The sequence below is a fragment of the Xenopus laevis genome, chromosome 7L (assembly GCF_017654675.1).
Source record: "Xenopus laevis strain J_2021 chromosome 7L, Xenopus_laevis_v10.1, whole genome shotgun sequence".
In the NCBI taxonomy this organism is placed as follows: domain Eukaryota; kingdom Metazoa; phylum Chordata; class Amphibia; order Anura; family Pipidae; genus Xenopus; species Xenopus laevis.
In genome coordinates, this window is record NC_054383.1 from 79179318 (window position 1) to 79314171 (window position 134854).

At 38.4% G+C, this 134854-nt stretch overlaps 6 protein-coding genes and 2 non-coding genes across 12 annotated transcripts; 6 read left to right on the forward strand and 2 right to left on the reverse strand.

Annotated features, from left to right (window-relative positions):
• The first annotated feature begins 1234 nt into the window (after window positions 1-1234).
• Window positions 1235-10793, forward strand: LOC121395539 (pulmonary surfactant-associated protein C-like). Its single transcript, XM_041569218.1, has 6 exons — window positions 1235-1363; window positions 2733-2870; window positions 5096-5233; window positions 6904-7020; window positions 8453-8575; window positions 9661-10793. The coding sequence occupies exons 2-6, from the start codon at window positions 2754-2756 to the stop codon at window positions 9745-9747; spliced, it is 582 nt and encodes a 193-aa protein (XP_041425152.1). The 5' UTR covers window positions 1235-1363; window positions 2733-2753; the 3' UTR covers window positions 9748-10793.
• Window positions 10794-14122: 3329 nt separating this feature from the next.
• Window positions 14123-51260, forward strand: fam118b.L (family with sequence similarity 118 member B L homeolog). Of its 5 annotated transcripts, XM_018225747.2 has the most exons (10): window positions 14123-14353; window positions 28223-28379; window positions 32701-32799; window positions 33558-33810; window positions 34657-34884; window positions 36912-37040; window positions 37380-37665; window positions 40708-40767; window positions 48174-48901; window positions 50972-51260. In XM_018225747.2, the coding sequence occupies exons 2-9, from the start codon at window positions 28303-28305 to the stop codon at window positions 48878-48880; spliced, it is 1839 nt and encodes a 612-aa protein (XP_018081236.1). In that variant the 5' UTR covers window positions 14123-14353; window positions 28223-28302; the 3' UTR covers window positions 48881-48901; window positions 50972-51260. The 5 variants fall into 5 exon arrangements, with proteins under 5 accessions (XP_018081236.1, XP_018081237.1, XP_018081238.1 ...); XM_041569219.1 differs by lacking the exons at window positions 14123-14353; window positions 50972-51260 and adding an exon at window positions 27044-27112 and having other exon boundaries at window positions 48174-49200; XM_018225748.2 differs by lacking the exons at window positions 40708-40767; window positions 50972-51260 and having other exon boundaries at window positions 14124-14353; window positions 48174-49199.
• A 3834-nt stretch (window positions 51261-55094) lies between these two features.
• srpra.L (SRP receptor subunit alpha L homeolog) lies at window positions 55095-72351 on the reverse strand. The gene is made up of 14 exons (XM_018225751.2): window positions 72121-72351; window positions 70459-70542; window positions 69741-69904; window positions 67417-67571; window positions 66521-66686; window positions 66072-66219; window positions 62611-62747; window positions 62012-62130; window positions 61225-61311; window positions 60967-61139; window positions 60330-60543; window positions 59468-59631; window positions 59174-59272; window positions 55095-56687 (listed from the first exon to the last, which is right to left on the reverse strand). Exons 1-14 carry the CDS (start codon window positions 72235-72237, stop codon window positions 56559-56561), a joined length of 1956 nt encoding a protein of 651 aa, XP_018081240.1. The 5' UTR covers window positions 72238-72351; the 3' UTR covers window positions 55095-56558.
• A 310-nt stretch (window positions 72352-72661) lies between these two features.
• On the forward strand, window positions 72662-96023 carry foxred1.L (FAD-dependent oxidoreductase domain containing 1 L homeolog). Its single transcript, NM_001093592.1, has 12 exons — window positions 72662-72843; window positions 75873-76093; window positions 77677-77787; window positions 79212-79330; window positions 79513-79607; window positions 81390-81491; window positions 82285-82361; window positions 85558-85718; window positions 86532-86661; window positions 87190-87294; window positions 87992-88247; window positions 95637-96023. Exons 1-11 carry the CDS (start codon window positions 72720-72722, stop codon window positions 88244-88246), a joined length of 1500 nt encoding a protein of 499 aa, NP_001087061.1. The 5' UTR covers window positions 72662-72719; the 3' UTR covers window position 88247; window positions 95637-96023.
• xl64phr (6-4 photolyase) lies at window positions 89355-109800 on the reverse strand. Its single transcript, NM_001087952.2, is given in 11 exon segments — window positions 89355-90232; window positions 91262-91497; window positions 95597-95748; window positions 96467-96607; window positions 100506-100673; window positions 102105-102245; window positions 102972-103126; window positions 104146-104264; window positions 107293-107487; window positions 108031-108262; window positions 109714-109800. Coding segments are annotated over 10 exon segments (1581 nt in total). The 5' UTR covers window positions 108246-108262; window positions 109714-109800; the 3' UTR covers window positions 89355-90173.
• A 5772-nt stretch (window positions 109801-115572) lies between these two features.
• Window positions 115573-121144, forward strand: rpl27a.L (ribosomal protein L27a L homeolog). Its single transcript, NM_001086720.2, has 5 exons — window positions 115573-115598; window positions 116985-117048; window positions 118496-118571; window positions 119778-119952; window positions 120979-121144. The coding sequence occupies exons 1-5, from the start codon at window positions 115596-115598 to the stop codon at window positions 121105-121107; spliced, it is 447 nt and encodes a 148-aa protein (NP_001080189.1). The 5' UTR covers window positions 115573-115595; the 3' UTR covers window positions 121108-121144.
• On the forward strand, window positions 116517-116648 carry LOC121395865. Its single transcript, XR_005962744.1, has one exon. It is a non-coding gene; the product is annotated as a small nucleolar RNA SNORA3/SNORA45 family (small nucleolar RNA).
• Window positions 118209-118340, forward strand: LOC121395864. Its single transcript, XR_005962743.1, has one exon. It is a non-coding gene; the product is annotated as a small nucleolar RNA SNORA3/SNORA45 family (small nucleolar RNA).
• Window positions 121145-134854: the final 13710 nt, after the last annotated feature.

Consider the following 134854-nt stretch of genomic DNA (forward strand, 5'->3'; position numbering starts at 1 on the left):
CTAAGAGCTTTTAATAACCACAGATGGCACTACCAGTACCTCTCTTTGGTCAAAAGCAGTGGCTCCCATGTAGCAGGCTCACGCACAAGACACACAGGGGACAACACACTTGTGACTTCCAATATCTTCCCTCTGCTGAATCACTCAACAGGTACTTACACGGCTGGCAAAAGGAGTTCACAGGCAGGAAACAGGACGGGTTATTTCTATGTAACTGGAGCTCTAGGCCTTTCCTCCAAGCCAAGCACACCACAGCCTATTGCAGAGATCCTTTCTGTGTTTTCTCGCTCTCTCTGGGTGAGTTTCTATAGGGGCTCCTTCATAGACTCGCTCACCCACCCAGCTCCTTTATGGACTCACCCAGTCTATAAAAGTGGAGTCTATAAAGGAGACCCTGCTGAAACTTAATAGTTTATAGGTCCAACCTGTAGACTGTGCACCGAAGCAGGAGCTCCCTGGGTCCTCCTCTTTTCCCAGATGTCCTCTGTGGCTCTCAGACTTTTCTCCCACTTCCTGGCTAATTAGATCATACACCTGCCTGTGACTGGACTGGGTGATGTCAAACAGAACAGGGGGAAGAGTTCTCTGATCCCCTACATGTGATAAGATATTTTCAGTCAATCCCAAGTAAGCAAGTCATGTGTTCCTGGTACTTTTGCATATATATTGACCGTACGAACACTTATATAGGTTGATAACTTGGTCCCTACAGACTACAAGAATAAAAGAGCAGATGTGAATGCCCAACCGTAGGCCTGTCTCTGGGCAAAGGAAAGTGTTGTTTCCATAAACCCCTCCTGTTAAGTAACCAATACTCTTGCACTAACAAAAAATGTGTTTGGGCATGTGAGATGCAATTATAGAACAGACCAACACTAAGCAGATTAGTATTTTGTTGATGTTCCAGGAGATCCTGACTTACTGTCAACTCCCTACCCAGCGTGGCCCTGCTTGGGTTTATTAGAGCAACGAATCTCCAACAGGCCAAACGTAATTTTAATTATACTAGCAATTTTACTTCCAGTATACATTTCAGTCACTTGCAATCCTAGAATTTCCTCTTCGGTATAACAAAAATAATTATTTGCCTTTATTTCCGCTAACAATTACATCATCTCCTTTGCATACTGTATAAACTCCTTTACAATTTCCTAGAATTGTATCAATGGAAATCTGTCTGGAGAGGTGGAGTTGCAGTAAAAGGCAGTATTTCTTGCATAGTGTGGGTGTACATGTGAAGCATGTTTGGGTAACTCCCTGTTTAGGAGTAATCTCTCTGGATACATTTAAAAAAATGTTAAATCTGCTTAATAAATAGAACACCTGTTGTTGCAGAAAGACAAGGTTTTAATAGCAGCTAAAGGTAAGCATGTTTTGATTTTACCTACATATTATACAAATATTTTCAAGCTAATATACTTTATTGACAGTGGTTGTCTCAATATATTTACATAGAAATAGGACTTGTAAATGAAATAGCTTGTTTTTAAATAAAAAATTTTTTTGATTGACAGATCTAAGCATAGTAGCAGGGCTACTGGTCCAGTAACCCATACCATTCCATTAGCAGTTAGATTTTACTGAAAACCCAATCAGTTGTTTGGGTTATTGGACATAAGACACACAGAATTACAATTAATAAACAGCAGTTGGTTTGTTATATATTTCTGGCATCTAAAATGAATCCAAGCCCTTTAAAATAATTTTATGGCAAGGCTTGTTTCCACCCTTGGTTCTGAGTTATAATTAAGAATTTATAAGGTATTCACATATCATTTCCTATTGCACTGATATGTTTCCAACAGCAATCATATTAACCAATGCACATCAGCAGACAAACTGCATTAATTGGTGGGAAGGTGCATTTTTTTTCTATCCCTCTGTGGTGGGGTTTCTCTCTGCCCTACAAACAAATTCCTGTTGATTATAATTTGCGATAGTGCTGCATACCACATAGACTATTTGGCTGTAGTGATATTTTTCTAGTTTTGCTTATATCTTAATGATGTGCAAGTTAGGGGTGGGGGGATGCCTATGTGCCTCTATCCTCGAGCCCCATGAATTCATCACTGGCAGTAAGGGCAACACTGTATTCATGGGTGAAGGTCTTTGTGCTATATTGCACATTCTGGTAAAGAAATAAACTCCCTATCTATATTACCTTTTTTCCTATTTTAATAATTACTCCATTTGCCAGTGATCTCTGTGTGGCGGCTCTAATGACATAGGCAGCATGCTGACTATTTAAAAGCCTTTTTATGGTGGAGGCAGAAGTTTTGATTGAAAGTCTTTGAGATGATCACTTTGATCAAGAATTACCATTACATTTTGCCTTCTCAAATCAATTGAAACTTAATTAAATGAAATCCAATATGACTAGTCCACCCATCACTTTAAATATAATATACGTTCAAAAATGGAGTAGAACTGGTGCCTACGATTAATTAATATAAATTTGTATTACATTTAAAACAACAAAATGTCTTTATTTGACACTTGTTATTTTGTTTTGTTCTTAAGGCCCTCTTCTATTTCAGATGCTTCCCCCTAAATACAAACACAAGCAGGAATCTCCAGTGATTTTCCTGTCTGTGTTAAGTTGCCAGATGCCCAGATTTGTAGTAGGATAAATCACATAAATTCCTTGTTGTCTTCTCCTGTATGAATGTAGTTCCAGATTGCCCTAATGTAGCAATAACATCATTACATGTAATATCATATTTTTTTCACAGTCACCCATTATTTATCACAAAATGAAAGAGAGCAAAAGGACATTGGCGTTGTCTATGATTATACTGTTTCTTACAGCTATAATTGTTGTTGGTGCAACCTTAATTGGAGTTTATATGACTCAGAAACACACAGAAGCGGTGAGTTTGCTATATCATGTTACTACTTGTTTTCACAGGTGTTTTACAGTCTAATATTATATGTATCAGTGGAGTAACTAGAGTGTGCCGGGCACTTCCTTAGCCATAGAGGAAGAATACTCCACAGTCGCCCCCCCCATGCAAGGTGGGGTCTGCTTCCTCTATAGTTTCATCACTGATAATAATATTTTTACCTTACATGGAAATTTTATGAGGCACTTTCAATAGGGGTACCTGTATTATAGTGCCTATAGATAGAAACTACCTTGAAGCATCATCCATGCTAATACAGTGAGACTAGAATGGGTCTTGTGTCAACACTTTCTCCGGCATCTTTGCCAAAAGCTATACAAATCCAAGTGACTGGTGTACACCAAAGTAACACAAACACTTTGCAGAAACTAAGACCAAGGGGGCGATTCACTAACTTCGAGTGAAGGATTCGAAGTTAAAAAACTTTGAATTTCGAAGGTTTTTTTTGGGCTACTTCGACCATCGAATGGGCTACTTCGACCTTCGACTACGACTATCGAAGGATTCGAAGTAAAAATCATTCGACTATTCGACCATTCGATAGTCGAAGTACTGTCTCTTTAAAAAAAACTTCGACCCCCTACGATATTCGAAGTCGAAGGATTTTAGTTCCTAGTCGAATATCGAGGGTTAATTAACCCTCTTTATATTCGACCCTTAGTGAATCGGCCCCCAAGTGTGTAGTGCTTGCGTATTTGCTGCAGTTGGAATCCAGTGCATACACTCTATCCATTCTGCAATCCACAATACAATGATGACACGAACGGGGAATATCATAATTGAGCTGAATTGTTTTCATGATGTAGCGAATGACGCATAACGATGGCCTCAATGGCTGAGCGCATTCTCACTCCTGAGAGACAATTTAAAGAGATAGAAACATTTTAGATGAATGAAAACCTAGCACTTCACAAGGTGGGATGGCAAAAATGTTTTGTAATGGAGGGTAATGTTAGAAAATGTCAGTTTTTTGTACAGCTATGGGATCCATTTTTAAAATACCTTAAAGGAGAAGGAAAGGTTAAAACTAAGTAAGCCTTATCAGAAAGGTCCATCTAAATATACCCGTAAACCCCCAAAGTAATGTTGCTCTGAGTCCCCTGTCAAAAGAAACACTGCATTTCTTTCCTTCTATTGTGTACACATGTGCTTCTGTATCAGACTTCCTGCCTTCAGCTTAAACCTCATTGCCCTGGGCAAGAGCATGCTCAGTTTGCTACTCTCCCCCCACCCCTCCCTTCTCTGCTGTAATCTGAGCCCAGAGCAGGGAGAGACTCAGTATATTAATACTGCAGCTCCTATTCTAAACAGAGAGTTTCTAGAGCTTTTTACTCAGGTACGGTAAAACATTCTACAGAATAAATATAGCATTCTATCTTGTACTATTGCAGCTAATCTATTGGCAATAAAATGCCTCCGTATCTTTCCTTCTCCTTTAATCCAGAAAGCTCCAAATTACAGAAAGGCCACCTCCCACAAACTCTATTGTAATGAAATAATTCAATTTTTTATAAAATTATTTCTTTTTTTCTGTATTAATAAACAGTAGCTAGAGCTTTATCTTGACTTTAATTAATCCTTAATGGAGGGCATCCTATTGGGTTTAAATAATGTTTAAATTATTTTTTTAGTAGATATAAGATATGAAGATCCAAATTATGGACTGCTTATCCTGAAAAACCCTGGGTCCTGACCATTCTTAATAACAGGTCCTATACCTGAATTGTTCTGCTCCTTATAGGTCTGGTTAACAGGTCCTTTCAAGGTAGGCTGCCATGTATCCCATGGTGAAGGACAAGTTAGTCTGAAATGCATAGGAAGCAAGCGATTTCCTAGTGGATCAGTGTCTAAAGTAAATTTCTACCTGTTCATTGTGCATACCAGGAGCAGGGTAATTCAATAAAGTGCAGCTCTCTGAGACTCACATTCACAGATATGATACAAGAAATGAAGTATTTATAACCTGAACATTAATGGTGAACCCCAGGTTACCAAGACAGAATTACTATTTGCCTTGTCCAGGTGGTGCACTGCAAATCCCAGTTTAGAACTTTCTAGCCAGCTGGAATTGTCAGTAACCCGTTACTGTGCCATATTATGTCACCAGCAGGGACTGATGTGGATCTTACAATGTATTAGCAAAGAAAAAAACAATATGTACTAATTTATAATACTGCATTTATGACCAACAGGTTATACAAATGGCCCTCAATGATCACAATGGAGAAAAAGTCCAACAGACTGTGATGGTCAGTGACAAGGAAAATATAGCTTTATTCTATGTCAAAGCCAATAATGAATCATCCACTATCTTGTATGACTACAAACAAGTAAGTAATGAAGATCACAGTTTTCATTTTTATAGTCCAATTGAAATGTCATGGTTCAACAATTCAGTGCTTACAGCTCCCAGGTATCCCTGCATTCAAATAGTTGTCACACCTTGTCAGTTCAAGCCCTTCTTGGTGGTCCAACCTTACTTAGGGCCCTCCATAGCTCATAACTGTCAGAAACCATCGACCAAAACAAACAAAACTGTCAAGACACCAGGATCTGAGCTGGGAATATAGGCAGTACTTGAGAACAGAAACAAGCTGTATCGCAGCATACCTGTTGTCAGTGGTGTCAGTGGGACTTTTATAATTGAATTTTACACCAAACTGAAGTGCACTTATGTCATCCTGCCATCTAGTTTGCACATGAGCTGGTCCTCAGCTCTCTAATGAATTATCAACAGCCCAGTGATGTCATATCTGCCTTCCAACCATGCAAGATAACTACAATAATAAGTTGAAAGATATAGGAAATCATTGTTCTATCCATCAATCAGCAATAGTTCCCAAAATATCTAGGATGGCAAAAGTTCTGCCACAAACACTTCCCTAATTGATATTCAAACTGAGCCCCAACAGCCACTGCACCATATTCTCACAGGGGAACATCTACAGAGTCTGAACCACCTCCTCATGGTAAAATAACTAATAGATTTCAAAATATTAAAAACAGAAAATTACTCTATGTAGACAACCACAGTAGAGTGTTTCCCACAAATAGTTCCATTAGATAACCCATTATTTGAGTGATAGACAGAAACTGTTCATTTAATTATTTTATAAAATGCACTACAGTATTGTAATTGTGATCAGTTAGTTGTGTAAATATAGTAAGACATACGCTATGGTTGTTATTTACTAAAACTCAAATTAATCTCAGTTTTTTATGAAAACAAAGTCAACCAAAACTTCCTTCCAAGAATTGAACTTATTTATCAACAAATCTTCTCTGCCATTGACTTCTACATGAACTCGACAGGTTTGAGATGGAGTATTTTCGGATTTTTAGAACTTTCTCATTTTCTCCCTAAAAACCTTGACCACATTAAATCGAGGTTTAATAAATGGGCCCCTTCATGTTAGTAGATCTTCGTTGGATAACAAAAAAATTAGCAAATTATATAAATAAAAGCTAAAATATTTTTTATGCATTTCATGTCTTTTTCAATAATCACTAAATGCTAAATTAGGGATTAAAAAGGAAAACTGTTCCCATTCCTTAAAATGGCTATAGATGCACAGATATATGGAATGGAACAAAGTCTCATATCAATTTCAGACTGTCTGTGGGCTCAGAACAATTGTCCCAGCAATTTTCATACATTGCTTCACAAAATTCCAGTATAATCCCACTGCAATGAAGTGCAAAATTGTGTGCTACTGGTTAAGCAAATGAGAAGCAAGTGAAAGGGAAACATGTGGGCAGGACATGGGAATACACTGCCCTCAACTGCAAATGGCACAAGATAATAAGGAATTTACTACCTGTGCAAAGCAGGTGTTGCACTGCACCTTGCTACTAAAAAGACATGACTGCCAGCCACTAGGCACTGTGCCTGGAAATCATACATGAGCCACATATTGTTTTAAAATGTCTGTGTTTTATAGTTTTTATAGTCTGCAATTTAAAGACAGTTAATTGAATTTTATTATTTATTTCCACCTAGGAAGTCATTGCATTTCGACAAATGACCAGTGAAAAATGTTATATTATGAACATGAGCCAGGCCAATGTACCTAAACTGAAAGACATTCTTTATGACATTAAACGTTTCCAGGCTACGGTAAGACATTTTATAGAGGTACTTACATTTGTCTCCTCTAAAAGCATGGTAAATATTAGCTTTTAAAAAGTGCCAAGTTTTACATTGCTGAAATACTATATTTAGTGTATAGACTGAGTTATTTTTAAGGTATAGTGATCCAAAATACAGAAAGACCCCTTATCTGGAAAACCCCAGATCCTGAGGATTCCGGATATTAGGGCTTTTACATGTGTATGTGTTATGAAACCAGGAAATGTTATGTGAGAGGATTATAATTTTGTCACCTATGAATTTTTCAACTGTTTAAGGGAGTTGACTGAATGACTTGTCCTTGTTTTGGTTTCCCTGGTTGACAAGTTGAAACAGGATTACACCTAACAAATGTTGGTGAGAGATACATTACATCTAAAAAAAAAAATCAACATATGGAAACCAACAATTACAAAAGTGTTTCAGTTTTACAGTATTTAAAAATATGTGAAAATACTGGTCAGAAGAGCTTAGAATACATTTGGACATTATAAAAAATGTTTGATTTAGGAGTTTAAAGTGAATTAGGTATTTGAAAATATAAATGAAGCTAGGAAAGGGGAAGGATGTCTGGCTCATCAAAAGGAAGATCAACTGAAAATTAATTTGCACTTTCTTTTTCTTTACTGTATAATTTTAAATTCACTGTTGATTGGTGGTTCACTCTTCACTTCCAATCTCCATTTTCATGCTCCACTTTTTCACTCTCCAATTCCACTATTTACATTCGCACTCCATTTCCACTCTTAACTTCCACTCTACACTTCCACTCTCCAATTCCACTCTTTACATTCCACTTCCACTCTCAATTTCCACTCTCCACTTTAACTCTTAACTTTCACTGCACTTCCACTCTCCAATTCCACTCTTCACTTCCATTCTCAACTACCACTCTCCACGTTTAGTCTACATTTCCACTCTCCACTTCCACTCTCCACTTTAACACTTTCCTTACACTCTCCAATTCCACTCTTCACTTTCACAGATTTATCAAGGGTCGAATTTCGAATTTGAAAAACTTCAAAATTCACATTCAAAAAGACCAAATTCTAAGTTTTTTTTTTTTTGGCCGTATAGGTCCGATTTTTCAAAGTCAACCAAGGTTCTAGGAGGTCCCCCATAGGCTAAAACAGCAATTCGCCAGGTTTTAGATGGCGAATGATCGAAGTCGAATTTTTAAAGAGACAGTACATGATAAATTTAGAAATTCGAATTTTTGATTTGGACTATTCCCTAGTCGAAATACACAAGAATTAGCTCAAAATTTTAATTTTTTAATTCAAATTTTCACTTCGACCTTTGATAAATTTGCCCCTTCATTTCCACTCTCCAATTCCACTATCCACTTTCCACTTCTACTGTCTACTTTCACTCTCCAATTCAACTCTCCAATTCCACTCTCCACCTCCACTCTCAACAGAACACCACACGCCTGAATAATATGAATTACAACTTGTTAGAAGAAGAAGAGGCCGATAATACCAAACTTGGAATCACTGTGAATATCCTCTGCAGTGATGCAACTATCTATTGGGCAACAATGGTGAGTGGAAGATTAAATTTTTAAAAATGAAGCAAAACTGTATTCTTAAATAATGTATTCAGCGGGAATATGTCATGGATCCCACCATTAATCACTTCTGTGTGCAGGGCATACTTTTCTAAACACAACAAACCAAAGCAGCCTCCAAATGCTTGGATGGTAATATGGGTGTTCTATATGCAGTATGGATATTATTTTGAACCTGAATGCCAAATCCTTCACAAAACATTAATTCAAATCAATGTAAACCTAATTTACATACTTAGTTTTGAAAAAAAATTTAAAAAAAATAAATCAATTGTGATGAAAACAATTTCCATATTCAGTTGTGCAAAGATTTAAAGTCGAATGCCTTTAAAGGTTTGCAGTAGGTCTAGCTTAGCACATTTAAATCTACATCCTACAAAAAGTGTAAGGATTCCTTTGTGTCCCAAAAATGCAGAATATGTTCGCCCTCTGGTTTGTCCCAGGCAGTGGCAGGCTTACTAATGTAATATGCATGCTTACACTAGTATGCTGTATATTAAATAATATATGGTAGTATACTAATTTAAGCACAATGATGGTTCAGTTGCATGGCTGGTGTTTTGAGTGTTGACCTGTGTAGTTGTACAGAGCAACATAAGGCAGGGTGAGTGCCTGGTACAGTTAAACCAATAATATTTATTATCATCTCTAAATATGCACTGAAATGTGAAATACTGTAGCTAACTTTCAAGCAGTCAGTAAATAAAGACACCTCTGTATTTTGTACTTCTGCTAATCAAATTGTCCATGGTTGGCCACTGCACATGCAACGCACTGTAACTCCAACCAGATTTTGGTTGGCTTTTACCACATGCCCTTTTCACATGAACACACTGAACCTCATCTGATATTTTCACTGTTTTTTCCAAATTCATATTTCTGTCAAAACAAAGCCTGTTAAATTATTGTTTTCCATACAGTTTCTCTCTTCCTCCCACTGCATCCTGTGCACTAGAACAAACCAGATGTATTTATATTATGTTATTAATTTGCAGCACACTCTAGGTGGGGCAGGTAACATCTTGAAACAGCACCTAATTATTATTTTGCCTTTTTAGAGCAAGTCAGAACGTCTTCGTTGGAAGATAACTATCCCGTTTAAGATATTTGGATTTCAGGGATCTATAACAATTGAATTTTTTTAATTCACGGACTGAAATCTGTTATATTTTAATTGCTTTCATACATGGACACTCTTGGACAACTATCGGACCAACTTTTATAAAACTCAACCATCACTATGTGTACTATGTCCATTTTTGATGGTTATTTCTGATGCCTCCAGAAACTTAGAGAGCAGCACAGACTCCAAATCTGGACAATTTTTTTAATGGGTGGTACAGGGTAACAAAAAGAAAATGGAAAAGAAGAAGGAGACAAACATATTTAGAGGGTGATACAAAGGTCAAAACAACAAATAGCTAAGCATATACTTTCTTCCAATGTCTGTATAAACTAAAGGATATTTGTGTGCACCTCTTACAGTCTCATGTATGTTATGTACAAATTGTATTTAATTTTCTTGTGTATGTGCCAGAACTGCTTCTTTGTACCAGTGGGAAGTGTGAACCCCCTACAGTGGCATGCACCAGGTAGCACATACCAGACAGATCTGGGGTTGCAAATTACCCATTACTGGTGTTGGAAAAAAGCACACATCTATGACAGGAATAAAGTTACCCTGGGTTAGAGAAATGCACAAACACACTGCTCGGTTTATATGAAAACCACTCATTTTGTGCCTCTCTCTGTAGACATTTTCTTTTCTTCTTTTACATAGTTTAGATGAATGGAAAAACAGACATGCTGCTACAATTCCCTAATGCCAGTTATTTTAATTTCTTTATATTGATGATGTCACTTTATACTGAGACTTGTATTTAGAGGTGTTTTGTATACCTAGACTACATCTAATATATAAAGCTGTACTGTTTTGTATTCAGGGTCACATTATAATTATAATTAAAAATCATTAAACAGGGTAGAACTAATATTAACTGGTGTTGCATTAAAATAGATATATTCCTGGCTGAATCAAATCATTGCTGTGGATGAAAATAGCATACACTAAGCACTAGAAGCATCCTTGTCCTGCCATACTAATTGTAAGAAATGTCCACCCAAAGAATGCCTTTTTGCCTAATCGAAGAAAAAGTAATATACAACAATAAAATACTTGTGGTTATTTTAATGTTTCTATTTCTATTTTGCTATTCTTTGTTTCTGATTGCAAACAAAAAACAACATAGCACAAGTCAACCCTCATTCAGCCAACACTCCAGGCCCTACAATGGCTTGCATGTTTCTGTTGAGCTATATATCACTTTGTGTGATGGCAACATTATTGGCAAAAGAAGGCATCTTGCCTTTGATATCTAAAGATTTAAGCTTTCAGGGTATACCGAGTACCTCAGGCTTAATGGAGGGCAAATCCATCTTCTGTACATAATCTACTATTTTAGTAATAGTTTTTGGAAAAGGTTACCAGCACTCTCAGCATTGCTTCTGAACACCAGCCAATGTTATGTAATATTTTGCATTGGTTATTAAATCATGTGTAAGCACAGACCAAAGAATGTGACATTTCATTGTCTCAAGATTGTCACTTTTCTTTTTTATTTTAGTAATATCTGGCCCCATATTTCTAGCAGACAAGGTAATAGGTTGGATCCAGTGGTGCTTACAAAGGGCCCACTAAGCTGGATAGAGCTTTAACCTGTGCTACTAGTCAGGGCCGGGCCAAGGAAGTTTCGCACCCTAGGCAAGAACTTCAATTAGGGCCCCCCCATCAAGCATTACCTGTGCCAGCAGCCATCCATCATTAGGGATGTAGCGAACAGTTCGCCTGCGAACTTGTTCGCGCGAACTTCGACCGTTCGCGTCCGCCTAATGTTCGCGAACGTTTGGGAACGTTCGCAATTTGAGTTCGCGACCATTCGACCGCTAAAATCGAACGATTTCCATTCGTTCGACCGATTTCCATTCGTTGGAACGATTAAAATCCCTCGACCGTTCGATTCGAATGAAAATCCTTCGATCGAACGATGAAAATCCTTCAAACGTTCGAATCGAACGAAAAATCCTTCGAACGTTCGAATCGAACGATTTAGCAGGTGTTCGAAGTTCGCGAACGGTTCGAGAACCGTTCGCATTTTTTGCCGGTGTTCGCGAACGGCGTTCGCGAACACCAAAACGGCAGTTCGCTACATCCCTATCCATCATACTGCCCCCCTGTACCTGTGCCAGCAGCTATCCATACTGCCCCTCCTATACCTGTGCCAGCAGCCATCCATCATACTGCCCCCCCCTGTACCTGTGCCAGCAGCCATCCATACTGCCCCCTGTACCTGTGCCAGCAGCTATCCATACTACCCCTCCTATACCTGTGCCAGCAGCCATCCATCATACAGCCCCCCCCTGTACCAGTGCCAGCAGCCATCCATACTGCCCCCTGTACCTGTGCCAGCAGCTATCCGTACTGCCCCCCCCTGTACCTGTGCCAGCAGCCATCCATCATACTGCCCCCCCTGTACCTGTGCCAGCAGTCATCCATGCTGCCCCCTGTGGCTGGCACACAAGCCCAGCATCCATCATACTGTCCCTGGACCCAATCTTTACCTGTGCCAGCAGCAGGAACCTTCACAGTATACAGAATCCAATCTTCAGTGGCAGTGCCTGCTGTGCAAACTGTGTGGAGTGTCGCTGTGAGCGCTGAGCCACACGAACATGCCAGGCCAACTACTCTCTGCCACGTGGGTGTCAAGCGATGTCATTGACATGAGTACACCCAACGCCTACTCTGCCTACCCCTAGTTCCGGCCCTGCTACTAGTGCTTAATGGGTCCCACAGGAAATAATTTTTCAGGACCCCAAAATGTCTAGAGATTGACTTGTTTGTCCACTATGTATAGAATTTGTATAGGAATTAGGGCTTCACAGGACCCTATACCTCCTGGGCCCCGTTGCAGTCACAGGGTCTACTTCCTCTGTAGTTACGCCCCTGCATCCTGCCTCGGCATGCTGACTTAGCACCTTATTTAGATCCGTTGACACAGCAGTGGATTGTAGCTAGGTCTTTGAAGAGGCAGAACTTGTATTGTTTTTGCACCTAGTGATTAGTGAGACACAGGTTTTTGTCACATATCACATATTCCATTCAATAATCCTGCAGCCTAGTGGTCTTCACTTGATATTGCTACACAGTGGTGGCTGCCTGACTAAAGGTGGTCATACACAGACCGATAAACAGCTACTCCACAACAAGTCAGCAGCTTAATGGCTGTTATATGGGACTCATTGATAAGCATAACAAACCAATATATGGCCAAAATCTTTCAAGCAGGCTTGAAAATGTGCACGTTGATGTGGACCTGCTTGATGGATCTCCATAGGTCCACACTAGGTCCCCTGATTGTTCCTATGATCAGCCCAGGGACGTAACTATAGAGGAAACAGACCCTGCTGCTGCAGTAGGTGGTATTTTTGGCCCCACGAGGCCCTAATTAATTAGCTATTTCAACACATATTGGTAAAACAAGACAACCTTTGCTGTGGGTTCCAGTCAGTGTCGGACTGGCCCACAGGGATACTAGGAAAACTCCCGGTGAGCCCAGGTGTCAGTGGGCCAGCATTCTGCTAAACTTTTGGACTATTTCATGGTCATTCCATATTTCTATGAGAAAAAAAGGCTCAATAGATGGAATAATAGATTTTAGTATGTAAAGAAAAGAGACTAGGAGAATAGAGGTTGAGTGAAGAGAGAAAGAAAATAGTACTGAGAATGGACCCCTAGTCTTAAGTTTTTTGGTGGGCCTCTGGTGTCCCAGTCCCACACTGGTTCCAGTAATATCTATTTACTCCACTGGATCAGCCCAGTTTTTCCCGGATTGCTAAAACAGGCAGAGATCCACTTGCCTAACTAGCAGGTGTCAGTGTGCATGGGAAGCTTCTGATAGGTGACCCAGAGTTTGTCACAAAGATTCAGGAATGTTCAGTATCGGACTGGGACACCAGGGGCCCACCCAAAAAACCTTAGACCAGAGGTCAACCAAAAGACCTTAGATCAGGGGCCAACTCTCTACTATTATAATTCTTTCCTCACTCAACCTCTATTCTACTAGTCTCTTTTCTTTACATACTATAATCTATTATTCAATCTATTTAGTCTCTTACTTCTCATAGAAATAGTTTATGGCCATGAAATATGCCAAATGTTTTGAAGCAGGAGGGCCCACTGACACCTGGGCCCACCGGGAGTTTTCCTGGTATCCCTGTGGGCCAGTCCGACATTGGGAATGTTGATGGGCAGGGACTTTCTGAAAATAATGTGACAACATTTATTGGTGAGTACAACTCTCAGCATGGCATAGGGGTGATTTGTGAGGTGACACACAGACTTACATATTGACACATATAACTCATTATTAATCTAGTCATAAACAATCATTTCCGCCTGCGCCAGCTATATTACAATTATAACAGCTGTGCCTATGAAGACTGAATGTTGTTGCAGTTACCGGAACTGACCAGCAGGCGTCAGAATAACGTTGCAAGACGATCATTCGCACTTCGATTTTTACAAGGTAGACTGACCCCAACAGCGGTCCGTACCTTATGCTGTAGCCTGCAGCAGTCAAAGGGCTGAGTGGGAGCCGGCGGATACTAAGGGAAAGTATTTGGCTCTAGCGCTATACAGTGAGGATTATAGAGCAACACGAGACTGCTAACGGGTGGCCAGCTGTGCGTCAGCAGGTAAATATCCTAACAATGAACGGGAAGTAAAAGTAAGCAATGTACTGGCTCCAGGGAGTAACTGAGGCGTAGCTACGGGCTCCTTTGCTACCACTGGGCAAATTTAGACCTGGGCAGTAACCCATAGCAACAAATCAGTGATTAGCTTTCTCCAGACAGCTGCAGGAAGAATAATTAATGCTGAATACTGATTGGTTGTTGTCACGGGTTACTGAACTAGTGCTAATGTGCACAGTGGTATTAAATGTGAATCGTAGCAACTCACAAAGCTTCGGGGTGGTTTAACCTTTTGTCTGCCAGATGCTTAACCACAATATCCAGAAGCCACGTCAGCCACCTCAACACTCACAAGGATGACTGTGGGGGAAATGAGGAAGAAATAAGGAATCATTGGGCCCCTGCTACTCACTAGAAGGGCTCTCCCACCTTATTAGTCTGCTGTCCTATACATGTAGGATTCCTATTAAGGAATGTAGAAGAGCATTGGCAACAGTTTTCCCCGCATTATAGCACAATTGTCTACTGAATAGGAATAGGGCTGGCAAACACAACACATAGCAGTTAACATGTACAAACAATGATCATTTTCTAGAACACATAGATCCTGTAGAGTTTGCACAGGCGTTTAAAGACAGTCTAAGAATGGTCCTGCCAAATAGAGCTTACAGTTTAATGGGACTTTTCATTGGTATTTTGTATATAAATGATGACTAGCAACTCAGCAGATCCTTGTTTATCTAAAAACGTCCAAAATATTACTTATAGGCTGTCAGAGGGTACTGGGGTTTGTATTTCAAAAGTCAAAGGACTGACTTGTTTTCTTTGCACTTTGTTTATGATACTGGACATTTAAATGCTATATGATGCACTGACAAAACATTGACAACACCCAGGTAACATATATAAATACATAGTAACATACATAGTTATGTAGTTTGAAAAGAAAACACAGATCAAGCTGAAGCTTTTTGTCAGAGGGTGGTGGGGTCTATATTTCAAAAGTCAAAGGAATGTATATCTATTAATATAATAATAGAGCTCCCATAAAAAAATATTGGGGCACATACCTCTTACTAGCAGATCTCTCCCACCCCAGGGGACCCAGTTCTTAATCCACTGTCCCCCTGACTATTTATGCAGGTTACCTATTAAATAATGTAGTGACAGTGACAGTTTTCCAAGTGGAATTATTGTTTATATAGCACTGTTGTCTCCTTACAGAGTAGGGTTGGGCAAACACTAGACATAACAGTTAACATGTACAAACCAATGAGAGCTTGTTGAAGCACATATAGTACATGTTGTAGTGTTTTGACAGCGTTAAAAGATAGTTTTAGGAGGGATCTGCTTAAAAGATCTTACAGTTTAATGGGAATGAGGTATAAGGTGGGGCATGCTTGTGCTTTTCATTGGTATTTTGTATAAAATGTCAGGTATGTTGATGACTACCTACTCAACAGATATTGTTTAAATAAAAACTTTTAAAATATTAAATGAATGTTGTCAGGGTAGTGTGGTTTGTATTTCAAAAAGTCAAAGGTATGTATATCTATCAATATAATAATAGGCTCCCCTAAAAAATCTTGAGGCACATACCTCTTACTAGCAGATCTCTCCCACACCAGAGGGCCCAGTTATATATATATATATGTGTATATCTATATATATATATATATATATATATATATATATATATATATATATATATATATCCACTGTCCTCCTGCCTAATAATTACCTATTAAAGAATGTAGCTATAGAATAGCACTGGAGACAGTTTTCCCCTGGGAATTACTGTTATTGTCTGTATTGCACCTTTGTCTCCTTATGGAGTATGGCAGGCAAACATAACACATAACAGGAAACGTACAAACAATGAGCACATGCATGTTGTCGGTTTTTCATAATTTTGAAAGACTGTCTTAGGAGAGCCCTGCTCCAAAGAGCTTACAGTTTGAAGGGAATGGGGCTGAGGTAAGAGGTAGGGAATGCTTATACTTTTCATTGATATTTTGTATAACATGTCAGGTGTGTTGATGACTACCAACCCAACAGATATTGTTTATCTAAAAACTTTCAAAATATTACTAATCAGAGGGTACTGGGGTTTGTATTTCAAAACTCAAAGGACTTTTTTTCTTGGCACTTTGCTTATGATACTGGACATTTAAATGCTTTATGGTGCACTGACAAACATTGACCCAAGTAACATATATAAATTACATAGTAACATACATAGTTATGTACGTTGAAAAGAAAACACACCTAAAGCTGAAGCTTTTTGTCTAAGAAAAGTACAGTGAGAAAGAATGATTAACAGGTACATATATTATTATTATTATTATTATTCAAAGATTATCTATTATTCGCAAAATTAATCTTAGGTTTATTAAGCAAGATTGACTTTTATATAGCCTGGAGGCAAACCTTCCACATATCATATACTCTGCTTCAGGTGTGAAATGCAATATCAAACTAAGCTGGCTGAATCTTTCCAGTGACACTGATAGTTTTACCTTCTGATGGGCTGATCTACTGCTGCCATACACACAGTTTGTGGCTACCAACATAGTGTTTTGTTAGTTTTCCCCACAAATTTGAATGGTTTGTCAGGCCATAAAAACGGATTTTGTAATAAGCCTAGAATCAGTCACTATAATAGGTAATAACAATTTCATAATACTGTATCTATAGATGAGTTGCACAAATTGAATAGATGAAGAATTATTTGGATGTTTCAACCTGAAAAGAAGCAACCATTGTACTGAATGAATATTTGGTAATTGAGAGGAGAAATCTGAGTGTGATGCAAGTACAAGCTGTTAATGCACTGATACCAAGTAACAATAGTACCTGGTTAGATACAGACGTGAATACAAACATACCTGGGAAATGACTCTTTAGTGTTCTCAGTGACCTGCATCTCAGTATTTCTGAAGTCAGTCCGTAGGGTTCACCTATGTGCTTGGATTTATGGCTTAATTATAAAAGCAGTTGTATTGATAACAGGAAAAACACACACTTCTCCTGTTTCCATTTACATCCAAGTTGCTTTATCTAAAGCTTTATGTAAACAACTGGTTAAATCAAAATACAACATAGCTTTTATGAGCTTTTCTCCCTGGACTCGTTGATAACAGACATTTGAACTACTATTAACAGATTTAGGGTGAAGGTACACACGCAGATTTGGGGAGATTAGTCGACCAGAAACAAATCTCCTCTTCTTCGGGCGACTAATCTCCCCGAAATGCCTTCCCGCTGGCAAGAATGTGAATCGCCAGCAGGATGGTATACTAATCGATTTGGTTTTCTGAAGTCGCCAGAAGTTTCCTCGTGAGGCAACTTTTGGTGACTTTGGAAAATGAAGCAATCCGAATGCCATCCCGCCGGTGATTCACATTCTTGCCGCCGAGAAGGCATTTCGGGGAGATTAGTCGCCTGAAGAGAAGATTTGTCGCTGGGCCAATAATCTCCCACGAATCTTCACGTGTGCCACCACCATGAAGGTAGCCACAGTTGTTAAGATTTTTAAAAGATCTTCTCATTAACGTAGGACCAAGCTTATCCTGAAACGCTTGTTTAAATGTATAATTTGTCCAGCAACTAAAAAGACAATTTCAAGCAATATCATCTAGTTGAAGCTAGGCCCTGCAAACAATTGGACAATGGATACATTTTACTGTGAACTATGAAATGTTTCTAAACTGACCAATCAATTTTCTGACCAATTTGGATGAAAAATCGTTAGATGCACAATCATTCGTTGCCCATTGACCTCATGATAATTAGATTTTTTTTGGATACCACTAAAATTGGTCTTAACGTCTATGGCCACCTATACTCACTTTTTGCCATATGTGGTTGGTAGTTTGTGACCGACTGTTCTCAATAATTTAATGTAAAATGCTGCATAGCTTTCTGGCACTATGTAAATAAATAATGATGTCAATAACTTTGATTACATTGTCCATCTTGTTTTCTGTAATGTCTGTTGTGCATTTGCATTCATTTAATTGACCAGCAATATTGTGATATTATTACTTGGCCTGCTATTGTAATAATATTAAACACTTTTCCAATACTTTACTGTCGTTAGGACTTGAGCAGTATTAGGGTTAATTCACACTAGGAGATTCGGGGAGATTTTGTCGCCTGGCCACTTATTCGCCTAGTCTTCTGAGCGACAATCTATGGGAAAACATGCTGAGGCGGTTCGGGGAGATTGTCGCTCAGAAGACGAGGCAATTAGTCGCCAGGCGACAAAATCTCCCCGAATCTCCTCGTGTGAACTAACCCTTAGGTTGAGAGCTGGGTACTAGCTAGCTAGTGTAGCCATATTCGTAGAAAGAGAGGTCTGAAGCCTAGTAAGGAAAGTGGCCACACTTAGGGGTCACAGTTGTGACAGATGTACCTGTTTTTTCCCTTTTCAGTCTGCTATTAGCCATCCAATGCAAAGTTAATATGGGCCAATATTCTCCACCGATAGATAATAATAAGGGATAAGAAGTTTATAAACTGTATTAATCAAACTGTGACATACTGCTCCTGTGCATTAAACAAGCCCAGTTTTGCCAACAAATTTATTGTTGGATTTGGTTTAATGACTTGACTCGTCCCTGTGCTTGAATGGAAAGCCGGACAAGTTGTAGAAGGGTATTTGAAGTTTATCCTCTTTACAGTGGTTAGCAGGAAATCAAGGTAAAGCAGACGTTATGTCTAGATTAGTAATTAATACAGATAATTACTACATGGCAGCACATAAACCAGTGCATCTAGCATCAGAATTTAATAATCAGCCCTGTAGCATCATCTTATTTTACAGACAATCCTAATTTTCTGCTTGATAATTTGCAACAACCTTGGCTTCTCATCAGCTGCTTAGAGCCCACTGAGCATGTAAGTGTTGAAGATGGTGACCCCATGTGACAGGTTTGCAATCCTGGATCATTGATGCTATTGAGGAGTTGAAACTTTAGGCTAGTGCAATAAGGTAATTTTATAAAACACAGTATTTTCAGCCGTGTTCATTTTGAGGATTTAGTTCTCCTTTAGGGTAGGACTACACGAAGATTCTGGCGCGATCCGATGCTCTGCGACTTGTCGCATGGGACAAAAATAAGGCAAGAGATAGAATTGTCGCATGGCGTAGCAGTGTTGATCCGACGTGACACAACTGTTGGATGCAGCGTGCGGCGTCTGCATCCAACAGTCATATTGGATCAACGCTGCGACACTTCTATTACTTACCTTATTTTTGTTGCATGCATTTTGTCACAGTGTGTCGAATTGCGGCGAAAACACTTGTGGAATCCTACCCTTATGTCAGCAACAAGGAAGCAACAGCTTCCTTCCAGCTTAGCAGAGCTTTCTAAGTCCCCAGCCTGGAAATATCAGGTGCTGTCAGTGATGTAACATGGGTCATATGTGCTGACTGGATGGAAAGTTTGCCAAGATCAATTTACACTTGCACTGAGTGTGCTGACTCAGTTGTGTCAGAATTGATCTGTGTTCCCTATTTTCTTTTTTTCTGCTTTTAGTTTTAATGGACTGCTTAAACATTATTAGAAGAGGCTGTGATCAATTAACACTTAAGTAGGAATAAAAGGTAAATGCAAGAAAAATCGCCCAGTGGGAAGTAAGTTGTTTCTGCCTTTGTTATGTGCTACTTTTAGTGGGTGTATCTTAACGGGATTGTTCACCTTCCAAACACTTTTTTTCAATTCAGTTCTTTTTAGATTGTACCCCATAAATAAAGATTTTTTTTCTATTACTTTCCATTATTTATTTTTTTACAAAATCTAAGTTTAGTGTTTAATGTCCCTGTATGTGGTGTTTCAGTCTGGCAGCTCAGTAATTCAGGTGCAGACTCTAAACTGTTACAATTTTGCACCATTGAGTTGATACATTTTTCAGCAGTATCTGTGGAATATTAGCAACTATTGTATCAATTTAACAGCTGCCTGTAATGAAACCCAGAGATTCTGCTCAGCAGGGACAAAGATAAGAAATGTATCAACTAAATGTATCAATGTAGAACAGTTTACAGGGTCAACAACCCCCCCCCCCCAGCTGATTCAGAAGGTGAAAAATTACACTTTACACTTCAGTATTAAAAAAACGGTCACACAGAAAACAGAAAGTCTTTGGAAAAAGTAATTTCTGAAAACAACTAGTTGTTTGAAGGTGAACCACCTCTTTAAAAATGTGAGAAAATAACAATATAACTGCTGCTCTTTAATGATTAATCCCCTCCATCTCCTGTTAAGTTATCATCAGACTTAACTTTGTTTGTTTTGTAAGATGGGTACATATAACACTTTACAATTGTGGGGCTTCTTCACATAATGAAAGGCAGATGTGTGGAAATTTTCTGCTAAAAACGTAGCAGTGCCTTTTCTAACAAGTCCAATACAATGTAGTAGATACACCGCACACCCAGAGTTTACTCTCTCTGCAGTAGTGGTGCTGGTTCTCCATAGACCCAGCTCTGTCCCTTAGTAACAGCAACTTTTTATTCATGGATCCGCACACACACAAGTTTTCTGCAGTGGGGAAAGTGCCCCTTCTTTTTATTTGTTTACACCACCAATATCAACGTTTCAGGGGGTTCAATCTCCTTTCATCAGTATCAGTCCTCTGATGAAGCACCCAATAGCACGAAACGCGTCAGGAGGGTGTGGCTGAACATAAGGGGGGAAACACTGCACCGTGGTGTGTAATGTTGAAATGCCATGGAAGGCTTATGTGAATTGTAGTTTGTTTGAATTGAACAAATAAAAGTTTTAAGTGAGATGCTGTGCATGTCTTTGAATTTACTATTCGACCCTTGATAAATCTTATGCATTCCAGCATAAGAATATTATCCAGAACATTATCTGGAAACATGATTTTGGCATTATCACAGTTTGGTTCTGCTGTGGTGCCTCTGGACCAGGAAGGCTTGTATCTGTCAGTGAAATGAAGAGCAAGTGGGTCATGCAGCAAGACAATGACCCTAAACAAAATAGTTGATCTACCGCTGGGCTGATTCTCAGGCTGCAGGCACACAAATATGTTAACTTTGGATCATTTTAGTCAATAGACAATGTTGGACTGGGGAGATCTGGGCTCACGGTGGCTGCCACATCAGGTGCTGCACACCCCCCCTGGGCCCCCTGACCCTCACCATCACCTGCATGGCCCCCACCCCAGTCACAAATCCCCCTAAGTCCCTCTTTTACCCCCTCCCCACCAGCGCATACCTTTTCTGTGAGCGTACCTTCTCCGTGTGATCATTCGAGGAGAGGTCAGGAAGGAGCTTAGGCTAGAAGTGGCTCTGGACCATTGGGGCCCGTGAGGGCTGGGGGCGACCAGGTTTTTTCCTGGTGTCCCACGACCCAGACCGACCCTGTCAGTAAAAGTCAAAACACATTGTTTAGCTCCTATTTCTGCAGAAATATTTTAAGTTCAAAATGGTTCACATACCTTCAAGCACCACTGTATATTTTCTTTTCAACGGAATCAGTCCGATTGCCATCTTGGGGCAAATTGAAGAGGCTTCGGTTGGGGTGGGGGGGTTGCCTTCCTCTGGATCAACATGTAGTTAGGCAGGTTTTATATAGACATAAAAGTTTGAACATTTTTCAACTTTATTTGTTACTTTGTTGTTATGTTTGGCGGTGTTCGTCATTAAAATGTAGATACTATTTTTGTAATTGTATAGCAATGTATGTTAATTTTATGACAGACTTGTCTCAGTCCATCTACATTCAGCCAGAATGCACCTGAGAGTAAAGGTCCCTTTTTGTACACACTTTAAGTACAGCACTTCTGTTTAGCTTGACCAGGTGTGAACATTCTAGCAGTTTTTACTGCCTGTTTGATCAGCTGTTTTCTGCCATTTATTGTATTAGTCTTCCTCACACAGTAGGTTACATCTGCCACTATAACATTTGTTTTGAATTAAAATATTGCTGGACTTATTTTTAAACATTGCACTTGATCCCATCTAAGATGTAATGAATCTTTATTGGTGGAAAAACAATTCTATTGGGTTTAGTTACTGTTTAGATTATTTTTAGTAGACTTAAAGGAGAAGGAAAGGCTGGAGACACTTGGGGGTGCCAAACGTTAGGCACCCCCAAGTGATTGTAGCACTTACCAAAAACCGAGGGCCGGTGCTCCTATCGGGAGAAATCTGCACTGGCCCTGGGTTATAGGAGCGAGCACCATGGAGAGACCTACTTCCGTCTTCGCGCAGCTGCACATGCGCATAAGAACTAAAAGCCGAACTTTAACTTTAAAGTCGGCTTTTTCGTTCAAATGCGCATGCGTCAGTCCGGGGAAATGCGCAGCTGCGCGAAGACGGAAGTAGATATCTCTGTGGTGCTCGCTCCTATAACCCGGGGCCAGTGCAGATTTCTCCTGATAGGAGCACCGGCCCTGGGTTTTTGGTAAGTCGCTACAATCACTTGGGGGTGCCTAATGTTTGGCACCCCCAAGTGTCTCCAGCATTTCCTTCTCCTTTAAGAGGTATTGAGATCTAAATGACGGAAAACCCTGGTCCCAAACATTCTGGATAACAGGTCCCATACCAGTATATATCTATTGTCCTCTCTTAAAACACACTGGCTACATCATCCATCCCTTCAACCTAAAATGCCTGTACCTAGATGATCAATCATATAGGGATTTCTTTGCTGTTCTGAAGGCCATAGACGCAAAGATCTGATCGTACGAATCGAGGATTCGTAAGATTTTCAGGCCGTGTGTGGGGAGTCCCAACATTTTTCGTCCCACAAGATCGGTCATTTGGTGGATCGGACAGGTTAAAAGATTTCTGTCGGCTGAAGATAATATCTCTGCGTGTATTGCCGATCTTACAATTTTCAGAGCGAGACTGTCACTAGTTTTTGTCGGACATAACTTTTGTACGATTGCTGTCAGGGGCAGAACATCGGCTGATCTGTTCTTTTGCACTTTATTTGATCGGAATGGTTAGTGGCAGGTCAGGAGACGGGGAAGTCCGATTGTATGATGATTCGTACAATCGGATCTTTGCGTCTATAGCCAGCTTAAAGGAATAGTTCAGTGTGAAAATAAAAACTGGGTAAATAGGCTGTGCAAAATAAAAAAATTTCTAATATAGTTAGTTAGCCAAAAATGTAATGTATAAAGGCTGGAGTGAACAGATGTCTAATAAAACAGCCAGAATCCAACTTCCTGCTTTTCAGCTCTATAACTCTGAGTTAGTCAGCGACTTGAAGGGGGGCCACATGGTACATTTCTGTTCAGTGAGTTTGTAATTGATCCTCAGCATTCAGCTCAGATTCAAAAGCAACAGATATGACCCATTTGGCACCCCCTCAAGTCTCTGATTGGTTACTGTCTTGTAGCCAGGGTAACCAGTCAGTGTAAACCAAGAGAGCTTAAAAGCAGGAAGTAGTGCTCTGACTGACTTGTTATACATCAAATCACTCCAGCCTTTATACATTACATTTTTGGCTAACTAACTATATTAGAAACATTTTTTATTGCACAGCCTATCTATTTACCCAGTTTTTATTTTTACACTGAACAATTCCTTTAAAGGGATACTGTCATGGGAAAAAAAAAATTTCTTCAAAATGAATCAGTTAATAGCGCTGTTCAAGCAGAATTCTGCACTGAAATCCATTTCTCAAAAGAACAAACAGATTTTTTTATATTCAATTTTGAAATCTGACATGGGGCTAGACATATTGTCAATTTCCCAGCTGCCCCAAGTCATGTGACTTGTGCTCTGGAAAAACTTCAATCACTCTTTACTGCTGTACTGCAAGTTGGAGTGATATCACCCCCTCTCTTTCTTCCCCCAGCAGCCAAACAAAAGAACAATGGGAAGGTAACCAGATATCAGCTTCCTAACACAAGATAACAGCTGCCTGGTAGATCTAATAACAACACTCAATAGTAAAAACCCATGTCTCACTGAGACACATTCAGTTACATTGAGAAGGAAAAACAGCAGCCTGCCAGAAAGCATTTCTCTCCTAAAGTGCTGGCACAAGTCACATGATCAGGGGCAGCTGGTAAATTGACAAAATGTCTAGCCCCATGTCAGATTTCAAAATTGAATATAAAAAAATCTGTTTGCTCTTTTGAGAAATGGATTTCAGTACAGAATTCTGCTGGAGTAGCACTATTAACTGATGCGTTTTGAAAAAACAAACATTTTAACCATTTTCACATTGGTATACATGTATGGGACTGTTATCCAGAATACTCAGGACCTGGGGTTTTCTAGGTAACAGATCTTTCTGTAATTTGGATCTCCATTCCTAGGGTTGCCACGTTTTCAGTTCGGTATAAACGGCAGGGGACAGATGACGTCAGGGGACTGGCCAGTGACTTCAGGGGTGGGGCTGATGATGTCAGAGGTGGGACTGATGACATGACGATTAGTGATTGGCTGATTGCCATGTCATTAAGTTCAATGTCCTGTTCGGATTTCCAAAATAGGCACGTTTTACCCGGACAGCCCTTCCGAAAACCGGGCTGTCCGGGTGAAATCCGTACAAGTCGCAACCATAGCCATACCTTAAGTCTACAAAAAAAATAATTTAAACGTTAAATAAACACAATAGGCTGGTTTTGCCTCCAATAAGGATTAATTATATGTTAGTTTGTATCAAGTACAAGGTACTATTTTATTATTACAGAGAAAAGGGAAATAATTTAAGATTTGGATTATTTGGATAAAATGGAGAGTATGGGATGCGGCCTTTCCATAACTTGGAGCTTTCTGGATAACGGGTTTATGATTCTTTAGGGCCAGTGCAGTTAGTACTGTCAGTGCTATGCTGATGAATCATTATCTAGTATAATCCTCCTGCTGGAGGATCACAAGAGTTACATTCATGCCATGAATTGCTGTATAATTAGATTACAGAGGCAGCTCTTATCATTCTGTTGAGTAAGAAACTAGATTTGAGGGGATGAAGGAGCTAGATGTATTTCCGGTTGGCTGTGACCTCCCTCGTTTGCCAGTTAGCAGAACTTACTTTTCAGTACTAAAAGTGCAATTCTATGCACAGTGAATGTGTGGTCTGGCTAATAAACAACCATCATAATACTGGCTTGCCATATTGATTTTTGTTTGACCATCTTAAACTCCTCAAGATGACTACATTTAGCCATTCTGACGCTAATATGGCTGATAACAGATAATAGTATTTTGCAATCATTTTTAAAACCAAACAATCTATGACTAGCTTCAAGAGGTAATTCGCCATTAATTTACTGTAACTTTTAGTTTATTAATTGGTCTTCATTTTTAATTTCTTATTTTTAAACTATTTAACCTCCTACTTCTGACTAGCTCACTGGCCCAGGTTCACTCACAGCTCAATGGAACTACAATTTAATTGTTATTGTTGCTTGTTATTTCTGTTTAGGCCCTCTCCTATTCATATTCCAATCTATCATTCAAAACACTGTCAGTTTGCTAAGGTAATTTTGTCCCTAGCAACCATATAGCTGCGGAAATTTTCAAAACAGAGAGCTGCTGATCAAAAAGCAAAATAATTCAAAAAACGCAAAATAATAAAAAATGAAGACCAATCGAAAAAGGTCTCAGAATAGCACTTTCTACATAATACTAAAAGTTAATTTAAGGAACTTTGATAATGTTATATTTATTGTCCCTTTATAGAAACATATTTTTTAAACTAGGAGGTAGAATTAACATTTGAATGAGCAGAAATGATTAAGGGTTTGAAATAGGGATGCACTATCCACTCCTTCTTAAAAGATTCGGCCGAATACCGAACCAAATCCGAACCCTAATTTAATATGCAAATTAGGGGTGGGAAGGGGAAAATATTTTTTCTTGTCTTGTGACAAAAAGTCACGCGATTTCCCTCCCCACCTCTAATTTGCATATGCAAATTAGGATTCGGATTCTGTTTCGGCCTGGCAGAAGGATTCGACCAATCCAAATCCTGCTTAAAAAGGCTGAATCCCGAACCGAATCCTGGATTCAGTACATCCCTAGTTTGAAACCATATTTTTATCCTGAGTGTGTATCACTCATTGTACAGTGGAATTGTAACTATAGTAATTCATGGCAATGGCATTTTAAGTGCCAAAATGAAAGACAGGAAAGGGGGAAGTGTGATGTGGCAGTGTAATCCCATTTTTTGTATTACAAACATAAGTGTTTTGTTGCATTAGCTGCCAGTTGTTGAACACAGAGAGACTGTCCTTGATTAAAAGGATCAATCCCATAGTTTTCTTTACTTATCTGGCCTCCAAACATTTTCCCTGCAATGAAATCTGCCTTTTCATCCTGGAACATGACGTTTTTCAGGTTCATGGTCAGTGAACTTGGTATTCCTTCTTGCAGACGTAAATATATATATATTTATTTTATTTCTTAATTTGAATATTCCATGACTACTTTCTTATCTCAGTAGAAGATGTCATAGAGGAGTACAAAGTAGTAGTGTTTTTAATCCACCACAAACAGACCTGGTTGAACATCAGCTAAGAACATGCATATTCTTTAGAAAATCCTTTGTCACGTCCTAAAACACCGGCTTGCTGTGTGATAAGGCTTCAGCTTTGTTTACATTCCTTTCCGAGGTATAACTCTGCTTTGAGCAATTAAAGCTGGAAAGAGCTGGATTGTCTTCCAGGCTGTCGTTTTTCAGAACTTTCCGAGAGGCGACAGATCTGTAAGGTGCTGTTAATATACTCTCCTCTGTTGGATGCATTTTACCTTCTTATTTCACTATAGTAAGTTTTTTTTACTTTTCTTTTCCTTTTTTTCATTTCATTTTCCTCTGTTCTTAAAAAACTTGTAGCACAAAAAGTACCTTTCTTTATTCAGACATTCATTTTTCAGGCAGCATTTACCTAGGGTGCATGTAGGAAGTAGTGTGTGTATTGGGGGGAGGGTAAACTGGGTTAAAATGGGTAACTGCACAATCATGGGTAAATAGGGGGTTCAGGGAGAGTATTGAATAGGACGGCCATCAATATGAAGGTTGGGGACTATTGTGGTCAGAGTAAGGAAAACAGAAACAGTGGGAAGAAATTAGGGTACTCATTCTTACTCATGCGTTTAACTGTTATTGATTTATTATGGGAGAGCTAAAGTGATATGTTAAATTATTGTGTTTGCATGACTTTCCATGACCATTTAAAAGAGCATGGAGCTGCCATGTGGTTAGTTCATGCATTATCTGCTGTCACTAGAAGAGAGTTTTTTTCAGCTGGTGGTGCTGTTCAACTAAGGTAAAGTAGCATGAGTTTCACCTTGTACTATCCTTCAAGTTTTGGTAGCACCATACAATCTTCTCACTGCCCTTGTGAGCAGTTGGATCCCATTGTATATGTTATCTATCATTCCAGATACTTGAATATAAATAAGAGATCTTTGGGATACCATAAAGGAGTAATTCACCTGTTATTTAATGTTTGGTATGTAGTAGATTAACCTGTTCTGAGCAACTTTTCTTGTGATTTTACAGAAAAATTGCATTTTCCTGAACAGCAAAAAAGTAATATTTATGTAACTGAAACACTGCTATTTTCAGTTAGTTTCAGTTCCTCTAGGTTTGCCTTTCTGATCCCAGCAGAAGATATAACTGATAATCAGAAAGGTTTATTTCACTTCCTGTGTTGTTAAAAATCCAATTTCAAACGGAACTGAACTAATAAAGTTGGGAAATATAACTGTACTTTATGGCAATGGAGCATACTTTTCTAGAGGTATAATGTGTAGTATGTTCTTTTCATTACACAAAATGTAAACTCAATCAACAAGTCCTACAATACATAAATCCCTTGTAATTATAGTTAAAAAGTAGTAAGATGTAAGATCCCTTTTCTTGTTTTTTCTAGGAAGGATTTGTTGAATTGTCTCGTAATGCATTTGTGAAATATAAAATCCCAGGTGTTCTGCTGTTCAGTCTGTTTATTGGATGGCTTCTGCACTAACTGTAAAGTCTGAGAGTCAAATGCTTATAGATGATGGAATCCCACCAGCCAAGAAGCCCAGGTAAGTTTATATATTTATATAGTTTATATATTTACTGTATATAATAATTTAACATTGCATTGCTTTGTATCCAATTTGTGAACAATATTATTTGGTATAGCATCAGCTTCTGTGACAGGTGAACTTAGTTTCTTGCTTGTTGATCCCTGACAATCCCTAAGCTTGAATTTTCAGTAACAGCCCAGAGCATACTGAACATTTGCAGGGTCACCAACATCTCTGAAAGCCTGAATCCTTACTTGTATAGGACTACTAAAACCAGCTGGTTCAGTAAGTTCAGTATATGAATATAGCATTTCTAGCTATAATAAATTTTAGACTAGTTCTCCCAACAAAACCCAACAAACTCCCATCCTCGATTTTATCTTAGTTATCATTAAAATAACTCAAACAATCAGGTTGAGAAAAAAAAAATCTCGAACTGTACAAATTTTTTGGACCTTTCTCCCAAATCCCCCGATTTTTGCAGGTTATTGCCTGAAAACTCCAAATTTTTTTGATTATCGGGCTAAACCCAGCGCAGACCACAATATCTTCAAATTGGGATAGGGACATTTGCCATTGACTTATACAAGACCTCGACAGGTTTGAGATGCTGGGTTTTCGGATTTGGGATTTTTGCAGCATCGGGGTATAATAAATCTTCAAAAATACGAGTTTTTGCCACCAAAAAAAATGGAGTTTTAGTAAATAACCCCTATATATTTATTAGATACATGTAATTACTGGTAAATTTGCACTGGAAGATGTTTCAAAGTGAATTGTTACTATAGTATGTGTGTTCAAGTGGTGCAGCCACACAAATTGTATACACCAATGCTGGCCCTAGTAGCCTACATACTGTGAGATTCAGGTTAACAGGTATCATAGCCACGGAACAGTTTTTAGTACAGAAATGGAGTCTGTCACCAACTTTCACGTTTTAAATGCAGCTTGGCTGGCTTTTATGCTTTTATTTGGAACCAAATCCACTTCTAAGCATGCTAGCTTCACAGTCCTTTGGAGGCAGTGTCGGACTGGGATACCAGGGGCCCACCAGAAAACCTTAGGTTGAGGGCCCACTTTCCAAGCTTTTATACCTCCTCTCCTCACTCAACCTCTTTATTCTCCTAGTCTCTTTTCTCTACATACTATACTCTATTCTTCCATTATTAAGCCTCTTTATTCCCATAAAGAAATAGAGAATGACCATTAAATAGGCCAAAAGGTTAGAAGCAGGAGGGCCCACTGACACCTTGGCCCACCTGGAGTTTTCCTGGTATCCCGGTGGGCTAGTCCGACACTGTTTGGCAGTCTCTCCAATACTTCAGGTCAGCAGGGAATCACAATGTCCTTCCCAGCTACACACACAATCACACCTCCTTCCTGCACATGGAGATTTTCACTGGCTACTCACCCTCCTCCACTCATGGAGGTCTCCAGGTGGGAATAGGGTTGCCATCTGGCCTGTATTTTACCGTCCTGGTCGGTAAAAATGATGGTTGATCCCAATGTTATTAATTGGGTAAAAAGATAAATATATAGGAAGGCCGGTATTTTTTTCCAGAAAATGTGGCAACCCTAGGTACTGAGGTGCAGCTTTATTACCTAGCTACCTCTACTTAAAGGAAAACTATACCCCCCAAACAATGTAGGTCTCTATTAAAAGATACTAAGTAAAACAGCTCATGTGTAAAACCCTGCCTTTTGCTTCCTCACTTCTTCCTGTTACAGTTAGGGGCCGATTCATCAAGGGTCGAATATCGAGGGTTAATTAACCCTCGATATTCGACTAGGAACTAAAATCCTTCGACTTCGAATAGCGAAGTCGAAGGATTTAGTGCAGATAGTACGATCGAACGATCGAAGGATTATTCCTTCGATCGAACGATTAAATCCAACGAATGAAGGAATATCCTTCGATCAAAAAAAGGTAGCCAAGCCTATGGGGACCTTCCCCATAGGCTAACATTGACTTCGGTAGCTTTTAGATGCCGAACTAGGGGGTCGAAGTTTTTTTTAAAGAGACAGTACTTCGACTATCGAATGGTCGAATAGTCGAACGATTTTTACTTCGAATCCTTCGATTCGAAGTCGTAGTCGAAGGTCGAAGTAGCCCAAAAAAAACTTCGAAATTCGAAGTTTTTTTACTTCGAATCCTTCACTCGAGCTTGATGAATCGGCCCCTTAGTGTTGTAGTATTTCTGGTCTCTGAGGCAGCACAGATTGAGTCACGAAATGGTGGCTCAAGGCAAGAGATGTAAAAGGAAAATATTTATGTAAATATATATTCCAGTTTGGTAAGATTCTTTAATATGTCATTCAATTTTATATAAATCTGTTGCTTAAGTATTCATTTTGGGGTATAGTTTTCCTTTAAGCAGCTGCAAAACACTTAATGGAGCATGGAATGGAAGGCCCACCTTGCTCTCCTCCATTATCCAGTTTTTGCTAAGCCGGTGTACAAATACAGCCATGCTTGCTGCAAGAACACAATCTTCTCTGGAGTTTTATATTCACCAGTCTAATACTGGTGAAATATACACACCATAATTTCTAACACATCTCTTACAATACATACAAGAAAAAGAACACAAGTTGAGAAAATGGCACATTTTGAAAACTCCTGCATTCATGTTAAAAAAAAAAAAAGATCTAACAGGATTTCAGCCACCTACAGTGCTTAAACTAGCTTGATCCTGCAGTTTGTTTTGAACAATCCTCTGTTGCCATAGAATGTGTTCGTGGCCAGCAATATGCTCAAACAAAGAATTTTTAACCCATGAATTTGCACACTTTTAAAAGAACTGAAGTATACTACACAATATGTTACTTAATTAATTGTAACAATGTTCTTTAATATTATTGAAGGTAATATTCAAGAAAATGTGAAGTAAATCTGTTATTTTTATTCTGCATATGTAGCAATAAGATTGTTCATAGTTTACATTACTTGCAGCAGTTTCAGAGAAATGCCAGTAACTAATTGAAAAATATTAAAAATATTCAGTAGGGACAGAACCTGCTGCGCAGGCTGTGAAATGAGCAAATGTATCAAATTATAACTGTTTAGAGCGAAAGCTATCTAGTTATAAAGCTGCAAGGAGCAAAACATAAGAGGAATAAAATATATATTTTTTAATAAACTGCATTTTTTAAAATAGTAAAAAAATAGAAAGCAATTGAAGAAAAAATTTGTTTTTTTAACCAATGTTTTGTAATGTTTTATTTTGCGTCTAGGTTTATGCTAAAATTATGTTTAATTAAATGCCTTGTGAGATATAAAACAGCAAGGACTACCACATTTAATATAATTATGATATGTTTGTAATATCATGTGATTATGATATGTGATAATTATGTATAATTGATATACCTATTTTAAAGCTGCAATGAGTTTCTGTTCATTAGGTGCAGCAAAAGCAAATCAACCCTCACTGAGCTTGTGTACTGATGGAAGCAGAGATTGGCCAAATGCAAAATCGGGCATTTTTAGGCCGATCTCAAAGCAGTGATTATCAATACAGCTACAGGAAATGCAGAAGGGAGCAGATTCAGTTTTTTTCTCAGTCTCCAGATAAGATGCAGGCTATTAGCAGTGAAGCCAACACTTCGGGGTTATTTATCAAAGGTTGAGTGTTACAGTTTTTTTTACCTCAAATGAACTCGAAACTCGAATGGTACCTTATTTAAAGAAAAAAACTCTAATATTCAAACGAATGATACCAACCCGAAAACTTGAATGCATTAAAACGCAATTCGAATCTAGTTTTCCTCCGAAAGAGACTCGTATGTCAGGAAGGCTATTAACTTTTTCAAATAGGTTGGCGGAGCTCTACCATTGACTTCTACATGAGCTCAGCCAGTTGGTGGTTTTAAACTCGAAATTGTGAGTTTTTTACCAAAAAATTCGAATTTACCATTTGAACCTTAGTAAATTTGCCCCTTTGTGAGTCCAGGGCCTAAGACATGAAATTCCCATTTCATAAATTTAACATAAGGCTGTTTAAGGAAGCACATTGATCTATTCAATTGTCAAAAATGTATCTGATTACTGATGCATTTATCAGTACTAAATAGTTATATTTATCCTGGCCCTTTCAGATCAAGAAGGGTAGAAAATGACATAAAAAACGTATAAGCTTATAAGCTTATAAACTTATAAGTACTGCATGTTTATGCCTAAATAGGCACTGACTGAAATCACGCAAGCATGCTTTTGTTGATATTAGCACTTTATAATTGATGGTAATTAAATAAAAAGTGAGTGTGTAAGCAATTCCACCCAAGCATGCCAGTTTAGCTTGCAATCAGGAAGTTTCCTACCTCTATCCATATTCAGGAGGTTCCCTGTCCTGGAAATCACTTCAGAGCAAATAATCGATGTCAACTCTCATTGCTGCAAATACAAGGGAACTGACAATCCCCAGGCCTTCTTGAGGTATGTTTGGGCTGAAAAAAAGTTTATAGCAGAACATAATCATCTTCATAAGATCAGGATTCAAAATGCTTTTCAAATGTGAAAGGCTTGTGCAGAGTTAAAAATATTATACACATGTCTTTTGCCTGTAAAACATAAGGTCATTATTTTCTAAGCCTTATAAGGCCCAGATGTCTAGTTACTTAAGCCAGTGATCAGCAACAGGCATATTATACCTAAAATGGTAAACACTGTATTTAGCCAGGCTTACTCCATTTCCTTGACTGTTGCTGCAGGTGAATGTTTACATTAGTTGTGAAAAATTAACAATATAGTTTATTTGGACTAAACATAAGATTTTATACATAATACAAGACATTTGCAAAATACCTTACCTGGTATTCTGAAGGGTGTATATATTTCCTAAGGCTGTATGAACTAAATCATAAAAAGAATACAGAATTATAGTCAAATTCTGCTGTCCTTGTCACCCTAAGACAGACAGTCTGATTCTGCCCCCCACTTGCACCCGGTGCTTACCTTTGCAGGGACCTATTACTAATGTGCAGAGTGCAATTGCGTTGTCTGCACTAGAAGAGCCAAAATTTTAGATAAAAAAAAAATCTGAATTTCGGCTCTTAAAGTTACCGCCCTTGGTAACTTGCGGGCTGTTGCTTCCTCCTTTTAAGGATTGAGGCAAACAGTCGAGTAGATTCTAGAGATCATTTCATGAACCTGTATATACAGTACGTATAACACATAAATATCTTTCGTTTCAGAAAGCTCTTGCCAAGTCTGAAGACAAAGAAACCTCAGGAGCTTGTTTTGGTTATTGGAACTGGTATAAGTGCTGCAGTTGCACCTCAGGTTCCTGCTCTGAAATCTTGGAAGGGACTAATCCAGGCCCTTCTTGATGCTGCTAATGACTTTGACTTGCTGGAAGAGGAGGAAAGCAAAAAGTTCCAGAAATGCCTTCATGAAGACAAGAACCTTATTCACGTGGCTCATGACTTGATTCAGAAGCTGTCACCGGTCAGTGTTATCCAGATTTATTCGAAAAATAATTCTTTTTAGTGCTATTCACAGCAATTTATGCTTTAACGTTAAGCTTAATACATGGTTGTGATGCTTGTTCAAATTAGGTAAATACCATAAGACAAAAAAAATTGAGAGCCATTTCTATTTTGTGCCACCATTTAACTCCCCACATCTCAATAATTATTCTTATGTTACATTCTAAAGGTTACACATTTATAAAGTTTTTGTCATTTTTGTGTGTATTATGTAGACACATTTATAAAGCTGCTAACCCATGAATATTCTGTGGTTTTCTAGAGAACGATTTGATGTTATGTGACAGGCTGATATGTTTGATCAAAAAGCTTTTCATTCAATTAAAAGGGGAACTATCGCGGAAATAGATATTTTTTATATAAGCTTCAGGATACTGCAATAAGAAGTTTTCTAAATATAATCAATGAAAATGTTTGTACCGTTTCTGAAATAATCAAATTTATCTTTACTATCCCTCTCTCAGCATCAGTATCTGTTTCTTGTTTCAGCTATTCATTGACGGTTTGATCCAATATATCTTATAGGGGGGCTTCTTTTGCCTAGATGTGTTAGAGTTCACTCTATTAAAATTGCCAGACATCATGTCTCTCTACATGCAGAATTTGTGCAAAAGTCAGTTATTTTGTTAGATTTTGTTTGTACTGGGATCAGTTTTTGAATGAGCTCTAATTCATCTGCTAGGAAATCCCCCTATAAGATATATAGATGAATATACAGTAGCTCATTCTGATACTTATTAACACAAGTGTTATTCATGACTTTCCACAAAGTATTCTAATATGTTAGGTATATTTTACTCCACAGCGCACTAGCAATGTTAGGTCCACCTTCTTTAAAGACTGCTTATATGAGGTGTTTGATGATCTCGAGTCAAAGATGGAGGATTCTGGAAAACAGCTTTTACAGTCAGTGGTACAACTAATGGAGCATGGAGCCCTTGTTTTAACTACTAATTTTGACAACTTGCTTGAAATATATGCCATTCATCAAGGAAAGCAACTGGAATCATTAGATTTGACAGATGAAAAAAAGGTAAGAAATTGATGAAAACTCTTTAATATTGTTTTTAGAATATTTCTAAACTTTTTTTAATCTTCCTGATTTCCATTACCACCCACAGCTTCATATCACATGCTTCCTTTAGTTTTGGAAATCATAGGAAGCAGGCAGGTTCCATTTTGTAGGATCTGTTATTAAGTCAAACTATGCATTATCCCAAAATCATTTATATGTGTCAGAATGGGGTATCTGATGCCCATGCCCTTAGATATTGAGGAGAGACAAGGAATGTGAGTAGTGCAGTGACATCTAGTAAGTGCAGAATGGAAAGTGAAAGTCAGAGGCACAACAAGAATTTGGGTTTCATGTTTAGTTTGGAAAGAGCTTTTATTATACAACTTTTTTTTTTACAGTGTTTTACAGTCCCGTTTAACATAATCCAGAATTAGGCATGAATTATTAAACCTCATTGCAAACTACATTATCATTGTCATTTCTTGGTAAAAAATATCTAGCCAACATTATCTTTGGCCCTAGCCATATACTTATGTTCCCTAATGTTTTGTTTGAGTGAGCATGTTGTCTTATACACAGAGATGCAGCAGGCATGTATACTACAAAATCAGAAAGGCAGTTCAGATACTGATACTGCATACTGCCAGATGTGATTTTAATCATTCTGTGCATTTTGAATACTGGAAAGAGAAGAAAAAGAATGCAAACAATTCAGAAACTATATAAAATAAAATCAGTTGCTAAAAACAGGACATTCTATAATATACTAAAATAAAATGAACAATGAACTATTTTTTTAGATATGTGGGGGCAGATTTATCAACGGTCGAGGTGAATTTTAGAATTCAAAAAATTTGAAATTCAAGCTATTTTTTGTGTACTTTGACTAGGGAATAGTCCAAATTCGATTAGAATTTGAAAAAAAATTGAATATCAGAATTTATCATGTACTTGATAAACTATATTTGGTAATATTATATGAACAAAAGGTTAAAGTGTCAAGATAAAATGCAAAAATATCCACAATTTAAAAACAATGAGCCTTACTAGTAGCAAAGCCTTTTCAATTTGTTCATCTTTAGCAACCTAACATTTGTTATGAAGACAAATATATAATGAATAAAGTTCAGCATTGTGCTTTTTTATACAGGTCATGGAAAACCAATAAGATTTCTGATATCATCATTATTTTTTTATAATACACAAGAACCATGAATATCCTGTAAATGATATCCTTATAAATAGTGCTTGGTGATGTCATTTCTGTCACATGACTCACTGAAACTTGTGTATTAAAATAAATAAAGTATCCCCTGTTGCAAAATATAAGGATATTAGAAGTCATCTCGGAGTTCCATACCGTATAAAAACACTCGGCCTTATACTTATACTTTACAAGAGTGGATACTTTTTTCACTATATAATTTACAGAATATTCTTGGCTCTTTTGTATTTTAAAAAAAAAGGATAAAATAACACATTCATGAGTTTTTGCTGAAACGAATTTAGATGATTAAGATTGGAGCAGAGCCAGGAGTTCCAGGAAAAAGCATTGCTATTATAATAATAAAACTCTTGAACCTTTTATATGATTGATTTAAAACTTTTTCAAATAGTATCTTATTATTGCACTTTGATAAAATCACAGCAGAGTAATTAATGACTTCCTTTGCCCAAAACAGGGCCCCTAAACTGCAGATGATCCTGTTAAAAACTAGTACAGAACTAGGATGCACTTCATAGTCTTGTGATCATTTAACTTGAGGCCCACTTGGCTGGATGAATGCAAGTTGGTGATCCACATGTAACTGCAGTATCTGACTTATGCATGTAGTCCTGTTTGTTGAATATCCTAAAAAGTTGTCAGTTCCTTAACTAAGTTAAGAGCTACTGCAGTGGTGGAATCTATATACTCAGTGTGTAAATGGCTGGAACTAGAAGAGTAAAAATAAAGGTACTTGGTGGAACAGTGAAGGATGGGACAGTGTTATCCTTTACTAGACTTAAGCTGACAATTCAATGAACTGACATTTATTTCATTGCAGGTCTTAGAGTGGGCTCAGGAGAAAAAAAAGTTGAGTGTGTTACACATACATGGAGTGTACACAAACCCCAGTGGTATTGTTCTCCACCCAGCTGGCTACCAGAATGTGCTAAGGAACACAGAAGTCATGGTAAGAGTGTTTTATTGAAAAATAATGTTATCTATGTAGTCTGTTTAAAAATCTATGGGTTACCATATCACTGCAAAAAACTAAAGGGCAAGTCAGTTCAACTCCAGTTAAAAGGTTGCACTGATTGCTATTTCATTTAAATCCAGCCCTGCAACATGCATTTACTACAATTGTAAGTAATCTGGTAACCCTGCTTTTGCTATAACAATATCATTGCACCTATAAGTCATTTATAAACTATGTAATTGGGTTGGAGTGATATTTTTAATATTTTAAACAAACAATTCATTTGAATTGTTTGCTCAGATTGCATATTAACCCAATTATTTCTCTGTCCAGCGAGAGATCCAGAAGCTGTATGAAACAAAGTCATTCCTTTTCCTTGGCTGTGGCCGCACTGTGGATGATACAACATTTCAGGCGCTCTTTCTGGAGGCAGTGAAACACAAGTCAGACTTGGAGCATTTCATGCTGGTTCGCAGAGAAGATGTAGAGGAGTTCAAAAAACTGAGAGAGAATATGTTGGATAAGGGCATCAAAGTGATTTCATATGGCACCGAGTACACTGATTTGCCAGAATACTTTGAGAGGCTCGCTAATGAAATTTCTACTAAAGAACGCACAGGTATGTCTAGAATTGAAGCATTAAATGGCAATAATATTCCTTCATTTTGTATTTTTGTATTTAAGTCTTTCCGTGCCAGAAGAAGAAGAAGAAGTTTGCACATTATTTCCATTTAACTGACAGTTTTTGGAACATATTGCGCTATGTTACTTTAGGGGCATTTCCCAGCCTTACCCTTTTGTTATGAACCAGGGGTAGCAAATTGAAGTGTTTCAATTTTTGCAGATTTCAGCATACATCAGTGTTTACATAGCACCCTGCCAATTTCCTCAATATTAACATGATACTGTGCAACAAATAGTATTCAACCTACTTTTGTTAATTTTATCATGGGAACAATTCACCCTTTCTTGGGTTATTCAGTTTAGCCCCTTATCTCTGAATCTTTTACACATAATTCAACCTTACTCCTTTCTGTTCTTGTTTTTACTGACCAATTTTTTTTTCCTTAAATTATATGTGACAAAGTGATCAAGGGACTTATCTCATTCAGACATGAAACAGGGAATCAATGTTGTGTCGATGTAAGACAAACACATCACCAATGTATCTTCACCAGGCCAAGCAATGCCTTGCGAAGTCTACATTGAGATAAACAGGCAGTTCTTTTAGTCTAGCCTTGACTCTAACACTTTTCCATTGTAGGCACATTACTTAGCTGTTATGATTCTGCTACATTGTCCTGTATGCTTTATTGGAAAAATGCAAAAAATATTTGAAAACATAAAGGCATAAGCAAATGAAAGGGCAACTTTGGAACCCAACAGGGTACCATGTAGCTGGAAATAAAACTGATCCCCAAAAGTGAAATAGTTACAGCATTTAATGATTGCCAGTATTTTAGAATTCCCAACAACACAATCAAGGAAACACAACCAAAAAATGTGCCATGTCTATAAAATAAGACAGTGCTGTCTGTATCTTGTTGCGTACCCTCTGTGGGTGTTTGGTCTCGCCTCCTATAAAAAAAATAAACTTAAAACTGCTCTCCCTGGTGTAAATCAAGATCTTGTATTAAGTTAATACAGTAGTCCTCTTACACTGAGAGTAGTGTCAATGTTTTGTATGTCTGCAGAGTGCAACCTCTATAAAGACATGAGATCAATACAGGAACTGCAGATCCAGCATAAGATATTAAAGGGGAACTATCGCGAAAAATTTAAATTAAGTATAAGCTTCAGCATACTGAAATAAGAGGTTTTCTAAATATAATCAATGAAAAATTAGATTTTCATTGACAGATCCAATATATCTTATAGGGGGGCTTTCTTTACTAGCAGATGAATTAGAGCTAAGAATTATTGAAAGTTTTTGCAGAACTGAATCCGAACCCTAATTTGCATATGCAAATTAGTAAAAGGAAAGGTTAAAGAGAACCACACTATTAAAATTGTTTAACTTCTTTGTTTGTGTGATGAAAAGTCACATGATTTTTTTAGGATTCTGGTTTGGCCAGGTACTTGGATTTGTCTGAATCCTACTAAAAATGTCCAAATCCCGAACTGAATCTAGATTCGGTGGATCCATAATAATTTCCTTTAGAGAAGTGGTAGAACTGTGAACTGAGTGAGATTAGAGAATACCTTCTGGCTGTTCTAAATACTACTGAGAGCCCAAATTGAAGGTCAGTTATGAAGATATTTGAGGTAAACACATTTTTGCTCTCCTAGATATTTTCGAAATATTGGTGATACAACATTGCTTTATATTTAATATAGTGTAACGTGGACACTGACCAAATGTATTTAAACGCTTTCTTCGCCTACCTAAAAACATCTGAAAACACTACTTTAGAAGAGGAGTACTCCTCTGGATGTAATGGTACTGTTGGGGAATTCATTGGAGCTGCACAGGGCTGTGGAAAGTGCTCATATAAGAATACAAACAGCTCAGTGTACAGTAATTTTCTTGTTGAAAAACTTCACATGACACCTGATTTGGGTTACCATAGCAACATTTGTACACAGTCAGAAGTAGGTCTACTGTGTTGGATGGGCAAAATGATTGTTAGCTCAATGGTTTGCAGAGGTAGTTGTTGATTTGCACAGATTTATCATTCTGTGTATGACTAGCTTAAGGCCATAAATCATAAATCATTAAACAATACTGGCAAATACTTTTTGCACTTCTTCAGGAGTTGCCATGTGGTGTATGTTGTGGTGCAGCCATTGAGGAACATGCTATCAATACATTTGCAGTGTAAAAGTTACTCCTATACAATGCTCATGAATACTACTTATATACAAATCCATAAAGTTCAGTTTCTCATCATAATAACAGTAATATAATTCATGCAGTTTGCCGCTGTATTTTCTGTTCATATGAAGTAATGCTTCAGTATTTGTCAGGCTCAGACTAGTGTCACACAGGGGGCAAAATCAGCCTGCTGAAATACACAGCTCCAATGCGAGCAGTAGCCTCTACATCCGGAAACATTGTGTCGGCTCAGGGCAAACACAGCTGATTTTGGAAAAGAAATCAGAGACTTTGAATTTCAAGTATTTCAACAGGCTCATTTCGGCCCCTGTGTGGCACAAGCCTTACGGGTTATTCTGCTTGTCTTTCTTAGTGCAGGTGATTTCATGTTCTCTGAGGCTAAACTACTTTTAGTATTAGGATAAATTCTCATATTATTTTTTGGTAAAATGTAATACCAGTTTTTTGTGATAAGAAAATGGATCTAATGAAGTACAGGTCTGGAACCTGTAATCCAGAATGCTCGGGACCTGGGGCTTTCCGGATAACGGATCTTTCCATAATTTGGATCTTCATACCTTAAATCTGTTAGAAAATCATGTACACATTAAATAAACCCAATAGGCTGGTTTTGCTTCCAATAAGGATTAATTATATCTTAGTTTAGATCAAGCACAACATACTGTTTTATTATTACAGAGAAAAGGGAAAGTCTATGGGAGATGGCCTTTCCTTAATTCAGATATTTCTGGATAACAGGTTTCTGGATAATGTATCCCATGCCTGTATTTTGTTTTATTCAGAGATGGATAGTTTTGCTAACTTTTAATCTTCTCTGTGTAACAGGGATGACAAGAGATATTCCATTGAAAAATGGCCCAAGCATTGCATTTTTTCAGAATAAAGGTAGGGAACTAAATATTTCTTCTCCTTTTTCTAGCTGTATCTAGGGAGGGACACATTTATGTCCGTATCATAAACATAACCGACAGTGCCTTAGTTCTTTAGGGAATTTACCTTTTAATGACAGACATAATATAAATCAGTGACACATTTCTGTGTATATTAAGGTTTAGCTTATCAGGTATACCATTAGCAGTTACACTTCAGTTGGACATATTCATTCACTGTGAGACTAAAGGGGCAGTTTTATCAAAATGTGAGTTTAGAGCTTAATAAATAAAAACTCACACATGTTCTATTCATTCCTGTGGGATTTTTAGAATTGTATTTATCAATAGGTAAAAGTTAGAACTCACCATTTGATAAATAGTGTTCTAAAAATCCCATAGGAATGAATAGAAAGTGGATGAGCTTTTATCTATTAAAGGGATACTGTCATGGGAAAAATCAGTTAATAGTGCTGCTCCAGCAGAATTATGCACTGAAATCCATTTCTCAAAAGAGCAAACAGATTTTTTTATATTCAATTTTGAAATCTGACATGGGGCTAGACATTTTGTCAATTTCCCAGCTGCCCCATGTCATGTGACTTGTGCCTGCACTTTAGGAGAGAAATGCTTTCTGGCAGGCTGTTGTTTTTCCTTCTCAATGTAACTGAATGTGTCTCAGTGGGACATGGGTTTTTACTATTGAGTGTTGTTCTTAGATCTACCAGGCAGCTGTAATCTTGTGTTAGGGAGCTGCTATCTGGTTACCTTCCCATTGTTCTTTTGTTTGGCTGCTGGGGGGGGGGAAAGGGAGGGGGATGATATCACTCCAACTTGCAGTACAGCAGTAAAGAGTGATTGAAGTTTATCAGAGCAAAAGTCACATGACTTGGGGCAGCTGGGCAATTGACAATATGTCTAGCCCCATGTCAGATTTCAAAATTGAATATAAAAAAATCTGGTTGCTCTTTTGAGAAACGGATTTCAGTGCAGAATTCTGCTGGAGCAGCACTATTAACTGATTCATTTTGAAAAAAAAATGTTTTTCCCATGACAGTATCCCTTTAAGCTTCAAACTGACATTTTGATAAATCTGCCCCTAAATATTTGATGTGTTTGATTTGTACAAAGTAACAGAAAGACTGATTACAGTAAAACCTCAATTTTACATGTTCTTATTTTAAGTTTTCCCACATTTTCCATCATTTTCCAGTCCCCTGAGAAACATAAAATGGGGGTTGAACTGTACTTGACAGTGAGTGCAATTTAAATCAGTAAAGTGTGCGTTATACTGTAAGTAGAAGGGACAAACAGCCTGCCACATAAAATGCAAGGACAAATATATTTAGGAAACACTACAACTTAGGGCATGGACCCACATGTGGATCTTTGCTGCAGTTCACGCCATCTATGCAGCAGTCAGCTTTTCTTAAAAGCTGTGGCACGAACTGCGTCGAAAATGTGGCGATTATCCACATTTGTGTCCATGCCCTTACTGCTGGAAGAATGGTCATACAGCAAATGTTATCACCAAATCTGTTTGTTCCTTGTATTTATATCTAGTCTAAGCTTGAAAAATGCATAACCAGTGCCATCTTGGGTGATACATTCCTCCGAACAGTGCCGATTTTCGCAGGACAGACACGATTCTGACAGCACACTGTCCTGGATTCCTATTCAAGTGTCCCATGTTTCTCTTTGATCACCTGCACTAAACAGCCAGAAAAAAGTAACAAAGTTTCAAACTACATGAGATTCAGAGATTTTTGGCAAAGATCCCAGAATACCCAACACCTGCACTTAGATACAATTGTAACTAATTAAAATAACCAGGTCCTTTGGGGGATCTGTGATTTACAGCTTAAAGGGGAATTTTACCTTTATTAGCAAAACTGTAATAAAACATAAGCATGGCCTTAAGACCCCCAGAAATTTGTCCATAGCCCACTTTAATGTTTGTAAAACGGGCATAGTGTCTGTGTTTGTGTGTGGGGGAGGTGGCTACAAATGGGCGTGGCTAGAAATTCTCAGCGCTCTATGCGCACGAGATATTTTTGTCCCTCTGCAATTTTTTAAATGTTGGGAGGTATGGTGATATAATTATGAGAAAATGGGCAGGATATTTGTACATCACTTAAATTCAGACAAAAAGCAGAGTCAATAACAGTTTCTTATCCTTCCATCAGTCTAAACATGTACAAAATATAACTGATGGACATGCCTATTTCTCGTAGACCCCTAGAATGTGCAGATCTGACGATAGTAAACTGGTACTTAAATGCGTATTAAAAATCAATTACAAAATCAAAGAAATTTTAACTTAACAATATGCTTATATAATTTACTTTATAAACATAATTAACAGCTCATTTTGTGATCATTGTAATTACCTTTTTTCCCTCCCTTTCTGTGTTAAGAGCCCAGAGTCTGTTTATTTTTTTGGCACTGGGTGATGATCTTTTTCGTTAGGTTTCAAAACCCTCTTTGCCCCTCACAGGCTCAACTGTATTAATTATGGGATGCTAAAAAACACATTCTGTTGGCATCACTCAGATAAATAATGATGACCTGTCAGATAAATGATGAATGAGTTTCCTGTTAGCCTGGATAAAAATTTTTTTTTGCTTGAGTCTCTAGCTAGCCGTAACAAGACAAGGCTGTTGTCACATGTAAAATACACGTCTCTATGTTAGCATTAACTTTAATTATCATTTTAAAAATTGTAGTAAATAAAAGCCGCGCAGGTCCCATCTCTTAGCTCTTCCTTGCACTTCAGATAGGCCTGGCACAGTTTCAAATATATTTGAGATCATTTTACTTCTAGAAAATAAATTCTCATCCACCCAACTTTAATCCAGGTGGTAGCATGCTTTCAGTAAATGGAGTTATCCTTCCCTTTGTTCAGTGTTTAAATGATCCTGGGCTAATCATCAGCTCCACAACAAAGGAACAATCCTCACGCCTAAATGTGTCCACTACCATGCTTGATTGTCAGTTTGATGCGCTGTTGCTTCAACCTCCCAGGCAGCACTTTCCTGTTATATACTCTGTATTTGCAAACCTACATTTTCCATTCATCTGGGAGACAGTCTTCAGTATATTTTTTTTGCTCCTGCCATGTGTTCTGTTGTCAAAGAAGTAGTTCAGAAACTGCTACTTTTTCATAACGTCTAATTATCTAATTTGATACTTTTGATTTGAGACTTTGATAGGGGATTGTTACTGCCTTTGAGGCAACTGCTGTCTCGTAATTTAGGTTATTTAAATATGAAAATATAAATATGAAATATATAAAAATAGCCAAAAAAAACCAAAATGAATTTAAATACTCAGAGAAGTACTCTGAGTAAATCAATTGATTTGTTTGGATTGTTTTTTCATCAGTATGGATTAATGCTAGTTTAATTATCATCAAGTACAAGGTAATGTCTAAATACAGAGAAGAAAGAAATCTGTATGCCTTGTTTAAATATGGCCCTTTGTTTAAAATGTGAAATTGCAGAAACATTTTGGAGCATTCTGGATACCCGGTATCTGGATAATAGCTCCTATATAAAATGTAACTGCATAGGCAAGGGGTATAGCGGCCCCATATCTTTTAAAACAGCAAAATATAGCACTGTACAGGTATGGGATCCATTAACAGGAAACCCATTATCCTGATCCCATAGACTCCATCAAATAATTCACATTTTTAAAAAAAATATTTCCTTTTCCTTTGTAATAATAAAACAGAACTTTGGTAACTAAGCTGCATAAATTTATATTGGTGGCAAACCAAACCTATTGGATTTATTTCATGTTTAAGTGATTTCTTAGTAAACTTAAAGGGGTGTTCACCTTTAAATACTACATTTTAGTATGATGTAGAGAGTGATATTCTGAGACAATTTGCAATTGGTTTTCATTTTTTATTATTTAAGGTTTTTGAGTTATTTAGCTTTTTATTCAACAGCTCTTCAATTTGCATTTTAAAGGGGTTGTTCGCCTTTGAGATAACTTTTAGTATGATGTAGAGAGTGATATTCTAAGATAATTTGCAATTGGTTTTCATTTTTTATTATTTAAGGTTTTTGAGTTATTTAGCTTTTTATTCAGCAGCTCTTTAATTTGCCAATCTGGTAACTAAATTCTAAGGACTAATTACCCTAGCAACCATGCATTGATTTGAATAAAAGCCTGGAATATGAATAGTAGAAGGCCTGAATAGATGGATCAGTAATAAAAGGTAGCAATAACAATACATTTCATTAATCGCACTCTAACGGCCTGCCAGTTCCGTTGGATATATGAAGATATGAAGACAAGTGTAGGTTTAAAACCAATTTTATTCGAAAAATGAAGTTAAAATTATAACATGAACACTTGGGGGGGGCATGGCTTGACGAGTTTCGAGACTGCTAGTCACTTCCTCAAGAAGCCTGTGCGCCCTCTGCTGTATAGTCCTATAAATAGCCCAAATGATTAATTATTTAAAATTCCTGAAATAAAGGCTACATTAAACACAGTCACTACTTAGACGTTTTTACTAAATATTAAATAAATACACAGATGAAACATGATAAACAATATATCCACTGTGTTAGGACATTTGTAGCCTTACAGAGCATGTTTTTTTAGAAGGGAGTCAGCGATGCCCATTTGAAAGCTGCAGAGAGTCAGAAGGAAAAGACAAATAACTATAAAACTATAAAAAAATAAATAATGAAAAACAATTGAAAAGTTGCCTATTCTGTAACATACTAAAAGTTACCTTTAAGGTGAACCACCCCTTTAAGGTCCCGAGAATTCCAGATGCCTGAATTAGCGTTAAGGAAGATATACACAGGCTGATAGAAGCTGCCCACTTGACCCCTCCACTATTAGAAACTTTACATAATATGTTTGTTACCTTTTAGGTCAAACAATTTATAGTAAATGCATATTTAATTGAAAATGTACTTACTTATGAACATTTTTCTTATTTAGTCTTGCTTACAATTAGATTTTATAAAAGACTGACAAAGTTATAACAGTATAATACACAAGAGCCATGAATATCCTGTAAATGATATCCTTATAAACGGTGCTTAGTGATGTCATTGGTTATAATCGGAGCTTTGTGGTGTCAATTCTGTCACAACTCACTGAAACGTGTGTATTATGATAAATAAAGTACCCCCTGTTGCAAAATATGAAGATATTAGAAGTCACCTTGGAGTTCCATGACTTTTTTGAAAACTCTGGGTCTTCAGTCTCATGCTTTTATATGTCATGGAACTCCTCGGTGACTTATAATATCCTTATATTTTACAAGAGGGGGTACTTTATTCACTATGTAATTGTCTTGTCAGCAGAAATGATGCTTCTTGCATCTCCAGAAACTATGGATTGTGTTGCTTGTACGTCATTCTCTCTACATCATTCTCATTTACAATGATAAAGTTAGAATTCGATCATTCGGTTCTCATCGTCATGCTGTCACAGATACTTTCTTTTTGAAAAAAACACTTTGTGCTTCCAACATTTCAAACAGCCCCAAATGTAGCCTTTAAAAAATAATCTGCTTTTCTTTTTCTAACTGCATAATCTGGCTTCCAAGGGAAATATATTGCTTGGTGAAATGGAATGTCTTTTGATGGTAAGTCTCACGTTTTGCATCAGTTATTTAAAATGATTAAAGGGGAACTCCACAAAAACATAACTTGGGCTTTTTGAAAAGTAAACATAATTTCAAGCAACTTTGCAATATAAATTAATTAAAAAGTATTCAGACTTTTCATGATTTTAATGGTTTGGAACAGATCCCTAAACCTAGCCCCCTGCTCTCCTGCCGATCTGTCTGACTACTTTACTGAACTATAGAAGCGAAGGTTAGTGCTACTGCCACATAAAAATAAATAAATATGGTACCACTTAATGAAAAAGTATTAAATCAAAAAATGCCAGTTGAAGTAAAGAATGAAGGAGAAAACACTCACAGTTCACCTCAGTCCCAAGGTGCAAAGTCAAAATTACTGTGTCCGAACGGAATGTAAGGGTCTCCAAAAATACGAAAACAAATCTAAAAAAGTAGAAAATGTATTAGGACATGATACCTAACGCGTTTTGTGCCTATTGGGGCACTTACTCATAGGATAAATGGCACACCCCTGTACACATGTTATATAGGGGCTGTAACCAATCACAAAAGATACAAACACATGTTACCAATCCAATGCAATTAGTCAAGTTCCACCTAGTGGTTGGAAAACTAACTGTTACATACATGCACAATATACAAAAAAGATACACCTCAAACAGAACAAGGAAAATAAAGTGAAAAATCACAAATATGGAAAAAAAATAAAAATAAGGGGAAACGTGTGTATATGTATATATATATATATATATATATATATATATATATATATATATATATATATATAAAGCAATCAGATAATTACAAATAAAGAAAAACTAGAAAAAATAAAACCAAAAAATTCAAATTACCAGTCTAGTTTGATAAGGTTTTCTCAGTATATATATTTTTATTTTTTCGAATACAAAATGAGATACTAAGTATGCTCAGTACTCATATAGGCTAGCCTACATCAAAGATCAGGCCTTTGTTGGAAAAGTATATTTAGATGAAATGTATATAATTTAAAAGAACAAAATTTTCAGAAAAACAAATATTACTCAAAAGTAATTACCTAAAAAAGAGAAGAATTACCTAGAAAAAGCATGTGACATCAAAGTCGCTGTTTAAACCAGAGGGTTTCCTACTTCCTAAGAAAAATATCCACTTAGTTTCCAAACGGAGTAGTTTTGGCAAAACGTCTCCCCCTCGCTTCCCCCTTATCACTCTATCAATACCTAAAAGTGACAATTTATTAATGTCTCCTCCAGTACATTCTTGGAAATGTTTTGCTACTTGGGAATCGCTATGTCCCTTCCTTATGTCCAAAATATGCTCCCTAATGCGATTTTTCAAAGGTCGAGAGGTTTGACCTACATATTGGATGGCTTTACTGAACTGCCTGACTACTGTTACTTTGTATCAACAGCCATTTGTCCTCAGCCTGCATCCTCCAAACCCCACAATTCCCTGCACACGTGATTTCAATAGGGAACAGAGCATCAGAGTGCAATGCATTGTGGGTTATGTAGTTCCTGCATGCTGTCTGTAAGCTGTGAGAAGTTGTTACAATTTGAACATCAGTGTTTAAATCCCTCCTTCCCTGTTAAACAGCTGGATTTCAGCATAGAAAATGGTATGTATTCATACTTTTTGAAGAAACAGGTAACTGTGATGGATATATTAGGGGTTTCTGTGTTATGTGGGCCTCTTTATCAAATTTTGGTTTGGAAGCCGGAGTTCCCCTTTAATGTATACCTCAGATTAAGGAAAAAAATTGAAAAGTTTGTAAATATTTGTAATATTTTAACTTCTTATTTTAGGTCAACAATCTCATCATGATGATCGACAGGAGTTTACAGACGAGGAGCCATTTTATGAAGAAAATATGCAGTTTTTACAACACCCCGATGATGACTCAAATGTTGAACGTCAAGTTAAAATGTCTGCATGCGTCTGCAGTGAACAAGTTGAAAAGCAATTTGCAATGTTACCAGGCCCATCCCAGGCAAAACAGCAGCATATACCTTTGTTGCCAAGAGAGCAGCCGTATGATAACTTTACAAAACACTTAAAGGGCCTAAAAGCTTTAAATGTAGCTATGAGCAAGGGAATCTTGCATAGGATGAACACAATGCACATGGACCTCTGCCGTCTTAACATAAGTATGAATAAAAATAGCTTTCTTTGTAGAAAAATGCTTAAAGTGGAGGCCAAACGAAACCGCTTACTCTGCCAAATGAATGACAACATAAGCAAGCTTTCACAAAGTGTGCTAATGGCAGTGCAACAGAACATCAATCAAAGTGCATTGCATCCCATTTCTGAAGAACAGAGAAGAACTGATATGGAAAGCAATTCCCCTGCACTTCCCCTGGAATCTGCTGCAGACCCTTATTCCTACACCACAGCTACAATAACACCCCAGTCCACTCCATGTCATCATTCTTTAAGGTCCAGAAGAAACCGCTCTTCATTGCCACAGTGCTGTGAGCTAAGGTCAAAAGCTGCAAAGCAAATAAGAAAATGAAACATTTTCTATATGTATTTGGTAATGATATTTCAGCTGTCTTGCTTGCTCTGAAAAATAGTACTCTCAGGAGTACTATAAAGCCATTTTTTGGGTCTATTTACATTTGAATGCTTCATAGAACTAGTATTTTCCTGTAAAAAGGTTATAAACAGCACACTGTCAACACATTGAAGAAATATTGTAGATTTAAGAGTTCTTAGTAAAAACAAATTGTGTTACCTTAATGGAGCTGATTATAATATCTGTGGAGAATGGAAGGCCATTATGTATGCATTATTATTAAACAACTGCACCCTTATAATGATGTTGTTTTTTGAATTGTTAAATACATATAAATTGCATGATCCTGAAACAATTTCATATACAGGTATGGGACATGTTATCCAGAATGCTCAGGATATGGTTTTTTGTCCACATACTGAATTTTTCTGTAATTTTGGATCACCATGCTTTAAGTCTACTAAAAAATAATTTAAACTTGAATTTACCCCAATAGGATTGTTTAGCCTCCAGTAAGGACTAAATATATCCTAGTCTGGACCAAGTACAAGGCAATCATTTTTAACATTTTAAATTATTTGATTATAATGGAGTCTATAGGAGATGGCTTTCCTGTAATATGCAGCTTTCTGGATAACAGGTTTCCGAATAATGGATCCCATATCTATAGTTTTGTGTGGATAAATATCATTTTGGGAAGAAAAATAGTAGAAAGTACATAAATAGTGTTGCACTGAATAGTATGGATATAGTGAGTTTGGCCTGAATTAAAATGTATTGAGAGGTACAGGTAGGAACAATAGAATTCTACCTGTGTTCAGCACTAGCAATGGCAGATATTGGGGTGCCTTCAAAGGCACCCAATGAAAATTTCCGGGCCGGCCCGATCGACGAGCCAACCGATACCCAAGTCTTCTACCAATAGGCCTTGTCTCCCACCATAAACACACGAATATCGTACCAAAATTAGTTTGTACAATATTATCTGTGTGTCTGGGGCCACCTTTACTGGTTGACCAATTGATCTATATATATATATATATATATGTTGATGGGTACCACTTTCAATTTTTCTAATTTATTACGTGAGTTCAGAATTTGATGGCAGCATCTGGACCAGTAAACCCTAAACAACAAAAATAACATGGGTAGTCAGGCACTCCAAGTATTCAAAGCTACATTAAAATAGTTAACATCTCCATCTACCCTACGTATTTTGTGTCCCAAGGACACTTAGTCATGGGTTAACTCTATAAAGCAGGAGGGGGGTATTTATAGATCTTACAGCCAATAGGAACAACTTTGGAGTTAGTCCTAAACAGGCAGCGCCCATTACACATAATATACATATAAATATAAAAAACATCCAAAATGCTGTATACTAAAAAGACACTATGGATGTAAGTAAACATACATTGTATACTTACTATTTGACAAATAGCATACTTGTCAGAATGCAAATTACATAATAATTGTTTGTCAAGAGAAACATTTGAGCTGTGCTACAGTTTACCTTAAAGGGATATACCAATACTGCCCCAAGAAAACATAGTTGGCACATGGGTACCAGAGAACTTAAATCCGTCCTTGAAGGTAGATGTAGAAAATATAAAACAAAAATGAAAACAGCTCATTTATTGCAATCCTAACCCATAAAAACATAGCAGAGAATATAAATGAAGGGCTTCTCCTAACATCAAGAAAACCTTGGAATGAAACTCCATGCAATGAGCACTCTTAATCTATATATTACAAAACAATTCCAAAACCAAACATAGATTTGAAGATGTTCAAAGTTTACTGACATTGTTGTATTTCTAAATGAACACTAGATTGAATTAGATAGTGGCCAGTACCTAAACCCCGTGGCTTCTTATCAGCATGACATTCTGGATTTGGAATGATGTGTCACCATCCCTTCTGACTGATGTCACCGTTTAGTAATCTGCTCCCACTGGGAAAAGGGCAATATATACATAAACTTAAAATCAGCACAAAAAATGGAGGTTAATAATAAAGATATTGAAAAGAAACCTGACATGCTAAACACTCAATTCACATGAATTCTACTGTTCTTTGTTCCTGCAGGTAACAGCACGTGAAGTGGCATGAACACAATTGGCTTTCTTCATCTTTAAGAGGGGCTCGTCTGAAGATTGGGATAAAATCAACACGTCAACAATGGAGACCCAGAGCAGACACATTGGCAGGCTTGAATATAGCTTTAATTTCCATGGCTTAATCAGGCATTTGTTGTAATCAAGTATCAGTAGTTTTTATTTTGTGACTTCATTTTTCTTGTTTGGTGAAGCATCTTACTGAAAACTAATGTAATGGATTTACTATGACGGTATAATAGTGGTATAAAAGTGGGCTATTTACAGTGTTGTCTTTATACCACTTTTTTATATAATATCAGTATGAATTCACATTGTATGTCAGCAGTGAATGGAAATATGTCTACTTCCGAATCAAAGGAGTATCCATTACTGGAAATTGAGCTTATTTTGGATAAATTAGGCCACTTTTCTGAAAATGGAATTAGAGTGACTTTCTGCAGCTAAATTCTGATTTCTGTTCTCCATAATGTGGAATCTGACTATACCAGCTCATTGGCAACAAGCAAGAACGTAGGAGCTTCACCTGTGGCCCAGATGACTCAAAAGGGCTGCACATTATATTTCACAGTGGCTGTAGCGTAATACAATAGATTTTACCAACGTTTTAATTTGAGAAACGTTTTTTAAAAAGTGTGTAATTGCGGGTTGTTCTATTGTGTTTCAATCAGTGGTGACAGTGTGAATGAGATTACTTCTGTGTATGTATTCAAGCATTTCTGAGCATCCAATAAAATGTGTGCAGGCGGCAGATCTAGAGACCCTTGCAGAGCAGGAGGAGTTGCCTGTTGGGCATCACTGAACTAGAATAAGGAAGAAATAATAGAGCTAGAAGAGAGCTGTGTGCCACAGCAACTTTGTAGAAAATATTGCAATGGAGTCATTTGTCCTTTCTCATTCAGCATTAGGTACAAGTCATGTACACAGCTATAGATTTTACATAACAGTGATCATTTCACTAACGCAGGGGCCCTCAAACTTTTTTAACTGTGAGACAAATTCAAATGTAAAAAAAGTCCCTGGGGATGCCACATAAGTATTATGATTGGTTATTTGGTAGCCCCTATGTGGACTGGCAGCCTACAGGAGGCTCTACTTGGCAGCACACCTGTTTTTTGTATTTAAGCCAGGAATTCAAAAATGAGTATCTGCTTTGAGCAACATACAAAGGGTTGGCCACTAACCAATAAGACTTTTGGGTATTAGGAATATATTTGCTTGGGTATAATCTCTGACACGTGTCATTTGTTTGATTATTAGGCATGGAAGCATAAAAACTAAATGTTATGGAAGAAACTTCTTTTTTTTTCCCTTAAGTAATTTGTGCTTAAAATTTGCACAACAAAAATAGGATTGTGTGTTTAAATCGCTTATTTTAAAACATTTAAATACATATAGAGATATAGAAAAGACACAGGCCTACCAAATAAAATGGTGTTGAGGACACGTAATGCAATTTGTTGTTCTGCACTGACCTTTTCAATTTTTAAACATTTAAACTTTCCTGATTCTTACAAGGCTATCTACACTTTTTACGTGTTCTTTACTTTTTTTGCTGTAATCTGAGTAAGTAAGGTTGAACATTAATTAGTGGATATCATAATATCTTCGTTTACTAGTGATATTGCTATCGACACCCCAAAGTTGGGACTACACTCTTCCTATGATGAAAGCTGACCTATATTTATTTTTAGGAATGCATTTTAGGCAAAAACTCTATTATTAAGCTTTTGCCTAGTATATGTTCCTATGGACCATTTAAAGGGGAAGAAAACCTAGTTGGCGCAAACCACCCACCCCCCCTCCCGTTTGTTGCCCACCCTTCCTCCTCCCCCCTGACCTACCCGTCCCGCTGTGCAAATGCCCCTAACTTGTTACTTACCCTTCTGCGCAGGTCCAGTCCAGGGAGTTCACCGACGACATCTTCCACGTGATCTTCTTCCTGCTGTGACCGGCGCATGCTCAGTAGGATCAGTTCGCCGGTACGATCTACTGCGCATGCACGTGACTCTTCGCCGTACCGGCGAAATGCTCCTACTGCGCATGCGCCAAAACGCCGTTCACAGCAGGAAGAAGATCGCGTGGAAGAAGATGTCGTCGGTGAACTCCCTGGACTGCACCTGCGCAGAAGGGTAAGTAACAAGTTAGGGGCATTTGCCCAGCGGGACGGGTAGGCCAGGGGGGAGGAGGGAGGGGGGGCAACAAACGGGAGGGGGGGTGGGGGGTTTGCGCCGACTAGGTTTCCTTCCCCTTTAAGGCTGTTCAGATGCTAGATGCAAGTAATATAATATGGCTGAATTTGTGATTAGTGATGGGTTTCTTTTACTTGGTGGAGAGGAATATTTTATATAAATCAAGAGGAAAGTCAAGTGTGCAATAAGACAACAAGGCATAACTGATCATTTTTGAAACTGAATGTATCTCAAATGTAATGTATTTTGCTTATTTTGGCTGATGAATAAAAGCTTCTTATAATACAGTGAATTCAACATGCTGCAGATAGAACACTGAAGAACAGGTTCAAAATGTGCTTGAAAAGTTAACTCAACAGAAGCCTTACAGATCTCTGGGAAGGAATGATATTGGCTTCTCCACAGTGGGCAAAGGAAACAAGGACACATAAATGATCACAGGACTGGGAGAAGGCACACAGAGCTGCTTATATAGTAGCAGGAACTTTAGTAGCCGACTGATGTGTTCTCAGTATAGGATTCCCAAGAGTTTGCTTAGAGAGCATGCATATTGTTCTTACTATTGCAAAAAACCTTGCAGAATGCCCCAGTGAATTTGCGGTGTCAGATTCCTGCTCTTTGGGAAAAACATGATGTTCACCTTGCAGTTTCATGTAGACAGTTGTATGCTGTGCCAATACTTCATCCTTTTTTGGTTTCTAAATTAGTTTAGCTTTTTGCTATGCAGCCCTTATGTCTGAATTAACTACCTTGCTGTTGTATCCTACTCACCTTAAATTTCACGATGGACTTCAAGTAGATAGACCTCTGGTCCTATAAAATTTAAGCATGCAACAAGACTTGGTAGAATACTACAAAATGCGAAAGTTGAATGGTTTTGTGTTTCCAGGCATCTATATCCAACAGTATATGAAAAGCTCTCCAAAATTTATCTTGATGGATAAAAACCACAGAATACAGAGCCAAAATAAGCTCCTGTGTAGTTCAGCTCTTAACAATCAGGCAGTGATTTCCATATTTTGGAGCTTTTTGGATTATTTTTTTTTTAAAGGGTTTTTGGATAATGGCTCCCATACCTGTATATATTAATTCTAAGATCAACTTTTCCTTAAACTGTTTTCGTTCTGATGTCAGAATAGTGCTAGGAGGCTGATTCTCTCCTCTGCTATGGGTTCAACATCAACATCACCTATAGGGGGTTACTTATTAAAGTCCAAATGCCAAACACAAATTTTTACTATAAAATCAGAATCTTTAGAGGAAATAAAAACTCGAATTTTTGGATATTTATTATACCCAGAGGATGGAAAAAGTCTGAATCTGAAAATCTGGCATCTCAGCTCAGACCTGCTGAGGTTTTATATAAGTCAATGAGAGAAGTCTTTATCCTATTTGGAAGTTTCTGTGGTCTGCGCTGGAATTTTCCCAGAAATCTGAGTATTTCAGACTTTTCAGGCAAAAATCTAAAAATTAGGGCTTTTTGGGGATAAAGGCCGGAAAAAAATTGTTGCTCGATTGTTTTGTGTTTGTCCCCGATCCGATTAAATCTTGCTTTTTTTTATAATAAATAATGTCTAATCTTGGATTTTAGTTTGATCTGACTTTAATGGCCGTTAACGTACATTAATATTTTGAGAAAAAATGTTATAGTTTCAGTATCACTTTTCTACGGGAGGCACAAATAAGGGCTCCTTTGCACACATGTGAGTTGTGCTTTGCACCTATTAGGAGTACAGTTCCTAATCAATTTCTTAATCCATCAAAAGGTGCATTCACCCAAGGGTGCAGTTTTGCACCTCCTTGAAAAATCGCCGCAGGGGTCTGTAGTAAATAAGCCCTGTAATGTATTACAAAAACAAACAATTTCAGTAACAGCCATTAAAAAACAAAAACAAACAGCCATTTGTTATCTAAGAAATTTATTCTCTTATAAATTATTTGAAGTTTTCATGAATGGATTGCGATCCATATATTGCACGTGAGCTTAGGATGGTGTCACAAAACAATTTATATAGGACGAAACAAATTCTGAAACCCATTTGCTACCAGAGGATCCTTCACTTGCATTGTAATGTACAGTAAGCCTTACTTTATGTCACAGTGTAAAGCAGAAGTCTACCCTGTTTCTAAGAACTGTATATTTTCCTTAAAGCGATACAGACATGGCCCTATAAAATCCATAGCAACATGTCAGTATTACAGAGGAAGATTGCGCATCGACTTACCTCAGACTTTACTCCAACAAAGTTTAGGGTTCTGTTCAATTCTGGAGGTGGTCGATCCTTCCATAGGCTCCAGAATATTTAATTTGTAAACGGCTTATGGAAGGATTGCACCGCCTCCAGCCCACCATGTTTCCCACTACTGAACTGCAGGTACAACTTGGGTGGGTGCATTTTTATAGATTGATGCCTAAACTCCCCCAGCAAGATTGACACTTCCGACGGAATTTTATAAGAACATGTCAGTATCGCTTTAAAGAGGCTTATGGTGTGCACAGAAATACTTTACATATAGAACAGTGGATGAGGAATTCAGCAAGAGTAGCGTCCCTTGTGTTTTCCACTGATGATTCTCCTGCTATAAAAAACATTAAAGCAGGTTATGAGGCCACTTTAGCTTATGAACAGATGCAAAGATTAAATTCTGTTCACACAATATAGTCTGTGTAAAGAAAATACATCCTACTCGTAATAAGGGAGATTTGCCTTTAATCTTAGGCTTGGTTTGTAAGGTGAGGTTTAACTCTTTGGGTTGAGAATAAAACTTTGTATTTTTTTTTTTTTTACAGTAATATACTGAATAATGAGGGGTGGCTTTATTTAGCAGCAAAACCATACGTTCCTATTAGGGCTTGTCGCCATCTGGTGACCTGCTCTAACAGCGCTAGTGAAACGGCACATCTTGAAACCATTAGAATGCAATAATGTCTGTTCTGCAGTTTACACCAGGCTTCTGCTCTACTGATCTGTTTGTGAATCAAGGTCTACAGGGGAGCTTCATGCATTGTAGCAGAAGCAGATTGCTGATTAGTAAAGGAATCATAATTTTATATAAAATGCCATAAGCAGCATTGAAATTGTGCAGGCATAAAAGAATAACACTGAGAAGCAATCTGTTGCAGAAGAATTTCTTGGTGAAAGGCTAAATAGTCCACATTTAAAGCAATTCAGGAAACTGGAAGCTGTTCTGCAATAGCAAATGTCTGGTTGATCAAAGCAAAACCGTACACTAATGCCTTCTGGGAAAGTTTTATCTAATTGTACAGGGAAAGCAAGGACATATATCTCTACAATAGAGATCTACGGTGACCTCAGAAGCAGTTTCTGTGTTTAACCACCCAGCAAGAGCAGAGATTGGCCATTATTAGGCTTTCATCAGTGCAGCCACCACTGCCTTGGCATTCAGACTGCGAAGATCACAGTAGGTCTGTCCTGTTCCCACAAACACAATGGGCTGACCAGTGATGTAAGTCATGGAGATGGCAGCACCGACCTGAAATGAAAGAAGAATATCAGAGCCTGTATTCCTAATAGGTCTGCTCAGAGAAACAACAATCGCTGTATAATTATCACATGCAGAGATGTTGCAGATGTAAAATGGCCTGTTGGATCCATTGTAGCTGTACCCTGAAGACATCATGTTGCACTACCATACACTGCACTGACCAAAGTGGCATGAAGGTGAGAAATACTAATTTTCTCTCTTGGTTGATCAACAAGCCGAACAATATCCAAATTTTTTGCCGATATCAGTCGGCTTGTCTCCCACAATACATGTATGGAATATCCGTGCGTCTATGCCCGCCTTAACCAGACTTAAAGGAAGTATGTTATCACCATCCCTAGGATGCATGCAAAGTATTCCTATGAGTTTAATGTCCCCAACCATCCACTATAAATTGGGAGTAGTACAACTGCTAGGAAAAGTACATTCTACAATAAATGGCATTACAAATAATCTGGACTCTGTAGTTTTCTGCATTGTGAGCTAAATTTACAGGGGTCCATATTAAAACACTGGGCAAATATCAACCAATCAGTGTTTAGCTTTTTTTTTTTTCACCCAGCTACAGGTAGTGTCTTTCATTGATATAGTCAGATAGGCAAAACATGCAGAGATCTTGTCGGTAGCCAATATAAATCTTTTAACCTGTCCCGTCAACTGAACGACTGATCACCATGGAACAAAAAATGTTGGGCCAATCCAAACAGTCCGAAAATGAACGAATATTCATTTCATACAATAGTATCTTTGAGTCTATGGCCAGCTTAAGTCTGGTTCCTAGGGCAGTTTGTAAGTTCTCTTTATTAAGAAGAGTTCAGCATTGCTTTGCCTCAAAAAAAAAAACCTTATTGAAATGCTGTAATCAAATGTTTGAGCTGTTCTTAGTTAGTCATTACTTTAACAAAAGCAAAGAGCTGAAACTTTGAATAATAATTCCCCTATAGCAACTTGTTGATTAGTGGAGCAACCTCATCTAGTTAATCGTGGATGCACAGTTTCACTAACTTATGCAATTGGTGTATAAATGAAGTTACTTTAAAATACTGCTTAGCAACTTGCATAAAATGGGTTTATGTATTTCCATAAATATTCAACATCTACAATGAACTATTTTTTACAGGCACCTGTGGCAGCAAACAGCTCAGTCTTTTGGGATAAATATATACCAAGCTTTGGTGAGATTGGCACATTTGTCCAGGAATGTTAACTGTAAGTTGTTCAGGTTACTAAGACTAAGCTTAATTTCAAGTGAATGTCCAGCAATGGAATCTGTGCCAATATTTAAAGGGAAACTATTGCTAAAATGTAGACTTAAAAGAAAACTTTACCCCCAAAATGAATACTTAACAGATAGTTTATATCATATTAAGTGGCATATTAAATAATCTTACCAAACTGGATTATATATTTAAGTAAATATTGCCCTTTTCCATCTTGCCTTGGACCACCATTTTGTGATGGTCTGTGTGCTGCCTCAGGGATCACCTGACCAGAAATACTACAACAGGAAGAAGTGTGGGAAGCAAAATTCAGAACTCTGTTAATTGGCTCTTGTAGTCGAAGGTATGTTATTTTTGGTATGTTTGTGTGCTGATCACAGGGGGCAGACCTTTTTTTTTTTAAAATGGCAATTTTCTATTTATGATTACCCAATGGTATATACTTCTAAAAAAGTATATTATTATGAAAATGGTTTATTTACATGAAGCAGGGTTTTACATATGAACTGTTTTATGCGATATCTTTTCATACAGACCTACATTGTTAAGGGGTATAATTTTCCTTTTATAACAGCTTCATTCATAAAAATAAGAACATTTTCTAAATATGATCAATTAAAAATTCTGTGCCATTTCTGGAATAAATAGTTATTCTTCACTGTCCTCCTCCCTCTCAGCAATCTGTCTGTTTGCAGAAGTCAGAGTTTGATAACTCATATACATCATATTAGAGCAGTGTGTGCTTTGTTTGCCATGATAATATATTTGAGTTTGATTTACAGCTAACTGAAACAGCTCAAAGTCTCCACGTTCGCACCAGGTAGCTTATTAAAGGTAAGCGACACCTTCATTTTAAAAATCTAAAAAGTCACTATACCTTTAAAGTAAAGTATAGAGATTGAATATGAATGTAAACAACATAGGTTGTTTTTGTATTTTTTTAATATGATTTTTTCCTATCATTATACATTTTAAAAAAATGCAAGTTTCAGTGCTTTGAAATGTAAACATCAGAAAACAAATATTTGTAAGATGATGAGAGAACTGGGCAAGGGTCTGCATTTTTATAACACTTTCCTATGTTATTGGCATGGAGGTAGATAGAATGCCATAAATGGTTCTGCATTGCAGTCAAAAAGTAAAAGTGTGTTGTGTATCAAACTGCTATTCTCAGTCACAGTGTGTGCTGGTGATTAAAGGGTTAAAACCTATAAGCAAAAATCACTGGTACATTTCAGTAGTCAGTCGCCTTACCTTGTCATCAATGGTGTCAAACTTGGTGAGTATAATGCCATCAATGAGACGTGGCTTATCTGCCATAGAATGATCAGCCAACGCCTTGTTAAACTTCACCTGCAATACAGGGTACTCTTTGTAAAATGGAGGAATGCAAAGGCTAATGAGCTCAAAGCTCAATTCATAGTGGCTTTATCATTTAATCCATGAAGACTGTGTGTTGAATTCCTTATCATTACAAAATAATAATGCTAGCTAGAATACTGTATTTCCTTAAGGTGGAGTCTTGAATAGGTGCTCGGAACTACTTACCAGTTGATCCACTGCTTCATTGCCAACTAAAGCTTCCCCAACAAACAGCACCAAGTCAGGCACATTCACTGCAATCAGCTTAGCCAGGGCAGTCATTAGTGGTGCGTTGTCTTGCATGCGGCCAGCTGTATCAACCAATACCACATCAAATGCCTGGTTTCTCGCTGCAGAGAAAAATTATGAATAAAAAAATGTTAATTACATTTTAATTAGGCCATCTCTTACAGAAGAATATTAACTGGTGTGAGACGGCATCTTTAAAGCTGCTTTGTGGCATTGTCTCAACATGTAAGATGAAAGGGGCATTATTGGGGAGGGGGACAATAACTTATGTAGGGTTTTGTTCACCTTTAATTCAAATTATACAACATATTACATATATATCTCTAGAACAAGTATACAGGTCTCACTAGGGTGCTTCAAATACAGGTAATTATTTTTGAGATAATCACCTAAAAATGCAGATATTCCTGGAACAAGCTGCAGAGAAAAATGTCAGAAGACACCCCCAGTAATAACCATTATATAAGGGGTATTTATTAATGCAGAAGTCATCTATCTGAAGATGAAGTTTCCGGTTTTGGTTGCAGAGATAGAGTATAAACATCATATTAGTGTAGGCATTATACAGTGTTTCAGCACAAAAAAAGGAATTCTGCAGAAAACAAAAGACTGCACAGAAACAGCACAAATTTAAGCAGGAGGACCTGTTGTCGTACAGAGTGCCATATAAATGTATTTTTCCTCATACTACATTTGACAGTTTGATTATCATTTAAGTCTATGGAGCATGTGAGCAGAGGGGTAGGGCCATAAAAATCCATAAGGAGCAGAATCAGCTGACAGCCCTGTAGGAACATACCATATGTTATGGCTTCCATTGCAATGCCAGCAGCATCTTTGCCATAGCCCTTCTCATAGAGCTGGACCATGGTACGGCCTTTGTGCTTCTCAGGTGGATGCACGGAGTTAAGACGTTGCGTGTGGGTACGCAACTGCTCCACTGCCCCTGCACGGAATGTGTCACAGGCAGCTATCAAAACACTGAAACCATTTTCCATTAACCAGAAAGAGATCTGAAAGAGAAAAATTAGAGAAAGAGCAACTAAGTAAAGTTTTATCAGAACTTTTAAACCTGTGTGCAAATTGTGTGAAGGCACATGGGTTCCTAGTCTGCAATTCTCAAGCTGCTCTTACATTACTATGATGAGCATGATAGGACTGTGGTTTACAATCACCATGAAAGGTTCAAATATGTTGTTTTTCTATGGACATATCTTGATTCACATTCATGGAAATATATATAAATATTCAGAGGACGAGGACTGCTAGACAGGAGTGAAAAATGTAAAGCATGAAGCTTTATCATCATTCATTTTAACATTAGATTGTTGTTTTGATTCCAATTGTACCTGGTTAGTACTAGCTCTATCTTGTATTTATTCCTCTCCCTGAACAGAAGTTGCCAGAATACACGCGGTCCCTTTGACCTCACTTACTTTGGCCAAGTTGGTAGATTTTCCTACACCATTGACCCCACAGAAAGTGATGACATATGGGCGACGCAGGCGTTGTGCCTCCATCACATCACGCAGGACATCCACTCGGCGCTTGGGTTGTAGTATCTGCACAAGGGATTCTTGCAACGCTTCTTTTACAGATGATGTCACAGCTAGGAGCAAGAATGACATAAGAGATCAGTAAGTTATATGTAGACTTACACTACTCCGCTACTATTTCAAAGGTTTCACACTTACTAGTAAATGTTCCCATCACTTTGCCTTCCAGTTTCTTGGCCACTGACTCACAGAGCTGAACAGCAATGTCAGCAGCAACATTCTTGGCTATATTGAAAGAAGAGCAGATTGAGTTGCATGACAAATGGGATCACATATAACAGATAATCTTGCACTTTAATATAATCTAAGGCTTACAGAGAATGTGGCCGCGCCATGCGTGGAGTATAGTCCTTCAAGGCAAGGAACTAAATCGTGTTATTATACTTCATGACATTAAGAGCAATAACCAAAAAGGATTGGGGTAAACAAAGCCTCTGCAGGCAGGGGAAATAATGTTCAGAGACCATTTATCCACCTGAATATGGCAATGCATCAATCTATATGACCCACCTGCAATTTTCCTCTAACTAAAGGCATTTACTATAATGCTGGTGCAGTAGTTTGCATTGCTGCCTTGCACTGGTATCTTAGGTTTGACTCAAGCCAGGACACGGTGTGCAAGAAGGTTGTATGTGCTGTCTTTGCTTGCATGGGTTTCATCTGGGCATTCCAGTTCACTCCCATACTCCAAAAACATACAGAAAAAGGAATTGGTTCCCAAAATAAAAATGTGACCATTGTGTGTGTTATTTCTTAGGGAATATGTTGGTGCTACATAAACAAAGGATAATAAAATACTTTCTAAGTTCATTCCAGAACATTCACCATCATGACCTCTGTGGTGCTTTAATCTAGACGTGGCCTCCAGCCTATTTAAGTGAATTGCTTTTTGGATTAAAAACCTATTGCAGAAGCCCAAACTTACCAATAAGATGATCTTTCATTTTCTCCAAGACAGGTTCCATATCTTCCATTGTTAAATTTTTGGCACCCACTAAACCCTTTAGCATGCCAAACATTCCCCCAAAACTGCTCTTCTTAGCACTACGGAAAGTAAGGTGGAAAGGAGTTCAAAGTTATTGCATTAAGGACAAAACCATCAGAAGTTCTATAAGTAAATCAGCAACAAACTTGACATGAAACTGAAAATGGCTTAATTGTTTCATCAACTAAGAGTTCCAGGCTGTCCAGAAGAAAAGTCCAAATCCTTGGGGGTGACTGTAATTACTTACCTAATACCCCGGGCTGGAGCTCCTTCAAAAAACTGCACCCGCAAGGGGTACTTTTCACCAAGCACCACAGAACAATCCTCTTCTTCCACTTCTTTATTAAATACATGGGGTAAATGCATGTGCAGTAAAGTGAAAAGGCTGACTTTTTTGTTAAAAGTTCTGCTTTTCCCTGTACTGTGCATGTGCACCGTGTAAAGAAGGAAGAAACAGGAAGAGGATCGCTTCCTTACAACTTCTCCAATGAATACAAGCCTACATGATCAATTCTGACATCAAATACAGGATTAACTACCTTGACTTGGTAGCAGCTGGAGCAGCTTTGGGTTTGATTGTTGGCAGCTCTTCTTCCTCCTCCTCCTCTTCTTCTTCGCTGCTACTCTCACACTCTATATCAGGGAGATTCCCTTGCATATCTCCAACACGATATTGCTGCAAAAGGACAGAACATAGAAATTAAGTGCAATTAAATGCAAATTACCATCTTGTAATTTTAATATTTTTCGCTATTTAAAGAGATAGGATGCTAGCATTCCTTCTGTGAAATTGTGTGTGTGTGGAGGGGATGAAACAAATAATATATCTGAAAATGAAAATAAACCCTAAACGTTTACAGATTTGGGTAATCTGAGCCTTGAGATTCTGACTGTTACAAACATAACATACAGATGTAAAAACTATTACATTAAAAAAATGATTAATTGAGGGTAGTCCAATGCAAGTGCACAATATTGAATACTTTTATACTACCTTCCTCAGAATTTACACAAAACAGAAAGAGTTCTCATATATGTTAATCTCAAATAAGCAGGTCTGTTTTACCCCTATTAAGGCCATTGTCACACCCTTCCCAAACTTAAAGGAACAGTTCAGTGTAAAAATAAATAATGGCTAAATAGATAGGCTGTGCAGAATGTTTCTAATATAGTTGGTTAGCCAAAGACGTAATCTATAAAGGCCGGAGTGACTGGATGTCTAACATAACAGCCAGAATCCAACTTCCTGCTTTTCAGCTGAGCTAGTCAGTGACTTGAAGGGGGGCCACATGGGACATAACTGTTCAGTGAGTTTGCAATTGATCCTCAGCATTCAGCTCAGATTCAAAAGCAACAGGTATGATCCATGTGGGCCCCTTAAGTCACTGATTGGTTACTGCCTGGTAACCAATCTGTGGAAACCAAGAGAGCTGCAAAGCAGGAAGTTGTGTTCTGTTCTGTTACACATCCAGTCACTCCAGCTTTTATACATTACATTCTTGGCTAACTAACTATACTAGAAACTTTTTTTTATTTTGCACAGCCGATCTATTTAGCCAGTTTTTATTTTTATACTGAACAATTCCTTCGGAAGACTTTTTCAAGATTTGGCCCGTGTACACAAAAGTACACCAGCTGTAGACAGATCTAATATGTTTAATTACCTTGGATCAAGAGCATAATGAAAATTGTTTGTAGCATGCCGGGGTCCTCTGGTGGCCAAACAGAGGTATAACTATGTAACTTGAAAAATGTTCCCAAAGCATGCTTTGGGAACATTTTTCAAGCTGTAGACAGATGTATACACATATACATATAAGTTGGTTGAGTCAGACACTCTTGGCTGAAGGCAGTGTGGTCCTTCAATAGCCTGGAGTTCTGTTTCCATTTGGACTTCAGCCTATGGGAGGACTGTGTGAGGAAGGGAAACAGCACTGCTCCCATAGGCGGAGGGTGATATTTTTGTTTTGGGAAGGCTATTCAATGCTATACCTTCCACTACTTGTTTCTTAGTCAAATCACACAAAAAAGTAGATACAACAAGAGTCATTCATGGACAGTGGGCAAATTTGCACCTGGGCTGTAACCCATAGCAACCAATCTGTGATTTTAGCCAGATTTAGGTTAAACACTGAAAGCAAAAGTTCAATGCTATGGGTTACTGCCCAGGTGCACATGTGCCCACTGTTTATAAATAAGCCAGGGTCACCCCAGAATAAATGTAGTGTAAATGACATGCATTATTAATTATATGTAAATGTGTAAAAAAAATGAATGTATTTGCAAATACAGGTATGGGACCTTTTATCCAGAATCCTCGGGCCTGGGGTATTCTGGATAACGGAACTTTCCATAATTTGGATCTTCATACCTTGTCTACTAGAAAATCTTGTTAACATTAAATAAACCCAATAGGCTGGTTTTGCTTACAATAAGGATTAATTATATCTTAGTTGGGATCAAGTACAAGCTACTGTTTTATTATTACAGAAAAAGGAAATCATTTTATAAAATTTGGATTAATTGTTTATAATCTAGTCTATGGGAGATGGTGTTTCCGTAATTCGGAGATTTTTGGATAATGCATTCCATACCTGTATTAGATATCAACTGAACAAATTACTTTAGGTTGAACAGTAATGAATGAAATCCTGAAGATGTAGTGTAATAAAATCTTGCTTCTTGTAGACGTATGCTATAGCTAAGTTCAGAGGTTCTAAAATAACCTGAATTTTAACTACACTAAATCAAGGACTCAGATAGATATAAACATACGCAAACACAGATTAAGACACAGGTACAGAAATTCTGATATAATTAGGTATACCCAGGCTTATTTAGGCAGAAACACACACAGAGATGCAGTACTACTGGGACAGGCAGTGAAAATGTACACACATATTTGGCAGGCATATAGATACTGGCATACACACGATCAAAGTCTCAGACAAGCCCCATACTGATTTAGAAGAGATTTATAGTTGCACATCCAGAAATATACCAGGATCTCTCAAATATCCACACCTTATGCCCCAAGTTTCCCCAGGGGCAGCTTCTCTGCTCCTTCCTAAGAAGCTGAAGTTGTTAAAGACAGCCAGAAATCAAATGGACCAGGCTAAATAATTTGGGCAAGGGAACACACCAAACATTATGTTGAGAAATCAGAGTATTTTATCAGGCAACTACTTTGATCGTGTTTTGACTTATGAATAACTTTTCAAGCTGATTGTATAGCAAACAGCTCACCTTAATTATCATAAATATTAGGGATGCACCGAATCCACTATTTTGGATTCGGCCCAACCCCCAAATCCTTCACAAAAGATTCGGCCAAATACCGAACTGAATCCTAATTTGCATATGCAAATTAGGGGTGGGATGGGAAACCATTTTTTACTTCCTTGTTTTGTGACAAAAAGTCCCATGATTTCCCTCCCCGCACCTAATTTGCATATGCAAATTAGGATTTGGGTTCGGCCAGGAAGAAGGATTCGTCCAAATCCGAATCCTGCCGAATCCTGGCCGAATCCCAAACCGAATATGTAATATACATACAGACACATGGGCACTGACACTCACTTCTCATAACGTCTAAGCTGCACAATTATCTGAATTTCACTGGGGTTCCCGCCTCCTCCTTTCTCTCTCTGCTCCTGCTCCCCTCTCCCTCTTCTATTTGAGATTGACAGTGGCACTCTCCAATCAGCTTCAAGATTTTATTCAAGGCAGATACCCTATATTCAGTGTTGGAAACCTGACCCTGCTGGTTTGAGAAGGCTAAGCCTCCCCAAGCCTTCATTATAATCCGCTCCTGATAGTTCAAAAACTATCTCCACTTTATGTATTGCTGAGATGGGGGTGGCAGTTTTATACAAAGTTTTTAGTAATATTGATTTTTACAAAAATAGGTCAGTATCACTTAAAGATCCTACAGTACAGCTGAAACTTTGCAGAAATGAGGTTTAAAGCAAAGTACTGCTGTGTTAGGCTTTATCTTTACCGTAGCCATAAGGTCATCAGCTGGCATTGGTGCGGGTGCTCCTTCTTCTTGCTTGCTGTAATCCAATGCTTTGGTTTTAGAGCCTCCATTTTCCCACATCCGGGGCTGCTTTCCTTTCTCTTTCTGAGCCTCTGGTTTCGGGGATTTGCTGAAAAAGAATCACTAGCAAATCACTAAACAATAATTGACTACATTTAGTTATAATGCTTAGTTAACCCCCCCCCCCAAAAAAAAAAAAAAAAACAGGCTAAAGGAAAAAAAAAATCTGAATGAGTCTGATCAAAGTGGTTATAAAGCAGCAGGTGTGATTCCATGCTAATATTAATTGTCTTCATAACAATGAGGCATATTATCAAAGGTTAAACCAGCAATTTGTAGCACAATATGTTGTTAAATAAGGAGTTCCAGGGAGTTCTCTTTTGGCACATTAACGTATTTTCCATACTCACTTAGCCTTGTTTGTGCCTTTCATCTTTTTACGGAAGAACTCCTCCCGATTGCGCTGCATGATTTCTTCGGATGTCAGTTCATCTTTATTCCCAGCTGCAGCAGGGCTGCTTTGCTTGGGTGCAGGAGATGATTTGTTGCTAGAAGTTACAACTTCTGAAGCTGGTGCTGGGACACAATGCAGAACAACTTTAAAGCAGTTGAAAAATTGTCAAGCTGAAACTGGCATTCTCTTCTTGAAAGCAAAAAGCTGCTGATACCTCAATGCATTACTAATGTGAAAATTAATTCTTCTAACTTCTTATGAACTGGATCATACATAGAATACAGTGCAGATTTGTTGGTAAAAAACACACCTACCTCTGTCATATTAAACAAGCTATTATTTTAGGTGATGGCTATACAGAATGCAAGTGGATAAAAACTCACAGGAAGGTATATGGACTGCCAACATATACTCTTCTGCATATAATCACCCCAATATAGCTCATCTATAAACTCCTTTCTCTGCACAAAGGGCTCTGATTCACACCCACATTAAGTCATTCAAGTTTGCACTTCAGTGCCGAAATCCACCGCATGTGCCTGCACCTGGGCCAACACAATAGATTCAGATGCAGGCAGAGTAAGGGGCTCATCCTCTGTCTGTGTTTTTCAGAAGGGACAGATTCTGCCCCCTTTCCCATTATCCTAATGTAATATGCCATTGCCCTGTATTGCTGAAAGAAAGTCTACCACTTTACCGATGACTAATCTCATACGGATATTTATTAAATATATGGAAACATCAAATAAAGAAAAATAAAGAAACACAATGAGGTTAACGTTAGAGGACTGTGCTTCTACTGTAGTTAATCTCGTGTTACTAAGAATTCGGCCAGGGCAGTTCCTCACTTACATTCTTTTTTGGAAGCCTTGTTCTTCTTGTTATTCTCCTTCACTTTGTCAGCTGGCTTCTCAATCATAGACTTTACAGTTTTCTGGGATTTCTGGGACTGTTCAAATGTTTTCATGGCCTGAGGAGCCCGCGCTTTGCCGCTTTCCTCTACCTCTCTGCAGAAAGGAACATTGAATTAAAATGATATATATACATAGCTATACTAGTTGTAACAGCACCTTTGATTCCTGCATTAAAACATGTTTGCAATATCAATAACACGTTTTTCAGCATATGTTGGAGAAATGCTGCCCTGTGAGGGAGAGTAAGCAGATTTAAATACAGTATATGAGAAAAAGCTGGAGAAGGACTCAGAGATGAACACACACAGGGAATGATTATATTGAAAAGAAATTAAATTTGAGTCCCAACATGGCAGAACCACAGCAGAGAGTACATTGAATATATCATTTCTAAACATGTATGTTAGTTATTGGTCCTTAAAGAGGACCTGTCAACCAGACAAAAAAAGCTGTATAATAATTTATTTTTAACTTAAATTTGAAACCTAAATTCTTTATTCTCTTATTAAATCATCCATACCTGTAATAAACTTGTTTAGAAATCTCAGCTGTCAGTCATATATTGCCTGCCCACCTTTAGGCCTTGAGGCATAGCAATCACTTTCATTTCTGCACTTTGTAGATGTCACTGCCCTCCTCACATTCCCCCTCTCTAGTGATCCAGGGACTATTCCAATTGACGTCTTGGAGTCAGGAAGGAATTTCTTCCCCCTCTCCAGCAAATTAGCTTTAAATTGTGTTTTTTTGCCTTCCTCTGGATCAACTGGCAGTTGGGCAGGTTTTATATGGCTGAACTTGATGGACGGGTGTCTTTTCTCAACCTAACTTACTGGGGGTCATTTATATACAGTGGGCAAATTTGCTCCTGGGCTGTAACCCATGGCAACCAAACAGATAAATGTTTTTAGTCCTTAACCTGCAGCTGACTGATAAAAGCTAATCATTGATGGATTGCTTTGGGTTACTGCCCGGGTGCAAATTTGCCCATTGACCCCCAATACACTAGACTTTACAAGCAGAAAGCCTGTTTAAGTCTTTTGAGGAATTTGTTGGTCACTGCCTCTATGTTCTAATTGTGGATTCCAAAAGAAAGAAGGAAACAAGATTTAAATAATTAGTATAGTGCAAGTAAAGTTTATTTTGCTCATCTAACACAATGAAAATGAATTTAGAATTATTTCCTAGGGTGACAGATCCTCTTTGTAAAACCAATACATGGATATAGACGCTACAGACCCTCCATGATAAATACTTTAAAGGGAAAGTCAACCCCAAAATAGAAATGTGCCTAATAAAAGAAAAGTAATTCTTAGCAACTTTCCAGTTGTACATTTATTTAAAAATGTCAGTGTTTTAAAGGACCAGTAACACTAAATTTTTTTTCTCGTAGCGCATCGACGGGTAGCAAGTGGTTCAGCACTCCCACCTCATCCATGGATTCTGCAGCAACCGGAGTCTAAAATCCCGGCTTCTTCTGCAGCAGCTGGGACTGCCAGCCCCAGGCACACTCAGATGGGCACATCGACGGGGAACAAGTGGATATTCTTCAGCAGATCGGTGCGCCTGCCGCTTACTATTACTACCATTCTGCAGACAGCACTTGCCGCTGGAGAGGCAGAGGCTGCCCTCCTCCTCTTCTTCTTCCTCGTCGGAGGAGCAAAGGCTGGAGTCAAAGTCCGACTGCTGGGAATAGGGGAAGCGCTGCAGAGCGGACCACTGCCTCCTCTTCACATACTGTCACTAGAATAGCCAGGGAGGAGAAGTTGAACGCCGCTGCATGGATGGTCGCCCTTTCGCCGTTTTAGAAGAGGACAGGAAGTGGAGTTTTGGTAAGTTATATCTTAATAAAGGCTTTGCAATTTAAAAGTTTTATTTGCCTTGGTGTTTATTTTTCGTTCTATACTAACGAATTTTGGGGAAAAAAATTTTTGTGTTACTGGTCCTTTAAGGTTATTTGTAAAAACAATTGCTATTGAAAGCAATGTTGCAAAACTCTTAGCTCCCCAGCAAAGACGGGTCTGTTAATCAGCTCCATGTCTTAAATTGTATGAACAGTCTAAGCCATCAGGACTGAAGATAGAAACAGACAGACAAGTACTGCTTTCAATAGCAATACACATAGAAATAACTTAAAAACCATAGCGAAATTGTAATGAATGTATATTGTAAAGTTACTCAGCATTTTTTTGGGGTTGACATTCCCTTTAAAGCATTTATCCGAAGTGACAGTTATCAATAGTGATTTTAAAAGAAATACGTTACCTAAGGATAGTGTGAAAATCATCTTGAAACTCAAAGGAGCCATTGAGTAACCCCAGTGTTCCATTCTGCTGTATCTGATTGCGATATTTATCTCTAAACACTTTATGAACATCGTCTATCAATTTATCCACATAAGTTAAGGTTAAAATCTTTTGATAGCCAACCTGTAGAACAAAAAAAACAATATGTAAACTATGAAAATATATATATATATATATATATATATATATATATATATATATATATATATATATATATATATATATATATATATATATATATATATATATATACACACACACACACACACACAGTATGTAGCCAAACTGTTACAATTCAAAAAGCAGCCACAAAATCATTTTACAGGTTACTTAGATGTTATTTACTGTGCTCCCTTCTATAGAACATCCTTCCACATTCACTTAACACCATCTTGTCAAATGTGCATTATAATTTCTTAGTTAATGGACTCTTTATATAGTCAGTAACTATAAGATATATACCAGCTTTGGCTTGTGTTTGAAGCAGACTATAGATCATATGGGCAGGCAGCAGAACTGCATGAATGGGACCTCAGTCAGATATCCTAAAAGTCACTAGAGCTTCTAATGATAACAGAATATATATAGCAACATTTCTATATTCAGTTGTAAACTGTATTTTTTATGTATTCTTTGAACCAATAGACATAACACATAAAACTTAATAGGATACTTACCACAAACACCAGTTCAAACTGGTTATCAAGCTTGTATTTAAGAGTGAGGGAGTCATGGTTATAGCAATTGTTTCCTCCTCTCTCCTAAAAAAAGAAGATAGTGATTAACAGGGCAGAAAACAGACAAAATGTTAGTAATTGTCCCAGTCATTTCAAAGAAGAGGCTGTTGTAGCCCACCACTCTTTAGCAAATACCAGGGCACACACATACAAACAGATGTGGATAGATCTTAATGGGCACCTATCATAGAAAAATTGTTTCCCCCACCAGAAGTGCAAGCTAAATAACCACACACTCCAGCTGGAGGAAACAATACTGTTTTTGCAAGAATGTTCCCCTACTGTGTACTATGCTGCCCACCCTGGAAGCGAGTTATCAGATGGCTGCCCATTTTGGCATTCATGCATGTACATAATAAGCGAGAGTCCCAGCTGCTCCTGCAATAAGGCAGTGTCGACCAATCACACGTATAATGGTCAAGCTGGGGACGTTATGCACATGCATGTGATATATGATTGCTCATAGGCAGCAACCTGCTACTAAGTTCTGCACGCTGGGTGTAAGCGAGTGAAAAGCCAAACATAAAGGGGTTGTCCACCTTCCAAACACTCTTTTTTTTAGTCCAGCTGTTTCAGACAGTTCATCAAAAATAAAGTCTTTTTACATTAGTTTCTATTTGTGATAGTGAAGTGTAAAGTTAAATGTTTCACCTTTTTTTTATGTCTTTATAAAGTAGATCTGGGGGGAGGGGGTCACTGACTCTGTAACTGTTCTAGATTGATACATTAATGGACATATTTCTTATCTTTGTCCCTGCTGAGCAGAATCCACAAGTATCATTACAGGCAGCTGTCAGAATTGATACGACAGTTGCTAAAACTCCACAGATGCTGAAGAGAAATGTATCAACTAATGTAGCAAATTGTAACAGTTCAGAAACCTGCACCTTGTTTGGGTTGCTTGCCACCTTTACCGGAAAAAATACCAGCCTTCCTATATATTTATCTTTTTTCCCTATTAATAACATTGGGATCAACCCTCATTTTAACCGGCCAGCCAGGTGGCAACCCTACACCTGGGTCACTGAGCTGGAATATTAAACTTCAATATTGGCAAAATGGTAAGAATTAAAAAGAATTTTTCTTTGCTTTATCTGAAATTGTGGGTACTGAGTTTCAATCACTCTAGAGAAGCCCAATGAATTCCACACCATCACTGTTCTAATGAGTGCAACATAGCCAACGAGCAGACAGAAATATAGTAGATTTAAACTGTTAAAATATTGATGAATTCCAAAAAATATATAAAATAAATATATAAAGTTGGGGAGTCACAGTTGCCAACATAGGAGTCATGTAATTACATCTCCCAAGCTGACTTATACAATACAAACACATCTTGGCCTGAGAAAAGCTGGAAGCAATAGAAAGCAGAGGAGAAGAAGTGCTCTGATGATACAATATGTCAGAGGGAATCATGGCTTCAACAAATACAGTAGCCATTGGCAGTAGACTGCAACCTGTCGCTCCTCAGCTGTTACAGCCCCCAGCACCCACTTCCCCACTGATGCTGCTAATAGTACAAATTATATAAAAAAGCAGGAACCACACAATGTGAGCGCTAAGGTGCGAAAACAACATCATCAGCTGGGCCTCTCTCACCTGGAGGATGACGGAGCGGATCAGCGCATTTACTGGGCCGGTGAAAGACGCAGGCACCCCTTGGAAACACCACAGCACGATCCCCCCCTTACTGAAAATAGTAAAAAAGTCCAACATCTTCAACTATCCTACCAAGCGACTCCCGAAACACAGCTAGTCGGGTCCCTTACGACACGTCAGAGATTCACCGGGCTGAATGACATCACTTCCCTTGAGAACGACGCAATGAGCTTGCAAAGGAAATCCCGGATGTCTGACATCTTCATACACCCACTGAAGGCTCATTTGAAATTGCTTTCTCAAAGCGTGCCCGCCCTGTTGGTACACCTTCTTGCTATACGTATTGATCGCATATTACTAGAAAGGAGTTTAATGCACGAAGTTGCTGGATACAGAATTATAGACAGTAAACGCTATTTCCAAGCCAAACGCACTTTCGTTTATGTCTTGTGTGTAAACTTCAATCGCGTTCAGGGCTCTGCTACAATGATTGGACGTCGGCTATGTCTCAGACTGATGACGTAATGTGAAAACGATGTATTAAACAGCGAGTAGTGGCGCACGATTCCTAGTTGTCCGCAGCTATGTATCTGGCTGGGATGTATGTCAGTTCATTGAAGTTCCCATTCCTCGGTATTGGAGTGTGGAAGGGGGTTCGGCTGTGGAGACAGAGGTCCTTGGGTACCAGTGCCTGCGCCCTGAAACAAGATGATTTCATAAAAGGCAAGTTCCAAGCACTTCATTTATTCCTGATCTCAGACTTGTCACAGGGCAATGTCAGGCTGTCTGCGGATCACCTTCAATCCAATACATCGCAAAGCAAATCAGTCATACGAACTTCGTTTAGAAATGAGCTCTGTGAATTGTAATGATTTAAAAAGTATATAAATGTATATTCTGCAGTGCAGTCAGAGGTGTTGCTGAAACAGGGATTCTTATGGGAAGAAACATATAAACGGGTGACCACGATGCCATTTGATACACTTTTGTTTTTACTTCACTTGACTTTAGTGAGGTGCAGCACCCTGATGTGCTACTCTACCTTTTAAAGGGGAACTATCGCGAAAATTAAAATTTAATAGAAGCTTCCTCATACTGAAGTAAGAAGCTTTATAAATGCAATCAATTAAAAATTCTGCCTTGTTTCTGAAATAATCAAGCTTACAATGTCGGACTGGAACACCAGGGGCCCACCCAAAAACCTATACTATAATCCATTATTCCATCTGTTTAGCCTCTTTTTCTCATAGAAATAAGGAATGACCATGAAATAGGCCAAATGTTTAGCAGCATGAGGGTCCACTGACACTTTGGCCCACCGGGACTTTTCCTGGTATCCTGGTGGGCCAGTCCCACACTGCAAGCTTATCTTCACTTTTCCTCTCTCAGCATCTGTTTCTCTTCAATCTGTCTTCATGCAGAAGTTGGGTGTCAGATGAATAATCCAGTATATTTTATAGGGGCTCCCTTTCCTAGCAGATGTATTAGAGCTCACTCAAATAACTGATTGTACAAACAAAATCTAACAAATTAACTGCCTTTTGCACAAATTCTGCATGAAGAGAGACAGGATTTCTGGTGGTTTTAAAAGAGTGAGCTCTAATACATCTTCTAGGCAAAAGGAGTTCCCCCTATAAGATATATTGGATCATTTATCTGGCACCCAACTCCTGAATGAAGACAGAATGACCGATGTTGAGAGAGGAATTGTGAAGATAAACTTGATTATTTCAGAAACGGTACATCATTTTGAATTTATTGTATTTAGAAAGTTTCTTTTTTTAGTATGCTGAAGCTAATATTACATTTTCATTTTCAATATAGTTCCCCTTTAAGAATAGAAACAGCAGACGGAGGAGTTTTGGGTTTAGTCCCCTGGGATAGGCTTTATTTCATCTATAAAGCAAGCTGCTGTCAGTGATCTCTCAACCACCTGCCAAACTGGAGATGCCTACATAATATTACATAACGTAGTAGGCATATCCATATACAGGGAGCCCAGGACTGGACTTGCAATCTGTTGATTCTAGCCAATGCCAGAGGGGCTGCTGTAAGTTGTCAAAGACAATCACTATACATTGGGTCTGTTTGGGCCTCTGTGTATTTCAAATGCCAGGACCCAGGGCTGATCCTATCAAATGTGGGGCCCAATTGGGACCATGTTGGCGGGGCCCCTAGACAAAGTGTTGCTGGCTACTGACACACCAAGTATTTAGGAAAATAAGGGCATACAGGCACAAAATAGAAAGGAAAGGGGCAGACAAGGTAAGAGAGTGAGAGGGATGAAATAGGGGCACACAGGGTAAGAGAGAGAGGGAGGAAATAGGAGAGTGGACTGGGCCAATTAGTTTGGGGCAGGCTGGGCCGATTCAGCTTGGGAGCAGGCTTGGTTGGATTGGGGGCAGGCAGGGCCTATCAAGGTTGGAGGAAAGCTGGGCCTATGAGAGTTGGGGGCAGGCTAGACCTATGGAGTTGGGGGATAGGCTGGCTTATCAGAGTTGGGGGTGGGCTGGACCTATGGATTTGGGGATGGGCTGGACTCTCAAAGTTGGGGGCAGGCCAGGCAGCATCATGTGCTGAGGGAAATATTATCTGTGGTGCAGGGCCCCCAGAGGTGGGGGGCCCTATTGGGCCCAATTGGTCCAATAGGCCTAAGGCCGGCCCTGCCAGGACCTATTTCGAATGCCGGTCTGGACCTGCCTGAACCCATAAGAAATTAACATACACAAAATAAAGGCAGGCAGGTGTTAAACAGAGATAAATAATAGATAGAAATAGTAACTCATCTAGACTCAGCCTTAATCAGAATCTAAATACAAAAGATTCTTCAGTTTGCTGCTGGTAGGGCCGGGTGAAGCCGGCCAAAGGCCCTAGGCAAACTCTAACACCCACCGCACGCATTTGCAACCATACGTGTGCACGTGTATGAGACTGATGGTGCTGCAAGAAGAACTAGCAGTGATAGGACAAGGGTCAGGACTAGGAATAAGTTATAGAATAGGTACATGCCTGGCGCCCCACCACTGTGCCCTATACACATGCCTCTTCTGCCTCCTCCTAGTTCCGGCGCTGGCTGCTGGAGAGACCATGACCATTCTGTATGCTATATACTAGTGACAGATCATAACAGAAATATTAAGATACTTTTAAGGTGCAAGCATTAACACTAAACATTTATGTCACTGGTCTTACATGTCTCAGACCAACTTCACACTGGTTGTCTCTTGTGGTCTGTAATTATGACTACTAGAAGATATAGTGTGTGTCTTGTGCAGCCATTTCTCTTTAAGAAAAATAGAAGGCAGCTGACACCTAGATAGGGTGTTTTTAGCTCAGTTGGGATTACATAAATAACTCCTAATTACACAGATGCTGATGTATATATTTAGCATATATTTGCAGCCCATTTGAGTATGCACACAGTTTGTTTTTATTATCAAGAGTATTTGTATATAACGTAGCATTACATATTTTGCAGTGCATTACATACAGTATATTGCTTATATGTCACCTTCAAGTAAATTGCAAAACATTCTTCCTCTAAAATCCGCACAGTTCAGTGAACCTTTGGCATCTCTTAATATATTTACAAAACAGACATTTGCAAAAGGAAGTTTTGGAACTGAAAAAGCATAATTTCAGAAAATACATTTTCACAGCAACAGCATTATAGGGGAAATGTAAGAATTGTAATCAAAAGGTGCATCCCTTTAGTTGGTCATTTTTTTTTCTTGTCTTTGGCATCTTTCTAGAACTGGACCAGAATTTTGTGCGGCTCCAGAAGAAGCTGATGGATAGTCTACCTTCCAGCGACTGGAGTCCATTTACACCCACTGGAGACCTACCACCCGAGCGAGCTGATGTAGTCATAGTTGGGGGTGGAGTGATGGGATGGTCTATTGCGTATTGGCTAAAACAGAAAGAAAACCGCAGGGGAGCTCTCAAAGTTGTGGTGGTTGAGAGGGATCCAACAGTAGGTTGCCGAGAAATGATGAATGTGTATTCTTTGACGTCGGTGTAGAAGCTATAGACTCATGTGCTGTAGGCCAGTTCATATAGGATATTTCTAGTTTTAAGCATCACATCTTTAAGCATTAATCTGTTGATCCAAGCATATCCGAAAAAAAAGTGCCTGTATAGTTTAGTTTTTGCTGTCACAAAAACTGATAGTATACCCACAGTCGTGAACGCTTCCTATCTTAAACTGTTTTTTTTAAGGATTGCACTAGGTGTATTGCCTAGGTAAGTATACCTAATTTGCTGCCATTATAAAAAAAAGCTGGTGACATATTGTTAATATCTTAAAATGCACAAATATGTAGACAAGCTCCTTTACGTTTTAAAGGGATTGGAGTTGGATAAATGGAAACCAGTGAAATAAGTTTCATAGGCCACATGGCACTGGGCAGTACAATCACAGATAACCCAGAGTTAAAATTGACTCAAAGTTCATTACAAGTGATGAAATAAAGGCAACTGAGTAATCTATTAAATTATAAACGCATGCACCAATGTAATGCTGTACTAGGGCAGGTAGAATATTTAGCAATAATTGTTCAGTGTGAAAGCAAAGTTATTTTTGCCTGTTTGTTAGAGGGGATTGGGCAGATAACTACCATGTTCCATGCACAGTTTGGCTGCCTCAAAAAGTGAAAAACACAGGCTAAATATCTTAATTTTAAAATCTCATGTTTCTGTGCTGTCGCTTTGTCTTTACTAATTTCAACATTATATAAACCCAATAAAATTGTTTTGCCTCTAATAAGTATTAATTATCACCTTGTTTGGATTAAGTACAGAGAAAAGGCTAATCGTTTTTAAAATGTTGAATTATTTGATTAGAATGGATTCTATGAGAGATTGCCTTCCTGTAATTCAGAGCTTTCTGAATAATGGGTTTCCAGATAATGCATCCTATACCTGTATATGTATTGTTTTATTGCAGCGGCATAAGTGTGGTTATAGAATTCTTGTGCTCTGGAGAGCTGGGTTACTTTACATTTACACTGTTGGTTGACCAGTGTTTCAGGGTTAACACTAGCCTTGCACTTGCCTTGCATTTGAATGACAGAGACAGGAGCAAATTAATAAGTCCACAATTTGTCTGTAGTTTTTACAGGGTTAGTAACAACCCATTATATATGTTCGTGTTTTTCGGGGCATGTTTACTAACATTGGAGATAAATATCTGGAGAGATTTCTGGAGATATTGCCCATGGCAACCAATCAGCAATTAGATTTAAACAGCCACAGCCATGTTAGAAAACAAAAGCAAAGATCTGATTGGTTGCTATGGGCAACATCTCCAGAAATCTCTCCAGATATTTATCTCCAATGTTAGTAAACATGCCCCATAAAATGACACTGTTTGAATAACTAATGTTTAATTAACAGTACTGCAGTAGTGTTAGAAAACAATATGTCCCTTTCATCTGAAAAGGTTGCTGGCATGTGCAATACCATGTTACTGTAACGAAGAGAATACTGCTGTTATCTTTCCTCTTGTTCATTATATGTAGTCTAATGTTGTTGTGACTTACCTTCCTCTCTCCTCAGTATTCCCGTGCTTCTACAGTCCTGTCAGCTGGAGGCATACGTCAGCAGTTCTCCCGACCAGAAAATATCCAGATGTCACTCTTCTCAGCCCAGTTTCTGCGTAATATCAATGTAAGAAGAATATACATTTTATTATCCTTTATATATCATGGACATATTCCGCACTGTTTTGCAGAAATGGTTTATTGTTCCCATCAGTTGCTGCCCAGTGGAGTTTGTCATCTACATTGCCTACTGGTCTATTTAATCAGTAGCCAGTTATCCAGCTTATATGTCTTATATATTTTGTTGACGTTTAGCTTTTTATCCGGATCCTGTGGAATAAATATCTGCCCTAGACTTGATGTCGAAGGCCGATAGCACACTAGGTATTTAGTTTAACGGGGAACTCCAAAATTTGTTACAACCCCTCACAACACAGAACCCCCTAATATAACTATCACTGCTAGTTTAAAAAGTATGAATAAATACTATTTTTATATGCTGAAATCCAGCTGCAAAACAGTTCTCCTTCTACATCATTTGAAATCCTGTCAGGTGAGGAGGAACTGAAACATTGACGTTACAAATGTAACAACTTCTCCACAGCTTACAGATGGCATGCAGGAACTACATTGCCCACAATGCATTGCACTATTATGTTCCTTTCCTTATTGACATCACATGTGCTGGGTATTGTGGGATGTGGAAGATCCAAGCTGATGACAGCTGACTACTGTTACATTTTATAATGAGTCTCAAAGTATTCAGACAGAGCAGCAGAACAGGGCTAAGGGCAAAGTCACACATGGCATTGTTACAATGTGTTTTTAAAACGAGCATAAATACGCCAATGTAACCACACGTGCATGATAAATGCGTTTTTTCAGCCTCTAGTTTTCTTTTCCCAACATGCATTTCTGTTTTTTCTTATTCCCCCACAATTCCACTTTGTGGAAAACAATTTATATGCAGCATGTAGCTGTACTGCTCGTCAATACACAACGTAATTACGTCACCAGCATACAATGCCGTAAATACACCTAATTTATCTCGCAAGAGTTTGGCCACCTTGTTGAAAATATGCAGCATATTTCAGCAAAGTGTATTTCCAAACCTGCAGATCCCATAAAGTTCAATAATATGGAGTTTCCTTGGCGTATTGGCGTTTCTGCTAGAAAAGCAAATACTTGCGTCTTGTGGCAGATGTTGGCTCGCAAGCGCCTCGTGAGAATTGCTATAGTGCGTATTCCATTCTTTTCAATACGGCTTCATTTTTGGGTTATTTACGCTCGGCTGTATGTTTTTAAAGACACAACGTAAAAACGCCACGTGTGACCTTGCCCTTAGGTAACTGTTCCAAATCATAGTATTACATTACAAATCATGAAAAGTCTGCATATTGTTTAATTAATGTATATTGCAAAGTTGCTTGAAATTATGTTTACTTTTCAAAAAGCTTAAGTTGTGTTTGGGCAGAGTTCCCCTTTTAAGTGAAACGGCTTAGGCAGAATAAATGCACCATGTGCCATAAATAAGTGGTTTTGGTTTTGCAGGAACATCTTGGTGTTGTCAATGAGGATCGTATAGACATTCAGTTTAACCCATCAGGATACCTGTTCTTGGCCAGTGAGGAAGGTGCTACTATAATGGAAGAAAACTACAATGTGCAGAGGTAACTGCAGCATCTTTCATTCTAATTGCAGTACTAATATGTACATACTGTACATATATGCCTCTGTGTGGAGGAGTTGAAGATGGTTATTTCCATGTGTTTTTTACTAACTACTTACATACACAACATCGGAATTGTAAGAAAGAGAGATTAGGGTTTTTTTTGGCTTTTTCTCCCCATAGAGAGTGTGGCGCCCAAGTGACCCTTATGTTGCCAGATCAGCTGAAGAAGAAGTTTCCATGGATCAATACAAATGGTGTGGCACTTGCTTCCTATGGTAAGCTATAGAAATAACACTATACACATTGATTCAGCAAATTCAGTATTTTTTTTTCACAAATATCAGATTTTTTTAAAGCAACAAACATTTTTATTCGGGTTTTCCAGTTCTACTTTTACCATATAGTCTGGACCACATGGCCGCTGCAGTGTTGGGCATAATCAGAAAGTTACAGAAAATGTAAAAATGTAAAACTGATAAAGAGAAAGGGAATAAAAACTGGTGGATATATAAATCAATGCACAGGCATTCTGTATCCTTAATCAGTTAAACCAAGTATAATAGTAACCGGTATCTAACTTGATCACAGTATCTATTTCACAATTTCCCATCGAGGCCTAAGTGTGAGCATTGGTAAAGGTCTCAGGTAAACATTTTTCATATTGACAATAAACAGAAAGATGAGGGATCTGGGTCTCTGTAGAACATCCATGGGCTCCAAACCTTTAGAAACGTATCATGTTTCTGGAGTGCAAAACGAGTTCGGTTTTTTTGTTCATCATAATCCAAACTACTTTTCACTTAAATGCTTGAAAAGCTATTATTGAGGATTTCCACGCTTTAGCAATAGTTAGGTGTGCGGCTAAGCAATTTAAGTTGTGATTTTGTAAATTAACAGTTACCATTCAGGGTCTCGTTTAGGGGAGCTTTATCCCTGGGAAAGTAGTTGAAAAGTTTAAAGGAAATCAGGATTAGATGACTGGCTATCCACCCCTCAACAGACTCAGTATTAAAGTGATAATGACACATTCCTATAAAAATAGGAACGTGTTGGTATCCGTGAAAAGAAGCTGCATGCAAAATATAAGCAGCTGAAAACTCCCCAAAGCCGCCCCCAGCCCAGCGAACCTTAGTAACGGTGACCCTCCGACACCATTAAACATCTTCCCGAGTTGTTTCAGTCACGCTGGGCTGGGGGCAGTGCAATCCCTCCATAGGCTGGTTACAAACAGGACCTCCTTTTTTTCCTTTTGTATTGGCGTAGCTATTTGCCATGTAAAACGGAGGGTACCTATTGTGAAAGTATTTTGAAAATGAGGATAATGAGAAATGAGTTTCTTGCTGGCAAATTATATCTGCCTGTAGTGATTTATAAAAGGAGAAGGCCTTGGCTTTTTTGAGGGGATATTAAATCCCGGAACAATGTGGGATGTAATTTTTACAGCCATATTATCGGTAGTGTCAAGTATGGCAAAATATAGAATAAGTACCTGTGCTATGTAAAATCAGAACATTTAACATGCAATACAAAACCATCAAACAATCATAACCTTGTAACTTTAAATCCCCTACATTGGTAGCTCTGTCCAAGAGGGGTGTCCAGCACCTAGACTTGGTTGTTGAGGTAGACTTGTATGAAGAGAACTCTTAAGTTCATTAAAAATCTGGACTACTATCATATTTACAAAGAAACTCAAATTGTAAGCTCGGCAGCTTTTAGTTGCTGAATTTTTCACTTGTTTGAAAATATCAATAAATCTTCAAAAACCTTGAAATTATATTTTTTCCAGATTTTCTCAAATTGTCGAAAAACTGCAATCTAGAATTTTAATAAATTTGCTTGTGCACAATATAGTAAAAACTACATGATGGTGTTACTACCTCTTCCCCAGGCTATTCCGTTGCTGGGTTGCTTAAAATATTTGCACACCCCCCCCCCCCCCCCAATGAATAAGACTTTCCTTGTCCTTTAGTTTTTTTAAAAAAAACTGAGAGGCTGTTTGCTCACTGACAGAAATGATTGCTGTATTCTCTTAGTTTTTATTTCATTTACATTAGGTTTAGAGAACGAAGGTTGGTTTGACCCTTGGACACTGCTCAACGCTTTCCGGAGAAAAGCTCTCTCCATGGGGGTTTATCAATGCCATGGGGAGGTAACAGGTACCTAGTTATTTATTTTACAGTTTTACATCTAATTGTGCAATCCTATTAACATTTAGCTTGTGGAATTATCTGCCACCTTTTCTCCAATTGCATGACCTAATTCACTGATATTTCACGGGCTTACACCTCAGGGGAATGGGTTATTTATAAAACCAAGTCTAGGTCTCAATATTGATACTATGGCATACAAAGAGCCAGGGCACATGCTGCTATATCGGGAGAATAGTCGGTCAGCGACAAGTCGCTTCTTCTTCGGGCGACTAATCTCCCAGAACTGTCTTCCCACCAGCTAGAATGTAAATCGCCAGCGGGACGGCAGTCGGATCGCTTCGGCTTTCTGAAGGTGCCCAAAGTTTCCTTGTGAGGCACCTTCGGACTACTTCGGAAAAAGAAGCGCTCCGAGTACCATACCGCCAGCAATTTAGATTCTAGCCGGCGGAAAGGCAGTTTGAGGAGATTAGTCACCCTAACAAGAAGCAATTTGTCACTTGGGGACTAATCTCCCAAAATAGCAGCCTGTGCCCTTACCCTAAAAGGTAAAGATCAGAATTGCACCTTAACTGCTAGATCGTGCTTTGAATGGCAACCTGGAGTATTTTATGAGTTGAGTTGAATAGAAGAGGATGTGAAAGGAATAAGTGATTAAAAAAAAAAAAAAGAATTACCTAGCCACTTAATTGAATTGCCTTTTTTGTTGCCAGGTCAATGATCACATAGTTACACATCTACACTGCCTGCTAGATATGTTCTTAAAACTTTTTTTTTTTTTAATCTGGTGTATTATTTGCAGATTTTAGCACCGCCAAGCGTGAAATGATAACTGCAGATGGTGACCCAGTGACATTCAGTAGAATCGGACATGTTACTGTAAGTCCTGAGAACTCTGTGCAGGCAACTGCCACCTATAGTAAGTTAGGCTGTACGTTGGGGTTTGTTTAAACATACATATACTTGTGTTTCCAGAATTAAATATAAATGACAGGTCAGGGGAAGGTATGTATTTGTTTTTTTATCCCACAGGGTTTGAAAAAAATATATCTGGTCCACACCAGAGATTGTAGTTGTATAAAACCGAGACATCAGTATGACTTTTATGGCAAGGTTTATTTAAACTAGCCTTTTGGGACGCTGCAACCAGAGGGATTGTTGTATTAATATAGAGGATAATGTTGCTTTTACTGTCAATTATAAGGCTATGGTTGTGTGTGCAGGCCAAGTGATTTTCTAAATGTCACTCTAAGGGCCTTATTTATCAAAATCCTAATTTTTCGGAGTATTTAAATAAAAAAACCGTCACACCAAACTAGAATCCGCAATTTGACCTTATTTATTTTTAAAAAAGCATGATTTAATCAGACCGGGACAAACTAGATAAAATAGAGCGAAAATCCGAAATGAGATTTTTCCCGACAGACAATCCATCACATGCATAGTTAACTGGTGACATCACTAAGCACCTTTTACTGAATATAATTTACAGGCTATTTGTTACTTTGGTGTATTATGTTATAAAAGGTGCTTGGTGTGTCATCAGCTATATCAGGTGTGAAGTCATGTAGTCTCGTATCTTACTCAAACTTGTGCATTATAAAAAAAAAAGTAATATAATCTAAAAATAAATACCTTTATAACACCCTTTGTAAAATATGAGGATTTCAGAAGTCAACTTAAAGGTCCATGCCTTGTAGAAAAGCACTAAGCCTTCAGCCTAATGGCGCTTTATGATCATGGAACCTGAAATATTATTCTTTAAAAATCTACAAACGCAGTGTCCATAATAGTGTTGACAGATTCTCTGAAAGAGCTGGATTTATTACATCTGTTGGCATATTATGAGAGCAGAGCCATGGGGTACCTAAACAAGTCTTGCACTGTAAAAATTCTAAAAACCTACCATTCCTCTATCTTGTGCAGGTGCTCTGCACTGTGCATAGTTACATGGCTCTGAACTTCCTTTTCTGGGTCTAGCTGCTTCCGTGTCCTTGCTATTTCTGCTTCAGTTCATTTTAGGGCATATCAGTCTTTTTTTATCAAAATCTTTTTTTACTATGAAAATTTCTATTAGATAGTGCAGATAGTACTGTTTTATAGTGTTCTACACAAAAATTGTGTAGCCAGAAGACTGGGAATAATGTTTTTTTCCTAGAAATTTTTTGAACTGACTATAGTAGTATTACTAAACACATGTAAAGAGAGAAGCCCCATGCACTGAGCTCCATCGTGCCCCCACCCTGTTTCATCCCCCGCATAGTCTATAACTTGAAGAAAAGTGTCCCGGAATGTAACTCTAATCTATCCATGCAGAGAAGCACAATAGAGCTCATGGGCCCCATCTCTTTTTGGCAATTTATGGTGCATGTGCAATTGGCACTTATCTGGACTGGCTTAAATCTCAGTGTTGGTGGTCCCGTAGCAGAAAAATTTAAAGATATGAAAGATGGCGCCTGAGAATTCTTCTGTAGTACTTTGCATAAATAGGTCAGTGTTACATCCAGGGACATTTTTTCAAGTAAGATACTATGTGGAGGGTAGACTCTGGCGCTCAGAGCATGGGGGCTTTTTTCTGTACATGGGGTTTAATTCTTTAAGTCAAGGCAATCATGGGCAGCAAGGAGTCCACTCAGGCCACACCAGCATTGCAAACCAGCTCAATAGTGATTCTGATCTTAACCCATGAGAAGACACTGATCTACTGTATTCCCCCCTCTACTTATCCTTAATAGTGTCTGCTCTGAATCCGTTGCCTTTACTTGTATTCAGGTGGACAATATGGGGACCCTGGGCTTTTTGACCTAGCAACAACCAAGCATTAAAGAGAATGGCATAAATGTGTTATGAAACGATGCTGTCTGAGCATCCCCATGGTAGCCACATGAAGAACAGACATTTAGGAGGTTATTTACTAAATCCTGATGAGGCTTTTTGGGGCAACACAAATTTAAAACGCAAATTTTTCAAGATTTATTAAAGCCCGATGCAGCAAAAAGCTTGAATCCGAAAATCCGCAATCTCAGACCTGCCGAGGTTGTGTATGAGTCAATGGCAGAGGTCCCTGTCCTGTTTTTTAAGTTTCTGTGCTGGAATTAGCCAGAAAATCCAACCATTTTGGGCAAAAATCCAAAAGATGTGGGCCTTTCGGGGAAAAAGTCCAGAAAAAAATTGAGCAATTTGGGAGAAAAAAAAAAAGTACAAATCGGGTTTTCGCACAATTTTATCGAGCTTTTTGTAACAATAAATAAGGTAAAATCGAGTATTGGAGTTTGGTTGTGTTTTTTTTTTTTTTAATCAAAAAATTAGATAAATTAAGATTTTAGTAAATAAACCTCTTGATTACCTAGGCATGAATGTCCTTTAAATAGGTCATTCACCTACCAAAACTGTTTTCAATTCAGTTAGTTCACCAGAAAAATACTTTTTTTTTCAATTACTTTCTATTTTCTATGTGTGACTGTTTTTCTAATATTGAAGTGTAAGTCAAATTTTTCAGATTTCTAAAGCTGCTCTGGAAGCAGGGGGGTCGCTGACTCTCAGTTCTAAATGGATACATTTAGTTGATATATTTCTTATCTTTGTCCCTGCAGAGCAGAATCTCTGGGTTTCATTACAGGCAGCTGTTAGAATTGATACAATAGTTGCTAATACTCCAGAGATGCTGCTGAGAAATGTATCAACTAAATGTTGCAAAATTGTAACAGTTTAGAGTCTGCACCTGAATTACTGAGCTGCCAGACTCAAACACCAGAGACAGGGACATTCAATTTTGGAATTGAAAATGGTCTTTATTTCTGGATAATCTGAAAACAACTGAAGAGAAAAAGTGTTGGGAAGGTAAACGACCCCTTTAAATGATATGAGTCAATCCAGATCTCATTGTTTAATTTCTAATAAAACATTCATTTGTGACCCATATGTATGATGGACTTTTTATGGAAAAACAAAGTCAACCAATTACGATCTCCAGGATCAGCAAATTGTCTATTTAAAATAGAATTAAGTGTACTGCAAAGGGATGTCTCAAACAACATGAGCTTGAGCTGCATTTAAAAGTTTTTATTTATTATAGGTACAAATGCCAAATAGCCTGGAGAGCCAAAGTGTTGAGTGTTCCCTTGTGATCAATGCAGCGGGTGCCTGGTCCTCAAAGGTGGCTGAACTGGCTGGGATTGGTACTGGGCCATCAAATTCATTAGAAGGGATAAAGCTTCCCGTGGAGCCCAAAAAGAGGTACGGGCCTTGATTTGCAGATAATGCAGATTTTCTCTGGCCACTGACTCTTTGCCAGAACCTTACTGTTGTAAAATAAAGCTCTAAGACTTTAGCAAACAGGTTTTAGTGTTTATTGTGACATACTGCAGTCAAAATGCCTGATTGAACTGTGGATGGGAAGGACCTTTTTGTTTTTCATTAAAAAACGCTATGGGGCACATTTTACTAATGGTCGAATATCGAGGGTTAATTAACACTCGATTTTCGACCCTCGAAGTTAAATCCTTTGACTTCGAATATCGAAGTCGAAGGATTTAGAGCTATTCGAATGATCGAAGGAATAATCGTTTGAACGATTTTAATCCATCGATCGAATGATTTTCCTTCGATCAAAAAAAGCTAGGAAAGCCTATGGGGACCTTCCACATAGGCTAACATTGATGCTCGGTAGGTTTTAGGTGGCGAAGTAGGTGGTCGAAGTTTTTTTTAAAGAGACGGTACTTCGACTATCGAATGGTCAAGTAGTCGAAGTAGCCAAAAAAAAACTTCGAAATTCAAAGTTTTTTTTATTCTAATCCTTCGCTCGAGCTAAGTAAATGTGACCCTTAGTGCCTGTTTTACGAATGTGGTTTCTGGTGAGAGAAAGAAAATAACTGCTAATAGGAATGGATCTTGTCCCATTTGTGTAGATTGATACGACTCTTGCAAGTTCAAGCAGCATATTGAAATGATGTTAATTGTGTTTGGCAGAAGAGTGGTCTCTAAAGGAATAAACAGATAATGACAAACTTTATATCCATGCTTGAATGTTGCCATCTTCTTTCTGTGCAGATATGTGTATGTCGTTCACTGCCCTAATGGGCCTGGATTGGACTGTCCATTGCTGATTGACAATTCAGGTGCCTATTTTAGAAGAGAAGGATTAGGAGGCAACTATATAGCAGGAAAATCTCCAGCAGAGGTAAAAAAAAAACTATAGAAAATGTAAGGTGCTAGTAAGAAAGCAAAATTAAGTCCCCAAGTAGGATTGTATGTTGACTGCTTTTCATTATCTTATGTTTTTAAAGAAAGGCCAAATTAAGGTCCAATTGTTGATTTTAAAGTGGTAGTTTGCCGTAATATTAAAGATGATATAGACTGCAATATTCTAAGACAGCTTTTCAATTCTATATGCAATTTGTGCATGTGTATTTTTAAATGTTTATTTTTGTCCTGCAGCTCGCTTCTAATTGCTTTCTGTTTGCTATAGTTTATTCTCCCTAGAAACCAGGTAGCAGTGTTACAGCCTTATTCAAGTTGAACTCGTCAACATATAAAACCTTGCATTACTTGCACGATAAGCAGTCTATAAATGGGTATTTAGATCTAACTTCTTTTTTAAGTTCAAAGTTTTAGTTCTGCAGAACAGATGTGAAATAAAAGATAATGAAGGCTCTTGGACAGAACATCTAGGTCATTGACTGTTGTGGTTTCTGTAATCCCTGTTAAGGAGGAAGAGCCAGATATAAGTAACATGGAAGTAGATCATGATTTCTTCCAGGAGAAGGTATGGCCATTATTAGCACATCGGGTGCCAGCTTTTGAATCCTTAAAGGTAAGTCTTTGGAAAGAAGGAGCTTATCAATATAAGAGGACCAAGAGGGTAGTTCTTGGACAAAGCTGCAATTTTATTTTCTTTTAATTTTGATTTATTTTATCTATTAACTTTAAGGGATGCAAAGTTAAATCATTTCAAATTCTTACTGCTTAAGGGTCATGAATAAGTATATATTAGTGAACGCTGGATTCTGGTTACATTTTCTGTATTTTAAAATTTCCCAGAAGCAGCAGGGCTGGAAAGCCTAGTCCATGTTTATCAAATATCAGGTGTTTTGTTAGATTGCAGATCATGCTTCTGAGTTCCTAATATCTCCCATCAGCAGGTTGTGTATAGGAATTGTGAGAATGGTTGACATAGGAGGGACCACACCTTTGTTGGGTTTTTTCCCCCCTATATGAATGAGTTGATCAGTGAAACTTGACTGGCAACCGTGGCTAATTCCAGAATATATTTTTATAGCCCCATGTCTACCTCAGTTGCAATAATTACAAAAGCACTGAACCCAACAAAGAGTTTGGGATTCAATTAACCCATGTGTTATTTTCCATCTAGAAACTAATACATTTTGTGTAATCTGTCTATGAATACATCATTATTTGCCTTGCACTGAACCAGTGCAACTTGCCTCCTTACGTACATAGGATTGACTAATGGTTTTCTGAATAATGTCAGACGTTTTCTTTTACACTAGGTTAAAACATCGTGGGCTGGATATTATGACTACAATACCTATGATCAGAATGGTGTGGTGGGAATGCATCCACTAGTAAACAACTTATTCTTTGCCACTGGGTTCAGTGGCCATGGTTTGCAGCACTCACCGGCTGTGGGCCGTGCTGTGGCTGAGCTTATCGTGGATGGAGGCTTCAAGACGCTCAATCTCAGCTCTTTTTCCTTCAGGCGTTTCTGGTCACAGGAGCCTCTCTTGGAGCGGAACATAGTGTGAGGTATGTGCTGCTTCCATTTAAGGAACAGTAACATCTAAAAATTAAAGGAATGACAATATAATGTACTGTTGGCCTGCACTAGTACAACGGGGGTGTTTGCTTCTGAAACACTACTATAGTTTATATAAACAAGCTGCTTTGTAGCCATGGGGGCAGCCATTCAATCACAGGATACTCTATATATTCTATGTATCCTGTGCCTTTTCTCCTTTATCAATTCTGAATGGCTGCCCCCATGGCTACACAGCAGCTTGTTTATATAAACAATAGTGAAGTGTCTGACGAAAACATACCAGTAAGGGGCAATGGTACATTTTTTGGTTCTACTGTTCCTTTAACAGCGTGCTATTGTTTCTGCCCACATTTAAAATGTTTGTGTAATCTAGTACTGGAATGTTGGTCTTTTAGTAAAGAGGGAGGTGCAAAGATCAACAAATCTGTAAATTTTTAAATATTCATTTATTATAAAATTAAAGAGCAGGGTTTTTGAAGGAGAAGTCATGCTTCTCTGTGTCTTTGGCAAAGAGAGTCCATGCTAAAGACAGGTTATATACTTAATAGCTGGAAAATATTCCGGTTTTAGGAGGCAGGCTTGCTAGTAAGATCTCAGCAAAGTTGCCTGGGAGAACTTAACCCCAGACTTGCCAGAAAGATTACTGCACAAATGTTTCAATTGAAATCATTACTCTGAGCAGAATACCACAAATGTTTATTCTTTCCCAATGCTGCTTGTGCCCCTCAGCATTGAACAAATATCAAAGATGGCCAATGAGTTCCCCCTTGGAACGCACAGAAATATTTATTAGGTGACTGGGGAGCTGCGCACAGCATTGGCTTGCAGGTGCTGTATGGCCCCTTCAGGACCAACCCCCCTAGGTCATATCATGTGGCCAAAACATTAATGCAGGTCTGTTGTAAACTGAAATACAGGTGTGGGACCGGTTATCCAAAAAGCGTGGGACCTGGGGTATTCGGGATAAGGGATCTTTCAGTAATTTGTATATCCATACCTTTAAGTCTACGTATTGCCTCCAATAAGGATTAATTATATCTTAGTTTGGATCAAGTACAAGGCACTGTTTTATTATTACAAAGAAAAAGCCAATCACTATGCACCGTTTTATTATTACAAAGAAAAAGCCAATCACTATGCACCGTTTTATTATTACAAAGAAAAAGCCAATGACTATGCAAGTCACTTTTGCAAGCATTCATCGGCCATGTGTGGCAGTGTTTAATAGAAGTATTCAACACTTTAGAAGTATAACCTTATGTTTTAACAGAATGGCAAATCTTTTTTTCCCCAAAAGCTGCAGTAGAGCAACTTTCTATATTTTAAAGATACATAAAAGCTACATCATGATTTCAAATAATTTTATATTCATATTCCTATAAGATGTGATACAGACAGACTTTTAAATGAAAGTGAACATTGTTCCATTAATTCAGTGGCATGACTGCTGCGGGTGTGGGGGGCTGCATTTGCACACAGGCCTATCGGAGATGCAATGGTGTCTCATCGTGGGTGAAATGAACTACATGTGCATGCTTGGCCGGAGACAATTGGGCACACTTCCAGATTGGGCCCAAGTTCACATCCTGCACCCAAGTCCTGTCAATGGTAGTTACACCACTACTTTAATGAAGTCATGCAAAAAGCACCACATATAATAAAAGTTGTTTGCTACCAAGTACTGTGATCATCTGGAACATATAAAAAGTAAAAGTGCTTCCTTCCAACCTAAAGAAGAATCCTACCGTTGTTGAAATGCAAAGAATAGAATATCTCCAAATATGTCTGTAAATATTTTTTTTGCTTTTGTAACCAAGTCATTTGTTTCCAGCAAAAAATAAGAGATCCTTAGTGACCTATTAAAGTCTTTTTTCCCATTCGTATAATCCATTTTGCCATAAATCCATTTTGGATTATTTTTTCTTGAACAATTCTGCCACAGATGTTCCTGCAGCCACTTTCCTCTTCCCCCCTGTAACAGTAGAAAGGCATGAACAAATGCAAAATAAATCACTAAATTATATACTGCAGTTAAAATACAATGATAGTGACAGTCTTAATTTATATGCCTGAAAACTGAACACATGCCATTGGTCCCAAGAACAGTGTCTCAACTAGGGATGGGCAAATTTTTTCGGTTTGTTTCGCCGCCGAAATGACGCCCATAAACTTGTATGGCGGAGAAAAATGACGTGCGTCAAAAAAAAAAAAAGCTGCGCAGCAAATTTTTTTTTTTTTTTTGACACCCATAGACTTTCATGGGCGTCGGCAACAATTTTTGGCGAAACAAAACGGGTCAAATTTGCCCATCCCTAGTTCCAACTACAATGTTGTAAAAATGTACCCTATTACTGCATTTTTGTTGCATGCATAGTTTAGAATTTTAAACTATTAGACACAGGGAACTTTAGTAAATGTTTTTAAATTATTACTACATTTAAAAAAAAAAATTAACAGTAGCCATTAAATTAATCAACTGATCAAATCTAATTGAAAATAAAATCCAGCAGATTGCACTGCTGAATGTAAACATCACTATATACTATACATTACAATGAATAAAGTTTAAAGAAAAATACTTTTACTGGAAAACGATTTTGTCTTAACACAAGCTGGTGTGAGATATACAGTTATAGGGTCTTCCTGACTGACCAGTCACATTGTGCTCCTACAAAAAGATTTGTGCTATCCGTCAAGTAGGCCAAGTATCTCCCTCCAGAGGTGTAACTAGAGAAGATATGGCTCTGTAACTGTTTTGAGGCCCAGTGGGGAAAATGACTGATAAGTAGTATTATATGTTAACATTGGTTGTATCACTATTGTTGGCATACAGGGAGACTTGGAGCACAAGTGTAAAGGATCTTTACAAGAATTTATTTAACTAATAATTGACTTAATCCAGCATTAATGATTTTCAGTTAAACATGATGTGATTTAGGAAAGCACAAATGGTTTATCTATGCTGCACAAAACCTGTTCTTCTAGAAAGGGACGTTCTTACCCTTTTTGTTGTTCTGTCCCGAATCTTTGTCCACTCCCTCCGTAGATCCTGATCTTCTGGCATAAGCAGCCTTCATACGCTGAATGTTTTGCTTGCTCACTACATTATGTTCCACAATAGGTTTTGGGTAGTCTTTACCAATGATGCAGCCTGCCCTCTCCTGTAGACTCCGGGGAGATTTCCATGGTTCATAGATATACTCAGCAGGAAACTTCTTCAAAATTGGTAAATATTTCCTAGTAGGAAGAAAGTGAAAGCATTTTCTAATTAACAAAGATAAATCATAAAGACCAGCTGCAACTTGCCATAGACTACTACTGGACCAGAAAGGTGCCATTTAACAGATAACCTTATAACTTGAATTATAATATAAAAATAACTCCAGTGCTCTGATGAATTGCTGCATTATCCAATTCACTGTCCCTCCCTATAAATTAAGTATTATAATACTTAATTTATAATTAAATAAGTCTATATTGAGCAAGGGAAGAGTTTTATGTAAGAGTACTCACTCTTTAATCATTTGGGATGCACTGACCCAGGGAGGGAATTCCTGTGTCCCTCAAATTTTAATGGAGTACACAAAAATCACTTTTCACTGTCATTAGGATGGGGAACACAGGAACATTGGGGATGTACCAAAGCTATAACACAGCAAGTAGAGTAAGAGAGGCCTAAATGGAGGCATCCACCGCACCTTGAAGAACCTTCCTGCGAGCATTGGATGCTGCAATGACGTCAAACTGATCATCATTTATTTATATAGCGCCGACAATATACGCAGTGCTTTACCTTAGTTGTAACAAATAGGAAATAAATAGTGGAAAACAAACAAAGATTTACAGATTACAGGATTAGAGGGTCCTACAAATTAGAGTTTACAAACTAGAGGTTAGGGTACAATTGAGACATTCGGATTCTAGAAATACCTTTGTGATTTATGATACAGTAATGATTGATTAGTTAAGGTACATTGAATAAGCTTCTTTAAACAGGTGGGTCTTTAAGGAGCGTTTGAAAGTTTGGAAAGAGAGAAAGTCAGACAGTGTGAGGCAGAGAGTTCCAGAGAAAAGCAGAAGCCCGAGAGAAGTCTTGTAGACGAGAATGGGCAGAAGTGATGAGGAGAAGCGAGGCGAGGGTCAGAAGCAGAGTGAAGGTTTCGTGAAGTAGTGTATTTGGAGATCAGAGATGAAATATAGGGAGGGGTTTCATTATTAAGGGCCTTGAATGCGAGTAATTTGAATTTGATTCTAGAGGAGATTGGGAGCCAGTGAAGGGACATGCATATGGGAGCAGCTGATGTTGAGTGGTGAGATAGATGAATAAGTCTGGCAACTGCATTTAGAACAGATTGGAGTTGTGAAAGGTGACTTGCTGAAATACCTGCAAGGAGTAGATTGCAGTAATCAGGGTGGGAGATAAGAGGCTGAATAAGTGTTTCGGTTGATTCTAAGATATGGTCGTATTCATGCAATGTTGCGCAGTTGAATACGACAAGAAGATGCAAGTCTAGGATAACTCCTAGGCAGCATGCCTGTGTGGTGGAATGAAAGGTAGGGTTTACTGTGATTGATATCTGAGGGACAGGGGAAGATCTTGGAAGAAATAGGAGTTCTGTTTTTGAAAGGTTCAGTTTCAGGTGGTGCTGTGACATCCAGGAGGAGACAGCAGAGAGGCAGTTCAACTTGTGAAAGGACAGAAGGAGAGAGGTCAGGAATAGACAAGTAGAGTTGGGTGTCATCTGCATAAAGTTGATTTTCCTAGCGTAGTATAGAGCGAGAACAGCAGAGGGCCTAGAACAGAGCCTTGAGGAACTTCGATAGAGAGAGGGAATGTAGTAGAAGTAGAGTTAGAGAAGGCAACTTTAAAGGGTCAGAGAAATAAGATGTAAACCATGAAAGAGCAGTGTCACAAATGCCAGTTGAGTATAGAATGTCTAGGAGGAGTGGCAGGTCCAGACTGAGAATTAAAATAGGCCCTGGCATTTCAGTTACACAGAGGCCCAATCAGCACACACAAAGTCCCAAATAGCCCCCACCAGCCCACTAAATACTGACTTTCTATGGCACTTTGTAGCAGCCCCTCTGGCATTTGCCGGAATACACAGATTGCCAGTCCGGGCCTGAGGAGTGGGTGGTCAACTGTGTCAAAGGCTGCAGAGAGATCTAGAAGGATTAGTATGGAATAATGACCTTTAGACTTTTGATAGTAGAAGATAATTGGTTACTTTGAGTGCAGTTTCAGGCAAGTGTGATGGACGGAAGCCAGATTGCAGGGGGTCGAGAAGGGAGTTGTGAGTGAGATGCTGGATCAGGCGTTTGTAAACAAGCCTTTCCATTAATTTGGATGTAAATGGAAGAAAGGAAACCGGACGATAGTTATCGGGAGAGCTGGGATCAAGGGAAGGTTTTTTGAGGATAGGAGTGATTAGTGCTTGTTTGTATATTTTGGAAAAGTACCAGTAGAGAGTGAAAGGTTAAATAGGTGGGTAAGTGCAGGAGAGAGTGTATCAGAGATTGGATAAAGGAGGCGAGACGGTATGGGGTCAGGGAAGCAGGTTGTGGGTTTTGAGCAGGCTAGAAGTTTACTAACTTTATCTAGTGTTGCTGGGGTTAAGGAATGCAAAGTGGATGTGAGTGGACTGCAGCAAGTCTGAGATTGTTGTCAGATGGTATGCTCAATCAAATGAGATCAATTTTTTTATTAACGAAATGAGCAGTTACATTAACGGGTGGAGGGGGGCATAAAAGTGAGTTAAATGTGGCAAACAGTCGTGGAGAGTGGAGATTAAAGAAGAGAACTACTGTTCTTAAACTATTGATAGAGCTCGATTGTAGCAGGAGAGCATGAAGTCAGGATCAGTTTGTGACTTTCTCCACAGTCGTTCAGCTGTTTTACTACATCTTCTGAGGTACCAAGTTACTCTAGTGTGCAAGGGTTGGGGTTTAGCTGGTCGGCAGTGATGGGTGGTAGAAGGAGCAAGGAAAGATTGTTAATATCAGAGATGGGTTGTGCTGATACTGTTGATAATTGTTGTGGATCAAATGCGTTCAGGTTTCTGTATGTGAGAGAGATGGTTGTGATAGTGCAGGTGAAAGTTTTATCTGAAAGGAGAGTAGATGATGGTCGGATAGGGGGTTAGGAGAGTTAGTGAGGTTGGATGGGTGGCACGAGAATATAAGAATCAGGTGCATGACCCTCGATGTGGGTGGGTGACCAAATGAAGTTGTTAGTTAGAGTTTAGAGTTGGCAGGAGAAGTAGAGTTGTCAGTGGAAATGTTGAAGTCCCCTAAAATGAGAGCAGGTGTCTCGCTGGAGAGAAAGTATAGAAGCCAAACAGCAAAGTTATCCAACAAAGTAGAATAGGGACCAGGGGGGCAATGTGACAGCGACATGCAGAGAGATTGGAGAAAAACGATTGCTGTGGACTTCAAAAGAAGCGAGAGAAGCTGGTTTGATTAGAGTTTGAAATCTACATTCGGGGAGAGAAGAAATCCAACCGCACCACCGTGACTGCCTCCCGGTCTAGGGTGTAATTGAGAAACCTCCATAGGAGTGGGCAGCAAAGGATCAGACCTACGAAAGTTATGCATCCAATGAATGTAGAATTGAAAAGGAAGCAACAAAACCAGAACCTGGGGGGGGGGTAGCAGCTATACCCCACTGTTCCTGTGTCCCCCAAGATGATGATGATGAAATACAATCAGAGTCATGGTGTTATAAAGATTGCACAAGCTGAACCTTGGGGGTCAGATAATTTGTGCTTTCTTGTATAGTCTTTTGGAATATAAATCTCTGTCCTGGGATTAACAATTTTAGCACATTTTAACAAATACTAATTTGTGGTTGGGGCCCATTTTACAGGTCTATAAAGGCAGTATTATTTTAATCATATCTTTTCTTCATATAATTTTATTTATGCAAATACATTTTTTCCATAAATAAAAATAGCATCTTCATGAGCTAGATGGTTACGATTATTAATAAAGTGCAACCCAGGAAATTATAGCAGCTATTGATATTCTAGATTATATGACTGCTTCTATTCTAAGATTTATGTAACGTCAGTCTCCCTCTGGTGTGTTATGTACCAGCTTTTGTCTCATGAGTGACTTATTAAACTATTGACTACTTTATGAAGAGGCAGTGATTGTTCATTAACTGACATCAAGGGGTTGTCCCTCTTTCACAATTATTGTGTGCTGGCATCATTAAAACCCAAGCCTTTTATTATATGCAATGTAGAAGCTTTTCCTGTGAATACATATGTAATCACTCTGAAATTGCAGTTTAAATTAAAATGCTATATTTGTCTAGAATAGGAAATGTACACACTTGATATAATCACCATTCTTGTCTGTCTTCTTCCCAAAAGCTACTGGAGAGTAGACCCGAAAAAACTGGTGAAAGAAGGCGCTAGCTGAGAGCCACAGCCAATTTCCTGCATTGAGAGACCAGTCTGCATCCAGGAGCAACTCCTCAAAGACCTAAAGCAAAGAAACAACACTTTGCTTTAATGAATTCTTCTATTTTCTGATAATAACCACATGGAGGGCGTTAGTGGTACCAAAATTGCCTTACTCTTTCTGGACTACAAAACAATTGACTTATCATTTATATTATTGCAGGCAGAGCAAATCACTGCCTGTATGTATATATTTTACATTGCATCTTGCATACACAGCACTGTACAATTTACAATTAATTTCAAAGTTTTAGGACAAAGAACATACAATAAATATACAAGATTACACCTCAAAAACAGAATAGGACAAGATGCACTGCTCTGATAAAGCACTTATGATTGATTTAGTACATCTGCTTTCTTAGGTTTATGATTTGCTGAAGTACCCTTACTTCCATCACCCACCAACAAGAATTTAAGAAGACTGGACAGCTGCAGACTGGATCAAAAAATCAAATCTGTCTTAAGATCGGTCTCATTGGAAGTCTTTACCAGATACAAATCAACCATTATTGTAGGAATGAGCAAAAAAAAAAAAATAACAGAAGAAAATATGCTCCATTTGAAATTATTAATCGAGTAGCTCTATCAAAAAATAAATCTAATGTAAGCTACCCATCACTGTTCAAAACTGGATTCTACCCGAAGAGAAGTTTTTGAGATATGATTTTTTTTTGTTAAAGGGATAGAAAGTGATTAGAATACTTTTGTTTTGATTTTGTTTTAATTTTCCATCAGACCTTTTGTCCTTCTTCCCATGATATCCAGAGGTCCCCTCGGGTGAGGAAACAAGCGACAGCATGTCGAGCTAAGTGGTGGATCCATCCTTCTGTTCTTAGCTGTGTCATAATTGCATCTATGAATGGGTAACCTGTTCTACCCTGAGAAGAAATGTTAAACAAAAGCAGGGTCAGATAAACTGCATAATATATTGTTCTTATGGCTGGGGTTTCTAACCTATGGGTTGAGACATTATTAAATTGGATCACAGTGACCAATTTACATTTTAATAACAGAAAACATATTGAACTAGCGACTTACAAAGTATTCCCTGCAGTCCCCCCCCCCCCATTTATTAAAAAAAAAAAAAAAATTAACAGTAAACAGTGTTCAACAAATTTGCACATTAATCAAAGCGGATATCGGTGTTACATAGTTAAATCGGGTTGAAAAAACACATCTCTCGAATAGAAGCAGGCACTCAAGGGCAAAGTTTTTGCCCTTGAGTGCCTGCTTCTATTCGAGATATCGGCTTATCCGCCCCTTGTGCTGAGGGCCCAGGGCGGTGCACCTGGGCCACTTCCTTGATGTGGTGAGTAACCATTGTACTACTAAGAGACCCTACTATATAGAAGATTTTGGCATGAAAAAACACATAGTCCATCAGGTTCAACCCCTCCTTATGAAAACCCAGCATCCATACACACACCCCTCCCTACTTTCACATAAATTCTATATACCCATATCTATACTAACTATAGAGTTTAGTATCACAATAGCCTTGGATATTATGTCTGTCCAAAAAATCATCCAAGCCATTCTTAAAGGCATTAACTGAATCAGCCATCACAACAGCACCTGGCAGTGCATTCCACAACCTCACTGTCCTGACTGTGAAGAACCACCTACATTGCTTCAAATGAAAGTTCTTTTCTTCTAGTCTGAAGGGGTGGCCTCTGGTACGGTGATCCTCTTTATGGGTAAAAAGGTCCCCTGCTATTTGTCTATAATGTCCTCTAATGTACTTGTAAAGTGTAATCATGTCCCCTCGCAAGCGCCTTTTTTCCAGAGAAAACAACCCCAACCTTGACCAACCTCATAATTTAAGTCTTCCATCCCTCTAACCAGTTTAGTTGCACATCTCTGCACTCTCTCCAGCTCATTTATATCCCTCTTAAGGACTGGAGTCCAAAATTGTGCATAACCTTGCATTTATCAACATTGAACCTCATTTTCCAGTTTGCTGCCCAGTTTCCAGTGTGAATTCTTAAGCATGCATTTTTTTATGTTTTGCAGTGTAGGTGAATCACTTCTTTAATAATATTTGTGATAATTAACCTTTACACAAGGAGAACATTTATAAAGCTATAAAAGTAAGGCAACAGTTATTCTCTATTCCCCAGGGGGCAGGACCTACTACTCTGTTTTACTAGGATGTGACCAATCTATGCAGTTTTTTTTTTTTTATTATAAAAGGTAACTGGTTACAACTCAGTATTTAAAATAGATGTAAACACATACCTACACCCTCCCCTACCACAGCTGCTCTTTTTTGGACCCCCATATCCTAAGGTACAATGCAGAGCTGTTTGGCTGTATCTTTTCTAAGAACTTTCACAACTCTGATAACCAAAGCAGTGGAGTCTCTGACAGAATGTGACAGTGGTTGCCCACCCCAGTGGTGTTTGTTACATCTGGATCACACTTCAAAGAGAAGCATCTGCATATTTTTAATTTTCTCTTCAAAAGAACCAGTGGAGAACACAAGACATTCTAATGGATGGGCAGGGTAATTTACTTACTGTCAGCACAGATGAATCCCCTTTAAAAAAATATGTTGCCGTTCATGCAGTTAACTTGTACAAAAATGGACAACTGTCAGCACAGATGAATCCCCTTTAAAAAAATATGTTGCCGTTCATGCAGTTAACTTGTACAAAAATGGACAAATCGCACCAGATATTTATATTTTTTGATTATTAATGGGCACTGAAGGATCATTACCTTTTTTTTTTTTCGAAAATGATATAGTGTTCCTTCATATTAAAGGAATACATTCCATCTTACTTTATAATCACATGAGAAATTCAAAAATCATAGTCTGGGTTTTCTGAGTTTAAGGTGGGGTGAGTTTTGCAGAAGAAAACAGTTTTCACAAGTGTGTAACCAGAGCTGTGGAGTCAGAGTTGCCAAAAATGTACCAACTCCGACTCCTAATAACTTTAAATAAAAGCACTGAAAATAATCAAATCAGATTTAAGAGCTTCTATGAAGGCGGATATAGCAGAAGCAATTCTGTTTCTAAGAACAATACTTTAGCTCATTTTGGATTGTATTTAGCAGCTAATAGACAGCTATATGCCAGGTTCAATTAATATAAGTTGTTTTTTCTTTATGTCGTTTAACTTTAATTTTCTTTTAGAATTAACAATGGGTGTGGTTTATATTTTTAAGCTTTGGCAATGATAAAATGCCTTGTATGTTGTGTACTTTACTTCTTTCAGTTAACATGGAAAATACATTAGTATATTAAAAGAACAGGAACACCAAAAAACGAAGCGTTTTAAAGTAATTAACATAATATGCTTTCAGCATGCACTGGTAAAACGTGCGCGTTTGCTTCAAAAAGACTACTACAGGTATGGGACCTGTTATCCAGTATGCTTGTGACCTGGGGTTTTCTGGATAAGGCTTCTTTCCTTAATTTGGATCTTCATACCTGAAGTATACTAGAAAATCATGTGAACATTTAATAAACCCAATAAGATGGTTTTGCTTCCAATAAGGATTAATTATATATCTTTGTTTGGATCAAGTACAAGGTATTGTTTTAGCATTACAAAGAAAAAGGAAGTCATTTTTAAAAATTCTGTTATTTGGATAAAATGGAGTCTATGGGAGACAGCCTTTCCGTAATTCTATTTCTGGGTTTCCAGATAACGGATCCCGTACCTGTATAGTTTATATATACAAGCTGCTGTTTGGCCTTGGGGGCAGCCATTCAAGCTGGAAAAAAGGCACAGGTTACATAGAACATAACCACTCTCAGTGGTGTTTTACCGTTATCTGCTATGTACTAAGCTCTATAGTTAGTATAGGTATGGGTATATAGAATTTAATTAAAAGTAGGGAGGGGTGTGTGTATGGATGCTGGGTTTTCATTTGGAGGGGTTGAACTTGATGGACTTTGTCTTTTTTCAACCCAATTTAACTATGTAACTAACTATGTACTATGTAACCTGTGCCTTTTCTAATTATTTCCAGCTTGGATTGCTGCCTCTATGGCTACACAGCAGCTTGTTTATATAAACCATAGTAGTCTTTCTGAAGCAAACACACCAGTTTTACCAGTGCAGAGCAACAGTACATTGTTTTTATTGTTTTGATACACATTGTTTTTGGTGTAACTGTTCCTTCAAGAGTCAAAGCATTTATGTACTAACTCAACAGCCCTGTGTGTAACATTGTGAAGTGAACACAACACAGCTCAGTAGTTATAGCAATGCTAAAAGACAAAAACTTAGGGGGTTATTTACTAAAATGTAAGTTTTTTTTTTTTTTTTTTTTTAAAACAAAGTTGATTTAACTCCCATCCACTAATTTAACTCTATCAATTCTTTAAAAAAAAAAAAGTCACAACAAATTTGTGTGTGTCAATTTGCATCGTTCGATTTACTCCCCCCCTTAAAATTTCCATTTTCCCCTTTAAAAACAGAAAAATGTGAGGTTTAATAAATGAACCCCTAAATGTAGGGAATGTCAAGCCCCATACTTTATAACAGCTTCAGCATGGCATCAAAGTTAATATCCTACCCTTTCCTAAAATGCCCCACAAACAAGGGTTCTGAAGACAGTGGTCATCTAAAAGGATATACCGGCAAAATATAATTGTATATGGGGAAATGTATGTGGTTTATGCTTTGTTTCATCAGCCTCTGCCAATATTCGAATTCTCCCTGTTCAGGTTATGCGCAGCAGCATAACTTGAAAGGCATTTGATTAAACATTCCTGCCACAGGCAGCTACTTGTTTTAGAGGGAATTTAATGGGAATACACACCTCGCTCCAGGCCTCAAGGTGTTCTTTGTTGTTGTCCCAGTCAACCTGAACACAAACTGGGTTTCCCTCCATCTTATTGAAGTTTGGAATCCCTGCACCAGTAGTGTAATAGAACTCGCGCCACAGCAACTGCCCATGGAGAGACACTGGAGGGTCAGAATGCTTCTTCTAAAAGAAAATAGAAATACAACCATAAAAAGGTTTAGTATGCTTAATTGCAGAAATATTATTGGATATTTAACAGTGCCAAAGATTCAGCTCCTGACTAAGGCCTTCCTAAAACCATTGTATAGCACTGCAGAATAAGTTGGTTCTTTTTATTAACATGTATTTTTAATTAAAATTTCAAATAAACTACTCATTGCAATATTAATGCAGTGCATTGCCTAGTTAAAGGTGTATTGACCACAAAGTCTGGAGTTATAAGCAGCTGCTGCTTGAGAAATGTTTCATAAGAAAATATGTCATTGCTTTCATCATTTTACTTTGACAAGCTTTTATTGGTGCCTTAAGTTTTCCCACTGACTTCAATGGGTTATGCAAGTTCTGAAGTGGTGTAAATTACGGCATTCATGCAACCGAAAGGAAAATACACACCCAATTATTTTTAAAGAATGTTTCTAGGGGTCTCAAGGGCCATGGTATAAAAGTATGTGTAACTAGGAATAGAAAGCTTTATACATGTGACAAAAGATCAGACTACCCCCCCCCCCAGTGATTATAACCACTTACATGAGACCCCAGACCAGAGTTCCAATGCTTGGGGAAAACTACACCGGCCAGGAATACTAGGCTAGGAGTGCCGCATCGTCACCTTTGTCTTTCTGGATCTTCTCTTAATCCCAGCCTAGGTCAGACCACAGCGAAGATTACAGAAGCATAAGAAAATGGTGACATGGTGCTCCTACGGAAGTAATATTGTCCGTTGCAGTTTCACCGGCAACTGATTATACCTTTCCTTCAGCACAATAGACATGGGGGTTTATTTACTGCTAGTTATTCTGTATTCAGCAAATACACAATGGGCAATAAGAAAGACATTTTAAGCCCAACTGGTGCAGTGACTGATTTGAAAGATATAATCCAAGTGAGTGGTCCCAAATAGGGGGCTAACCGAAGGGGGGGGGGGGTCAGGCAGTTCTGACCCTGGTTTCTCCCTGGGTATCTGTGCTAATAACTGAGCGGCATGTCTACATAAGTCTCACTAGAGACCTGTTAAAACTCCAGCCTTTTAGGAACAGGACACTTGAAAAACTGTTGTAAGATGTGGGGGTAAAGCCGCAGTGGGCTGGCACATCGACTTTTGAATTTACATCAAGCGTCCTGCCTCCTGGAGAATGGAGCTTAACCCCCCATACGTTGCCTGTGTCCCCCTTTACACAACAGAGATCTACACAATGTGCAATAAGAGACATTTAAAGCCCAACTGGTGCAGGGACTGGTTTGTCTGTAAAGGTCTGCAGAATGTGATGGTACTATATAAAGGATAATGCACTTATAATATCTAAACAAGCTTGTTATTTAGAGTTAACATGTTCCCTAATTAAGCACAAATTGTTCCTATTCTCCCTTACAAATTGATATAAAATGAATCATTACCCCCTGGTAGATGTCTGCTATTTTCCACCAAAAGGTCCGAGCAGAGAGGCAGCCAAATTTCACATATGGGCTCAAAACAGTAGTGCTGGGGGTCAGAGAGTTGGGTTCTGTCTCTGGCTTCTTGAAGTTGCACACCCAGCTCTGAAAAAAGTGATTTTGTTACATATACATATGCATTCAGTTAAAATAAAAATAGAAGTTTCCTTTTTGGACAGTCTCAGTATTTATGTTAATGACTCGTAAGCTGACTCAGAAATGATAGCTCAAGGTGGCTGATCTGCAGGAGAGGAAAAACCTCCCAACCTACATATACTCACTTAACTGTGGGTTATATTATTCACATATAGGAAATCATGTACCATATAGGATACATTGGTTAAAGGACAAGAAATGGTTTAAATTCTTCTGTAGAAGGGACTTTAGGGCATGCGCAAAAGGGTCTGCAGTACGGAGTCGTGGGTAGCGGAATTCCTTTACAGCAATTCTTTTCACTACACTATGAGGAGGTCTTACATTCCAGCAAACTGTCGGGTAAGCTTTCGTTCTCCTTTAATGCTGTTGTACCCATAGCCAATCAAGTTAGGGTTTACGTTAGGTAACATTTTAGTTCCCCCCAAAAATGGCATTTTCAAGTGTGGATTTTGTATTATGTGTAAATATATGCTACAATGCCCCGCCTTTACATGTGGGGGACAGAAAACAGAGGGGGCCCCATGTATGCCCTTTATGCTAAAAAGGTATGCTAGAGCCTAAGAAGCTTTACAGAATTTATTTAAAGGGAGCCAGCAAGATTCTACACCTAGCCTGTATCTATCAAATCATATGTGGCAGATTCCAAATGAAAAAGTTAAGTTTCACTTTACTGACTGTTCTCTTCATGTGGAGATCCAGCCTACTCAAAGCCTCACTCTCTCCTCCTGGATACAAATGAGGTCCAAGTTTCATAGGATCCTGGCCCAGCTCCTCTAATGTGGGTACACCATATTTTTCATCGTATGAGGATTTCCATGGTGTATGGCAATCTGGGAAGACAGCAAGGTTTATCAAAACTTGTGATCTATCTGAAAACAACTAGTTGTTTGAAGGTGAACCACCCCTTTAAAGGAACAGTTCAGTGTGAAAATAAAAACTGTGTAAATAGATAGGCTGTGCAAAATAAAAACATGTTTCTAATATAGTTAGCCAAAAATGTAATGTATAAAGGCTGGAGTGACTGGATGTCTGACATAATAGCCAGAACACTACTTCCTGTTTTTCAGTCAGTCAGCGACTTGAAGGGGGCCACATGGGACATAACTGTTCAGTGAGTTTGTAATTAATCCTCAGCATGCAGCTCAGATTCAAAAGCAACAGATATGACCCATGTGCCACCCCCCCCCCCCCCAAGGCTCTGATTGGTTACTGCCTGGTAACCAGTCAGTGGAAACCAAGAGAGCTGAAAAGCAGGCATTTCAAGTCCCAGAGTCCATTACTTTACACAGGGAATGACTCTGTTAGCCTAATGGTCCTTGTGGGCAGAGGCACATTATCATGGCTTGCTTTCAATCTTTGGAATCAGCTTTATCCGTGTAAAATTTTTAGCATGACAGTGGTGTCATAAGACAGTTTGCAATTGGTCTTTATTAATTAAAAATTTTAATTTAACTTTGACTTAATTACCATAGCAGTACTGAGAAAAACAAAGTGGGCATGAGTTGAAAGATAAGCACTAAAAATAAGAAGATTGATATAAATGAATTCTTTAGTTTTCCATTGTCAGTGACTACCAACAATCAGTTATAGACAGATAAAAAAAAAAAAAAAAAAAAGAAGAAAAAACACAAAAAATAGGCTTACCTATAACAAACTAACTTAAAGATGGACTTCTCTAAATGAACAGCAGCTATTTCTGAAGCTATTGTTTAATAAATCTGAATGGGAGGTACCAGAAGAGTTAAGTCATTTTACTCAAGGCACAATATCAGCTGGTCGATTTTATTTATACATACGCCTCCCATAAGTAGGCAGCTTACAGTGGGTTTCTCTAGGCAAGAAGAGGTACCTTTCATGTTCTCCAAAGTTGGCGCCTTTATCGGGCGCTTTGGGGGACCCAACGGAGCTAATACAGTCTGGAAACGGACATAGGTTAAAGGAGGTTTCCCATTGTTTTCAGCAATTATCCTGTATTACAGAAAATGCACATTACACACTGCTTGCCATTGAAAACAAAAAAAATTTAACATGCAACTATTCTGCAGCAGTTTTGAGACATGACATGAAACAAAAATGCATTCTACAGAGCTGCATCTAGTATAAAGCCATTCATTATTTTACATTTGAGCAGTAATTAGATGTTGTATCATGAATTATCCCGTGTTTAAAGGACCAGTAACATCAAAAAAAATTTAAAAAATTCGTTAGAATACAACGAAAAAAAACACCAAGACAAATTAAAATTTCAAAATTGCAAAGCCTTTATTAAGAAATAACTTACCGAAACTCCACTTCCTGTCCTCTTCAGAAACGGTGATATGGCGACCATCCATAGTGCGGTGCTGGATTTGTCCTCCCTGGCTAGCTCCCATAGTATACTGACAGCAGGAAGACTGTGCTGGAAAGCAGACGGCTGGATGAAAAGCTGAAGTGCCCGGTGTGTTCCCAGAACATCCTTGTGCAGAGCAGCGCGCCTCTGGGGAGATCTTGCGGGGACTCAGCCTCCTACTAACCCGGCCCTGCAGCAGCAGCAGGCGATTCTTAGCGAGAGTGCCCCAGGCGGGTGGCAGGGCACACAGACATCGCCAATTGTCTCTTCATCCCCTCTGGGCGCATCTACTGTATCAGCACAGGAGAGTTACATCGCTCAGATACAAGAAGCGTGTGCGGCTGGTGCCGGTGTCTGTGTGAGGTGCAAGAGTGAGCGCACACCGACAGCCGCACACTTTTTTCACAGGCAGCAGCAGCACTCCCCTGTCCTCTCCTTTCGCTTCCATCGCTCCGGCTTCAGCTCCCGGTCACTGCCACAACTGCCGCCTGCATGTGAAGCACCCTGGGCCCCCCGCCTGTGGCACTCTCACTAAGCATGCTGATAAACCTGAGGAGGAGGAGGGGAGCCCCGGTGATGAGGGATTTGAGTGGAACCAAAAGGGGGAATCGGTACAATCCCAGCTGCCTCTCTCCAGAGCGGGACTAAGGAGGCTTCCGAGCAGCAGCGCGATGCAGATTACAATCCGTGCATGAGAATGGCCGAGTGCTGCTGCTGCCTGTGAAAAAAAGTGTGCGGCTGTCGGTGTGCGCTCACTCTTGCGCCTCACACAGACACCGGCACCAGCCGCTTCTTGTATCTGAGCGATGTAACTCTCCTGCGCTGATACAGTATATGCGCCCAGAGGGGATGAAGAGACAATCGCGATGCAAGCAATGTCTGTGTGCCCTGCCACCCGCCTGGGGCACTCTCGCTAAGAATCGCCTGCTGCTGCTGCAGGGCCGGGTTAGTAGGAGGCTGAGTCCCCGCAAGATCTCCCCAGAGGCGCGCTGCTCTGCACAAGGATGTTCCGGGAACACACCGGGCACTTCAGCTTTTCATCCAGCCGTCCGCTTTCCAGCACAGTCTTCCTGCTGTCAGTATACTATGGGAGCTAGCCAGGGAGGACAAATCCAGCACCACACTATGGATGGTCGCCATATCACAGTTTCTGAAGAGGACAGGAAGTGGAGTTTCGGTAAGTTATTTCTTAATAAAGGCTTTGCAATTTTGAAATTTTAATTTGTCTTGGTGTTTTTTTTCGTTGTATTCTAACGAATTTTTTTAAAAAAAATTTTGATGTTACTGGTCCTTTAAAGGGGTTGTTCATCTTCCAAATACTTTTTTCAATTCAGTTGTTTAGATTGTTTCCCAGAAATAAAGACTTTTTTCAAATACTTTCCATTACTTATTTTTTACTGTTTTTTCCAAAATCTAAGTTTAAAGTTGAATGTTCGCGTCTCTGGTGTTTCAGTCTGGCAGCTCAGTAATTCAGGTGCAGACTCTAAACTGTTACAATTTTGCAACATTTAGTTGATACATTTCTCAGCAGCATCTCTGGAGTATTCGCAACTATTGTATCAATTCTAACAGCTGCCAGGGACAAAGAAATATATCAACTAAATGTATCAATTTAGAACAGTTTACAGGTTCGACTACCCCCCCCCCCCCCCCGGACTGCTTCAGAAGGTGAAAAATGACACTTTACACTTCAATATTAGAAAAATGGTGACACAGAAAATAGTGTAGTTTGAAGGTGTACCACCCCTTTAAAGAAACAGTTCAGTGTAAAAATAAAAACTGGGTAAATAGATAGGCTGTGCAAAATAAAAAAATGTTTCTAATATAGTTAGTTAGCCAAAAATGTAATGTATAAAGGCTGGAGTGACTGAATGTCTGACATAATAGCCAGAACACTACTTCCTGCTTTTCAGCTCTATAACTCTGAGTCAGTCAGCGACTTGAAGGGGGGGGGGGCCACATGGTACATAACTGTTCAGTGAGTTTGCAATTGATTCTCAGCATGCAGCTCAGATTCAAAAGCAACAGATATGACCCATGTGCCCCCCCCCCAAGGCTCTGATTGGTTACTGCCTGGTAACCAGTCAGTGTAAACCAAGAGAGCTGAAAAGCAGGAAGTAGTGTTCTGGCTGTTATGTTAGACATTCAGTCACTCCAGTCTTTATACATTACATTTTCGTCTAACTAACTATATTAGAAACATTTTTTTATTTTGCACAGCCTATTTACAGTTTTTATTTTTACACGGAACAATTCCTTTAAGTGCAATAATGCCCTGACCCACGGGTGCAGGTGAATACTGTAGGAATGTATAGTAGAGATTCTGATCATCTTTTCATCCAGGAAAACACACAAAATCACTCCTTGTGCTATTAACCCCCCCCCCAAAAAATCAGTTTACACTACTGATTTAATGTTCTGTTGCATTTCTTCCTTACCCTGCTAGCATCTTATAATTTACCCACTTCCTTTCACAAACCTGCTAAGAATCACCCCTCTATTAATCTGAATTGGAATTACATGAAATTCTCCATTGCACATTTAATCATAGGTGATTATCAAGTGCTCAGGCAATTGTCAAAATCTCCTACACCTTGCCAATGTTTGCTAAAGTACTGTACATACTTTTTTATTACACTAGGTTTTAAATATCCATACTACAAGTACCTGTCAATATCATACAATGTGTTGGACACTTTCTGAATGACCTGCACATCATGCTCAGCAGCCAGCTTTTCCACCTCAGCATCCCTTTGCCTTGAGTAGGGTTCAATGTCCACCTCAAAGGTCAGTCGAGTCACTTTCCACTTCTTGAAGAGCAATGGAAACACTTCTGCAGGCTTTCCTCGTACCACAAATAGCCTAGAGAAATGTGATAATGATGTGATAATAGTTCAATTAGTCAGTACAATCTTATGTTATTGCATGATGCAGCATACACTTGCATCAGTGCAACTGAGTTGCTAATTTATGTGAAAAAAAAAAATAGATTCTGTGAAACTGGCAGAAATAGTTAGAGGATGAAGATATGATTAATTTTGGCACTTATGGGCCAATATCAAAACCACTGGAGCAATACTTCACTGGGGGTTGATAAGTTGCTAGCCCCCACTCCACCACTTTTTCTCCAAGATTTCTGTACTGCATGCAATGTGCTAGTATACACTTTGGTGCTGAAATCTGCTCCTTGTCACTGCACAAAGGGGGTTCAGCAAGGCAACTTGGGGAGACTGCAGAAAATGAAGCACTGCATATGTTTTCCCACTGGCAATTTACTTTATTGTTGGTGGGAAAGCATTTTTCGGGAGAGATGACGTCTGCAGTAGTAGTAGATTTAAGCAGGAGACTAACCTCCCTGTCTGCCATAACCCAGCTCTAAAGACCACTCAACAAACCAATAAATACCTTGAATTTATTTTCTTTAGGTTTTCATCTAGATCTTTTAAAGCATCAATGAGGAATCTCCAGCGGTTTACACTAACTTGCATGTTCTTGGGGAACCATGGGTCCAAGATAAAGATCGGATGAAGTTCTGCACAGTCCTTCATTGCGGCTAGCAGGGCAGGGTTATCATGGAGACGAAGTCCCTTCCTGAACCAGTGGATGGAATTGTGCCTCATTGTTTCTGCTGGAGTCTCTTTTTTTGTTATGATAAAAAAGCACCATTAGAAAATATTTTAGTATGAGTGACCGAATGCACATATTTATAAGGAAACAAGTAAAAAATTATCTGAAGCCAAACACTGACTTGCAAAGATGTCATGAATGTGCACACATACAAATAAGGTGTTATTGACCTATTACTGTATTACTATCAAAGTGTATATTGCTAATATACAAGAATTACAGTTTTTTGCTGGTTTGAAAGTTCCTTGTAAATTTAATTGCTACTAAAAGCAGTTTCTGACAGCACATTCAGTAAAGCTATTTTATGTGAATTCACTATATTAGGGGTGTCCAAACTGCGGCCCAGGATGGATATGAATGTGGCCCAGCTTGAACTTCCGCCAATCCAGGAAACCTCATATTGCAATGTCACGCACAGAGAGCATATGTATGCGGTCGCCAATTGCGTGCTTTAAATTTTACATGGCGTGTGCGGTGTGTGACTTCCTAGAGCAGGAAAAGCAGGTACCAAGTGAACAAACCTATCATAGGTTTATGATACCCTCTTTTCTTTAACAATAAAATAAATCAAAAGTTAGCATTCGTGTTTGTGTGTATTTCGAGTGTGGCCCCAGAACATATTTCTTCTTCCAATGTGGTCCAGGGAAGCCAAAAGTTTTGACACCCCTGCACTATATAGTTTTGTTAAGCACCAGTATGTATATTGTGTGCCTTCTATCACTGGGAAACCCTGATGCTTTCAAGACCCTCAAAGTGGCAGTAATTCCAGCAGGTTGTTAATAGGCGTAACTGTTTAAAGGTGCAGTACTAGCAGTGCAGAAAGGACTGAACAAAATCCCTTTCAGTTAAATAACTAAAAAAAAAAAAAAAAAAAACCACTTAAAAAAAAATTAAAATAGAATTACAACAGAATTACATTTTATTGGGCAATAACAATAAGCAAAAACATCCTTTCAATAGGATGAAGAGGCAACACCGGAGAACTAAAAGTTAGACAATCATGTTGACTATTTCTGCATTTTATTTAAAGAGGCAGGGGTCTTTAGAGGAAGCAGACCCTGCGGCTGCAGGGAGTCCCGTGAGGTCCTTATTCATATAATTGCAATTAATATTGTTAAAGCAAGTCAACCTCTACACATTTTGGTGCAATATCTAGTTACACTGCTGTAAAGAGGGGCACAAAAGCTATGGGATGGCAGTGGTGCAACTGTGTACCAGGAATAATATAAACTATGTCACCCAGCTCTGTTTTGGAACTGCAACCTAAATATCCCCCTACAAACAAGTACCATTGTTAGGCAAACACCCCCATGATATATCATTAAATATTTAGGAACCTTTTACCTTAAAAAAAAAAGACATTCCCCTGCCCCTACAGTGATGATTCTCATTCTGAGGGATAGAGCGGCTCAGCGGCCTGTACTTCTCCGGTCACAGTTAGTTTAGCCCTAACAAGCTCACCTGAGGAAATTACAGAAGGACTGTACCATTCAATGCACTCGACAAGAGGCTGCTGCAAATCGACTTCTTACATAAAGAGTAGTGCAGACGCTTCCACGCTGCCTTTCTGAGATTATAAAACACAAACGCGCCTATTATACAGTCACGGCCAATCAAAAGCGAAGATGCTAGCCACGCCTTGCCCGCAGCTAATTTTGGGCCGATGTATTATTTGGGTTGGGCAAATTGCATTGGATAATATCATTTAGCGTCACGTTGTAGGGGTGCATTGCCGGAAGTAAATACAATGTCACAGTGTGTACAGAGAACTCGGGGATTCCAATAGAACTCCGCTGCGTGTGTATTAATTGTTGTTTATATTTATTAAGCTCTCCCTTTAACATAATCTTTTAACATGTTTCATATTGTAAAATGGGATCGTATGGAGAGCCACATTAAAGGGGTGTTTCAACTTTAAGTCAACCTTTAGTTATTGAATGGCCAGTTCTAAGCAACTTTCATAGTTGTGGTTTTTTACCTATTTGTTCTTCTGACTCCAGCTTTCAAATATGGGTCACTGACCCCATCTAAAAAACAAATACTCGGTAAAGCTACAAATGTATTGTTATTGCTACTTTTTATTACTCATCTTTCTATTCAGTCCCTCTCCTATTCAGAGAGCTGCTGAATAAAAATCGAAATAACTCAAAAATCCCAGAATTATAAAAAAATGAAAAGCAATTGCAAATTGTCTCAGAATCTCCCTCTCTACATCACACTAATTTTAAAAGTTAATTTAAAGTTGAAAAACCCCTTTAAATAAAAGCTACTAAGGGGTATAATTATCAAAGAGTGAAGTTAGAGTTCGCCACAGTCCTCTAGAGTGAAATTCTGCCACTCTCCTTTCATTTCTATGGGATTTTAAAAGGAGTATTTATCAAAGGATGAATTTTCACTTTCACACCCATTTATAAATACTCTTTTAAAAATCCCATAGAAATTAATGGAGAGTGGTGGAATTTCACCCTAGAGGACTGTGGTGATCTTTTACTTCCTTTTTTGATAAATATACTGTACCCCCAAATAGGAAAATAGCAGGTCCCAAGCATTCCACATAATGCATCCTATTAATGAACTAGGATTTTGGCTAAACAAAGACTTTGTAACCCTAGAGTTAGCTACATACAAGAATTACATAAGGATTACATAGACAGAATTGCAAACACTCAGCCAAACAGAAGTGCAGAGCTGAAAGCATAGTACTGGAAATATTACTTCTGTAAAAGTTCTTATAACCAATAAAATACAATGTTTTCTGCAAATACAGGACTAGTAACTTGAAAAAGCTTAAATCAATATAGATTTTTTGGGGGTTAATAACAGTAGTAGTCGAATGCATAGTTGCTATGGGTAATAGAAAATATGTGCAATTTTCAATATTTGGTGCGGTGTTACGGTAAATTTCGACAGTTAAATTGCACCAAATTAAATGGACTGACTCAGATGGGGGTGTTTTGCTGTTGCTATGGGTAACATAATTTGGCACACGAGTAGGAGAAATTAGTGTGACTTGCAATATTTGGCGGTGTTACAGTAAATTTCGACAGTGAAGTTGCACCAAACTAAGTGGACTAACTCAGGTGGTGGTCAACTTCATAGCACTAGTGGTGGCATGCACAGGAATGTGTTTTGCTGTTGCTATAGGTGACAGAAGTTAGCACATAAAGAGGAGAAATATATGCAATTTGCAATATTTTGTGCAGTGTTACAGTAAATTTCAACAGTGAAATTGCACCAAACTAAGTGGACTGACTCAAGTGGGGTCAACTTCATGGCACTAGTGGTGGAATGCACGAGAAATGTGTTTTGCTGTTGCTATGGGTACCAGAAATTGTGAAATATGTGGAATTTGGCTTATTTTTTGGCGCAGTGCTGTGGTAAATTTCAACAGTGAAATTGCACTGAACTAAGTGGACTGGCTTACTTGGGGGTCAACTTGATGGCACTAGTGGTGGAATGCACAGGAAAAGGATAATCTAATAGTATGACTGTGTGTATTAAAATAAATGGTCTGATAGCTTGACTGCTTTTCTGAAACAGTCTTACAGCTTTACTCCAGTAATATCCAGATGGATGGAAAACCATTGGAGAGCAAGCAAGCATTAAAAATGTTATTGGTGGTGCAAAATAAGTGCAGTGATTGGCTGTTTGCTTGTCACTATATGGACTGGCAGCCTAAAGGAGGCTCTGTTTGACAGTACATCTGGATTTTATGCAACCAATACTTGCTTCTGAGCCAGGAATTAAAAAATAAGCACCTGCTTTTGAGGTCACTGAGAACAACATCCAAGGGGGTGATCAGACAACTGATTTGTGTGCAGCCATGCAGCATGCATCTAAATCAATTGCTAATTATACATGCAGGATGTAGATTCAATATGTAGCTAGTAATAAAGTAGTGAGGTGGCAACCCTAGCTCCCAGGCAGGCCCGGACTGACAATCTGTGGCTTCTGGCAAATGCCAGAGGGGCTGCTGTAAGGTCCCATAGAAAGTCAGTGGTGGCTGTTTGGGCCTCTGTGTGGATTGAGTGGGCCTCTGTGTACCTGAAATGCCAGGGCCTATTTCAATTCTCAGACCAGGCCTGCTACCGGGAATGTATATGTTGGATCTTATGTGCAACAACTTCAAGTGGCACTGCCTTACTCTCCCAGTATCCCATAGTAACAGGGCTGTCTCCCACTGTCAGTAGGGCTTCCACCTTTTCTGGAAAAAAATACTGGCCTTCCTATATTTTAATCTTTCTGTCCTTTTAATAACATTAGCACAAGCATAATTTTTACTGGCTAGGCTGGTAAAATACCAGTCAGGTGGTGAACCTAGCTGTCTGTTATGTTCCCCAGAAATCTAACTAAGCTGTTTCAAATTCATAGAGTCGGAACTAGGGGTAGGCAGAGTAGGCACGTGCCTAGGGCGCAAAGCTGGGGGGGAGGCGCCAGGTACGTACCTCCTCTGTCACCTACCCCTAGTCCAGTTCCCTTCTCTGCCTGACTTTCTGTGCTTTTCCTACCTTTTTTGAGGTTCTGCACGTGAGCGCCAATTGGCGAATGCGCACGCTAAGCCGCTGCCGCGATTGGCCAGCTTGCATAGGGCGCCTGCCCAGCGTGACCCGGCTCTGTGATGTGCAGAAAGGTAGTGGTGCAGACAGGGAACAGAGGCGAGGTCAGGGCGTGACAGGCGCGTCCAAGATGTTACCATATTATCTTCCTGCTTCAGATACAGGTTGAAATCTTTGTATATACTAAAGATGCTTTTCTGTTTGTTAAATCTGGGCAAAGGGGTGGCTAATGGTCATAGGGGTAGGGCAAATCTAGTATATGCGTGAATATACAAGAATCAATTTTTTAAGACTCAGTTTGGTAGTTTGCAGTAGAAAGATGTATTTACCCATTTTTGTTTCGGCAGAATGTATAGTTTCAGAAACTATATAGTTTTGGGGGGTCAACGTATTTTTATGTGTTGTAACCCACAAAATCCAGTATCCAGTAAATGTGTTGATTTTTCAGTAGCTGATGTCATCTCTAGGCCAATTTATATACACTAACTTCTCTGAATGCCAGACACTTAGGTAATCCTATTTACAATGGGCATCAAACTGTTCAGTGGACCCCTGGCATTCATATTTAGGGTGTTTTTTCTTAGTACTATGTATTTGGGAGATAAGGTGCTAGAAAGTGGAAACTTTGAGGTGATATTAAGGTATTTTATCAAAACTGCCAATTTTGGGAATTGCCAGATACTTTGGTAATCCTATGCACAAATGGCATAAAACTGTTTAGTGGACCTCTGCATTCATATTTAGGATGTTTTCTCTTGGCACCTAAAGCTATGTGGAAGATAAAATGTATGGTGGATTTTCAATAAGGCTTGGGGAGGCTACGCCTCCTCAAACCTGCCTGACAATAAAGTAAGAAGGATAATGGTCACTGTCGAAAGTGTCCCCACTCCTTTTCTAAATTTTGCTTCACCGAGTGTGATTTTCTTTAAAGCAGAACTAAAGCTTAACTAAAGAAGTAGGCTAGAAAGTAGGCTAGAAATTTTGTACATTATGTTCTGGGCTTCTGTACCATTCCAAGACAACCACCGCCCTTTAGCAGTGAAGATCTGTGTCTCCAAAGATGCCCCAGTAGCTCCCCATCTTCTTTTCTGCTGATTCAATGCACATGCTCTGTGCTGCTGTCACTTACTGAGCTTAGGAACCCACTCACAATATACAGTACACATAGAATAGAAATGTCATAATATAAGGCTGATTAGTATTTAAAACAGATAATTACTACATGGCAGCACAGAAACCAGTGAAACTACCATCAGAATTTAATAATCAGCCCTGTAGCATCCGCTTATACATACCTCCCAACTGTCCCGTTTTCAGCGGGACAGTTCTGCTTTTGATAGCTCAACCTGCAGTCCCAAATTTGTACTGAAATGTACTGAACAGCCAGAAGAAGATACAAAGTTTCTAACTTAATTGGCTTTTGAGAGCCAAGAACAGCCACCAGATGCAGCTAAAATACTTTTGTAACAATTTTGAGATAAGCAAATAAGTAATTGTAGTCATTTAGATAAACAGATCTCTTGGGAGAACTTAGACTCAATGCTTAAAGGATAATTCACCTTCATTAACAAAACTGTATTTGAATAAAACCACAGAAATATGTTCAAATTTTCATAACCTGCCAAATTATAGAAAATTAATAGTGCGTGGTCAAAAACATTTTGCCGTGATACACGCAGACATTTTTTTGTCCCTTTTTTATTTCCAAAATGTTAGGAGGTATGATTTATATTGCAGACCAATCTCATTTTCTTCTTGATAATTTGTGACGACTAATCTCAGTTTCTCAACAGCTGCTTAGAGCCCAATGTGAGTGTCGCAGACACTTTCCAAGATGCTGACCCCCTGTGACAAGTTTGAAGTCCTGGATCATTGCTGCTATTGACAAGCTGAAACTTTAGGCTGGTGCAATAAGTTCAGTATATACAATATGGCATTTTTAGCCATATTCATTTTTAGGGTTTAGTTCTTTAATAGCTGAGCTTTTTTAAAGATAATTAAAATTACCACATAAAGACTAAAACAAAAACGGTGGTACCGTGTTCGCCAGTAGCAAAAATAACAAATAAAAAAACAAATACAAAAGTAGCATACCTCCCAACATTTTGGAATTTTGAAATTTTTTCGCACATAGAACAGCATTTTTTTTGACCACACCCCCTAATTACCATGTTCATTTTGCAAAATTTGGCAGGTTATGAAAGTTGGAAAATATTTCTCCTGATCTAAACTGTTTTTTAGTCTCAAAATTGTTACAAAGTATCTTATTTGCACCTGTTCTGGGCTCTCTGCTAAAAGCCAATTAAGTGAGAAACGTTGTTTCTTTTTTTGATTGTTCAGTGCAGAGAAAATAGGGACTTTCCAGTACAAATTAGGGACTGCAGGCTGAGCTGTCAAAAGAGGGACTGTCCCTCTAAAAACGGGACAGTTGGGAGGTATTGTAGAAGTGATACCTACAAAAAATACCTACATTAAGACTGAAACTATTAAACCAGTTTAATCTTATATCATGTGCTATTATAAGTTATATTATAAGTTATAGTATGTGTTTTAACAGTAACGATCTGTGATGGCAAAAAACAAATTGGATAAACGGGTTACATCGAATTATCACTTTAGCCAAGGAATTCTCACAACGAATCTAGCAAAGACCAGGAGAGGCAAATATGACGTCACAGTATCGTCGCGATCCAGCCCGGCATTTGGTACCGGAAATGAGTTCCCCCTTCCCGCTTCTAACCTCGCGAGATTACCCGAGATCTCTCTCTTTTCTCTGCCACCGCCGACATGGTAGGTTGTATGGCATGTGGTGTGTGAAAACGCGCTATTAATTTGTCCTCTAAAGGAGGCTCCCTCCCGATACACAGCGCTGTGACATGGGGCAGGTGCTCTCCTAGGCACAGATTTTAGCTGTTAGCGGAGAGCACGTGCTTAACTAGAGGTAGATTACTTTATCTCGATGAGCCAGTGCGGCCTATGAGTCTGATAAGCGGATATAATGCGGTACTTTAATATGAAATCTGTTTTGTAGAAAATGGCATTGTTTTGAAAACAAGCACTGTAAATTTATATTATTGTTCTAGTTCTTCAGCTAATACAGCAATATATTTGAGCTTGTTCTTCCCAAGTATGGAGGCTTTAGATCATTGTTTATGTACTTTAATATAACATTTTATAAAAGTCCTCTGGGTTATTTTCTAACATATACAGTGTTTTTGTCAACGTCATGTGCTGTTAAGATGGCCATAGACGCAATGATCCGGTCGTACGAATTGAGGATTCGTACGATTTTCGGACCTTGTGTGGAGAGTCCCGACATTTTTCGTCCCACGGAGATCAGTTGTTTGGTCGAAAGGACAGGTTAAAAGATTACTGTCGGCTGCCAATAATATCTCTGCGTGTATTGCCGATTGTACAATTTTCAGACGGAGACTGTCACTAATTTGGTCAGACATAACTTTTGTACGATTGCTGTCAGGGGCAGAACATAAGCTGATCTGTTCTTTTACTACTTTATTTATGGTTAGTGGCAGGTCGGGAGATGGGGAAGTCCGATGATTCAATCGGAGGCAGCTAAATGAGTGGCTGCATCTAGAGACTAAGTCATTGGTGTAGCATTCCACCAGTAAGTATCCCCAGTGCAGTTGAGTAGCTTGTGACACAGTCAGCAGTAAAGCGACTACATAAAAGTGCATAAGGCTTCAAAATATCGAGACTAGAGTCACATCTTTGCATTTCTAATTGCCTTGGTGTGCTAGAGTACTCGGAGATAAACTACTGGTCTTTATTCACTGGTTGGATGTCATTGTTGCTCAACCAGCCACCTGTTCAGTGACAAGTTTGATGAAGCGAAATGGCACACGGGTTTTATATTGGCATCTGGTTGCTTCCCATTAACATCAGTGCGAAGTGCAATGAATTGTTTTCATTTGTGTTGAAGCTGCATGAAGTAGATAATTGCCTATTATAATCTCTGCTGGTGTAGGATCACTGTTAACCCCTAGCAGTTGTCTTAAACCCAGTGAGATGGCCCATCCGTTCTCCATACACTTTCTAAAACTCTCCTGCTTTTAATGAATTGCCTTTACTCTGGTAAATTTACTCTTTGATTGTAAATGTTTATGTAATTAATCATACTTAAGTATCTGGATCTAATTTTTTTTATATTTTTAATAGCCATCCAAACTGAGAAAGACCAGGAAGCTACGTGGGCACGTCAGTCACGGCCATGGCCGAATTGGTAAGTAAATACTGAAGATGTCTACTACATCATTGTTCTGGATTTTCTACAGCTACAGTAGAAAGCCTGAAACAATACAGTATACATTTTATATTAACTATGGCAGAGAAAATACGGCAGCTTTTACCATAGTTACTAAATGTGGCTTATGCTTCTGTACTCTCCAAATTTTACAGACTAATGCCTTTTACATCCTGCAACCTCCAACTAATTGAGAGTTCTTCAGAGTCACACCTGGTGATTTCTTTCACTGGAGATTACATATAATCTTAAAGGGGTTGTTCACCTTAAAACTAACTTTTAGTATGATGTAAAGTGATATTTGTAGACATTTTGCAATTGGTTTTTGTTATTTGTGGTTTTTGAGTTATAGATTTTTATTCAGCAGCTCTCCAGTTTGCAGTTTCTGCAGTCTAGTTGCCAGGATCGAAATTATCCTAGCTACCATGCATTGATTTGACACACTAGAATATGAATAGGAGAGGACCTGAACAGAAAGATGAGTAATAAAAAGTTGCAATAACAATACATTTGTACCCTTAATGTAGCATTTGTTTGCAGTGACCCCCATTTGAAAGCTGGAAAGAGTCAGAGGAAGAAGGTGAATAATGTATAAACTATAAAAAATAAATACTTAAGACCAATTGAAAAGTTGCTTATCATTGTCCATTCTACAACATACTAAAAGTTAACCTTAAGGTGAACTACCCCTTTAAGGATGCGTGAACATGTTAAAAGACGCATTATCCAAAGATCAGACATAGATGGAGTTATGTCTATTTTGCTTAACTTATGCTAGGCACACAGTGAGTAGAATCACATCACTCCCGCTTCGACTGGCCTCCCTTAAGAGCAATTGCACATGAGGTTTAGTCGTCTGTGATAAATATCCACTTCTGCAGGTGATCTCCTTCAAAAGCTTCCCCACCAGCGATCATGTAGACATTGTTTTATTTGAGGAAACGTAAATAGTTGGAGATAACCTTCCTGTAATTCGGAGGAATTATAGATAACTGGTTTCCATACTTATACCACATTTGTGTGCCAATTTAAATCAAGCACCTCTGGGGGGGGAGTTGTCCTTTCCCAGGGCCTCTAGTTGGCATGTGTTTAGACTGGAACTGTCTGGAATTCACACTTCTGTTGCTATCTTACCCATTCCTGAGACTAGAGTCACATCCTAACATTCCTAATTGTTTTGGTGTGCTAGAGTTCTCGGAGAGAAATTACTGATCTTTATTCACTGGTTGCTTCTTTATGTAGCTCAATCAGTCACCGGTTCAGTGACATGTATTTTCATTCCTTATAAAAAAAGTGGTTATATATAAATTGGTACAGACCCTGCCTAAAATACTTGTTCTGCTCTTGCAATTTATTACATATTTCTCCGACATGGATCAGCAACATATTACGTTTAGATGTGTAATGGGAGTGTTTTTATTTTCAGGCAAACACAGGAAGCACCCTGGTGGTCGTGGTAATGCTGGTGGTATGCATCACCACAGAATCAACTTTGATAAATAGTAAGTGTTCACTAATTTGTGTGTAGTAGTTCACTGGTGTTACTGTGCAAATAGCCATGGAGTAGCCTGCTGTAAAGATGCTGTAAATCATTGGACTACAATTTTTGGCTTTTCAATCAAACTAAATGTGCGGTCAGTCAACCTTGTGGTTATTCTCTTCTGCAGAAAAGCCCTTCTATACTAAAATGCACTATTAATATATTTAACTTATAATTTTATTTATATAAGCAAGTACTATAGTATGTACTTACTGTTATAACTACCCAGGCAGTGGATGTATGCTCTGCAAAGAACTTGCATTAAAAGGGATACTGGCATGGGTAAAATAATCTGTCCTGAAATTCCAGGAACTACTTGCTTCAGATGTAGTGTGCGTGTGCTTTTTTCCCTCTTACATAGGCGATTGCTGGCAGCCACCCAACTTCTGCTGCATCTGAAGTGAGTGAGGCCTGGCAGTGTGGCCATTTGTGCTACAGAAAATGCTTTTGAAAGAGTGTCAGTCACTTGATGTTTGGGTGCGATGAATGGCTGATTATTAATCATATTTAATCCTATCATTATCTCTTTGCCCCCCCTTCCTCAAGTCACTGGTTACTGCCTGGTAACCAATCAGTGGAAACCAAGAGAGCTGCAAAGCATGAAGTAGTTTTCTGGCTGTTATGTTAGACTTGTAGTCACTCAGCCATTATACATTATATTTTTGGCTAACTATATTGATTTTTTTTATTTTGCACAGCCTATCTATTTACCCAGTGTTTATTTTTACACTGAACAATTCCTTAAAACCATTGTATGGCTCCGTACCAGTATTGCCAAAAACTGCATTGGCTGCTGCTAGTGACCTTTCCACACTGTTTACTAGGCACATAAATGTTAACCAAACCTAACAATTGGCTAGTAACTTGAGCTGTTAAATAGATCAAGCTAGAAGAAGCAATGAGTAAATATCTGTGGTATCTCAGCTTGCTGCAAAGGTTTTTTTTGCCATCTGCTGTAGATTAGGGTGCTGGACATGGTGGAAAATGCAGCTTGCATGCTAATCGCTACCAATACTATTTTACTGAAACCGTTCAGCAATTTTAATAGCACGTTCTCTCATCCTATATATAGATAGCCAAAGGATCCAGCTTCCAAAACAGAGTTAGTGTACTAAGCTTTGTAAAGATTTTGTGTACACCAATAAAATGAACTGTTTTACTTTTACAGCCACCCTGGATATTTTGGAAAAGTTGGTATGAGACATTACCATCTGAAAAAAAATCAGTCTTTCTGTCCTACTATCAACTTGGATAAACTGTGGACACTTGTCAGTGAGCAGACAAGGCTGAACCATGCAAAGAACCTTGAAGGCCCAGCACCAATCATCGATGCTGTTCATGCTGTAAGAAATATTTTATACATGGGCCAACCCATTATGCTCTCTGATAGGCCAAATGTTCGTAGAGCGCACAAGGGACTGCACTGTATAGCAGCTTTTTTCATTCTGATTGTATTCATGACTACTCATCTTAGTATAATGTCATGATATTTGAATTATGTAGCTTTTTCTAAAATCTTTATGTAGATTCTATGGTCTAATTTACCCTAGCAACAAGGCAGTAACTTCAGTGAGACTGGACTTTGAATATTAGGGGGGCTGAATGGAAAGATAAGTAGAAAAAAATACTTTTTTTTTTTAAAGCAAATAATACAGAAATGAAAAATTTAAGACCAATTAAAGCTTCTAAGAATAGGCTGGTCAGTTTACTAAAAGTTACAGGAACTATCGCTAAATTAAACATTTTTAATAGCTTTGTCTCATGAAAATGAGTAACTTAAAAAAATGTTATCACACAAAGCTGTCATATTGTTGAATGAAGAGACAGATTGCTTAGAAGTTCATAGTGAATAATAACTTATTTCAATGAGATACAGCTTTAATAGTGTTTTCATTTTAGCAGTAGTTAACATATTAAGTGGGGATTCCTTCAAATGTGTCCATCACTGTGCATCATAAGTAGCGGAAACTGTTTCTCTGCTTCCTGTCCTAATTTGAGAGGATAATGAATGACATGTAACCAGCATCATCAGCACACAGTATGAAATAAAACCACTTTCTCATGCTCTTCTGGATATAGCACTTTAATCTAAGGAAGCTAATTCCCCCACAAGTTTTATGCAAGGCTAATTTCTCTTGTGGTGTCACTGACAAATGTTGCTGGAACACCTTGGGCAGATTTTTCTCTGCCTACATGAATGACACATTTGACATTGGCTTACGTTACCCTAGCTTTACTGTGTGGTCTGATGGATGCTACTTCTCCCACTATCATTGTCTTGATCTACTGTGAATTCAGGCTTTATTTGAATTTCTTTATGGTTGCTTTGTTTGACCTGATCAAATCTAATAAGTTTTTTTTTCTTTCAGGGTTATTACAAGGTATTGGGAAAAGGCAAGCTCCCTAAGCAGCCAGTGATTGTGAAAGCAAAATTCTTCAGCAGGAAAGCAGAGGAGAAAATTAAGAGTGTTGGTGGTGCTTGTGTGCTAGTTGCATAAACCTCCCAACAAAAATTAAACCTTTTGTTCTTTACAACTATTGTTGTCTGCATCTTCCTTTAATACAATTTGGTTGTTTATTTAAATATAATATGTTTGCAAGGATATAAGACACATTCTTCACGTTACATGAATAAAACGGAGAAAAGGCTCAGTTTAAGATTGACGGGTGACATATTACTTTGCTCAAAGGTAAAATATTTGTCATGGAATTGTTCCCATTCAGTTAAATGTGTAGTGCTGAAGGTTCACTGGAGCCCATGGGGCTTTCAGTTCTGTTAAAAGGAAAGGGACTGGGCAAGTGCCTGAAATTAGATAGCTGTGTACAGTGATGCTAAAGCACTATAATCTGCTTTTGCTATATAAATGAGAAACTAAAATGTGGAGAGCTTGGAAAATGTTTTGTTAAGAAGTGCTGTAAGAACACATCCGTTACCATCAGGGCATGCTTAGTTTATATAAAACATGAACTCTGCCATGGTGTTTTTGTTTAAAAGCATGACTTGCACCCAGGGAACCTTTACCTGTATATATGTGTGCTTTTATACATTTTTCTATGGGTTGTTTTAACATACAGTGTAGCTGGTATGTGGTTTGCTTCGGTTGATTATAGTGACCAGGCAGCTGCTTGGAAGTCTGAAAGAAAGTTAAATAGATAACATAAAAAATTTGACTTGGGTGAGAAATATTTATTGTGATGTTTGTGACCCAGGATAGAGGCAAAATAGAATAGATTGCTTGTGAGCCAGTTGAAATCAATTTTCTCAAAAACCCTCCTGCCTCCCTTCTGTTAAATGGAAAATGGCAGACAGCCCTTTGGTTCTCAATAGTGCACATCAGCCTAATAATGCAAAAAGAAAAATAAGATTAGTTAATTTATTTGTCAATATCATACTAATGGGGTAATGCAATGCAGTCTAAAGTTTACTTTTCTAGTTATAGGTAGCAATTAATGCTAATTATTGGTCTATTAAAGGGGTTGTTCACTTTTAAATTTTAGTATGATGACAATTTGCTGCTGGTTAAAAAAGTTATTTGTTTTTTATTTCTTTTTTATCCAGCAGCTCTCCAGTCTGCAATTTCACCAATCTGGTTGCTAGAATACAGATTACCATAGTAACCGTACGTTGATTTCGAATAAGACTGGAATATGAATAGGAGAGGGCCTCGATAGAAAGATAAGTAATAAAAAATAGCAATAACAATATATTTGTAGCCTTACAGAGCATTTGTTTTTCAGATGGTCAGAGACCCCCATTTGAAAGCTGAACAAAGTCAGAATAATAAGATAAATAATTCAGAAACTATAAAAAAAGAAAAAAGCAAGGCCAGTTGAAAAGTTGCTTAGAATTACTTAGTTAAATTAAAGGTGAATCACCCCTTAAACCAGCTGTTCATCATTCAACCATTGTGGCCATCACAAGTGATTTTAATTATTGGTATTATAGTAACTGGTTTGCTAAAATAGAGGTCAAAAGTGAAAAATGATCAGCATGACCTATATGTAAATTTTGATGTACATATATATTTTGAAGAGTAGTTTTTTTTTAGTGTCCGTATTACTTTAAAGTAGGGAGAGTACTTTGCAATTTTGTGATTGTCGACGAAAAATACATTAGTGATGAAACCAGAAAATAACCTTTTTTTTTTTATATCCATCATAAAGATTTTCTTAGAATGCCATTTATAACTTTGCCATAAGTATTTGCCTGATGATTTTACATTACCTTTCTTACCCCCATGTTCCTGTATGAGGGGGCTGCCATATTTGTGCAGCAGTAGTTGGTTAGCATTAGAAACTCTAACTGACAGACTGAGAGCAGCAGGACATTCTTATAGGAATGAATGGGGGGATGATTCTAAGCATTTGGACAGTCACCCACCAAGCTTGAAAACACTTGCGCTTTAAAGAAGGACTAAACACTTGAGAGCCCCCATCCCCTTTACTCTATTGGCCCTTCTCCCTGCTTCCTCCCTGCATTGTACATTACTTGGGGGGGGGGGGAAACAACCCTGACTGTAACTCTGACATATACACCCAGTGGAGCTCAAGGGCACCCATCTTCTGTATAAATGTAAAAAAGAAGTTATGAGGAGAAATAGCGGAGCTCACCCACTCGGTGTCCTTGAATCGCGTCTCCCCTCAGCGGCCTCCCGCCAGAACTCCACAGGCGCAAACAATCCCAGCTCCATACAAGACACAATGAGTTCCACCCTACTCAGCCGGATAGATTAGGAGGCGTGTAATGCGTCATCAATTGTGGCTTTATTTCAGCAAACAGTGTGACAAACAATCAATAGTGCAGTTTCAGCATACGCGTTTCGTGACCAGAATTACCGGCACTTCATCAGAGCTAACTTTGTAACACGTGAACACTCCTTTATAGGTACTGTGATAAATACACCCACACTACACGCCTGTGTTAACTTGTGGTGTATCGTTAAAGTTGATAAATATAAAATAGATCTCAATACTATTATGTCCATTTAAACAGAGTGAATCTTAAACCTAACTATCATATTAGTCCCTATCTTTAAAAGCACACCTAAACTCGTACACAAATTATACATAATGTGCTACATATCTCATATCACTAAACTGTGATTAATATTAAATTATGTTGCAGTGAATATGATGTAAAAGTGAATAAGGAAAGATGTTCACGGGACAACGTTGGGAACGAGAAATATGGAATATTGTCTGTACATTAATAGTTGTGAAGAGAAGATACTATGTACTATATGCAGCTATTATTGGTTAATTGCACATTGAAATGTATTTGATATTTAATATTAATCAGTTTAGTGATATGAGATATGTAGCACATTATGTATGATATATACAAGAGGTCATTTATACGTTTATACACAATTTGTGTACGAGTTGAGGTGTGCTTTTAAAGATTGGGACTCGAATATGATAGTTAGGTTTAAGATTCACTTTGTTTAAATGGAAATAATAGTATTGAGATCTATTTTATATTTATCAATTTTAACGATACACCACAAGTGAACACAGGCGTGTAGTGTGTGTATTTATCACAGTACCTATAAAGGAGTGTTCACGTGTTACAAAGTTAGCTCTGATAAAGTGCTGGTAATTCTGGGCACGAAACGCGTATGCTGAAACTGCACTATTGATTGTTTGTCACACTGTTTGTTGAAATAAAGCCACAATTGATGAAGCATTATACGCCTCCTAATCTATCAGGCTGAGCGCCCATAGTGTAGAACTCATTGTGTCATGTATGGACCATCTTCTGTATCTTCGGATTTTCCTTCTGCAAATAGCAGAGCTTTCCAGTGCATGCACAGTAGGGGTGAATACCAGACTGACCCCAACTGCGCATGCACAAAAAAGCTCAGTGTCTGTTGTCCCTTACAGGAGAAATCTGAAAATACCCAGGATGCAATACTCTGCATGGATTTGTAATGTTTAATGCCAGGGATTGTTCTCCTTTAACAAGTTTCATCAGCCTGTGCCCAACACACTGAAATTGTTTAATTATGCTATTTTTTTAGTCCTGCAACAGTTGGGTAAATTATGGCTGAGGAATAATGTTTCCATTGCCTTAAAGGAGAACAAAACCCTAAGAATTAATATAGCTAAAAATGTCACATTTTATATACTGAACTTATTGCATCAGCCTAATGTTTCAGCATCTCAATAGCAGCAATGATCCAGGACTTCAAACTTGTCACAGTGTCTGTGACACTCACATGCTCAGTAGGCTCTGAGCAGCTGTAAGAAGCTAAGCTTAGGGATCTGCTAATTATCTAGCAAACAATAAGGTTTGTCTGTAATATAAGCTGATGCTACAGGACTGATTATTAAATTCTGATGCTAGTTGCACTTGTTTCTGTGCTGCCATGTAGTAATTATTTGAACTAATTACTAATCAGCCTTATATTGTGACATTTATTATCTATGTATACTGTATATTGAGTGGGTCCCTAAACTCAGTAAGTGACAGCAGCACAGAGCATGTGCAGTGAATCAGCAGAAAAGTACATGGGGAGCTACTGGGGCATCTTTGGAGACCCAGATCTTTACTGCTAAAGGTCTGTGATTGCCTTGGACTGGTACAGAAGCCCAAAACATAAAGTACAACATTTCTAGTTACTTCTTCAGTTGGGCTTTAGTTCTTATTCTACTGCTTACCTATTGCAAATCACCAAAATAAGGCACTGGTTCTCAAGTATTTATCTTTTCAAGGTTTCATTCTTGACTAATCATCTTTAAGCACTAGGGGGCGCAATGAGCATTTAATGGATAGTATGCAGTATGAGCTATCTCTGTTCCAATAGTCACTGCCTTATTTAACATGGCTTAAAACACTTAAAAACACTTATTATCCAGATTATATTACAGAATTAATACAGCAATCCGTACATATTCCCCCATAGGATGCAAATGACAATATCTTTGGTAGTCTCAATAAATTAGAATGTTCTGCTTCCCTTAGGATTTTATACCGATATCGATGTGTTTTCCATCATTTATTAGTGCATTTACTATTATTGTCATTTCTATCTGCTACAGATTTCCCATATACATCCATTGAAAGTAATTTGTGAGATTTTTAACCTGTTTTCAAAGTAACAGTTCATTGTAAAAATAAAAACTGGGTAACTAGACTGTGCAACATAAAAAATGTTTCTAATACACCAGTTCTGAGATGACAAAAACCATTATAACCCCATGGGCCAATATTGATGAAAGGAATTGTTCAGAGTAAAAATAAAAACTGGGTAAACGAATAGACTGTGCAAAATACAAACATTTTTAAATCTAGATTGTTGAATAGTTGATAGTTGATGGCTGAAATGACGTAAGTCTTACATAATAGCCAGAATCCAACTTCCTGCTTTACATCTCTTTAATTCTTCATTAGTCAGGGACTTGAAGGGAGACCACATGGGACATAACTGTTCAGTGAGTTTGCTTATGATCCTTAGCATGCAGCTCAGATTCAGAAGCAAACAGTTTTGTCCCATATGGCCCCCCTTAAATCACTGATAGTTACTGACTGAAAACCAATCAAAGAGCTGCAGAAAAAAATTACCTTTTTTATCTGAAATTAAGTGGAGGCAGGACCTGACCTTTGATAAACCTGCCTCCTAATGTGTATATGATTTGATATTCAAAATGTATTAAAATGTTCAAATCAAGTATTTTAGGAGATGGTTTTCACAAGTCATTGCAATTTTAATGATTGGGAAATACGTTCAATTTTTGAAGAGCAGCGCTTTTCATTATCATCATCAAACATGAAATTACTGCAATGCAAGCATAATAAAACAAATGATTTATGCTTTCAAAGTTGGCCACGGGGTCACCATCTTGTATTTTGTTAAACATCTTTGCAAGTCCAATACTGTGCACATGCTTAGTGTGGTCTGGGCTGCTTAAGGATCGTCATAAATGATCAAAACAGTACAAGTCAAATAATATTTGCCAGAAGCAGATACAGCAAGACTGATTAATAATCAGAATATGCAGACTGCACTGGGTCCTGTGTTGTCATGTAATCTAATGTGGAGTTTATAGTTTTTGTATTGTTTAATACAAACTTCTCTAACTCTGCAGAACAAGTGGCTGCAGCAAAATAATCCTCCAAATAGAATCCCAGTTTATCTGTTTAAATCTGTCTCCATGATCTTTTGTCCCTGCAGCTGAAGTTGGAAACATTAAACAGGATGTAAAGGCAAAAATAAAATCCAATACAAATCTCTACAGAGTTGCCAACTGCTCTACAGGGAAACAAACAAAGCTGCTTGAGTTCTGCATGGCTGGGAAGTAAGGCAGGGGCTCCCCCTGCTGTTCACAAGTATGATTGTTTCCCTGCAGAGCAGTTAGGGACTGTCTGACAATTCCTATCCACTGTAGTCAGAGCAAGTAAATGAAGGGAGAATTTCACTGCATACAGTCAGGTTTCTTATAAAAATGGTACACATTTTTAATTAAAGTATATTGGAGATAGGCTTCTTTTTCATTAAAGAAAGTAAAAATGGGAATTAATTTTTTTGCCTTTACATGCCCTTTAATTTATAACAGTCTTACAATAATTTAACAATTAAGGAATAAAAATAGTAGCGGAGGGCCCTTCTCAAAAGAACTTACAGCCTAAAGTTGGCCTAGAGGTTAAGTGATCAGCCTTTGTGGGATCTGCTAGAGACCCTGTGGCAACTCCTTGTGACCTTGGACAAATCAATTTCCTGGTGTCCCAGTATACTTAGGGGGTTATTTATCAAGGTCCGAATTTATCGGAGTATTTCTAAGTTAGAAATCCGAGCAACTCCAATTGCCCGAATGGACCTTATTTATGAAGAAAAAAGCACGAAAAAATAGGGTCGGGCAAACTTTCCCCGAAAACTCCATATTGTTTGTGGTTTCTGCACAAAGAAATCAGAAATCTACAAAAAAATAGTAGTTTTCTGAGTTTTTTTGCACAGAAACCACAAACTCATCGGATATTGGCACGGACATCAGTGCAGACACTGGGACTTCGGATTTGTTTTTGACACTGGGGTTTCGGATTTGTTTTTAGACCATCAGACTTTAATAAATCTTGAAAAATTGGTCGTTTTTTTTTTCCCTCCAAAACCACAAATTATTCGAGGTTCGGATATTCGGACCTTGATAAATAACCCCCTATGTGTGTCTATAATAGCTGCCTTCCTTGTAAAGCTTAGAGTCCCGCAGGAGAAAAGCGCTATATAAATTACTTCCTTTAAAGGGGATAAGGACTTTTTTTAAGCGGACTTGGCTACTTATCCAAAGAACATCAGTAGCCCTGAGACTGAGATAACTAGGGTTGGGTGAATTTGACATGTTACATTTCGCCAAAAATTCGCCGCTGGCGAAATGTCGCAGATGCCCATTAAAGTCTATGGGCATCAAAATAATTTTGTCACACGGCGAAATGTTTTTGACGCGCGTCTTTTTTTTTTGGCGCACACCACCGTACAAGTCTATGGGCGCCGTTTTTTCGGCAGGCCGAGGCGAAAAAATTCGCTCATCCCTAGAGATAACGTTAGAAAGTCCTAATTTTAACCAGCTACGAGAGCTCTAATGACTTATTTTTCAATAAAAATGTTATAAACCCCTCTAAAAGAAATGTAAACTTAGAAAAAACAAATGATTGTACATTTAGATACAGTATTTTTTTTGTTTCAAAACTATAAAGCTGTTTTTAAACTTAATGAATTATGTAACAAAATCACCATCTGCTAGTCAGTTTTCTAGAACATTCAGGGAGAACTTGTTTAGAAGGAAAACATAGAACAGTTTTGATGTTGCTCTGCTCAGGAAAGAGATCAGAAATCTCAAATAACTTTTCTCTTGTTTTTCGTAAGCGGAGCAATATCTGAATAGGCCTCTGTTTTCCTTCTGAACATGTTCCCCAATCTGTACAGTAGACCAGCAGGTGGGCTGTTATTATAAATTAAATTATAATAGTGTAAAAACAGCTTAATAGCTCTGAAGTGGAGAAAGAAATATAACGTAGCATAGGTTGAAGAAAGACATGTCTATCAAGTTCAACATTTTCAACCTGCTAGTTGATCCAGAGGAAGGCAAAAAAAAAACCAGATTGAAGCCTCTCCACTTTGCCTCAGAGGGGGAAAAATCCTTCCTGACTCCAAGATCGGACCAGTTCCTGGATCAACTTGTACTATGAGCTATCTTCCATAACCCTGTATTCCCTAACCTGTTAATAAGCCATCCAACACCTTTTTAAAGCTATCTAATGTATCAGCCTGTACGACTGATTCAGGGAGAGAATTCCACATCTTCACAGCTCTCACTGTAAAAAACCCCTTCCGAATATTTAGGCGGAACCTCTTTTCTTGTAATCAGAATGGGTGACCTCGTGTCAGCTGGAAAGACCTACTGGTAAATAAAGCATTAGAGAGATTATTATATGATCCCCTTATATATTTATACATATTTATCATATCCCAACCACAAATGACTCTTCTGCAGAGTGAACATCCCCAACTTGGCCAGTCTTTCCTCATAGCTAAGATTTTCCATACAATTCCATTGTATTTCTTTGACCATGTCTCTTTTAGCAAAACAATTTGTGTTCCAGTTGAATATATGATTTTCCTTTTATAAAATGGTTTGGTGTTTGTAACTAGACATCTATACTGTATGGATGTTATTTGCACCTCTCTGCTTAAAGCTATTCAAATAAAAGCACTTACCTTGTTTTATTACTGCTTTTGAGGTAACAATCAGCTTATTATTATTCCCTTTAACTATCATTCCCATCGAAACATCATACACCAGCAAGGCATGAGGAAGTAGCCGAATGAGAAGCAGAAACAGGTATGAGGAACAAAAATAAAAGGATTCTTTCATCACCTGACAACTCAGGAACAGAAAGTTATAAATATATCTATTGTGAAAACATCAGGTTTATATCATTAACCTCAGTCTACAGCATGTTCGTCATTTAGGATTAAAGGTGAATAGTACTAATGTGTGAAACTAGAAAAAGCAGGCACATCTAAGGGTCAGGCCACACAGGGCGTTTTGGGGAGACTTGGTCACCTGGCGACTAATCTCCTCGTTTTTGCGGCACCAATCTCCCCAAACGCCTTCCCTCACTCTGCGCCGGCTAAAATTAAAAAACGCCGGCACTAATCACACATGGCGATTCGTTTTCCGAAGTCGCCTGAAAAATCGAGGCAATTAGTCGCCAGGTGACCAAATCTCCCCAAAACGCCCAGTATGGCCTGACCCTTAAGGGTCTGGAACCATAAGGGTCCTGGTAGGGACCCGACTAAGGCAATATTCCAATATACACATGGGAATCTAAAAAAAAAACATAGAAAAAAAATATAAAAAAGAAATTACTTTTTAAAATTATGTAACAAAAATAACATGGAAAAGGGGTTTCTTTAATTTGGATCTTCATGTCTTAATACTAGAAAAGCATGTAAACATTAAATAAGCCCAATATTCTGGTTTGCTTCCAGTAAGGATTAATTATATATTAGTTGGGATCAAGTACAAGGTACCGTTTTATTACAGAGAAAAAGGAAATCGTTTAAAAAAAATTACTTGATTATAATGGAGTCTATGAGAGACAACCTTTCCTTAATTCGGAGCTTTCTGGATAACGGGTTTCTGGATCCCATACCTGTATATATATATATATATATATATATAGATATATATATATATATATATAAAACAAGGGAAAGTGTTTGGGTTGAGTGCAGAGGACTCTTGTATTTGACAATATATGTGTATATATATATATATATATATATATATATATATATATATATATATATATATAATGAGAAAAGACCCAGCATATTTCAGCACACTGACATTAGTATTTACTATAAGAGTTGCCCATCTCAAGCTTTATTGGAACTGGTCTGTAAATACCAATAATATATTCCAAAACAACCCATGTATACTGTAACGCAGGGGTCCCCAACCTTTTTCACCCGTGAGCAACATTCAGATGTAAAAAGAGCTGGGGAGCAACACAAGCATAAGTTCCTGGGGGATGCACTGCCAAATAAGAGCTGTGATTGGCTATTGGTAGCCTCTATGTGGACTGGCAGCCTACAGGAGTCTCTGTTTGGCAGTACATCTGGTTTTTATACAACCAAACTTGCCTCCAAGCCTGGAATTCGAAAATAAGCACCTTCTTTGAGGTCACTGAGAGCAACATCCAAGGGGTTGGGTAGCAACTTGTTGCTCACGAGCAACTCGTTGGGGATCTCTGCTGTAACGTGTAGCATATGCATAAGGCTTATAATATACTTAATAACATTTACTTAATAAGACAACACATCATTTGACCATTACATGGACTGCTATTATAGATGTTGGACATCTACATGGCTGCAGTGTATATATCTGTTGCAGCTCCAAGGACCGTTATGTGTTCTTTTAAGAACTTCACTACAACACCCATCTAGAGGCTCCTGACTGGCGCATGAGGACCATGGATGTCCAGGTGGCATGGGAGCTGCAACAGAAAGGAAACTATGATAGTGAGATCTGCCCAACATTTAGTGCACATTTGTTTTTACCCACAAAAAGTGCATATATACAGTATGCATGTGAAGACTTGCTATAGTATATTATGACTGGATCATCTTTATCTACACCAATATGGAGTGGTCCTATGAGCATGCAAGCTGACATTATAGGATAACTGGAAGACTTTATATGATATACATACAGGGCCGCCATCAGGGGGGGACAGGGGGGACAAGCGTACCGGGCCCGGGCATGAAGGGGGGCCCGGCAGCGCTGCATTTTTTTGAAGATCCGGGGCCCCCTTACGAGCGCCCGAGCCGTACGTCTTGCCTCTTCAGTGCCAAATGCGGAAGTGCCGAAAAGCCGAAGCCGATGCGACGAAAAGACCCGAAGTCACGGAAAAAGCCGAAGTCACGAAGCGCCGAAAAGACCCGAAGTCACGAAAACAGCCGAAGCCGAAGTCCTGAAGCAGCGCAAAGACCCGAAGTCACGAAAACAGCCGAAGCCGAAGTCCTGAAGCGGTGAAAAGACCCGAAGTCACGAAAGGAGGCGAAGTTGAAGTACTGAAGCCATGAGTTCAATTCTACTGAACACTAGTTTGTGTTTTTTTTTTTTTTTAATCCCCTGGCCACCAATGTATTATTTTAATATTCTATAGGCCCCTGCCACCAATCTTTTTTTTAAAACTTTTGTTTTTGGGGCCCCAATTTTTTTTTTAACTCGTAAGGGGCCCCTTGCCACCATTGTTTTTTTTTGGGTTTTTTTTTTTAAAAAAAAATTAATTTTCTTTTTGGTGGCCCCAAATTTTTTTAACTTGTAAGGGGGTCCCTGCCACCAGTTTTTTTTTTTTTTTTAAATTTTTTTTGGGGCCCCAATTTGTTTTTAACTTGTAAGGGGGCCCCTGCCACCATTTTTTTTTTTTTCAAAAAAAAATTTTTTTCTCCAAATTTTTTTTTTGGGGCCCCAATTTGTTTTTAACTTATAAGGGGGCCCCTGCCGCCAATGTTTTTTTTTTTTTTTTCAAAAAAAAATTAATTTTTTTTCAAATTTTTTTTTGGGGCCCCAATTTGTTTTTAACTTATAAGGGGGCCCCTGCCGCCAATGTTTTTTTTTTTTTCAAAAAAAATTAATTTTTTTTCAAATTTTTTTTTGGGGCCCCAATTTGTTTTTAACTTAGAAGGGGGCCCCTGCCACCAATGTTTGTTTATTTTTTAGTTTTTTTTACATTTTTTTTTGTTGGGGCCCCAAGTTTTTTTTAAGGGGGCCCTGACCATCAATAGCTTTTTACAACTTGTGTGGGGGGGGGGTTACTTTTTTAGCGCTGATGTCTGTGTGGTCTTTTAACTGCGATGTGGGCGGGATATGGGGCGGAGCTTGGTCGTCAGTGTGGGCGGGGCCCAGGGGGCCCCAAAAATTTTGTTGTACGGGGCCCCGTGATTTCTAATGGCGGCCCTGTATACATATATATTAATTTCCACAAAACCTTTACTGTCAATCAAGGGCAAATTACAGTGTTCTGCACAGCAAAGGTTTGGATACCAAATGGCCCTATATGAAGCTGGACATAAAATGTTTCTCTGCACATTGCTGTAATGTATACTTCATTATCAATAAGGTGGATTTATGCAATTCCACACCCCGCTGGAGCAGAGCAGGGGAAAGATTTCGGCATCCCGGAGGAGACCCCTGATTCACATCCTGCTCCCGGGCCCGGCCTTGGATAGTTATGCACTGTCCCAAGGTGAACTACCTGTGCTTCACACCCATGAAATTAGTGGGAACTAAAGTGTTCAGGACAGAGATAGGGGTAAGATAGGTAGTGGTTGTGGCACAAAGTTTGAGTTGATGGATGTAAATTGAAAGAAAGGGAGGCGGTGGATCTAAAGACAGGATTGAAAGATTGCTGGTGGCACTAGAAGTAAGGGTTGTGCAAAAGGTCACTGTAAACAGAGGTAGCAGAGGCAGTTGCAGGTTAGAAGGGAAAGAACAAAAGACTCATTTAGATTTAATTTACATTTAATGGGTAGTTGTTGAGTTAATGCAGTGAAAGCAAAAATAAGGTTTCAAATAACACATTAAACACAAAACTAGGAAGACCTGCCTGAACCAGACACAGGGTATACATAATATTGTACAGGATTAGGCTGTTCATCAGCTAAAATTACTTCAGTTCTATTTAATATATAACGTGTTGTTTGAAGCAATACACATAATGCTCATATTTACAATATAAGAGTAGCTGATTTTGCTGCTAGTCAGAATAATGTTTCATGTAATGCATTTAGGTCCTGCTAATATAGGTAGATTTTGTCTGGGCTCCCTTGTATACTGCAATGCCTACTTCTTCTACTCCAGACTTTGGTATGAATTTGGATTCTTTTTTTGTAAACTCTATCAAATAGTTTGATAATATGTACCAATATACACTGCTTAGATATGCGACTAGTAACCCTTATTTATCAAAATCCAATTTTCTTTCAGTGTTTAAATAAAAAAAAGTCAGACCAAACTAGATGTGATTTTTTTTTTTTTATAAAAAAGCAAGATTTAGTTTGATTGGGGACAAATTTGATAAAATCAAGAAAAAATCTGAATAGTATGATTTTTTTCTAAGTTTTTCCTGAATTGCTCGATGGGGACATCTCCCATTGATAAGATGGGGACATCTCCCATTGATTTATATACAACTTTTTTTGAATTTGGACTTTTTCCTTTCTTGGGGTATAATAAATCTCGAAATATTTTAGGGTTTTTTTCCACTAAAAATTCAGATTTTATGGTAAAAACAACTTGAATTTTTCAAGTTTTTGGCATTTGGACTTTAATAAATAACACCCTTAATGTCTTAACATCATGCATACTATTACAGAGAATCACTGAAGATGAATCTTCTGAAGATGAAAGGCAGTAGCACCCACTCACATGAAATAATAGCATCTTGGGAGAGAATTTCCTGCACATGTGCTGTAATAAGATCATGTACTGTTTATAGTCTATTTCACAACACATGGACGGATATGACTGATGGTTATCTTTTTTCAATCCTAATAGACAAATAACCATTCACAATAAATGTATGATAGTGATTGCACACAGTCATTGGACACTGATATTTGTAAGATTTTTGGACAGGGAAATTGGGTATATAGCCACTGAGGAAATACTAGCCTATGTCTGCGATACTCACATGCTCAGTGGGCTCTGAGCAGCTGTTGAGAATCTTAGCTTAGGGGTTGTCACTAATTATGCAGCAGAAAATTAGGTTTGTCTGTAATATAAGATGATGCTACAGGCCTGATTATTAAATTCTGATGCTAATTGCACTGCTTTCTGTGCTGCCGTGTAGTAATTATCTGTATTAATTACTAATCAGCCTTATATTGTGACATTTCTATTCTATGTGTACTGTATATTTCTGCATTGAATCCATTTGTCAAAAGAGCAAACAGATTTTTCTATATTTAATTTTGAAATCTGACATGGGGCTAGACATATTGTCAGTTTCCCAGCTGCCCCCAGTCATGTGACTTGTACTCTGAAAAACTTCAGTCACTCTTTACTGCTGTACTGTAAATTGGAGTGATATCTCCCCCCCCCAGCAGCCTAACAACAGAACAATGGGAATGTAACCAGATGGCAGCTCCCTAACACAAGATAACAGCTCCCTGGTAGATCTAAGAACGACACACAATAGTAAAAGCCAAGTCCCACTGAGACTGATTCAGTTACATT

Coding starts and splice junctions, on each gene's coding strand:
- LOC121395539 (XM_041569218.1), top strand. CDS start 2,754: ATGAAAGAGAGCAAAAGGACATTGGCGTTGTCTATGATTATACTGTTT. Junction 5,234..6,903: donor TCTTGTATGACTACAAACAA/GTAAGTAATGAA, acceptor ATTTCCACCTAG/GAAGTCATTGCATTTCGACA. Junction 7,021..8,452: donor TTAAACGTTTCCAGGCTACG/GTAAGACATTTT, acceptor CACTCTCAACAG/AACACCACACGCCTGAATAA.
- fam118b.L (XM_018225747.2), top strand. CDS start 28,303: ATGGCTTCTGCACTAACTGTAAAGTCTGAGAGTCAAATGCTTATAGAT. Junction 37,666..40,707: donor TTCTACTAAAGAACGCACAG/GTATGTCTAGAA, acceptor TCTGTGTAACAG/GGATGACAAGAGATATTCCA. Junction 40,768..48,173: donor TGCATTTTTTCAGAATAAAG/GTAGGGAACTAA, acceptor TTCTTATTTTAG/GTCAACAATCTCATCATGAT.
- srpra.L (XM_018225751.2), bottom strand. CDS start 72,237: ATGTTGGACTTTTTTACTATTTTCAGTAAGGGGGGGATCGTGCTGTGG. Junction 67,572..69,740: donor GATTTTCACACTATCCTTAG/GTAACGTATTTC, acceptor TCCTTTCTGCAG/AGAGGTAGAGGAAAGCGGCA. Junction 61,312..62,011: donor AATGAAAGATCATCTTATTG/GTAAGTTTGGGC, acceptor CTTTCAATATAG/CCAAGAATGTTGCTGCTGAC.
- foxred1.L (NM_001093592.1), top strand. CDS start 72,720: ATGTATGTCAGTTCATTGAAGTTCCCATTCCTCGGTATTGGAGTGTGG. Junction 72,844..75,872: donor ACAAGATGATTTCATAAAAG/GCAAGTTCCAAG, acceptor GCATCTTTCTAG/AACTGGACCAGAATTTTGTG. Junction 86,662..87,189: donor CAGGAAAATCTCCAGCAGAG/GTAAAAAAAAAA, acceptor ATCCCTGTTAAG/GAGGAAGAGCCAGATATAAG.
- rpl27a.L (NM_001086720.2), top strand. Junction 117,049..118,495: donor TCACGGCCATGGCCGAATTG/GTAAGTAAATAC, acceptor TTTTATTTTCAG/GCAAACACAGGAAGCACCCT. Junction 119,953..120,978: donor TCATCGATGCTGTTCATGCT/GTAAGAAATATT, acceptor TTTTTCTTTCAG/GGTTATTACAAGGTATTGGG.